This window comes from Lucilia sericata, unplaced genomic scaffold, assembly GCF_015586225.1.
Source record: "Lucilia sericata isolate MDLA Ls3-8-SP2 unplaced genomic scaffold, ASM1558622v1 Contig000655F_arrow, whole genome shotgun sequence".
In the NCBI taxonomy this organism is placed as follows: domain Eukaryota; kingdom Metazoa; phylum Arthropoda; class Insecta; order Diptera; family Calliphoridae; genus Lucilia; species Lucilia sericata.
In genome coordinates this window covers 30458-173395 of record NW_023994660.1, presented here as the reverse complement: position 1 = coordinate 173395, position 142938 = coordinate 30458, and the positions used below count along the sequence as shown (strand labels likewise).

At 30.7% G+C, this 142938-nt stretch overlaps 15 protein-coding genes across 32 annotated transcripts; 7 read left to right on the top strand and 8 right to left on the bottom strand.

Moving 5' to 3' along the window:
• Positions 1 to 1101: 1101 nt before the first annotated feature.
• On the bottom strand, positions 1102 to 24846 carry LOC119607091 (hsc70-interacting protein 1-like). Of its 7 annotated transcripts, none has more exons than XM_037960868.1 (3): positions 24408 to 24846; positions 23950 to 24086; positions 1102 to 2420 (listed from the first exon to the last, which is right to left on the bottom strand). In XM_037960868.1, exons 1-3 carry the CDS (start codon positions 24575 to 24577, stop codon positions 1507 to 1509), a joined length of 1221 nt encoding a protein of 406 aa, XP_037816796.1. In that variant the 5' UTR covers positions 24578 to 24846; the 3' UTR covers positions 1102 to 1506. The 7 variants fall into 7 exon arrangements, with proteins under 7 accessions (XP_037816796.1, XP_037816790.1, XP_037816794.1 ...); XM_037960862.1 differs by lacking the exon at positions 1102 to 2420 and adding an exon at positions 2669 to 4941 and having other exon boundaries at positions 24408 to 24843; XM_037960866.1 differs by lacking the exon at positions 1102 to 2420 and adding an exon at positions 7898 to 10036 and having other exon boundaries at positions 24408 to 24843.
• A 2326-nt stretch (positions 24847 to 27172) lies between these two features.
• LOC119607084 lies at positions 27173 to 55645 on the top strand. 4 transcript variants are annotated; one of them, XM_037960851.1, is made up of 3 exons: positions 27173 to 27286; positions 27350 to 27697; positions 55330 to 55645. In XM_037960851.1, the coding sequence occupies exons 2-3, from the start codon at positions 27355 to 27357 to the stop codon at positions 55338 to 55340; spliced, it is 354 nt and encodes a 117-aa protein (XP_037816779.1). In that variant the 5' UTR covers positions 27173 to 27286; positions 27350 to 27354; the 3' UTR covers positions 55341 to 55645. The 4 variants fall into 4 exon arrangements, with proteins under 4 accessions (XP_037816779.1, XP_037816775.1, XP_037816777.1 ...); XM_037960847.1 differs by lacking the exon at positions 55330 to 55645 and adding an exon at positions 47770 to 48064; XM_037960849.1 differs by lacking the exon at positions 55330 to 55645 and adding an exon at positions 47770 to 48062 and having other exon boundaries at positions 27196 to 27271.
• LOC119607079 (hexokinase type 2) lies at positions 51142 to 59257 on the bottom strand. Its single transcript, XM_037960842.1, has 3 exons — positions 59032 to 59257; positions 55694 to 56305; positions 51142 to 54930 (listed from the first exon to the last, which is right to left on the bottom strand). Exon 3 carries the CDS (start codon positions 54400 to 54402, stop codon positions 52567 to 52569), a length of 1836 nt encoding a protein of 611 aa, XP_037816770.1. The 5' UTR covers positions 54403 to 54930; positions 55694 to 56305; positions 59032 to 59257; the 3' UTR covers positions 51142 to 52566.
• A 1948-nt stretch (positions 59258 to 61205) lies between these two features.
• Positions 61206 to 96821, top strand: LOC119607078 (mRNA-capping enzyme). Of its 6 annotated transcripts, none has more exons than XM_037960841.1 (7): positions 61206 to 61284; positions 63127 to 63213; positions 94428 to 95522; positions 95589 to 95724; positions 95784 to 96196; positions 96255 to 96448; positions 96522 to 96821. In XM_037960841.1, exons 3-7 carry the CDS (start codon positions 94453 to 94455, stop codon positions 96701 to 96703), a joined length of 1995 nt encoding a protein of 664 aa, XP_037816769.1. In that variant the 5' UTR covers positions 61206 to 61284; positions 63127 to 63213; positions 94428 to 94452; the 3' UTR covers positions 96704 to 96821. The 6 variants fall into 6 exon arrangements, with proteins under 6 accessions (XP_037816769.1, XP_037816767.1, XP_037816765.1 ...); XM_037960839.1 differs by having other exon boundaries at positions 61212 to 61284; positions 94431 to 95522; XM_037960837.1 differs by lacking the exons at positions 61206 to 61284; positions 63127 to 63213 and adding an exon at positions 93875 to 94033 and having other exon boundaries at positions 94431 to 95522.
• On the top strand, positions 75969 to 83399 carry LOC119607083 (ADP-ribosylation factor-like protein 2-binding protein). The gene is made up of 3 exons (XM_037960846.1): positions 75969 to 76701; positions 82706 to 82993; positions 83061 to 83399. The coding sequence occupies exons 1-3, from the start codon at positions 76682 to 76684 to the stop codon at positions 83272 to 83274; spliced, it is 522 nt and encodes a 173-aa protein (XP_037816774.1). The 5' UTR covers positions 75969 to 76681; the 3' UTR covers positions 83275 to 83399.
• On the top strand, positions 78507 to 82148 carry LOC119607077 (WD repeat-containing protein 6). Its single transcript, XM_037960834.1, has 3 exons — positions 78507 to 78936; positions 79002 to 79730; positions 79839 to 82148. Exons 1-3 carry the CDS (start codon positions 78864 to 78866, stop codon positions 82031 to 82033), a joined length of 2997 nt encoding a protein of 998 aa, XP_037816762.1. The 5' UTR covers positions 78507 to 78863; the 3' UTR covers positions 82034 to 82148.
• LOC119607082 (uncharacterized protein C18orf19 homolog A) lies at positions 83475 to 85167 on the bottom strand. Its single transcript, XM_037960845.1, has 3 exons — positions 84544 to 85167; positions 84339 to 84484; positions 83475 to 84277 (listed from the first exon to the last, which is right to left on the bottom strand). Exons 1-3 carry the CDS (start codon positions 85014 to 85016, stop codon positions 84105 to 84107), a joined length of 792 nt encoding a protein of 263 aa, XP_037816773.1. The 5' UTR covers positions 85017 to 85167; the 3' UTR covers positions 83475 to 84104.
• On the bottom strand, positions 87921 to 92321 carry LOC119607081. The gene is made up of 3 exons (XM_037960844.1): positions 91651 to 92321; positions 88746 to 88943; positions 87921 to 88647 (listed from the first exon to the last, which is right to left on the bottom strand). Exons 1-3 carry the CDS (start codon positions 91915 to 91917, stop codon positions 88114 to 88116), a joined length of 999 nt encoding a protein of 332 aa, XP_037816772.1. The 5' UTR covers positions 91918 to 92321; the 3' UTR covers positions 87921 to 88113.
• Positions 96822 to 96894: 73 nt separating the features above from the next.
• On the bottom strand, positions 96895 to 98835 carry LOC119607080 (tRNA-dihydrouridine(20) synthase [NAD(P)+]-like). The gene is made up of 5 exons (XM_037960843.1): positions 98529 to 98835; positions 97882 to 98475; positions 97657 to 97822; positions 97257 to 97459; positions 96895 to 97192 (listed from the first exon to the last, which is right to left on the bottom strand). Exons 1-5 carry the CDS (start codon positions 98725 to 98727, stop codon positions 96939 to 96941), a joined length of 1416 nt encoding a protein of 471 aa, XP_037816771.1. The 5' UTR covers positions 98728 to 98835; the 3' UTR covers positions 96895 to 96938.
• Positions 98836 to 100297: 1462 nt separating this feature from the next.
• On the bottom strand, positions 100298 to 105018 carry LOC119607088 (run domain Beclin-1-interacting and cysteine-rich domain-containing protein). Its single transcript, XM_037960856.1, has 6 exons — positions 104595 to 105018; positions 101919 to 103698; positions 101429 to 101804; positions 101205 to 101372; positions 100797 to 101148; positions 100298 to 100736 (listed from the first exon to the last, which is right to left on the bottom strand). Exons 1-6 carry the CDS (start codon positions 104787 to 104789, stop codon positions 100542 to 100544), a joined length of 3066 nt encoding a protein of 1021 aa, XP_037816784.1. The 5' UTR covers positions 104790 to 105018; the 3' UTR covers positions 100298 to 100541.
• An 853-nt stretch (positions 105019 to 105871) lies between these two features.
• Positions 105872 to 115120, top strand: LOC119607085 (DNA topoisomerase 1). Of its 2 annotated transcripts, none has more exons than XM_037960853.1 (8): positions 105872 to 106011; positions 106703 to 106942; positions 110687 to 110871; positions 110938 to 112125; positions 112885 to 114014; positions 114095 to 114345; positions 114413 to 114600; positions 114671 to 115120. In XM_037960853.1, the coding sequence occupies exons 2-8, from the start codon at positions 106916 to 106918 to the stop codon at positions 114771 to 114773; spliced, it is 3072 nt and encodes a 1023-aa protein (XP_037816781.1). In that variant the 5' UTR covers positions 105872 to 106011; positions 106703 to 106915; the 3' UTR covers positions 114774 to 115120. The 2 variants fall into 2 exon arrangements, with proteins under 2 accessions (XP_037816781.1, XP_037816780.1); XM_037960852.1 differs by having other exon boundaries at positions 105968 to 106392.
• A 2654-nt stretch (positions 115121 to 117774) lies between these two features.
• On the top strand, positions 117775 to 121418 carry LOC119607093 (mannosyl-oligosaccharide glucosidase). The gene is made up of 2 exons (XM_037960870.1): positions 117775 to 119398; positions 119834 to 121418. The coding sequence occupies exons 1-2, from the start codon at positions 118082 to 118084 to the stop codon at positions 121148 to 121150; spliced, it is 2634 nt and encodes an 877-aa protein (XP_037816798.1). The 5' UTR covers positions 117775 to 118081; the 3' UTR covers positions 121151 to 121418.
• Positions 121419 to 121839: 421 nt separating this feature from the next.
• On the bottom strand, positions 121840 to 126130 carry LOC119607096 (transmembrane protein 68). Its single transcript, XM_037960874.1, has 4 exons — positions 125440 to 126130; positions 125198 to 125336; positions 122523 to 123189; positions 121840 to 122462 (listed from the first exon to the last, which is right to left on the bottom strand). Exons 1-4 carry the CDS (start codon positions 125483 to 125485, stop codon positions 122355 to 122357), a joined length of 960 nt encoding a protein of 319 aa, XP_037816802.1. The 5' UTR covers positions 125486 to 126130; the 3' UTR covers positions 121840 to 122354.
• Positions 126131 to 126855: 725 nt separating this feature from the next.
• On the top strand, positions 126856 to 129093 carry LOC119607095 (transport and Golgi organization protein 2). Of its 3 annotated transcripts, XM_037960872.1 has the most exons (5): positions 126856 to 126970; positions 127112 to 127179; positions 127239 to 127520; positions 127966 to 128302; positions 128376 to 129093. In XM_037960872.1, the coding sequence occupies exons 3-5, from the start codon at positions 127256 to 127258 to the stop codon at positions 128827 to 128829; spliced, it is 1056 nt and encodes a 351-aa protein (XP_037816800.1). In that variant the 5' UTR covers positions 126856 to 126970; positions 127112 to 127179; positions 127239 to 127255; the 3' UTR covers positions 128830 to 129093. The 3 variants fall into 3 exon arrangements, with proteins under 3 accessions (XP_037816800.1, XP_037816801.1, XP_037816799.1); XM_037960873.1 differs by having other exon boundaries at positions 126931 to 127179; positions 128173 to 128302; XM_037960871.1 differs by having other exon boundaries at positions 126931 to 127179.
• On the bottom strand, positions 128917 to 134371 carry LOC119607092 (RRP12-like protein). Its single transcript, XM_037960869.1, has 12 exons — positions 134105 to 134371; positions 133499 to 134046; positions 133315 to 133431; positions 131827 to 133257; positions 131495 to 131757; positions 131297 to 131431; positions 130797 to 131229; positions 130461 to 130735; positions 130223 to 130398; positions 129932 to 130162; positions 129274 to 129577; positions 128917 to 129213 (listed from the first exon to the last, which is right to left on the bottom strand). Exons 1-12 carry the CDS (start codon positions 134244 to 134246, stop codon positions 129108 to 129110), a joined length of 4161 nt encoding a protein of 1386 aa, XP_037816797.1. The 5' UTR covers positions 134247 to 134371; the 3' UTR covers positions 128917 to 129107.
• Between the last annotated feature and the right edge of the window lie 8567 nt (positions 134372 to 142938).

Below are 142938 nucleotides of genomic sequence, written 5' to 3'. Positions count from 1 at the left end.
TTTTGACGCTAACTGTATAATAAAAATTTCCTGAGTTTACTGGAGGTCGCAGTCGGTTTTGTATTAAAAATATCATGTCTGAGTATTATATGAACTTCTATAAAACTAAGGTGGGAGAGAGAGAGAGAGCCACTTTCTTGGTGTTTGGCATTGTTATTGTTTTATTAACAACAAAAACAGCATTGTAATATTAAGTTATTTAAGATACAGGGTGTAACATAAATAAATGCATTTATTTTAGTACAATTCTATTCAATTATGAATTGAATTCAATGGAATTGTAATGACACAACTTTACATCATATTGTATAAAACAACACAACATAGATTTAAATATTATATCATAATTAAATTTAAAAATTTGTGGTTGTTTGAAACTTTTTTATAGATTTTTTTTACAATGTAATTGTTTGTTTTCTTTATAAATTTGTTTTATAATAAATGTGGTTTTACAATTTAATTTTAAAATAATGTTTATTTACCGCAATTTAAAGAAATAAACATAATCAGTTATACATTTAACCTAAATATGTGTAAGCAACAAATAGTCATGGATATAAAAATAGTAAATCTGAAAGCTAGAATATCTTAAAAGGTGTGACCAGGGTTAAAAACTTAAATATTTCAAAAAAGTTACATATCTTATGACTTCATACTACAACCTTTTAAACTGTAGATTTCTATCGTTGTACAAACATTTTATATTACATTTCTCTCATTTTACACACCCTCAATCTTTCTAACTACTTTGTTTTGTATTTGTGAGTCAACAGTTTTAACAATACGAAAAAAAGTTTGATTTTATTTTGACGTCCCTAAGTCTCGCCATTAATGGTCGTACATACAGTTTATTCAACTTTGTTATACTTTGTGTTTTTATTTACTTTGTTCTAGGAATATATCCTTCCTTAGCACATGCATACAAATATAAATAGAGGGTGGGCTACAGTATCGGCTAAAATATATTGAAATCTATGATTGGATGCAAACTCAATGCTTTAGGCTGCCAATCGAAATTCAATCCAATGAAATAATAAATTATTGAAAACAAAAATGAATTGACTCTTAGATATGTTGAAATTGACAAATTTTGTAAAATTTATTTTTAAAGGTTTCGTTTATATTTAGTTTTAATCAATTCCCATTTGATAGGATTCATAATTATTGTGGTTTTTATCTAATAAATATGATTAAGTCTTGTTAAAATGCGTTTTTTTTTTTTGTTTCTAAAAGCTACAATGGAGTTAACTTGACGTAATATTTTATTAGATAAGTTGTAATTTTTTATTTCGTTTCCGTGTTAATATTAAGAACTTCAAGTAAAATATAAATAATAAACAAAAGTAAAAAAAAATGTAGAAAGAAACGAAAGTTTCTAAGCAATTTTACGAGACTTGGTTTCGCGTGCAGACTTATGAATAGGAGTAAACATTAATGAACTCAAAACACCAAAAACAAAAATTATTTCAAGGACTCGAAAGACGATACGCATGAAGTTCTTATGGTTTAATCCAAACCATCGTCGACAAAGTCAGGTTTCTTGGGTGCTTCTTTGGGTTCATCGGCCTTGGCTGAAGTTGGTGGAGGAGTAGCACCATCAGCAGCGCCACCTGGGAAAGCACCAGGGAAACCGGGTACACCACCGGGGAAACTATTTTTAACAACATCAATAAGTTTAGAAATTTTAGGATTGGACTTGTATTTGTCAATATTAGCAGGATTTTTAGCAATATCCTGCAAAGCAGCCATAACCTCAGGATCATTCATGCCCGACAACAAGTCGCCCATATTCATGCCACCGGGGAATCCACCAGGAAAACCTCCTGGGAAACCACCAGCACCACCTGGGAATCCTCCAGCAGCTCCAGGTCCCGAGGAGGTCTTTTGTTGTTTGGCCTGTTGTTGACGAGCCTTTTCACGTCTCAACTCTTCGGCTCGGCGCTCACGCTCGGCCTTTTTACGTTGCTGTTTCAAGCGATGCTGCTCGATTTTCTTAGCATTTGGTGTTACTTCGCGCAACCATTCGTCAGCTTCTTCATCATAATCAAGCTTACAGGCTTGACGCAAATCCTTGGCGGCCTCTTCCCAATTACCCAACAAACGATTGGCACGTCCACGGAATTTGTAGGCAGCTGCTGAATCGCAATTTATTTCTAAAGCTTTATTACAATCGCGTATGCAGGCATTGGGTTTTTTGAGTTTCAAAAAAGCCTGGCCACGTTTAGCATGGAATAAGGCATTGCCGGGATTAATTTGAATTGCTTGTGTATACAAATCGATAGCTTCCTGAAATTTCTGTTCGCTATAGGCAGCCGCTGCCTGGGAACGCAACTCTCCAGATTTATCAACTTCTTCTTCTGTTGGAGTTTTTGAGGAATCGCCCATTGGTTGTTCGACATCGTTATCAGGTTCGATGACACCTATGAAAAGTATGGAAGAAACGATGAAATTAATTACAATACGAGGGGATGATACATTTACTGGTTCCTTAAAATTCTGCGATAGCGGGGAATGATTGAAATAAAATACACAGTTTTGTTAACTAGTTTTTACACAACGGATTATGTAATTCAAAATTGTAATATTGGTCAATTTATTGCAGAACTGTTCTGATATTTTGTTGTTTTAATTAAAAAACTATTTTTTTAAATTTCTAAAAAGGATTGGTTTATTTTTCTTAAATGATTTATTATACAATAAAATACTGTTGCTATGGAAATAATTCTTAAATCATTCGAAATATTGATGATGTGTTACTACCATGCGGCAGATTACTGCTGTCATATAGATTCTGGACAGTAGTTTGAAATATCGCTCTAGGATTGAGAGAAGTCGCTGCAGCTACAGCCGTTGAAGTATCAACAAAATTTGCTAAATGTTGTGCTGCAGCGGCAGTAGCAAAGTTTAAAGACTGATTAAAATGTAGGTTACCGCTCGTAGGAGCTGAAGATGCTGGAGATTGATTAAGGTGAGATGTTGAATCCATCGAAGAACATGACACAGCAGCAGATGATTGCTGATGTTGACGAACTCCGGAATACGTTAAACTTTCTCCAGGATTAATGAGTCTTAAATCTAATTGATTTCCTTTGGAGTCTAACCAACAACCACCCGGCTCTTCTCCGGTATAATGAGATATATTGGGATTTATATTTAAGAAGCCACGGCCCTTTTTTGATTCTTTATTGCTTAAAAACAATAAACGGAATTCATCGTGAAATACTTTATAGTAGTAAAATGCCGAAACCGGTTTTGTTTCATCCTCGGTACATTTGTCCCGATATTCTTTGTACATGCGTTTAATCGACAGGGAGTGATGAAGGCAGCGTAGTTTGGCTTTTTTATTGGGCACCCAAACGGGATAAGAGTTGATGTGATCTAAAATGGCCTGTTTACGTTCGGGAGAGATTTTATGTATCAAATGTTTGCCACGACCGTCGACACCTGTATAGTTGCCCGTAGTTTTATCCGCATATTTTATGGCATTCTCAATGAACTTGCGATTGATAGATAGGGTATTCATCATGAAATGTTTACAGACTCTTTTGTTCTCGCTACTTAAACCCGAGCGTAAATAGAATCTTGTCTGATAGGCACGAGTAGGACGGTTTGTTTTGCGAAATTCAGGTGTTGTAGGTGTTTCTACGTCCTTTGTTTCTATGCGTGCCAGTATAAAATCTTTCCGTCTCTTAAAGTCCAAAGACCAAAAACTGTCACAAATTTGTTTTCGTTCCTCTTCGCTGAAGTTCTGATGGCACTTAAATGTACAGCGTATGGCGCAATTAATGGGACGAGGAAAACGTTCTGGTTCTGGGTCTCCAGGTTTTCGTCGTTTAGTTTTTTTCTTAGGCTTTGTATCCGTTAAATTTCCCGTTTCTGGATCGAGAAATTGTTGTGGCTTTTGTGGTTTTTCCACACTCTTTTCAGCCAATTTACTTTCCTCTTCCTTTATGATGTCCCGCAGAGGACGTACAATTCTTTCTGGTTGTAGCTCATATCCCTCGATGGCTTCTTTGATTTCTCGATTCGAAATTCCCAAAGTGCCTTCGAAAAATTTACGACAAACTTTTGTTAAATCATCATTTTTGACATTGTCGTTATCTTTGTCCTTTTCTGCTTCCTGTGCCTCTTTAATAGTGTCATTTTCACCAATTTTATAGTATTTTAGAAAGTAACAACAATTATTTCCTCTTTTTTTATTACGTATTCGCGTCAATACTGGTTTTCGTATGTGTCCACGTATGAAATTGACTTTATCTTCTTTGCTTAGTTGCCAATAGTAGTCGAAAATGTCAATTCTTTGACGCTTAGTATATTTTGTGGTACATTTGTGTTTGCAGGTCTCTAGGCAGTTGTGTAAACGTGGAGTTTTTTTCTTTTTCTTGCGCGTTTTACTACTTGACATTCGGGTTAATAATATAAGAGGCTCATCATCGTCGTCGCGGTCTTCATCTTCATCCTCCTCTTCCGAGAGTTTTATATCATCTAAATCTTGTTTATACGTACAGTCAAATTCTTCTTCATCTTCTTCTTCTTCGGTGGCATCATATTTTTCCACACAAAAATCTTTATCGACATCGGAATCGAAGTAAACTTCTGCTTCCTCTTCATCTTCTACATCCGGTTCAAATTTATCTTCATTCAATTCACATTTAATCTCTATCTGAGGTGTGAAGAGCGGATCATTTGGATCAGTATTTTCAATTTTTTCTTGATCATCGCTCTCATTCAAATTGAATTCCTTTTTCACTCTAATACTTTGTTGCACGTGTGTCTTTTTTAAACTAATTCCACTTTTTCTGCTTTTTGAAATTGTCTTTTTCTCAACGCCTTTTTTTGTTGATTTTTTTCTTCGTGTTGGTTTTTGCTTTTTAACAATCTTAGGTGGGTTATCCTCGAGATAAAGAACATTAGGTTTTAAGAGTGGTTGGCTGTGGTTGGCTGCAAACATATGGCAAAAAGCACATTATCAAAATTCGGAGATATTAATTGACTAATTGCTTTTTTATTATTTTGTGTGTGTGTGTTTAAAGTGTTTTTTAAGAACCAGTAAAATAGTGTTGTTAAAATTTTGAGAAACAAAGTTAATAATTTCTAACTGTTGTTGACCATAAACAATTAGTTAAAAGTGCGCCACAAACTTAAATTATATCTTTTTAGTTCTTTGCCTAAGAACACTTTAGTACTTTTTAGAAATTATTTATTACAATAGTTTTTATTAACAATTCTGTACAGATGATTTGCATAGTTTCCCTTAAATCTTTAAGAATAGTATAAGGCAAATAAATAGAGTTTAGTAGTTTTGTACAAATAGAGATTCTTTAAAATCTTTAAGAACGGTTTTATCCAAATAAAAATTGTGTTTTCGTTAAGTTTTATTTTACTAAAAATATATTGAATATTACACAAATTACATATTTTCAGAATCATGAGAAAATGTTTCATAGAGAGCAGGATTTAAGTATGATTTAACCACGTTAATTGATGATGTTGATGGATTTACGACTAGTTCTAATGGCATTGACGATGTCGTATTAAGTGAATGATGTAAAGGATTTATAGAAGTATCACCCGAAACATTGGCAATGGTATTATACTGGCAGGTAGTAAAATTTTGAGTGGAATTGTAAGATCGCATATCAAGTTTATTGCCTTTGCTATCAACCCAATAGCCACCGACTTCCTCGCCCGTGTAATGTGATATATGTGGGTTTGACAGTAAAAAACCGCCAAAACCCTTTTTTGGATGAGGACTCGTTAGGAACAATAATCGAAAATCTTCGTGAAACACTTTATAGAAGATTCTGGTGGAGACATATTTTATTTGTTCGGCCAAACATTTCTTTTTATAAGCTGTATACATCTTCTTTATCGACAAATCATAATGCAGATATTTGGTTTTACTATTTTTATTTGGCAACCAATAGGGATACGAACTAATGTAATCCTTTACGACCTGTCTACGTTCCTCAGGTAATTTATTGTGCGGAGTATGAGTACCTCGTCTATCGGTACCCATGTAAGAACCTGTTGTTTTATCAGCAAATTTTATAGCATTTTCTATGAAGAAACGATTAATGCACAGAGTTTTCATTAAGAAATTTTTACAAACTCTCTTATTTTCACTATTTATACCCGATCGTAGAAAGAATTTTGTCTGAAATGTTCGAATAGTGCGATCCGTTTTACGAAGTTCAGGATTTATGTGTGATTTCACATCAGCTGTTTCTATACGTGCCAGTATGAAATCCTTACGTCTCTTAAAGTCTAACGACCAAAAACTATCACAAATTTGTTTTCGTTCTTCTTCAGTGAAATTTTGATGACACTTGAATATACAACGTATAGCACAGTTAATGGATCGTGGAAAACGTTCAGGAATCGGATCACCAGACTTGCGTTTACATTTTTTCTTGGGCTTGCTGTTCGTTAAATTTCCTGTTTCTGGATCGAGAAACTGTTGAGGCATTTTTGACTTTTCAGTTTCATTTTTAGTCAATTTATTTTCATCTTCCTTTAGGTTAATTCTCAGTGGCGGTACAATTTTTTCTCGTTGCAGTTCATAACCCTCAAGGGCTTCTTTAATAACTGGATTTGGAATACCAAGAGTGCCATCGAAAAATTTACGACACACTTTCGTTAAATCATCGTAATCTTTACTATTGTCATTATTTGCACTAAACTTTCCTGTTACTTCTGCCTCTTTAAGTGTGTGAATTTCGCCCATTTGATAGGACTTTAGGAAATAACAACAATTATTGCCAGTCTTTTGATTGCGTATTCTTGCTATAACTGGTTTTCGTATATGTTTGCGTATGAAATTGATTTTATCTTCTTTGACTAGTTGCCAGTAGTATTCAAACATTTCAATTCTTTGTTGCTTAGTGTATTTAGTTGTACATTTGTGTTTGCAGGTCTCCAAACAATTATATAAACGTGGAGTTCTTTTCTTTTTTACATACTTTTTACTGGCCGACTTTTGGGTTAATAATATCAGAGGCTCATCATCATCCTTATCATCTTCATGCTCTTTATAAGCTCCTTCATATTCCGAATCATCAGAAGTATGCAATTCTCGTTCATTCATAAAATTATATTCTTCTTCATCATCTTCCTCGGTGGTTTCATATTTGTCAACACAAAAATCTTTATCGTTATCGGAATCAAAATAAATGTCTGCACTATCTTCATCTTTAACATCGGGATCGTTTTTGTCTTCACTCACTTCACACTTGACCTTTACTGGTGGCATAAAGAGAGGATCATTAGGATCGATATTTTCGGCTTTCTCCTCCTCAACACCATTATTTAAAATAGATTCTGTTTTGACTTCCATGTTGTGTTGTACGTGCTTACTTTTCAGTCTATTTCTTATTTTTGAAATGGAATTTTTAATAATGCTTTTTTTGTTTGAAATTTTCCTTCTAGTTGACTTTCGTTGCTTAACAATCTTGGGTGGTTTGTCTTCAAGAAAGAGAACATTAGGTTCTAAAAGCGGTTGACTGTGGTTGGCTGCAAGCATATGGCAAAAAGCACATTATCAAATTTCCGAGATATTAATTGGCTTATTGCTTTTTTGCATTTATTATTTCTTTAAAGCAATAGTGGAAAATAGTTGATTTTTAACTAATAATTGGTCATGTAAAAATACCCCAAAAGTAGGCAATTTTTATTACTTTTTAAAAATCAAGGTTACGTCGGACATTGTAAGTTGTGTTTTATAAAATAATCACATTATTAAATTTGTAAATAGTTTTCAAAACACAGCACTAAATCAAATGAAAAGATTGGAAGCATTCTAAGATATTAGAAGATTTTTTCTTCAAGATTTAGCCTTAAAATTCCCCGAGAACTCCATTAGACTTAATAACATACACTGATTGTTTTCATTTATGCTTAAATAATTATATTCTATTTTATTTAAATTACAACTTAAGCCTAGAAAATTAAATATTATCAGAATTTTGAGCAAATTTTTCATAAAGAGCTGGATTTAAGTACGATTTAGCTACATCCATAGCTGACGAAGATGCTGACGGATTTTCTGCTAGTGTCAGTGGCATAAAAGGCGCCGAATTAGCTACGTTTAATGCATGATGGGCAAAAGTGTCAGGTGTATATGGATTTTGCGGCAAAGTCGTAGCTTCCGAAACATTCTCAAAAGAATTATATTGACAAGTGTTTAAAATTTGAGCTGTATTGCTTGCTTGTATATCAAGTTTGTTTCCTTTGCTATCGATCCAATAGCCACCTGTTTCTTCGCCTGTATATTTTGAAATGTGAGAATTTGACACTGAAAACCAGCCAGAACCCTTTGTGGGATGTGGATTTGATAAGAATAATAAACGAAAATCTTCGTTAAATACTTTATAATAGAGTTGGTGGCAGACATGTTTTTTTTGTTCAGCCAAACATTTCTGTTTGTAGGCCGCATACATCTTTTTTATGGACAAGCTGTGATGTAGATATTTAATTTTACTATTCTTATTTGGCAACCAACAGGGATACGAACTAATGTTGTCCTTTACGGCCTGTATACGTTCGTCGGATACTTTATTATAGGGCGGGTGGGTACCTCGTCTATCGGTACCCATATAAGAGCCGGTTGTTTTATCGGCAAATTCGATGGCATTTTCTATAAACCAACGATCAATAGATAGTGTATTCAACATGAAATGTTTACAGACTCTTTTATTTTCATTTTTTATTCCAGATCCTAGGTAAAATTTGGACTGATAGGCGCGAGTAGGACGATCAGTTTTACGAAATTCTGGCGTAGTGGCTGATTTAACATCTGCTGTTTCTATGTGTGCCAGCACGTAGTCCTTGCGTCGCTTGTATTCCAAGGACCAGAAACGATCACAAATTTGTTTTCGTTCTTCTTCACTGAAATTCTGATGACATTTAAATTTACAGCGTATTGCACAGTTTATGGGCTTTGGAAAACGTTTCACTTGTGGTTGTGGTTCACCTTTTTTACGTCGCTTGCTGCTTTTTTTAGGTTTAGAATCTGTTAAATTACCAGTTTCTGGATCGAGGAATTGTTGAGGTTTTTGTGTTTTATTTGGCAATTTATCAGTTAATTTAGTTTTATCTTCATTTGTGCTATTTTTTACGGGAAGAACAATTCTTTCTGGTTGTAGTTCATAGCCCTCTATGGCTTCGTTGATATCACGATGGGTAATACCTAAAGTACCTACGAAAAATTTACGACACACTTTTGTTAAATCATCAGAGTCACATTTAATGTTTGAATCTTGTCCAATTTTATAGTATTTCAAAAAATAACAACAATTATTGCGGCGTTTTCTTTTTCGTATTAGTTGTATTACCGGTTTACGAATATGCTTGCGGATGAACTCCACTTTATCGTCTTTGTTCAATTGTGAATAATAATCAAAAATGTCTATTCTTTGCCGTTTGTCATACTTTGTTACACATTTGTGTTTGCAAGTCTCGATACAATTGTATAAATAAGGTGTATTTTTCTTCAACTTCTTTTTAGTTGTAGTATGACCATCGCCTTTGGCGAATTCGTCTTCTTCTTCTTCGGTAACATCATTTTCCGAGTCACTAATATGTTGTCTCCATTTCCCTTTAAATTCGTATTCCTCTTCTTCATCATCCTCGTCATCATCTTCCTCATATTCATCTACACAATAATCTTTGTCGGCATTTGAATCTATGCATTCTTCGGATTCATCATCATCGTCTTCTGCATTATATTCAAGTATTTCCTCAACCGTTTCATATTTTAACTCTAATTGTGGTGTTAGGAGGGGATCATTAGGATCAATTTTATCAATTTTCGTTTGTTCGACATTATTAAATTCCTTTTTAACTTCAACATTGAGTTGAGAAACGTCAGTCTTTTTTTGACTGGCTACACATTTTCTTGTTTTTGAAATAGTCTTTTTCTCAACTCCTTTTTTGGTTGCTTTTATGTCTCTTTTTAACTTTTGATCTTTAACGATCATTCTTGGCTTATCTTCGAGAATAAGAATATTGGGTTCAAAAATCCGTTGGCTGCTGTCAGCTGCAAGCATATGGCAAAAAGCACATTATCAAAATTCGGAGATATAAATTGGATATTTACATTTCTGTCTTTGCATCTTAGACTGATATTATTCACAAATTGAATTATTTTATTCAAAATATTAGCATTTTAAATATTTCATATAAACAATATAAAATGAACGTTTTACACCATTAATTTATTTTAGAGGAATTATTTTACTAAATACCCTCCTTAATAAACATATAATAAAACACATGTTTGTCTAATTACAGATTAAAAATATTCTTATTTAGAGTAGAGTAAACTATAAAGAAACAAAGATATTTTTGTAATTGATTCCATTATTTCTAGAAAAGTACTTTTAAAGCATTTAGTTTCTTTAAAAATTATTCATATCCCAGTTAAAAATCTCTTCATTCAAAAAAAAATTTTTTTTCATCCAAATTTTGGTTTTGAAGATAATCTTTTGAATTACATTTAAACAAAAAAATCAAATATCGAATTTAAATAGCACATTTAGATTTATTTAAAAACAATTAGGATTATAGTATTTTAAACATGTTAATTGGATCGTGAAGTATATTTCCATAAAGAGCAGGATTTAAATCAGATCTAACCACTGCAAGTGATTGTGATTGATTTGCTGTTGTATTAAGTGGCATTAATGATGTAGGATTGACGACATTTAATGTATGAAGCGATGCGTTAGATCCGGAGGCAAATGGATTAGCTACCACAGATGAATTTGGCGGAATATTATCGTCTAAACTGTGTTGGCTTTTTAAGCTCTGTGCAGGATTAATTGATCGTAAGTCCAGCTTATTGCCTTTACTATCAATCCAACAACCACCAGGTTCTTCACCTGTATAATGTGATATATTAGGATTTCCTTTTTGTAGGGCACATCCCTTTTTGGGATGTGGATTCGCTAAGAATAATAAATTAAAATTATCATGGAATGCAGTGTAATAATTGAAGGAAGAAAGAAATTTAATTTTTTCTGCCAAACATTTTTCCTTGTAATCGTCATACATTTTCTTTATGCTCAGGGAATGATGGAGGTATTTGGTTTTTGTTTTTTTGTTTGGTATCCAATAGGGATAAGAATCGATATGATCCAATAAAAATTGTTTACGTGCTTCGGTTTTTTTATTGGGAGTATAACCACCGCGTCTATCGCTGCCTGTATAACACCCAGTTGTTTTGTCAGCAAACTCGACAGCATTATCGATGAAAGAACCAGTGATACAGAGAGTTTTGGTAAAGAAATGTCTACAAACTCTTATGTTTTCTCCACGCATACCACCAGTACGCAGAAAGAAACGCCTTTGCTGTGTACGTGGCGGTCGATTAGATGTACGGAAATCTGGAGCCGTTTGGGTTTCAACGTCCTTAATTTCTATATTGGCCAAAACAAAATCTTTGCGTCTCTTATAGTCCATAGACCAGAAAAGGTCACAAATTTGTTTTCGTTTTTCCTCGGTGAATTTCGTGTGACATTTGTGTATGCAGCGCACATCACAATTAATAGGTTTCGGAAAGTGCTCTGGTAATGGATCTCCCGGTTTACGTCGAATACGTTTCTTTTTTTCCTGTTTATCTTTAGGAACATTCTGTTCTGTAAGGTTTGTTGATTTGTTTGAGTTGGGTTCCACAGTAATTAAGTTGCCGGTTTCTGGATCTAAAATTTGTTGGGGTTCTTGGCATTTCTCTTTTTCTTTATCTTTAGGTTTCCTTTGACTAAGTAGCATTAATTCCTTTTCGATTTCCAATACGGTCCCATCATTGGCCTTTTTTATAAAATGATTTGTGGTGCAAAGGGTAGCTTCAAAGAATTTACGGCAAACTCTTATAAGTTCTTTACAATCTTCCGGTGTAGTTTCATCGCTGCCAATTTTATATGTCTTGAGGTAATAATAGCAGTTATTTGTACGAATTTTGTTTACTTTCACTCGCTTCGTGCGTGTCAATCGTCTGGCTCTAATATGTTTTCGTATAAAGACCACTCTATCTTCTTTATTTAGATGCCAATAGTAATCACAAATATCCTTGCGCTGTTCCTCAGTAAATTTTTCCGTACAATGTTGCTTACATATTTCTCGACATACAACGCTACGAGGTATTTTGACTTTTTCGTCATCAAATTCTTGTATTATCTTACGTGATCTGCCTCTACGCCGTGAAAGCACAATCAAAGGTTCGTCTTCATCATCTTCATTTTCATTGTACTCTTCACAATCATAACTGTCACTTTTTTCGGGTTTATAATTATAATCTTGATCGCCATCGTTATCAGAATCTTCCTGTTCATCAGCTCCAAAATCACATTCGATGCTGTCGTTTTGATTCTCTTCATCCAGTTCACATTTTATTTCCAATTTTGCCGTGTACAAGGGATCATTTGGATCGTTTTCCATTTTTTTGTCCTGATCCTCAAATATACACAATTCTTTTTTGATAATATAATCTTGTTTTACTTTAGATGTTCTCTTTTTTGTAGGGAACTTCTGTTTGATTTTGCTGATAGTTTTTCTAGTGGGTTTTTTATTAGTTGGCTTTCTTTTAGTTTTAACAATTTTTGGCGGCTTCTCGTCCAGATACAGAATGTTAGGTTCTAATACAGTCAAGTTGTTGGCTGCAAGCATATGGCAAAAAGCACATTATCAAAATTCGGAGATATGAATTGGCTATTTGCAAAATTTTCTTTGCATGTTAGACTGATATTATTATTACACACTTATTTTATTTATTTATAAATTAAAAACAATTAACTTCAGATTAATCTTTGAGAAATATTTTGTCATTTACGTGTCGTCAACTATCAATTAGTGAATTCAAAGCTTAACTATTCGTATGACCTAATGTTTGACCACAATAATTTCCATTTATATCGATTCAAGAAGTTTTCTACAATCATAACCCTCCCTCTCTCTGTTTCCCTCGATTTATTTATAATTCAATTGTTTTAATTATTTACTAAATGTATTTAAAATTTATTTTAAAGCCCTTAAAACTAAAGCATTTTAAACATGTTAATTGAATCTTGAATTAGATTTCCATAGAGTGCAGGATTCAATTCTGATCTAACCACTGCAAGTGATTGTGATTGATATGCAGTTGGATTAGGGTGCATTAACGAAGTCGAACTTTGGAGATTCAATGCCTGATGAGGATGCACTGAAAATGTATTCTCCGATGAATCTTCAGAGGAATTGCTTTGGCGATTTAAGCTTTGTGCAGGATCAATTGATCGCAAGTCCAACTTATTGCCTTTACTGTCAATCCAACATCCTCCAGGTTCTTCACCTGTGTAATGAGATATAGTAGGATTTCCTTTTTGTAAAGCACATCCTTTTCTGGGACGTGGATTCGCCAGGAATAATAAATTAAAATTGTCATGAAATGCAGTGTAATAGTAGAAAGTGGAGACGTATTGTATTTTTTCTGCCAAACATTTTTCCTTGTAGTCGTCATACATTTTCTTAATGCTGAGGGAATGATGGAGGTATTTGGTTTTTGTTTTCTTGTTTGGTATCCAGTAGGCATACGAATTGATATGATTCAATACGCGCTGTTTACGTGCCTCGGTTTTTTCATTAGGAGTATGTCCACCGCGTCTATCAGCACCTGTGTAACAGCCGGTTGTTTTATCAGCAAATTTTACAGCGTTATCGATGAAATTACTATTGATACATAAAGTTCTAATATAGAAATGTTTACAAACTCTCAGATTTTCTCCACGCATGCCTCCAGAGCGCAAAAAGTAACGCCTTTGCTGGGTCCGGGGTGGTCGATAAGATGTACGAAAATCTGGTGTTGTTGGGTTTTCTACATCCTTCACTTCTATAGCGGCCAGAACAAAGTCTTTGCGTCTTTTATAGTCCATAGACCAGAAAAGATCACAAATTTGCTTTCGTTCTTCTTCGGTGAATTTTGTATGACATTTGTGTATGCAACGTACAACGCAATTTATTGACTTCGGAAAGTGCTCGGGTTTTGGATCTCCCGGTTTGCGTCTTATGTGTTTTTTCTTTTCTTGAGAAACATTCTGTGCTTTGAGTTTAGTGGCTACAGTTAAATTGCCCGTTTCGGGATCTAAAATTTGTTGGGGTTCTCGGGGTTTTTCTTTTTCCAAAGCCTTCTTCTGGCTAAGCAATAATAATTCCTTTTCTATTTCCAATACCGCGGCATCATTGACCATTTTAATAAAATTGCTGGTAGTACATAAGGTGGCTTTAAAGAATTTTGGACAAACTGTAATAAGATCCTTAGAGTCCTCCGACGTTGCTTCTTCGTTGCCAATTTTATAAGCTTTGAGGTAATAACGCAAGTTGTTGGCACGAATTTCATTCTCTTTAACACGCTTCGTGCGTGTCAAACATCTCGCTTTAACATGTTTTCGTATAAAGTTCAATCTATCGTCTTCGTTTAAACTCCAATAATAGTCACAAATATTCTTTCGCTGTTCCTCGGTAAATTTCTCCGTACAATTTTGTTTACATAATCCTCCACATACAACCCTGCGAGGAACTTTGATATCTTCGTTACCCAATTTCTTACGGTATTTGCCCCTACGTCGTGAAAGTACAATCAACGGTTCATCTTCGCTCTCACTTTCATTGCTATCGTCACAATCATCTTTACATTTTTCCATTTTACTTTCAAACATGTCCTGTTCATAATTGTAGTCTTTATCATTATCATAATTTTCCTGTTCATCGGTTTCACATTCGTATTGGATACTGTCATATTTTTCAGATTTTATTTCCATTTTTGTTGTATACAAGGGATCATTTGGATCATTATTCTCCACTATTTTGTCCTGTTCATCAAATACAGACAATTCATTTTTGATAATATAATCTTGTTTTATTTTAGTTGATCTTTTTTTTGAAGTTAATGGAAGTTTTTGTTTAGTTTTGCTTGTAGCCTTTCTCAGAGATTTTTTATTTGTAACTTTTCTTTTAGTTTTACAAATTCTTGGCGGCTTATCCTCCAGATACAGAATGTTTGGTTCTAATAAAGTCAAGTTGTTGGCTGCAAGCATATGGCAAAAAGACCAATATCAAAATCTCGAAGATATATAAATTTGTTTTTTTTTTTTTGCTGAACATTTAAAACTTTTGCTTTTTACTAAAACAAAAAACATTGAATTACATTTCTTCATCAATATTTCAAATTATTTCAACAATTTTAAATTTTTACAACTTTTATAAAAATCAGTTTCAATCCAAAGTATTAATTTAAAAGTAGTTTTTATAACAGTAATCATAATTTATTAAAATATATTAAGAGAATTTGAAAAACATTTTAAAATTTATTGAAAATCAACTTAACTTAAAAAAAACTTAAAACATTGTTAACATGTTTATGGAATCTTGTGTTAAATTTGTATTAAAATCCGATCTAACTACCGTAACTGGTAATGTTTGATTGACTGTTGAATTAAAAGACATTAAAGAATCAGGATTAATAACATTTTGTCTACCATGGGATGCAAAAGTTTTAGGGTTATATGGATTAGATAACGATGTATTTTCAGAAATATTCAAACGTAAAAACCTTTCACTAGTATTTAAACTTTGCGCGGGATCAATTCTTCGTATATCAAGCTTATTGCCTTTGCTATCAATCCAACATCCTCCAGGTTCTTCACCTGTATAATGCGATATATTTGGGTTCCCTTTTTGTGAAGCGCTTCCCTTTTTAGGATGTGGATACGCTAAGAATAATAAATTGAAATTGTCATGAAATGTTTTATAGTAGAAGCAAGTGGAGACATAATCTTTGTTCTCTGCCACACGTTGGTCTTTGTAGGCATCATACATTTTCTTTATAGTCAACGAATGATGCAGATATCTCGTTTTTGTTTTTTTATTTGGTATCCAAAGAGGATACGATGCAATTTGATCCAATACGGTCTGTTTACATGCATCCGATTTTTTGTTATGAGGAATTTGAACACCGCGCCTATCAGTGCCTATGTAATAACCCGTTGTTTTATCAGCAAACTGTATAGCGTTTTCGATAAAATGACTAGATATACACAGAGTTTTGGTATAAAAATCTTTACAAACTCTGAAGTTTTCGCCACGCTTGCCTCCAGAACGCATAAAGTAATGTATTTGATAAGTACGGGGCGGTCGATTTGTCTTACGAAAGTCTGGTGTTGTTTGAGCCACTATGTCTTTAACTTCTATACAGGCCAAAACGAAGTCTTTGCGCCTTTTGAAGTCCAAAGACCAGAAAAAGTCGCAAATTTCTTTTCGTTCTTCCTCAGTGAAGTTTGTATGACATTTAAATATACAGCGCTCGGCACATTTGATAGGCTTTGGAATATGTTCGGGCTTGACAACTTCTGGTTTTCGACGTTTGCGTGTCTTTTTTTCTTTTGTATCTAGAGATGAATTATCAGGTTTTGCTCTAGGTTTGAAAGTGATTAAGTTACCAGTTTCTGGATCTAAAATTTGCTGAGGTTCTTGGCATTTCTCCTTTTCTTTTTCCTTATCTAACTTTATTTGTGCCAGCTGCTGTAATTCTTTTTCTATTTCTAATACAATACCATTATTGGCATTTTTAATAAATTTACTAGTCGTGCAAAGAGTGGCTTCAAAGAATTTACGACATACTCGTATTAGATCAGTGCAGTCTTCTGGAGTAGATTCAAGACTGCCAATTTGATAAGGCTTAAGATAACAACAACAGTTGTTGGCCCGACTTCTATTGGGTGTGATACGTTGCTTACTTGTCAAACGCCTGGCTTTTATATGTTTTCTTATAAAAGCCACTCTACCCTCTTCGTTTAAATTCCAATAATAATCACAAATATTTATGCGCTCCTGCTCGGTAAACTTCTCGTTGCAATTTAACCTACATATTGCTCTACATACAACGCTGCGAGGAGCCTTAATATTTTCTTCATCTCGCATTTTCTTACGAGGTCTGCCCTTACGTCGTGCAAGGATAATTAAAGGTTCATCATCATCTTTCTCATCATCATCATCTTTCTCATCTTCATCACTGCTTTCCAATTTATTATCAATGATGTCATGTTCATAATTATAATCTTCATCATCACCATTATCATAATCTTCCACTGTATCGGTTCCACAGTCGTATTCGATGCGCTGAATTTGATTCTCATCTTCCAACTCGGATTTTATTTCCACTTTTGCTGCTGAGTATAAGGGATCATTTGGATCATTTTCCATTTGTTCTTGTTGTTTGTTATAAATACACAATTCCTTTTTAATAACATAATCCTGTTTTATTTTAGTTGAACGTTTTCTTAAAGTTTTTCGTTTGCTGGATTTTTTAATTCTTGTCTTATTGGAAGGTTTAACAATTTTTGGCGGTTTATCCTCCAGATATAGAATATTCGGTTCTAATACAGTCAAGTAGTTGGCTGCAAGCATATGGCAAAAAGCAGATTATCAAAATTTCGGAGTTATTTTGTATTTTATAATTTGTGTTCTTATTAACTGAAATTTTTAAAAGCAGTAAACTTTCGTTTATTTTGGTAATTTGTTAAATGTGATTGCAACTTTGTATTTTAACAAAACATAATATGAAATTGTCAATATCCATTTAATTTTCAACTAATCTTATCTATATTTTCACTATAACTCTTCCTACTACTATAAGTAATAGTTGAAAATTGTCTAGATTCTTAGGAAATAAGAAATTTTAACTCATTTGTATTATTTGTATTATTATTTAAGAAAAACCTTCTTAAAATTTATTAAATTAAAGCATTCTAAACATATTTATGGAATCTTGTGGATAATTTGCATAAAGAGCTGGATTAAAATCCGATCTAACCACTGTAAGCAATGGTGCTTGATTTCCTGTGGAATTGAGTGGCATTAGAGAAGTAGGATTGACAACATTTATTGCCTGTGATGCGACAGCACTTCCAGATGCAAAAGATGTTGCTTCCGAAACTTCTTCAGTGGAATTTTGTTGACTGATACTTAAGCTTTGTCCAAGATTAACTTCATTTACATTTAGTTTTTTCCCTTTGCTATTTATCCAAAATCCTCCAGGTTCATCGCCCGTATAATGAGATATATTGGGATTTGCCTTTTGAAGACCCCATCCTTTTCTAGGTTGTGGATTCGCTAGGAATAATAAATTGAAATTGGCATGAAAGGTATTGTAATAATATTGGTTGGAAACATAATCTGTTTTCTCCGACAAACATTTCTCTTTGTAGGCTTCATACATTTTTCTGATGTTTAAGGAATGATGTAAATATTTGGTTTTAGTTTTTTTGTTTGGTATCCAAAGAGGATAAGAATTGATGTGATCCAATACTACTTGTTTACGTTCCTCGGATATTTTATTAGGAGCCATGTGCGATCCACGCCTATCGGAGCCTGTATAACATCCTGTTGTTTTATCGGCAAATTGTATGGCATTCTCAATGAAACAACGATTGATGCATAGAGTTTTCTCATAAAAATCTTTACAAACTCTTAGGTTTTCTCCGCGCATACCGCCAGTACGCAAAAAGAAACGTGTTTGATATGTACGAGGCGGACGATTTGATTTACGAAAATCTGGTGTCGTTTGAGTTTCAATATCCTTTATTTCAATGTTGGCCAAAATGAAATCTTTTCGTCTTTTATAGTCCATAGACCAGAAGAAGTCGCAAATTTGTTTGCGTTCTTGCTCTGTGAATTTTGTGTGACATTTGTATATGCAGCGTATAGCACATTTGATGGGCTTTGGAAAACGTTCGGGCAATGGATCGCCCGGTTTTCGACGTATGCGTTTCTTATTTTCCTTTTTTTCTTGAGGAGTTTGTGCTTTTGCTTTTGGTATTTTATTGGACTTTGGATCAAGTGTTATTAAATTTCCTGTCTCAGGATCTAAAATTTGTTTAGGTTCTTGGCTCTCTTGCTTGGCCTTTTCCTTAGACAATTTGATTTGTCGCAGCAAAAGTAAATCTTTCTCGATTTCCAACACTGTACCATCATTGGCTTTTTTAATAAAATGACTTGTGGTGCAAAGAGTGGCCTCGAAGAATTTACGACAAACTCGTATAAGATCAGCACTGTTTTCCGGAGGAGTTTCTTCACAGCCAGGTTTGTATGTTTTGAGATAATAACAACAATTGTTGCCACGAATTCGATTGGCGTTTACACGTTTCATGCGGGTCAAACGTCTGGCTCTTATATGTTTTCTTATAAAGCCCAATCTATCATCTTTATTTAGACTCCAATAATAATCACAAATATCCTTTCGCTGTTCCTCGGTAAATTTCTCTGTACAGTGTTGCTTACATATTTCACGACACTCTACCTTGCGTGGAGTTTTAATTTTATCATCATCCAGCTCTCGCATTTTCTTCCCAGGCTTGCGCTGACTTCGCGTAAGCATAATTAAGGGTTCGTCTTCTATATCTTCATCCTCATCAATATCATTGTCATCATACTCTTCATCGCTTATGTCCGATTTACTTTCATTTACATCATGTTCATAGTTATAATCCTGCTCATCGTCTTCATCATAATCGTCATCAACTTCACGCAATTCAGTTTCACAGTCGTATGCAATGCTTACATTTCGATTCTCGTCATCCTGTTCACTTTTTATTTCAAGATTTGAAGTAAACAATGGATCGTTTGGGTCAATTTTTTCAATTGGACACAATTCTTCTTTAACAACTTTATCTTGGTTTATTTTAGTTGATCGTTTTCGTGAAGTCAATGCGGGTTTTTGTTTGAAATTCTTTTTGCCTTTAGCCTTTTTAGCGGATCTTTTATATTTTGTTTTTATCCTTGTTTTAACAATTTTTGGTGGTTTCTCGTCCAGATATAAAGTGTTTGGTTCTATTACAGTTATGTTGTTGGCTGCAAGCATATGGCAAAAAGCACATTATCAAAATTTCGGAGAAATTTTATATTTGCAATTACATACATGTTTTTTTTTTTGTTTTAATTATAAACTTTAAGAGATTTTAATAAATTCTTTTACTTTCCCCCATTTAACACCCGTTGCATAGAACAACATAACGTATAATTTTCGCACTTTAATAATTTTTCATTTTAAATAAATAAAACTAATTTAAGTTTAAACCTTATATCTCCTTATATTTACAACTACATTTTATATATCCAAGAGCTTTAAATGACTTAGACGTCAAAAATACAAATGTGTACATAAATTAAAATTTAAAATCATTCTTTTTACCTTTCTCAGACTCCAAATGTCTATATAAATAACTAATTATTTTTTTTTTTATTTTACAAAAAAGCATCTTAAAATTTATTAAACACGAAATTAAACTAAAACATTCTAAACATGTTTATAGGATCTTGAGTAAAATTTGCATACAGAGCCGGATTTAAATCTGGTCTTACTACTGCAAGTGAGGAAGCTTGATTTACTGTTGATTTAAGGGGTACGAACGGAGCGGGATTTAGAACATTTACTACATTATGAGCATCAGTACTTCCCGATGCAAAAGTAGTATTTTGCGAAATATCTTCAGAAGTATTATGTTGAATAGAATCTAAGGGTTTTGCTGGATTAATTGATCGTAAATCGAGTTTATTGCCTTTGCTATCAACCCAACATCCACCAGGTTCTTCACCTGTGTAATGTGATATATTGGGATTAGCTTTGAGAAAACCACCACCCTTTTTAGGATGTGGATTCGCTAGGAACAATAGATGAGGAGAATGGATATGGAACGTTTTGTAATAGTAATGCAAATTGACAAACTCTTTATTTTCGGCAATACACTTTTCTTTGTAGTCTTCGTGCATTTTCTTTATGGTCAATGAATAATGTAGATATTTGGTTTTGGATTTTTTGTTTGGTATCCAGAATGGGTATGAGTCGATGTGTTCCAATACGGGTTTTCTGCGTGCTTCGGATACTTTATTGCAAAACATGTGAGCACCGCGTCTGTCGCTACCTGTGTAATAGCCAGTTGTTTTATCCGCAAACTCTATGGCATTCTTAATAAAATAACGATTAATACACAAGGTTTTGGCATAAAAGTCTTTGCACACCCTCAAGTTTTCACCCCGCATGCCACCAGAACGCATATAAAAACGCGTTTGATACGAACGAGGCGGGCGATCTGTTTTACGGAAATCAGGAGTCGTTTGAGTTTCAATATCTTTGATTTCCATATTGGCTAAAATGAAATCTTTACGTCTTTTATAATCCATAGACCAGAAAAAGTCGCAAATTTGTTTTCGTTCTACCTCTGTAAACTTCGTGTGACATTTGTGTATGCAGCGCAAAGCGCATTTGATCGGTTTTGGAAAATGTTCAGGCTCTGGATCTCCGGGTTTACGCCGCTGGCGTTTATTTTCAGTTTTATTTTCGGAAGAAGTTTTTTCTTTAGGTTTTTGGGCTTTATTTGTTTTTGAATCCAGAGTAATTAAATTGCCTGTTTCTGGATCTAAAATTTGTTGAGGTTCTTTGTTCTCCTCTTTTTCTTTTTTTCTAGCTGCCCACATTTGATTGAGTAGATGTAAATCTTTTTCAATTTCCATTACGGTTCCATCATTAGCCTTTTTAATAAAATGATTTGTGGTGCATAGAGTGGCCTCAAAGAATTTACGACAAACACGTATAAAACCAGCACTGCTTTCCGGAGCAGTATCTTCACAGCCAATTTTATATGTCTTGAGATAATAAACACAGTTGTTGCCACGAATTCTATTCGCGTTTACCCGTATCATTCGGGTCAAACGCCTGGCTCTTATATGTTTTCGTATAAAGACCAATCTATCATCTTTGTTTAGATTCCAATAATAATCACAAATATCCTTTCGCTCTTGATCGGTAAATTTTTCTGTACATCGTTGTTTACATATTTCTCGACACACAACGTCGCGTGGAGCTTTGATTTTTTCATCATCCGGTTCTGGTAGTTTCTTACGAGGTCTACCTTTACGACGAGCAAGCACAATCAAAGGTTCATCTTCATTCTCGTCATTGTCATCGTAATCATCATCATCCTCATCTTCCTCCTCCTCATCATCATCATCATCATCATCACTTCGCCATTTATTCCCAAGCGCTTTATCTTCATATTTATAATCTTGATCTTGATCGTCATCATTATCAAAATCATCTTGTTCCTCGGCATCACAATTAAATTCGATGGTCTCATTTTGATTTCCATCGCCCAGTTCACATTTTATTTCCAATTTTGCAGTATACAAAGGATCATCTGGATCATTATTTTCCATTTTATCTTCCTGTTCTTCATATCCACAAAATTCTTTTTTAATAACATTGTCTTGATTATTTTTTCCTGATCGTTTTCTGGGATTTGTGGAATGTTTTTGTTTGGTTTTCACTTTGCTTGAATGCTTTTTTTTAGGGGATTTTCTACTTGTTTTTTGTTTCTTTGTTTTAACAATTTTTGGCGGCTTCTCATCCAGATATAGTATATTCGGTTCTAATACAGTCATGTTGTTGGCTGCAAGCATATGGCAAAAAGCACATTATCAAAATTTCGGAGATATTTATAATTGCAAATAGTTTTGATCTTTTTATTTTGTTTTTTTTTATGATTTAATAATTTATTGCAATAAAAACTAATTAGTTTGTATATTTTTCTTTTGTATAATTATTACAAATTTTTTGTTCTTATTAATTGAATTCCTTTCTTTCCCTTAATTCTTATTAATTAATCACTTCACCTCACTTTGATTAATTTTTATTACTTTTTATAATAAGTTTCATACATTGGGAAAATGTGTGTTTTTTTTTTTTTTAATTTTTAAATTGATTTTAAAATTTAAGAGAAATTTTAGATTCAATTTGTATCATGTTATTCTATTTAGAGCTAGTTTTATAGTTCACACATAAGGGAAAATATTATATTTAGGTTTGAAAATTTCATACAAATTTCAAAACTTAAGCGAAACTTCCCTTAGTGAGACTTGTAAAACGCAGCCTTAACATTTTTGTTAATACAAAGATAATGAGTTATAACAAGCATTTTTTAAATAATGTAGAAATCTATCACGAAAATCAGATTATCCGCAAATAATATCTAATTAACTTATTTGTTTTAACAAAAATAATTACCGCAAATAATAACCGTTTTAATGTTTTCATTAAATATTTATTTAAACAAGTCTTATGGAGCAGAAAATATTTCAAACTTCATAAAATAAAAAATTGTGAATGTGTTTTTGTTTATAATCGTTCTTTAAGAAAAATAACTATATTACCAAAGTAGAGAAACCATATCAACTTGGCAATTCTTTACTCTTACTCTTTACTTTTTAAATTTGTTAGTCTTGTAATTTTGTTAACTGAATTAACGAATTAAAGAATTTTCAATATGTATAATATGATTTAATAAAACGTGTTTGAAAACTCGAATTTAAGTTTAGATTTTTTAACCTTAAATGCTTTATAAACATTTAACATAAACTTAATACGTTAACAGCGAATAAGTTTAAAGGCAGTTGAATAGGACTTCGATTCAGATGACCAATAATTGTAATAAGTATCTTAATCATAAATTAATATATAAAATCTGGAAAATATACATTAAAGCCATTTTAAAATTTGAGCAATATTAATGCATAAGATCTCGATAGGAAACAATTATTTACGCATATGTATTTAAATACATTTGCAATTAAAAAATGTACAACAACCTACAAGTTATACATACTAGTACATATGAATTATGCGTTATGAAGCCACACTAAATCAATGGCTTAAAAGAAGCAAAGCAACTACTATAGCAAAACGTAAAAGCATTAAAAAATATGATATAAAATTATATTTCAAGGAAACATTTTCTTCTTTCAATTTTTAAATCATCATTCCCCACTTTATCAATAAACTAAATAGATAGGTGTTTTGTCATTTTAACTAGAACCAATATCAAAACAAAGTTTTTCCCTAATGCTAGACTTAAGTACAAATTTTCAACATACCTTCCATATCTAATTCAACTTCGGACTCTTCAGATTCTGCTTCCATTTCGGGAATTTCTTCTTCATCTACCTCGGCTTCAGCAGAAGCAGTTGTAGGTTTATTTTCAGATTTCACATCACCACCAAAGGGACATTTACTAAATCATGGAAACAAACAAAAAACAAATAAGATAAATTTTAAAATCAATTTCTCATCACACAAACACACACCCATTAACCACTGTATTGTTAATCGTCTGTAAAACATTGATACCATGTAACAAACAAGTTTTTTCGAATATAAGATAATAATGCCAATCGATTTCTGTATAAAGTGGACGATGATTGGCATTATTATCGCATGTGCGAAAATATATATTAGTTAGGTGGTGTCTATATTTTACCATTGATATGTATTAATGTGCGTGTGTATGTGTACATACGCAGTGCATTTTATGTCTACTAGAACAGAAACTTACGCTCCGGCCGGCATTTGGAATGTGCCCTCGGGCACTTTACCACCCAATTGTTCAATAAGTTTTTTTAAGAAATCCAATTGTGGTAGATTCAAAATAGCAGGATTTGCTGCAACAAATTCCACAAAAGATTTTAATTTGGCCAAATCCTCTAGATTAAATGGGGCAGCCATGTTGATTTTTTTCTGTATTTGTTTTTACGATTTCAGTAGGAAATTGCTTTTGGAATTCCTCGTGTTTTTTATTTTTCTTTCAAAGAAAAACACTTTTTACTGACACTTTTCAATATTAATTTAATTAAAATTTACAAAGTTCCAATTTATGACAAATTAATTGAAAAAATTTAAGAGTCTTCTGATTTTTGTTCTAATGATTTTTTCCACAAAGTATTGATCTCACAGACCTGTGCCGACTAACATTAACAAGAGCGACGGCTTACTCTAAAAATGTCGGCGGCGGCTTAGAATCGATTTAAGCCGGCTAAATTTTTAGCTGCCTTTTTAATTTTGAACGATATTTTAAATAAAAACCATATCCGAATTTTAAAAATCAGGATATTCGAAATTGTTATCCATTCGGGATTTAATACAACAATAAAAAAGCAATATTCTGCTATGTTAAATGAGGGTGAATTTTTATATTTTTGTCATATATTTATATAAAATTCAAAAACATAAAAATTCGTACATATCGTCGCCTAAAACGCAAACGGCCCTATCTAAGATTTTTAAAATTTTACAGGAGAAGCAAAAAACTATTTAAATTGAAAAGTTTGTTTCTATCAACGCTATTTATTTGTAGTAAATAAACAAATTGTTTAATAGTGAAACCTATCATTTGTTATGATAGCTGACAATGGCGTATAAAAAAATGGATAAATTGGACTTTTTACCTTTAATATTTAAATGTTTTTGTAGATAGGGCCTTTTGTTTTCTGTCAATAAAATCGATAATTATGGTCGGAGGAGTCCAATTTTCGGTGTGGACATTTGTTTTGATGCAATGCATTAGAATCACCAATAAAATCGATTTTGAATTTTTGGTTAGTTAGGGCCGTTTGCATTTCAGGTAACGATATGTAATTCCTTCTTTGAAAGGTCTTCGAAATCTCTCTTTTCCAAAACTTAACATCTGAAATATGTTTGAAAAATATAGGAACAATCAAGGTTTTTTAATTTAAATCGTATCTTTGATGTTTGTGGACCAATGATTGTGGTTGAATCAAGATTTCTATCCTGTAGACATTTAAAGTCTTCAGAAAATTGTTTCTAAAACAAAAGTATATTAAAGCAGTTATAAAGTAAAACTAATTTAAATACAAAATTTTATACGAACTAGGCATGCCAAACGGGAATTCCCGATTCCCGAAAATCCCGGGATTTTCGGGATTTGAAAGTACCGAAAACCGGGATTTTAAAAACTGAAATACCGGGAAATTTGGGGATTTGAAAATCCCGAATTTTTAAGTGTTTTCCGCTATTTTATACATTATAAACTATTAAATAAGAGAATTTTAAAAGTTTTTGGACTTAAGATGACTATACTAACTTACAAGCTGAAATATCAAAAATAAAAAGGGCAACAAATAGGCATAGATACTATCGGATATATAAAAATAACAAGTAAGAAATTATTGGCGGGCGAGGACGACCATATAACCCCCTGCACCAGTTATGAGAGTAAAATGTGATTTAGTTTTCATAATAAATCATTTAAGTTGATTTATACCTCGCCTCCGATATATTTTAGCAATTTATTGTTAAAAAACTATTTTCTGAAATATGCTTGGGGGAAGCCTTCACATGAGTCGATCCTCATAAAATTTGGAGGAAGAATTTACGGTTACATAAAATTTATTTATGCTGAATTTCATTACGGCACTTCTCTTTTTAAGCGAAATGAGAAGAAGCCCGATATCTTCAAAATTCATCAGGGTATTTAAGGACAGTATAAAACAAAAGCAATACTCCGAAGATACCCAATATACCTTCCCCACTAAGGTGGTATAGGGTATAAAAAGGGCAATAATCGGATATCTAATGGGTGTATTAGAATCTATAATGGAAGTCAACCTGTCAATAAGATGGCGAGATGATAATTCCCTTATTTGGGTTAGAGAACACGGCAAAAGCTGGAATTACTATGGAATTACTATTTCTCTACTGACCATTAAAAACCATATATCCGATATTCATCTCAAGACGAATGGTCTCATGAGTACATAGGTGCAGTACAGGAGCTCTATGTAGCCTCGTATGGATCCTCATTACGCATACTATCTAAATATTAGGTTTCATCAAATTGTAAATTTGGAAACCATTGTAAATTTGGATATCATGGGTATTATTTTATATTTATAAGATATAAGAAGCTTTTGCTCAAAAGTAGGTTTTTATTCTACTATTCAGTACCTGGGATGGAAAGATTTTTATTATAAGTACTTTGAATTAATTTGTTTTTCTTTTCACAAAATGCTTATTGGAAAGTAAACACCTTCTAAGTGTATTCATATTGCAATATGAAATAGAAAATGTTATTTTTGTCGGTGAATTATTAAGATTTTTTTGAATTTTTTTTATATTTTTCGGGATTTTGGAATCCCGGGATCCCGATATCGGGATTCCGGGATTTATTTAAAAATCCCGAATCCCGGGATTTCTAAATATCAGTCCCGATTGGCATCCCTAATACGAACTGATTGTGAATGATTTTAATGTAATTATAGTTAGCAGCACTTTTGTTTTCTATGTATTGCCAGTTGCAAAAAAAAAACAATGCTTGCAAACTTGGCAGCACTTTTTCCAAATGCCATCCATTTTAAAATGTCAAATTAACCGCTCAAAACAAGACAAAAAAAGCACTCAAAAGTTTGTAATTTAATTGTAATTAAAGAAAATTTCCACTTTAAATTTTTAATTATTTGAATTTAACTTATTATATTTCAGTTATTATGTCTTCCTTTAACGACACCATAAAATTACTAAAAGAAAAACTAGACGACCTTCAGCGTGATACACAATTTTGTGTCAACAACTACGATTATCATCACAAAAATAATGAATATGATATTATACAAGATCTTCATTGCATACTCAAGGATTCCCTTGTGGACGGTCAAGAATTTCTTAGTTACATGGAAAATATACACTCCTCCGTTGAAACAGCCCGCAAGAAGTGTTCTGATATTGATGTATTATTAGTTGATTTAGGAGTTGACATTGAGATATCCGAAGAAGCAGATAATTATCCTACGGGTAGTCGTAGTTTTTATGAGGAGCAAGAAACTAGTAAAGGTAATCTTCATGTACTAGAGGATAATAAAGAAAACATATATTAGAACATGTATGTATTAAATTTATAATTTATTTGGATGAAATGTTTTGTTACTTTATACGCATCGCTTAAGTCTTGTAATACTGATGGTAACTCAAAAGGAATAGAGCTTAAAGAAACAGAAGAAAATCCAATAAGATAAATGTATTCCTTTAATTGGAAAATTGTTTCTTGGTACACATGATTACATGATCGATTTTTTTATTTTACTTAAAATAAAAAAGGTCATTTTACGAAATTTGACACAAATTACTATTTTATCCTAAGGACTAATCTATTGCAAATGGTTAAAATTGACCTATTTGTTCTCCTGGATTCGACCGGATTTTAAAGGGAGTTTTATATCCCTTCACTGTCCCTTCCATTGCTAATCGATTCGGTAAAACTTCCACTTTGAAACCAACTTAGGAATCGGCCTGTTCTTTTTAGTGTTTTGTTTCTCTTTGGGTCTTCACACACTCTACGAAGGGACCTTCTGTTGTCAGAGTGGAGTTGCACCTCTTTATGGTGCAAACCTTCACATATTCCACATATAACGGAGCCCCCCGAATAAGTCTTTTCAGACCTACTTTCAACTATTTTAAACATACATACTAGTATAACAATCTTGATGACTACGGATTTTCGTAATGGTCATTTGATTCTAGCGCCTATACAGAAATTTACATGAATGTCTACAATTCCCTTATAAACACTTGTATGGAAACATAATTTTTTGCGGATCGATTCATGTTTGCCCCAAGCCCCCTAAAGAAAGCCTTTTTTAGTTTTTCGTCAATAAATCGCTTTACTATATCGGAACTATAGTAAGGTAAAATTGTACAAAAAATCCTTTTTATGAAAAATAAATCATATTTATGAGAGTAGGGTATCCATATGGTCGGCTTTGTGTGACTATAATTTCTTGTTTTTTTTTTTTGTGTGTTTACTCATATCATAAACTTTATGCACAGAAATTTGATGTTTTTTGTGTAAAAGTTAAAAAAAAATTTATAAATAAGAATTTTAAGTAATTAAATTATATTTTTTTAATAAAAAAATTATAAAACTAAAAAAAACATGGTGAAGCTTTAGATAGGATCCAGCAAAGCCAAATTTTTCACTGTTCATTTCAGAATTTACTTTTCACAATTTTATTTTTTTTCACAAAAAAATATAAAATTTGTATACAATTTTTTTTTACTCAAAAATCAAAATTTATCTAAAATATTTTTTTCTCCAAATATTTAAATAAAGTTTTTTACTTCTTCACTAAAATATAGATTTTTAATCAAAAATCTTTTTTTATCTAGATATTTATGAACTTTTAACAAAAAGTAAATTTTTCGCTACAAAAAAACTATTTCTTAAAATTAAAACAAACCCCCGTTAAAAAGTGATCATGTTAAAACAATAAAACGACCTTCAAATGTCATCGTTTCTTGTTTTTTTTAGTAAACCTTTATTTACCAAATTCATAATTAAATATGTATATTTGTTGTACAATTTAATAACATTAAGAATTTATAACAAACATCGTTATAAAGTCAAATTACTAAATAAGTTATAAATACAAGTGAAAAGTCATACAATTTGCCAGAAACTATAAAAAACAGCTGTCGCTGTCTTAATTTATTTTTTTTTTCTTGAAATGTTTATATTTTAATTTAGGCAACAAAGTACATAACGCCGACAATGGTGGCAAATAAAATTAAAACATTTAATTAAAAATTGATGAATTACGAATTTCATGAAAATTTCCACTATATAATTGACCACTATTGTGTTTACGAAATAACAACAATTTAAAAATATTTATTGAAATAAAGCAAACAATTTAATTTCAATAACAAATATTTAATTTCATAATGAATGAAAAAAAATTCAAACAAAAATAATAAAAAAATGGGATAAAAACAAGTACATGACTAAAGAGGCATACGCAAGAAGTACAGGGAAAAAGAAGAAGCAACAGTACAAATATTAACAACATGAACCACAAACAAAAAAAAAACCCAGATACAAAAGAAAAAATACTGAAAAGAAAAAAATATTCGCAATAATCCAAAAGTTTTGCATCACTTCTTTTCGTATACTGACAGGGTGACATTGACTGGCCTCCTTACTTTACCCCCAAAACAAGAATAGAGCAACAAAAAACAAACAAGTTTACACACACCTACAGACAAATATATTAAGGTATGACTTGGCTACCTACGCGCTAGTACATTTTATTTTTATATATAAAAAAATTCCTTTAAATGTACATTATTCATACATATGTATGTACATAGAGAACATTCTCTTTGCTTGGTGTCTTAATATGGAATCATGTACATACTAGTATTTTATGTATCCACTGCCTTTGTTGTTATTGTAGACGAGCCCACTTTTAGTTTAAGTTTTTTAATCCACATACATATACTCTTTGGAACTGTGCTATACTGTTATATAGAGTATACCTAGTATACATATGCTGATGGCTCTCTTTTTTATATAAGTTTCCAACAAAGGAAGCTTTGTGTTTTATTTGAAAATTTATGATTTTTAAACTCTCTTGGAAGTGAGTAAAAAATCCTTTTTTTTTTAATTCCTTAATTTGAAAAATGTTATACAACAACCATTTAGACATGTGGAGAACTCACTCATTCAGCTTTTTTGTTCATTTTTTTTTGTACGTTGTATGGGCTTTTATGCCTGCCATACTACACTAGCATTAATGACCGCTAAAGATTCTACCAAAGAGAGCAAGTACAAAAAGGACACCGTCAAGGGCAAACGTATGCTTAGAACAACAGATGAAGAGTGTGAGAAGAAATGAAAACCGAAATATTTAAACGTGTCTATATTATAGAAAAAATAAAAATTTGTTAAGCGCGTGTTGTTTATCGATTGGTGGTGGCTTATTTAGTGAGGGCAAGGAAGTGTAAAAGTTGCGTTTAATATTTGTCTTTTTGGGTTTGGTTTGGTTATATTGTTTTACTGGGCATACGTGCCACTTTAAACATTAAACTAACCAAAAATTACTGTATTGCATGTGTTAGTTTTTATTGAAATTTGTTTTTTTTTATAATTATAGATTTTATTGATTTCAAATTTTATTATTTTTATGTGACGTATTAACCCTGGAGGCTTGCGCTGCATGGCCAGTAAGCAAAAAAAGCAGAAACGTGTAGTATTGAGCAAAAAGCGATTTACTATCAAGATAGTAAATAATTTTCGTAAGGTTATTTTTAAATTGTTCGTTAAACCATTAAACAACTACTCTACTCCCCATTTCCTAGTATTTTTTGTATTTATGACTCATAAACTTTATATTTTTTAAAATCATAGATTAATGTTTCATAAACAACTTTTACCTTTGAAAGCTAAATAATAAGTTGTTTAAATGTTTACTAATTATTTATGAAAAAGTTTCTTGCAGTTAATTTTAAGAGGAACTTATTCAAGTTAAATTTACTTAAGGCAGCATCAGTAATCGAATGCAAACTTCCGTAAATAATAAAAGAATAAAGAGATTTTAAAAGTTTTTGTTCTTCACCCGTCTTCAACTTAACTGTCAAACTAAATAATTGAAAAAACCTTATCCCTGTATATGTGGAAGGAACTATAGGCTACTTTTTATTTTAAAATTTCAAGTAGGCAAGGTGCCACGCCTACTTATTAAATAACTATTAAAAGTCATATATCTTGGAAACTAGTACAATTAGAGTCCTCAAATTTTGCACGGACAACTTTGACATCCATAAGAATATTTTCGGACAAAATGGGCGGAATGACTATAGTGGACGTGGCACCTTCCATATTAAGAAAATATCAAATCAGTATATCTCGGAAAATGTAACAGTTAGAGCCCTCAAATTTGGTCGGAGCAACATAATTCTCAATATGATTAGTTAGGATAAAAAGTGGGTGGACTAGCAGCAAGGGGCGTGGTACCTCCCATATTAATTAAATACACAAATTCGTTTATCTTAGAAACTATTAGAGTTAAAAGCTTCAAATTATTCACGAAGAACTTTAGCATTCATGTAAATATTTTGGGTAATACATTGGCGGACTACCAATGGGGGGAGCGGCACATCCCATATGAATTAAACAAAATATGTTATCTAAGAAACTAATAGAACTTTCGGACTTTCATCAGGGGGTGGCTTGGAACCTCCATATGAATTACAGTGATGTTCGATGAAATAGAGCCACCATCACGTTCAAAGTCTACACTTAAAATCTCTCCTACAACGAATAGAGTTGGAAAAACTAACTGAAATGTTTTATTTATCTGTTTTTAAAATAATAGCATTATTTTTGCAATAATTTACGCATCGCTATTCGTAATTTTAATGAAATTTTAAATTAGGCTATATAAAATGGTGTGACAAAAAATAGAGCTAGTTTGAAAAATATAAAAATTTAACAATTTGTAGACAATTTTCAAATTGAAATCGATATATAACATAAATTATTACAAAAATTATATTCATAGCAGATCAATACAAAATTTCAGTTAGTTTTTCCAACTCAATTCTTCATTGGAGTGATTTTAAGTAAAAAGAAACTTCGAAAGAAGAGGAACATCACTGTATATAGAAAAATTTGTATATCTGAGATACTGTAGAAGCTAGAATCTTAAAATTTTACATGAAGAACTTTGACATTCATTTGTGAACATTTAGAGAAAAATGGGCGGACTTTCAATGGGGGATTGGCCTCTGCCATATGAATTAAATACAATACAATATTATATACATTTTTCATAACTTACATTAAAATCTTTATTAGCGTTCGGAAAAATTGGAGAACTTGCAATAATTTGAGTGGCATCTCCCATGTGTAAGTGGGGGTTTTGCTCTTAGGGTAGCAAAGCATACCGGGTATAGCTAGTACAATATATAAATGAATCAATAATTGACATATTTTAATAAGGCGCTTACGATGAGACAATTAAATACCTGAAAAAATAATAATTAAACTAAATGATTAATGTCTAAAGTACTTATAATACAAATACATATTGACATATCAGTAGAATTACTACAAAGAACTTCTACTAGAGGTTTCACTAGAAAAAAATTACAACAAAAAAACACGTAAATACGTAGATTTCATTTCCATTGTTAGACTCGCAAAAAAAAACTAATAGTAATTATCAGTACGATAAGATTATATTGCAAAAACCAAAAAAAAAAAAACTAAAACAGATACAAAATAATTGCTATAATAAATATATATATCTAACGTATATAAATCTAGAGAGTTAATATTAAATAATAAATTTGTAATTTTCTAATGATTAGATCATATTAACTCAAGTGGAAAAGTGTCTTGTTGTTATTTGATTTAAAACGTCATCTTTGGCATAGCGTCAATATTCCTAGTTTTTATTTAAATACAATATTTAAATTTGTTATTAAATAAAAAAAACAAAAACCACAATAATAGTTTATAGTGGTTATTTCTTACTGTTTCAGTAACAAAACCAAAAAATTTAATAAAAACTAGCTAAAAAACTATGTATTTGTATCAGTATCTTTATTCAATATTATTTATTATAGTGTTTGCTTTTTTATGTAATTACTGGCTAGTTGTTGTTTTGCCACATGTTAACCCCAATTTGACTCTTTTTTTATTATTATTTGTTTGTGTTCACAATTTCATTTTAATTTTTTTTTATATTCTATTCTAGTCATTCTTTTCGAAAATTTGTTCACATTGAATAAAGGTCATATAACTTTCCATTTTAACTTTAACCGATATATAGTAGAATAACTAGAAATTGAAAGTTTTTTATTGACCAAAGGAAAACATAAGAAATATATTCAAAATAAATTATAATGTTTGTATAATTATAGTACTAGTGTCAGAGTTCATTAACTGTTATGTTTCGTACATAATTTTAATCTTGTCCAAGGACCATTTTTTGTTTGAAGATTTGTAGGAGGTTGTTGAAACCGTTTTAGACTATAGACTAGACTATAGACTAGACTATAGACTAGACTATAGACTAGACTATAGACTAGACTATAGACTAGACTATAGACTAGACTATAGACTATAGACTAGACTATAGACTAGACTATAGACTAGACTATAGACTAGACTACAGACTAGACTATAGACTAGACTATAGACTAGACTATAGACTAGACTATAGACTAGACTATAGACTAGACTATAGACTAGACTATAGACTAGACTATAGACTAGACTATAGACTAGACTATAGACTAGACTATAGACTAGACTATAGACTAGACTATAGACTAGACTATAGACTAGACTATAGACTAGACTATAGACTAGACTATAGACTAGACTATAGACTAGACTATAGACTAGACTATAGACTAGACTATAGACTAGACTATAGACTAGACTATAGACTAGACTATAGACTAGACTATAGACTAGACTATAGACTAGACTATAGACTAGACTATAGACTAGACTATAGACTAGACTATAGACTAGACTATAGACTAGACTATAGACTAGACTATAGACTAGACTATAGACTAGACTATAGACTAGACTATAGACTAGACTATAGACTAGACTATAGACTAGACTATAGACTAGACTATAGACTAGACTATAGACTAGACTATAGACTAGACTATAGACTAGACTAGACTAGACTATAGACTAGACTATAGACTAGACTATAGACTAGACTATAGACTAGACTATAGACTAGACTATAGACTAGACTATAGACTAGACTATAGACTAGACTATAGACTAGACTATAGACTAGACTATAGACTAGACTATAGACTAGACTATAGACTAGACTAAGACTAGACTATAGACTAGACTATAGACTAGACTATAGACTAGACTATAGACTAGACTATAGACTAGACTATAGACTAGACTATAGACTAGACTATAGACTAGACTATAGACTAGACTATAGACTAGACTAAGACTAGACTATAGACTAGACTATAGACTAGACTATAGACTAGACTATAGACTAGACTATAGACTAGACTATAGACTAGACTATAGACTAGACTATAGACTAGACATAGACTAGACTATAGACTAGACTATAGACTAGACTATAGACTAGACTATAGACTAGACTATAGACTAGCCTATAGACTAGACTATAGACTAGACTAAGACTAGCTATAGACTAGACTATAGACTAGACTATAGACTAGGACTATAGACTAGACTATAGACTAGGACTATAGACTAGACTATAGACTAGACTATAGACTAGACTATAGACTAGCTTATAGACTAGACTATAGACTAGACTAGACTAGACTATAGACTAGACTATAGACTAGACTATAGACTAGACTATAGACTAGACTATAGACTAGACTATAGACTAGACTATAGACTAGACTATAGACTAGACTATAGACTAGACTATAGACTAGACTATAGACTAGACTATAGACTAGACTATAGACTAGACTATAGACTAGACTATAGACTAGACTATAGACTAGACTATAGACTAGACTATAGGTTATACTATAGATTGCTATGAGTGTTTCTGCTTTTCCTTCTACACCCCTTAGATATAAATTTTTCTTAAATTTTTATTTATCCTTCTAATTTTTATATTTAAACTGTTTTCAATTTAAATGTTATCATTAAAACTGCAGATTATCTTCAAAATTTGAAACTAACGGTCACTTAAAAAATTTGTATCACTGTAACAACGAGTGACAGCACTTACGTTAATCGTACGTGATCGAATATAAAAAATTTTTATTCGTGATGTCAATTAAAAATTTGAATTTCAAATTTAACATGTACCTGAATTTCATTCACAGATTTTTTTGCAATCATCTACTTTATTGATTTTTAAGAATTAAAACAAATGATATGCAATATTTTCTTAAAACTCATTACTAATTATTTCCAATAACAAGTTGTTTACTTGAAATTTGAAATAAATAGCATTAGAATTTCTTAATTTGTGCCTAAAATAATGCCTGGCCAATTTTTAAGTGATTTTTGTTTACTTTTTTTAACACACAATTAATTACTTTTGTAATGCAAAGAATGCAGTTTTTTCGAGTTTCGATAAAAAAATCATTTTTTAAGTCGCAATTTCGCTGTCTTTATAATTTGTTGTTTCTTGTCTCATTTGATCTTTTACAGAAATGCGAAATTTGCATTTTTCTTATTTTTCGTTTCTCTTTACGTTTAAATAAAATTTAACAAATACATAAGTAAATCAATTTTGTTTTTTTTTTTCGTTATTATTATTCTTATGTACTCGGAACATTGTATATTTGTAATCAGGGTTAGGGTGTACGGATAAGATGTTATATTTTTATTATGTTTGTATAAAAAAAACTCTAAAGTTTTTAATGGTTTTCTTTATATAATTAAGCTTTTTTGTTCAATATTTTGTGATTTGAGAATTTGTTTACAACAGAGACACCCTAATTAAATAAATGCAACTGAGACTTTTACTATTTGTGGGTAAATATCTTTTTACACAAATATTGAATGCAATACGTCTGAATGTATCTAGTATGTGTATATCTATGTTTGTATATTCTCTTGTAGTAGTAATGTATTGTGTGTGTGTTATTTGTTAACTGCATAATAATACTAAATGTGCAATTTACGTTTTAACTTTTTTTCGTAGTTATTATTATTATTATTCACTGTTATTGTTGCTGTATTGCCGTTGGAACACATACATTCATCTAAAAACTATAATATTCTGGAAGTTGAAAAGAAAATAGTTCATTCATTCATTCATATATCCGTCATACATACAAAAAGAAAACATGATTATAGTAATTTGTTGTTTCAGATATTATACACATTCATACATCTAGTCCAATAAAACAAAAGCGCATGATTTTTATTTTAAAAAATACGAAAACAATCTAAGAAATTTCTTTAAAATCCAATAAGTTTTTTTTAAATTAATCTTATAAATTACTCTTAGTAGAATATTTGCAAGAGTTGCAAATGTTTTATAATTTTTTATCATATTTAATTTCAATTTGGAATTTCAATTTCTTTATTTCAATAATCTAGCCTATATAGGCCATAATCGGTTATAAATTTCTATTTACAAAGTTTTCACAGATTTGCTTGATAGTTTTTTATACGTTTAAGTCTAGCACTTACTATTATTATTTGCAATGACATAAGTCTTGCAAATTTCTTTAAGTAAAGTAAATTACAGTTGAGTATATTTTGTTGTTGTGTTCTTGTAAATCATTGGTACAGCAGGAAGTTTGACAAGTGTAGTTTATAGACAATTTTACTTCCATCCTCCTATATTTACATAAATATACAACTTCTTGCCTATGTATTGCATTTTATCTATAAGCTCTTTTTTTAGTTAAAATACTTATAGCGGCTTAAAAACACACAAAACAACAATTCGTGTTTATTTTGTTTGTTTCGTTTTCTTTCCACAGAAATAGACAATTGTTTTTCGTTTTTAAATCCAAAACAAAATGAAAATATATACATAACAACAACAAGTGCAATTGCAGCTAAAAACAAAATACTAACTTTGGTGTGTTATTTTCTCCGGTCGTCATTTAATCACGTTTTATTAAATAGTTTTGTAAAGAATTTTTCTTTAAAAACAAAAACACATTTTTTTAATTTTGTTTACAAAACAAACAACAAGTTGCTGTTTGTCTATGTAATAAACAAAAGAAAAATATATCTGTTTTTGAAATGCACCAAATAAACTACAAAATAAATATTTTATGGAGTTAGCTAAAAATCATACGTTTTCTTTAAATTTGTTTTTGTATTTAAATTAATCAGGTGTTTTTAAGTTTTTATTATTTTTTTTATTACTCATACGCAAATTTAATACCTTTTAGTACTTAATGAGATTTTTACAAAACTTTTATTAAATTCAAAAAGGGTTTAACTGTTTTTTAAAGGAATCTTATTTAAGAGCCCGTTATATAATCAACCGAAATGGTTTTCGTTATTTCATCATTAACTTTCGCAGAAACAAAAATTTAAATTTTATAAATAATTATCAAAAATTTAATTCACCTAAAAACTGAAAGGATTTCAAATTTCACAGAGGGAAAAAGGCAACGAGGAGAAAGAGAGAAACCGAGGAGGAGGGAGGGGGCGAGCGAGCGAGCGAGCGAGCGAGCGAGCGAGAGAGAGAGCGAGCGAGCGAGCGAGCGAGCGACGAGCGAGGAGCGAGCGAGCGAGCGAGCGAGCGAGGAGCGAGCGAGCAGCGAGCGAGCGAGCGAGCAGATCGAGCGAGCGAGCGAGGAGCGAAGCGAGCGAGGAGCGAAGCGAGCGAGCGAGCGAGCGAGCGAGGAGCGAGCGAGCGAGCGAGCGAGCGAGCGAGCGAGCGAGCGAGCGAGCGAGCAAGCAGCAAGCGAAGCGAGCGAGCGAGCGAGCGAGCGAGCGAGGAGCGAGCGAGCGAGCGAGCGAGAGGGAGCGAGCGAGCGAGCTAGCGAGCGAGAGCGAGCGAGCGAGCGAGCGAGCTATGAGCTAGCTATCGAGAGCTATCTATCGATCTATCTATCGAGATCTAGCTATCTATCATCTGAGCGATCGAGCTATCGATCGATCTAGCGAGCGATCGATTACGATCGAGCTATCTATCGATCGATCTATCTATCTATATATCTATCTATCGATCTATACTAATCTATCTATCTATCTATCTATCTATCTATATATATCTATCTATCTATCTATCTATCTATCTATCTATCTACCTATCTGTCTGTCTATCTAAATAGCAAAAACTAATAAATAAATGAAAAGTTCCTGCTAAATCCATCTTTTAAATTTAATGGAAATTGCACGATTGGACTAATATTTTAAGTTTTGACGTATTATATATATTAAATGTCATATTCTATCAAACAACCCCACCAGTTTCAAAATTCGAATAACTAAATTTATTGAAAATACAAAACTTATGCAAATATTGCGATTATAACTTTCTGCATAAGCTAAATATTGCTCTATTATTTTCCCCAGCTTTTCTGGTAATTTCTAATAATTTCATTAAATATGTTGTATGATATATTTCTATGATGACGATTACGCTTTATTTAGGCAAACTCGTTGTTTTGTTTATTTTCTCTTATTTTTAAAATTTTTGTTGATTTGCTGTCTGTCTAATTTCATGATCACACCAAAAAAAAAAAAAAAAACAGAAAGAAAAAAAAAGGCCGACCAACAACAAGCAATTTGACATTTTGCACTTGTTTTGTTAGTTTTATTCATTATTGGCTCTTGTTTTCATTATTATTATTTACGAATTGCAACAAAATTTTGCAACAAAAGCAGACCAAAAATACAATTTTCAATTGTACAAGCAGACTTCTACTGAAAATGCATTTACACGCGACCGACACAAAACTACTTAAAAAAATAGTTTCAAGTGCAACGTACAAAAAAAAATGTTACAAAATAAGTGTGAAGAAAAAAAAAAAAAAAAAACAATACAAATACCAAAACTAAGGTAAATTATAAAATAAATATAAATGAACAAAATTAAAATTCTATTTATTTAAAGGTAGACAGACTCGTACAGTAAATTGTTGTAAAAAGGAAATTTCTAAAACAATTTTGTCACTTATTACTAGAATTTACTGCATTTTTCTTCTTTGCTCCGATTGTTTTAACATGTAATAAAACTAGCTGACAACAGCAATAATGTATTTTGCATTTAAACAAAATTGTGTGGCATGTACTAATAAAATTTAATAAATTTAGATTTCTATCATCGCTTTGTATGTGGGTTTAAAAAAAAAATAAAAAATAAAACAGTTTTTAGTTTTTATTTTGTTTCTTTGCAAATAAAATTTATCAATTGAAATTCCTGCAAGCAAAAAAGAAGCAATCGATAAATTTTTATTATTAAATACACTGAAAGAAAATAGAAAAGGGTTGCTTTCATCCATATACTGTATGTTAATAAGTTTATAAGGATTTAGATGTTATTTTCTTAAAACTCTTTTTTTCAATTTATTTATTGTTTATATTTAATTTTATATCGATTGGTTAATTAAAAATTTGCTAAGTGTACAAATTTTTTCCATTATATTTTTTTTTGTCTCAAAACTGAAGCACAATTTGATGAAAAATTAAGATGTGTCGTAATTTATTTTTATTGTATTGTCTCTGTTTTTAATTTGTACAATTATTGTTGTATGGAAGAGAAATAGTTTTTTTCCCATAAATCATATGCATTATAACACTTTAGTTGTTGTTTTTTTATTATTTAAGTTTTAGTTTTTGTTTTTCTTGAGAATTATTCAAACTACTAGATAATTGTTGGATTTATCTCTTATATGCACATGTGCTGCATACACATACATACTAATAGTTACTTAGTGTAGAACAATTGAATGTTTATCACTTTCAAGTTGAAAGTCAATGTCAATGATTTTGTTTTATTTTGAGTTATAAATTTGTAAATACTTTATTAGACTGGTACAGTTTTTTGTTGTATTTTATGAACTAGAACTGAACTAAACTAGAACTGAACTAGAACTGAACTAGAACTGAACTAGAACTGAACTAGAACTGAACTAGAACTGAACTAGAACTGAACTAGAACTGAACTAGAACTGAACTAGAACTGAACTAGAACTGAACTAGAACTGAACTAGAACTGAACTAGAACTGAACTAGAACTGAACTAGAACTGAACTAGAACTGAACTAGAACTGAACTAGAACTGAACTAGAACTGAACTAGAACTGAACTAGAACTGAACTAGAACTGAACTAGAACTGAACTAGAACTGAACTAGAACTGAACTAGAACTGAACTAGAACTGAACTAGAACTGAACAAGAACTGAACTAGAACTGAACTAGAACTATAGAACTGAACTAGAACTGAACTAGAACTGAACTAGAACTGAACTAGAACTGAACTAGAACTGAACTAGAACTGAACTAGAACTGAACTAGAACTGAACTAGAACTGAACTAGAACTGAACTAGAACTGAACTAGAACTGAACTAGAACTGAACTAGAACTGAACTAGAACTGAACTAGAACTGAACTAGAACTGAACTAGAACTGAACTAGAACTGAACTAGAACTGAACTAGAACTGAACTAGAACTGAACTAGAACTGAACTAGAACTGAACTAGAACTGAACTAGAACTGAACTAGAACTGAACTAGAACTGAACTAGAACTGAACTAGAACTGAACTAGAACTGAACTAAAACTGAACTAGAACTGAACTAGAACTGAGCTAGAACTGAGCTAGAACTGAACTAGAACTGAACTAGAACTAGAACTGAACTAGAACTAGAACTAGAACTAGAACTGAACTAGAACTAGAACTGAACTAGAACTAGAACTAGAACTGAACTAGAACTGAACTAGAACTGAACTAGAACTGAACTAGAACTGAACTAGAACTGAACTAGAACTGAACTAGAACTGAACTAGAACTGAACTAGAACTGAACTAGAACTGAACTAGAACTGAACTAGAACTGAACTAGAACTGAACTAGAACTGAACTAGAACTGAACTAGAACTGAACTAGAACTGAACTAGAACTGAACTAGAACTAGAACTGAACTAGAACTGAACTAGAACTGAACTAGAACTGAACTAGAACTGAACTAGAACTGAACTGAAACTGAACTAGAACTGAACTAGAACTGAACTAGAACTGAACTAGAACTGAACTAGAACTGAACTAGAACTGAACTAGAACTGAACTAGAACTGAACTAGAACTGAACTAGAACTGAACTAGAACTGAACTAGAACTGAACTAGAACTGAACTAGAACTGAACTGAACTAGAACTGAACTAGAACTAAACTAGAACTAGAACTGAACTACAACCAAATTTTACAACTTTTGTACAAATTAGTTTAAAATAGCTGTTAAATTTCGATGACGATTACAACTAATCATTTAGATTATTTTTTATAAAGAATCATAATAATTACAAAGAATCTAAAAGCAATCCCGATTAATTGAAATTACAGAAAAGAATCAGAAGTAATCAAAAAAGGTCCGATTACTTTCAAGGATTACTGTTGATTCTTTTTTCTTTGATCGAGTTAGCCTAAATTATGATAATTTGTTCAATATTTTGCAAAATAATTGTAAATGTTTTAAAATATTGTTTTCGACTTAGGTTTTTTAATAATCAGATCCCTGCTTCATCACCAGTTAGTAATGAACCACTCTAATATAAACATTTTTAGGAAATCAAATATCGATTAAATAAATGTCTTAATAGTGTTTAGAAAGCAGGAACTGGTTTTAATTAACATATTCCTTTTTATAGATGTTATTTAAGGCGTTGTCATTTTTATAAATTGAAAGAAAAAAAAAATAAACTTCTTAACTAATTTAATTTTTAAAAATTTATATTCAAAGATTGAAAACATGGTAATATTATAGTGATAGGTTCTTTAATATAAAGTTTTTCCCCTTCCTATAATTGGTAGTTTAACCAATGAAGGTTTATATTAATATTTTGTTTATTTTTCTAACCTTATTTCCTAAATATATGTATGTACGTATATATATATATATGTATGTATATACGAAAATATTGAAAAATTATTTTCAAATGTTAGTCTTGTTTTTCGATACACTTGATTTTGTGCCAATATTATTTAAAAATTTTAGCAAAAAACAAAAATATCAATTGTTCATTATTTTCAAGGTACTAATGAAGTGTTTTCGATATATAATTATTTAAACAATGATATTTGGAAATTTTGCCTTTTTTATTTCAAATAAGATGCGTAATTTATCTCTAGGGGAAAGGAGACTTACAGAAACAAGTCCCGTGACTCGATCCTTGAGAGAAACCTGTTTCTATTTCAAGTCGTAAAGGGGAAATTCAAAATTTTCTGTATAATACAAAATTTTTAAACAGTCGCATATCTGTTTCTCTTTGCAAAATGACTAATTTTAAAAGTTTGTTTTACGTTCTTAATTTCTTCAAATATTTATTTATATATAAAATATTATGGGTTTTTAATTGCAATATGTTTTTGTATTCATTTAACTTTTTATATTAAATAAATTTTCTTATAATTAAAGAGATATGTTTTTTTTTTTTGTTAATAAAACCCCTTTTTATTGTTATTTTTTTGCAAAATGTTTTCCGTTTTTTGACTTTTTTGTTTGTTTTGAAAATAAAACGAAATTAGATTAAAAAACACACAACATACAAATTCCATGGGTCACCAAACACAAAAAACGCCAAAACAAATATATGTGGGCGATTGTTGATAAATTTTCATTTTTTATGACGAAAATTATTATTATTATTTTATTCCCAATAAATGCTTCACAAACAACTATTATATATAAAATATTAAAACAATGAAAAATGATTTATTTATAAGCAGTTTTGTATGATGCAAAACAGTTTGAAATTAATTAAAAATTTACGTATGAATTTTTAAAATGTACATATATTTTTTTCAAAGAATAAAATGTTTAAGATCGCCTTTTAATGTATAAATATTTGTTTAGATTGATTTTTATTCAGACTACATTCTGAAAATGTTTCTTTTGGAAGGATTGGTTTTAAAATTAGATTTCGAATCAGTTTCGTAACAAGAACTAGAACTGAACTAGAACGTACGTATGAATTTTTAAATTGTATATTTTTTTAAAAGAATAAAACGTTCACTCTCGCTATTTAATGTATAAATATTAGTTTTGATTGATTTTTATTCAGACATTTCTATTGGAAAGGATTCTCATATTTCTATTGGAAAGGATTGTTTTTAAAATTAGGTTTTGGATCAGTATCGTAACATGACCAAAGTAGAACTGAACTAGAACTGAACTAGAACTGAACTAGAACTGAACTAGAACTGAACTAGAACTGAACTAGAACTGAACTAGAACTGAACTAGAACTGAACTAGAACTGAACTAGAACTGAACTAGAAGAACTAGAACTGAACTAGAACTGAACTAGAACTGAACTAGAACTGAACTAGAACTGAACTAGAACTGAACTAGAACTGAACTAGAACTGAACTAGAACTGAACTAGAACTGAACTAGAACTGAACTAGAACTGAACTAGAACTGAACTAGAACTGAACTAGAACTGAACTAGAACTGAACTAGAACTGAACTAGAACTGAACTAGAACTGAACTAGAACTGAACTAGAACTGAACTAGAACTGAACTAGAACTGAACTAGAACTGAACTAGAACTGAACTAGAACTGAACTAGAACTGAACTAGAACTGAACTAGAACTGAACTAGAACTGAACTAGAACTGAACTAGAACTGAACTAGAACTGAACTAGAACTGAACTAGAACTGAACTAGAACTGAACTAGAACTGAACTAGAACTGAACTAGAACTGAACTAGAACTGAACTAGAACTGAACTAGCAACTGCACTAGATAACCTGGACAGAACGGAAACTAGAACTGAACTAGAACTGAACTGAATGAACTAAACTGAAAACTAGAACTGAACTAGAACTGAACTAGAACTGAACATAGAACTGAACTAGAAACTGAAACTCAGAACTGAACCTAGAACTGAACTAGAACTGAACTAGAACTGAACTAGAACTGAACTAGAACTGGAACTAGAACTGAACTAGAACTGAACTAGAACTGAACTAGAACTCGAAACTAGAACTGAACTAGAACCTGAAACTAGAACTGAACTAGAACTGAACGAGAACTGAACTAGAACTGAACTAGAACTGAACTAGAACTGAACTGAAATGAACTATGAACTACGAACTAGAACTGAACTAGACTGAACTGGACTGAACTAGACTGAAACTAGAAACTGAACTAGAAATGAACTAGAACTGAACGAGAACTGAACTAGAACTGAACTAGAACTGAACTAAGAACTGAACTAGAACTGAATCTAGAACTGAACATAGAACGGAACTAGAACTGAACTAGAACTGAACTAGAACTGAACTAGAACTGAACTAGAACTGAACTAGAACTGAACTAGAACTGAACTAGAACTGAACTAGAACTGAACTAGAACTGAACTAGAACTGAACTAGAACTGAACTGGAACTGAACTAGAACTGAACTAAAACTGAACTAGAACTGAACTAGAACTGAACTAGAACTGAACTAGAACTGAACTAGAACTGAACTAGAACTGAACTAGAACTGAACTAGAACTGAAACTAGAACTGAACTAGAACTGAACTAGAACTGAACTAGAACTGAACTAGAACTGAACTAGAACGAACTTGAACTAAACTGAACTAGAACTGAACTAGAACTGAACTAGAACTGAACTAGAACTGAACTAGAACTGAACTAGAACTGAACTAGAACTGAACTAGAAACTGAACTAGAACTGAACTAGAACTGAACTAGAACTGAACTAGAACTGAACTAGAACTGAACTAGAACTGAACTAGAACTGAACTAGAACTGAACTAGAACTGAACTAGAACTGAACTAGAACTGAACTAGAACTGAACTAGAACTGAACTAGAACTGAACTAGAACTGAACTAGAACTGAACTAGAACTGAACTAGAACTGAACTAGAACTGAACTAGAACTGAACTAGAACTGAACTAGAACTGAACTAGAACTGAACTAGAACTGAACTAGAACTGAACTAGAACTGAACTAGAACTGAACTAGAACTAACTAGAACTGAACTAGAAACTGAACTAGAACTGAACTAGAACTGAACTAGAACTGAACTAGAACTGAACTAGAACTGAACGAGAACTGAACTAGAACTGAACTAGAACTGAACTAGAACGGATGAACTGAACTAGAACTGAACTAGAACTGAACTAGAACTGAACTAGAGAACTGAACTAGAACTGAACTAGAACTGAACTAGAACTGAACTAGAACTGAACTAGAACTGAACTAGAACTGAACTAGAACTGAACTAGAACTGAACTAGAAACTGAACTAGAACTGAACTAGAACTGAACTAGAACTGAACTAGAACTGAACTAGAACTGAACTAGAACTGAACTAGAACTGAAACTAGAACTGAACTAGAACTGAACTAGAACTGAACTAGAACTGAACTAGAACTGAACTAGAACTAGAACTGAACTGAACTGAACTGAACTGAACTGAACAGAACTGATCTAGAACTGAACTAGAACTGAACTAGAACAGAACTGAACTAGAACTGAACTAGAACTGAACTAGAACTGAACTAGAACTGAACTAGAACTGAACTAGAACTGAACTAGAACTGAACTAGAACTGATCTAGAACTGAACTAGAACTGAACTAGAACTGAACTAGAACTGAACTAGAACTGAACTAGAACTGAACTAGAACTGAACTAGAACTGAACTAGAACTGAACTAGAACTGAACTAGAACTGAACTAGAACTGAACTAGAACTGAACTAGAACTGAACTAGAACTGAACTAGAACTGAACTAGAACTGAACTAGAATTGAACTAGAACTGAACTAGAACTGAACTAGAACTGAACAAGAACTGAACTAGAACTGAACTAGAACTGAACTAGAATTGAACTAGAACTGAACTAGAACTGAACTAGAACGAAACTAGAACTGAACTAGAACTGTACTAGAACTGAACTAGAACTGAATAGAACTAGAACTGCACGGCTTTCTGCAAAACTTCATTGTCAAATGTCGCCTACATTTTGTTCTTTCTATCAGTGCATTCTTAAGACACATGAATAAAGTAAATTTATCTTTCTCGTCATCAATTCCTTTCACATTTGGACGTATAAATATTTTCCACTTATTTGCATGGCCAGACATATGATTAACGGTAATACATTCTTATACACATTAAGAAAAAAATCATTTTTTTGTTCTCAAAAATACATTTCATTTTCATCTACTGATCGCAAAAAAGTAACAATTTGAAACATTTTTTGCACAATTTTGCAAATATTCCCTCATAATTTTAACATCTAAACTAAAAACCAATTAATGTTTTTATTATATTTCAATTATTTGACTCCAACGATCATATTCAATTGAATTTGATTTTGTAAATTGTCATGTTTATCACAAAAGAGGCGCAGAAAAGTTTGACATGTTAAACAAATAGAAATTGATGGTCAATATTGTTGGGCTGTTAAGATTTCTATTTATTCTGGAACCCAGGTCGTCGCCTGTTCATAACATGTGTTTTTTTTTTACATTAAAATTAAATCAAAAACACTTTATTATAAAAATTTCATATTTTTGAACGGAGAAAGGAGCAGAAAAGAGGAATTCTATAAAGTAATAGATTTTCTTCAAAGACTTGCAACAAAAACTGATGCAACTGAACAAAGTAGAAATTTATTTAAAATATAATGCACTGTTGGGTCTGCTTGCCAAGTTAGATGGATCATAAATTTCAATTTGATTTTATATTTTTATGAGAACAAATTGAAAAACTGAATTGGTATTGTAAATGTAAAGAATTGAATTGCATTTTAAGTGGATAAATAATAAAGTGTTAAATAAAACAAGTTGTTCTCTGATGTAAGAAACAAATTTTAAATGTTTGATACAATAAAACTTTGCAGTTTTATTTTTATTCTTAATAGCTTTTCATATGAAATTTATAACACATTATTAAGGTTTTGATTACATTTAATAACGATTTGTAATCTTTACGCAAAACTTTGAAAGGAAGTTGTAGTTTATTTATAAACATTTGTCTGATTTAAGTCTGTGTCAGTGTAACAACAGCTGTCAGACGGTTTAATTTCGGTAGTCAAATTAAAATACCAAATACTGTCAATTTAACAGTTGTTATGATTTGATACGTCAACGTTGCAGACCAATTAATATTAACCTTAAAAGAGGACAGTACACAGTGTTAGATTTTCAATTTAAATTTTTCAAAAATCGAATGAATGCTGCCACATAATGCTTATTATCTTTTACTACATTACAATACTGATTTCCAAGGAAGTAGTTTTCCACTTTAAAAACTCCAAAATAAATTAAATAATTAAAAAAATGTTAATTAGCAGTAGAAGCATATAATACAGGCTTAAAATAGAAATAAAATTTATTCAAAACCTTATATGTATGTCTGCCGACCACAAAGAGAAGAGATACAAATTAAAAATTTCTTTGAATAATTTCAGTTTCATTTGAATTTTGCTTCGAAAAAAAACCAGTTGAGCTGTTTAAGTAATATTAATATTAATTTTTAAAATATTCATATTGGTTTTGTGTAAATCCCACTACATAGTTATGTATAATTTAGAATTTATTTCTTATTTAAATTTCCAATCTATACTTATACTTGTCTCAGTAACTGTAATACAGCCATCAAGTCAGTCATCAAGTTTTTATTGTTTTCATAGGCACGAGGTTTTACAGATCACGTTTTTTTTACACCACTGTAAGCTGAATATGTATTAATTTATTTTATAATTGTAGTCACTTAAATTAAAATAAATATATAAATATAAATCATTTTAATATATGTAGCTAATAAAACAATTTGTTTTCAATTTATTATAAGTGTACAAATAACCGTTGAAAAAAAGTACCACATTAAGTTAAAAATAAAAAAAAAAAATAAATTCATATAACAATAAAATTGTTTTGGGAATCAAAGAGCGTCAACAATCAGATTATCATGTTTAAAATAACTTTTTATTGAGTCGTTATTGTCGCATATGATACAATTTTTATTTTTTTTTTTTATAAAATGAAAATTTAGGGGATTTTCCAGGGCAATTATTTATTTGAATTGTATTATTTGTTTATTTTTCGAATATTTGCAATTTTTTTCTATATAAAGTTCTGTTTTGTATTGTTAAAACCGCTGATGAGTTGATTAAAAGTAATTAAATCTAAATAATTATGAATAATTTAGGTATTGAATTAAAATAATACTTTATGTAGAAATATTTTTAATGGGCTCAATGAGGGAACTACACATGTCCTTGAAATGACATTAAAAAAGTCACATTGTGTTGAAGATAAATTTCTTATTTATATATTCTAGAGGTTTAACTATCTTTAAGCCTCTTAACTTATAGAATAAGGCTTATAGAATATATGGGCTGTGGATTTATCTGTCTATAATCTGGACAATAAACCTGTCCATATTCTAAACTATATTCTATAGTCTTGACTACGGACTGGCCTATAGTCTTGACTATAGACAGTTCTATAGTCTTGACTATAGACAGTTCTATAGTCTTGACTATAGACAGTTCTATAGTCTTGACTATAGACAGGTCTATAGTCTTGACTATAGACAGGTCTATAGTCTTGACTACAGACTAGTCTATAGTCTTGATTACAGACTAATCCTGACTACAGACTAGTCTATAGTCTTGACTACAGACTAGTCTATAGTCTTGACTACAGACTAGTCTATAGTCTTGACTACAGACTAGTCTATAGTCTTGACTACAGACTAGCCTATAGTCCTGACTACAGACTAGCCCATAGTATTAACTACAGACTAGTCTAGAGTTTTGACAACAGACTAGCCTATAGTCTTGACTAGAAACTAGTCTATAGTCTTGACTACAGACTGGTCTATAGTCTTGACTTCTTGATTACAGACTAGTCTAGTCTTGACTAAAGTCTGGTCTATAGTCTTGCCTACATACTGGTCTATAGTCTTTTCTACTGATTAGCCTATAGTCTTGCCTACAGACTAGTCTATAATCTTGATTGGACTATTGTCTTGACTATAGACTAGTCTATAGTTTTGACTGCAGACTTATTTATAGATTTGACTACAGAGTAGTCTATAAACAAGTCTGTAGTCGTGACTACAGACATGACTATAGATTTAAGTTTTGACTTCATTGTCTTAACTACAGATTTGACTATAGTCTTGATTACAGACTTATCTATAGTCCGATCTGTACTAATGACTGTAGTTCTGTCTATACTATAAACTATCCATATTAGTTAGTTAGTTAGTTAGTTAGTTTGAAAGGAGGATGTACATATATATACATCAAATCCGAAGAAATACACCTAGGCCTCTATCGGGCCTGTTGTGCGCTTCTTAACCAGTGCCTCAGGTGGGAATCGAACCCACCACCTCCGGTCTACCAGACTAGAACACTAACCACTAACCCACCGGAGGCCACTATCCATAGTAAGGAAAGAAATTCTTGACTTTAATAACTTAGAGATACATATTTGTCGTCAATCGTTCACAGTAAATACGTAAATGAATAATTCTTATAAATTATTGACAAGTATTTATAAAAGAAGATTTAAATACATCTTTAATACATTCAACTTCAACCACAAAATATCTTATAAATATTCTGAATTTTACTTGTAGTCGTAAAATATAAAAACCAGAGACATTTCAAATAGTTGTAGATACTTTAATTTTAGACGGGTTGTTGGTAAAATGAATGATTTTCGATAAAGTATTAGTGTTATTGACGTAAAACCTACATACCAAGTCCAGCATGTATTAATTTAGATTTGCTAAAACTATATGTTTAAATAAAAGCGGTTTCATTGAAAATTAAAACACGTTTAAATGAAGACTAGTTAAAAAATTTGTGTTTCTTATGTTTTTATTTAAATTAATTTTTATTTCTTTTTTTCATTCGTTTATTTTACTAAGTTTTTAACGTTTGTCCATTTTGTTTAAAGATTATATTTATTTTCATTGTATACATACTATTTTTAATGCAAATTTTGTTTAAACATGCATAGTTTAAATATAAATTATTGAAATTATGTTTAAGGTTTAAATACTCTTTATAAAACTCTTTTTGGAAAAGAGATTTTAGTCATTAAAGAGAAGTGATGAAAACAGAAAAAAAAATAGAAGGAAAGAGTGTGTGAGTAAGAGAGTAAGGCTAAACTGTTATGTTTAATAAGATGTTAAATTTTTAACAATTCTTTAAATTTGACTGATATTGTTTTAATGATAACCAAAGAAATAGAGTAAAAATGTTAAAGTAGGAGTTAAGAGAGCATTTCATCCTCTTATAGTTTCCGTTTCTTGCGATTTCTTCAATAATGTAAACATTTGTTTTTTTTTGTAGTTTTTTTTTTTCAAATAAATATTTTTCTTTATTTTAGTATTTATTCAAAATAGTTATTTATTTAGTTTTTTATTTTGTTTTAAATATAAATGTGCATTTCAACAATTAGTTTTTGTATGATTTTCTTCAATAATTCGTTTTTTTAAGTGGCTGCATTTATTTAATTTTCTTTTACGAGATTTTTATGTCATTGAGTTTTGTTTAAGGATATAATTTTTCTAAAAAGCTTTAGCTTTATAATTTTTGTTTGTTAAATTAATTTAAACTTAGTTGGTAAATGATTTAAGCTTTTTGTTATTTAATTAAATATTCAACTAATTGCCACTTTATAAATTACACAACATTTAACAAAATTTTGTTTAAATAGTTTTTGTTTCTTTTGTTTATACTCAATTGAAATAAATGTTTGCGTTTTTTATATTTAGTATTTCGTTTTCTTGGAAAAAATAACAATAAAAAAATTAAGGCCAATTAATAAAACTAATAATAAAAAATGATATAATTTATTTGTGTAGTTTGGGGTTTTTTCTTTGTTTACAAATAATTTAAAGCCAATATAGTTTTTAGATCTAAAAGTCTAAAAATAACAAAAAATAATATTTTTTTTTTTATTTAAACTAAATTAAAATCTAAATACTACTAAGAAATAAAATATAATGTTAAAAAATATTGTATAATGTAATTCAAAAAATATATCAACTTTATGGGTTGTACTTAAAAAAATAATAATAATAATAAAAACAATATTTTCTTGTAAAAAAATGAAAATAATAAAAATGATCTTGTTTGCAGATTTTTATAAAATTTCATTTCATTAGAGAAAAAGAATGCGCTTAGTTTTTTTGTTTAATTAATTTAATTTAAGTTTTCTTTATCTGATAAAATTCATGTCTTTTTGAGCTTTTCTTTTGTTTTCTATGAAATAAGTACCAATTTTTTGAAAACAAAAGCTTCTTTCATAAAAATCAATACCAAATTAATACGCCATAAATTATCACTACTGTAAAGAGTATGACTCAGAAAAAGATATATAAAAGAAGAAGAAGAAGAAGAATTAACGAAAGAGAGAGATAGCTAGAGAATTTTATATAAATATTAACAGGAATTGAAAGAGAGTTCTTAGCATAATTACTCTATAAATTAGAAATTAAATTCGTTAAACATAACCGTTATTTTGCATGCCTTGCTCTCGCTCTCCTTGTTGAAGGAATAATTCCGAAGAGAGAGTAAGAGTTTTTAGAGGGTGAGAGTTTAAAAATGACAAATTAAATTCGTTAACTCTTTTTGTTTTCGTAATTGTTCAACTGTATTTTTGTAGGGATCTAAATGGCCACTTTATCTATTTATCCCTATTGTTTTTAATGTTTTAATGCGCGTAGGCTTAATTACAAAAAGGTACTAACTACAATTTTCGTTTAACATTTTAATAATTTACAATTTGTGTATGAATCTGTGAGTGTTTCACCTTTTCTTGTTATTGTTTGGAATTATCACGTAATTAAGCCGTTAATTTAATTGTTTATTGTTTTCGTGGTAGTATTTTGTATATTATTAATTATTATGTTATGTTTTCTTTTGTTTTGTTTTGTTTTGATTTTCAGGTACAGTTTAATTAAATCAAAAAATAAAATAAACTTTCAACTTTTAATCGGTTATTAATGTTTGTTCTTAATAAATAATTACTCACAAATTAATGATTTTTTTTCGTTTTCTTTTGTTTTTGCTTATGTAATGTTCAAAGAACTCTCTGTTCGTGTTGTCATCATTTTATCGTTAAAAGTAAGCGCATCTTTTTTTGACAAATTTTCTTAAACTTTTTTGTTTTTGTAATTTAGTATATTATTATCTTAATACCTTGTTTTTTGTATATTATAACTCAATTGCCTTTTAGCAGATCTACTGTTTTTTCTTGGGTACATTGTCCTCCCGACAGGCCACAGCTGCTACTAGGGCAGCGCCACGACCGGAACCATCTTCTGACAACATTAAATCGAAGGAGATGCCTGGTTTCACCAACTGTGAGATTTTCTCCACCATCAATTGATGGAACTTGGGATGGAAACGATAGACACTGCCGTCCACACCGACTGTCACCTGAGGTTCGTTCATTTTGTTGATGAGCGTGGCAATGCCACAGGAAACCAAATGGGCAGCTCTCTTGGAAACACATTCACAGATATAACGAACATTGGCACAATCTTCGTCGGTGGCGTCGTTGAGACCCAATTCCTCCAAGACCAAACGGCAATTGGTGAATACTCCGGGTTCGTCGGCCTCAATTTCCGATACGTATTTGGTAAAGAATTGGCCTCGGGTCATTAGAACGTCGGAATCTTGTCCTCTAAACAGAACACCAGCCTTGACCATTTTCACTATGACTAGACGCACCAGTTCACCCATATACATGCCAGAAATCATTTTCTCGAAGACTTGCTTGCCGGGGTTAATAGAATGACTGTCTACTTCTTCATCGAATTCGGTGCGCACAAAGTCGAGAGCACCGTTGTCGCCAAAGGCTCCCCATTCGGTGTTGATGAGGACATGTGATTTACCGTTTCCAGCTCCATCAAACATCTCGGCCTCTTCGACACGTTCTACGTAGCAGGCATTTGAACCAGTGCCCACGATGAGACCAATTTTGCAGTTGTGATTTTTCCACGCACATGACATCAAAGTGCCAGTGGTATCATTCAAAATAGCACACACATCAATTTGTACATCACCTCTTCTGGCAATGGCATCTTTCAGCAGTTGGACTACGTCCTCGTTGACCACACCAGCACAGTTGAAACCCTTAGTCCAGGTGACCAACAAACCCTTGGTGAGGCCCAGCTGTGTCAAGGGGAAGGAGAAAGTGAAGCCCAAAGGCAAACGCTCCTTGTAGACGTCATGCTCGTTCATGAAGTTGGCCAAACACTCGGCGATATGATCAAACAGTTGTGTGCCCGAGCCCAACATAATATGCTGGGGAATGGCGTAGATGCGAGACTCCATTTGGAAGTCATGATCCTCCTTCAGATGAATCAATAAGACTCGGAAATTTGTGCCACCAAGGTCAAGTGCCAAGAACTTGCCACGTTCGTTGCCATTGGGCAAATCTTGTACGTAGGTGACGAAACACTTGACATTCGCCTTCTGGTGAGTCTCCTTGGCCAAACCTTTTTTAACCTCATGGAGGATACGATAAGTTAGCTCGTTAATCTGCTCGTCCGTGAGTATCAATTGCTGACATAACTCGTGCACCATCTTGCGTTTTTCCGCGACACTTGCATTGGCATACGGTGCTGTCGTTGGTGGCGTATTTGTGGTTTTGTGGTTCAATATCGATGCAATATTGTCGCCCTCTGCCAAGACGGAGGCGGTCGACATGAACGATTGCATAGCAGCATCACCGGCCGCACCAGATCTGTCTGTTTCGTCCAACGATTTGCTGCAGTGGCAAGACAATGTCGTCTGCGATGAGCCATTGGTTTGTGAGAATTTCTGGCAATTCATACTGTTGTTGTTATTGTTCACGGTGCCATTGATGAGTGTCTGCTGGCAGCAGGAATGAACCGACGAGGGGGATGAGAGTGGTGATGTTGCGGTGGGGCAGGATGATGTCGACGTCTGTTTATTGCACACTAAATTGCTGCAACAGCCATTTGAAGATGTAGACGTTGTTGCCGTTTTCAAACAGCATTCTTTATTTATAGATGCATTTTGCATGGCCACATTTAAATCTTTATCCATTTTGTTTCTTAATTTATTTCTATTTGCGATTTTTCTTTAGATTTTTATTTTTTTGTTTCTTTTTGCTTTAAGTTTGTGTTTTTGTTTTATTTGAATAGTTGTTTTTTGTTTAAACTTATTATTTGCTTTGTCTCGCACAGCACAGCACAATTCAAATTGTTGCCGTTTTTTCCGCTTTCAAATTTGGTATCGACCGTTTCGTTTAAATGCTTACAACGGAATCAATTCCACACAAACTCTGTTTAAGGTTTCTTGCTGCGTTTTCGTGTATTGCTCTGTATAGATCTCTCGACGACGACCAGACCACTTTAACCAGTCCACACTCGTAGCAGTAGTTAATAATCAATCGGCTTTTAAAATGGAAAAATATACTTTATTTATTTAATTGTTTTTTTTTTTTCTCCAAAAAAACGTTTTCTGTACGTTGCTCAGTTGAGTTGTTGTAGCCGTTGTAGTTGTTTGGTGTATGACGACTGCTCGGGTTCAGAGCTTCTGTATGACTTGACTTTGTTGTACTTTTGAAGGAACCTTGAAGGTCAAAATTGACAATTTATTAGTAAAATACTGGAAAGTTGTTTTTTATTTCTTTCTGTTTCGTTATATTATATGGAAATGAAATAATGAATATGTTTGTATGAGTATGTCTGTGAATAAGTATAAGTATAGAGGAGAGTAGTAGTATAGAGTAAATATTAAGTATACGCTATATGGTTATGAATTTTACAAGAGAGCTTTTTACACAAGATGTAACAGGGAGAGGAAGACAAGTGATTTACACTAGCTAGTATGAGATGGAATAGAATTGTGTTGCCAGTAGTTTTTTTGTAAGGATTTTGAAAAAAGGATATATTTGTTAATGAAGTTTCATTTATGGCAAATAAAGAGACAATTTTAATACAAATATGTAATTTTTTACTTTTCTTCTAGGAATTATTTAGATTAACAGTAAACTTTACATTTACCGTTAAAATTCAAAATTTAAGTGGCATCACTACTAAATGACATACGTACTCTCTCAGTCTTTTTATATAAATTGATTCCAATATCGGACTAAACAAATTTCATTTTACACTGGAAACTTACACGTTTGCCTGAACGTACTGGTGAGTACTCATGTATATATTTTTTTTAACGAGTACATATTTTGTATGTACGTCTTACGGCATGAATGTATGTATATATTTCCAGACTTTAATTATAATAAAAATAGATGTGGATGGTTGTAAAATGTGTGTGCATGTGGTGTTTGTAACAGTTTATAGGAATTTATTATATATTTGTATATACTAACCTGCCTTCTATTTATTTATAAATCGTATGACTGTATAACAGTTTGCGGTTGTATTTATGAATTGAGTTTTTCAGTTGTTTTTGTAGCTGGAATGTATTCTACGAATATTTTTCTGGTTTTTCCTTTCTTAGATGATGTTTTGTTGTTCTCTTTTAAAAAGGGGGGTGTGTTGCAATTTTTATATACAAACACACTGACACGTATTAAAGTTGTTTGAATAATGAAAAACGGGGCTCGTCTCTTATTATTTTTATTTTTTTATGTATTAGACTAAGTAATATCACTACTATTTCAATAATAATAAATATTGCATTCACAAAACTATTGTATTGTATTAATTGTTCCACTATCTTACACGAGACTAAATTTAGGTGTATGATAGATAAAAATCAAATTCACTAGTTTTTTATGAGGGGTTTGTTGTACGTGCTTTAACTCACACTTTTTAGTTCTTTTAAAGTTTTTTTTTTTTGATATTCTTTTACCGTTTTGGCAGTATTTTTTCTTTCTATTGTAGGGAATTTTATCTTTTTTTTTAAACTTGTTTTCTGCAAAGCTTATTTAGTTATTCTGCTGTGTACACGTCTACTTAGTTGAATGTACCGCTTTGAACTGAAATGAAAATTAATAAAATTTAAATTTTATTATAAATTATTTGTTTATTTATTGTTTTGTATGGTATATAGACATTATTTGTGTTTTTTTCTTATTGCAAATGCATTATTTCTCTATTTCATGGAGGTATGGTTGATTTTTGTTTTGTCTACAAGGGGCCAATCAGGGGGTGTGTAGTTTTACTATAAAAGTCATGCCATATTTATGGAAATAGACAGACAATCGTTTTTTTTTTGTATTTTTTGCTATTTTCAATCGTTTTGTTTTATGTTATTAACAATTGCATTAATAATTCTTGGAAATTTTAAAATGGGTGTTGTGTTTTTATTTAAATTGTAATTTTTTTTTTTATAAATTTAAACTTTTTCTAGTAATTTAGTAAAGAAAAATAAAACACTCTTACTTTCCTGCTACTTTAAACAAATATCTTTTTGAAGATGTCATATTCTACGAATAAAGGGAATAAAGGAAAAAGAGTAGGATGTTTGCTATTTTTACACCGTAAGAAATTGTAAGGAATATTCTGCGAAACTAGTTCTATGGAAACATTAGAGAACAAATTCACTTTCTTAGGAACAGTTATAGAACTAGTTCCTTTTTTACAAACATATTTATTTGAAATTGTAAAGGAACTAATAATCTTTAGATGTAATTTAGAATCAATTTGTTGCAAAATCTATAACGGTTTTATTAGCAACCTTTCTTAGACGAAAATCTAAATTTTCTTCACATGAACTATTTGTTATGAAATATAAACAAATGTTTTTATATAAATGTTGATGTTGTTTTAAATGTTTTTATATAAATGTTGATCGATAGCAATAAGTTTTTTTCAAAATTGTTTTTCAGCCAAAAAAGTTAAAAAAAACATATTTATTGCAAATTATAAAAATTTTCTCGAATTTGCTTAAAATGTTTGCCAGATTTTTCTTTAAAATATTTTTTAGTTAAAAAAAACAATTGTTTTTAATATTTTTGAAAACAAAACCATTCACATTCAAAAAAATTGTTTTTAACATAAAACAATTTTCAAAAATATTGTTTGCAAAACAAAACAAATATCTAAATTTAAAATTTCCTTGGAAGTCTGTATATACTATTCTAAAAGATCACTTGATCACTTATATGTACATATACACATATTTGTTTTTTCACGGGGCATTGACAGACAGACCTTTAAATTGTTTTGCCATATTTTTTTTGCTAAAAAAAATTATTTGTTCAAACATCATAAATTATGTCATATTTATTTATATTTTATAGCCAAAAAATTTGACACAAATTACTTTTAAATCTTTATTATTTTGTTTTAATTATCAAGTAATTAATGAATGAAATTTCTTTATAATTTTGTTTAAAAATTAATAATCTAACTGTTTTATTTAATTTTTTTTTACTTGTTATTTTTTATTCTTTCTTTATATTTTAATTAATTGAAATATTTTTATCAAGATACTACTGTCGTGTGCTTTTAATCATTTTTTTAATATTCAAACCATTAAAAGTTCATTGAAACTTATTGAACTTTAGAATTTAATTTAATTAAGTAATTTAAATTTATATGCAAAAAAATAATAACAAAATAAAAATAACTCAAGTCAACGGCAAAGTATTATATAGAAATTACTTTAAATACAAAGCAATTTGTTATTTAAAAAGAAAAAAATTAATAAAAAGGTTAGAAATTTATTAGATTTTTGTATTTTATATAAAACTTTAATTATAATTTCAACAAGTGTTTAAAACTGTTTGAAGGAGTTGTTCTTCCAGGACTTTGGCGCGCATTTCTTTCTCTTTTATTTTTAGAATTTCGTTAAAACTATTTATAGTTTAACAAAACTTAAAAAAAGTATTTTGAAATAAATTACATTTTATTGCAAATTCTTATTCAATTCTTGAAACCTTTTACTAACTTTAATTTTCACTTTAGTTTTTCTTTAAGTGTATAACTGTAATTCTCTGATAAACATTTGGAAGGAAAGTTGTTGTTTAAAAGTTGACACATTGGAAAAGTTCTGTAAATACTTTTTAGCATTCTTCTTTTAAAAATTGTAAATATAATTAAATTTTTTAATTAAAATCTATTAATAATTTCTTTTTTCAGCACATTTTGGTAATTTCTTATCAAACAAAACTTAAACAAACAATTGTAGATTTTTTCATATAAATTTATTTCTTATCAACAAAAAATAAATTAGTTTCTTAAACGGAAATTGTTAAGACAACAAAATGTAATAAATTAAAAAAAAAAAAAAAACATTAAAATTTTTAAAAGCTACACACTACCAAATGCCGGTTGGTTTCCTTAAGTACACAACACTTTAAACAACAACAACAAAAAGCAATGAATCATGATGGATCTCGTGTCTCAAATTTAAACATTATCTGATAATTTTGAAATTATAAAAAAACAGCAGACTACAGCAGCAACAAAAAAAAAAATTAATCAGGCACGTGTATTAAATATTTGCATTAAATTCCACTCAATATTTATTTAAATTTAAAAACATTTGTTTTGAAACATGTTTTTTTTTTGTGAAAAATTTGCATTAACAACTCTATAAAACTATGTCGCGTCAATCTGAACCAACAATTTAATATAATTTCACCAGTTAAACACTTGATTGCAATCGAATGAAAAAAACTGCACTTGCAATTATTTATTAAAGATAAAATTTAAACAACACAAAATAATCTAAAAAGAGTAACAACACATTACTCACTTTTGTTTTTTCTTGTTTTTGTATAAATTTGCACTCAAAATGATTTGTTTGTTGTTCTTGTAATAATTTTAATTTAAATTCAACACAAATTTTCTTATTTAGTTCAATACTAAAGTTTTGTATTTTTACACAAAAAATTTAAATTTTATAATTTTAATTTATTTTGTATCTCTTCTCTTGTGTTTTTAACACTTCCACTATTTGCGTATGAATGTTGCTGAACACGAAACAAACATCACATTTAAGAAAAGACCTCGACTCTACCAACACCAACACATGCTCCTCTCCTATGTAAACATTTTTCGAATGTGTGTTTTTTTCCAACACACACATTTTTTTAAGAAATACTAAATGTAGGCCCCCACTTCGCCTCTCCTGCATTTAATTTTGTTGCTTTGTTTGTACTTTGACTATCGAGTGAGTGAGTGTTTCGTCATACAAACTCATTTAAAAATTCCAGCAACAAAAACATTAAGGTGCTGATGATGGTGGTGGTGATAATGTTTGTTGGTGTGACATTTATTTGATTTTTACTCTCTGTAAACAAATACACACCTCTTTTACTCTTTAGGTTTAATTTTTCTATATATGGAATGTGTGATAGATATAAAGAGTGGAATACGTTGCCATATACAAATGATTTATTTACCCCAAAAACGTGAGGGGAGTAAGATTTATTTTTGTCTTGAAACGCATATAAAGAATATACAAACATATGTATAAACTTTGTATTGATGTTTGCATAGAAATATTGGTTGAACGGTTGATGAAAAAGGATAGATAGATAGATAGATAGATAGATAGATAGATAGATAGATAGATAGATAGATAGATAGATAGATAGATAGATAGATAGATAGATAGATAGATAGATAGATAGATAGATAGATAGATAGATAGATAGATAGATAGATAGATAGATAGATAGATAGATAGATAGATAGATATATAGATAGATAGATAAATAGATAGATAGATAGATAGATAGATAGATAGATAGATAGATAGATAGATAGATAGATAGATAGATAGATAGATAGATAGATAGATAGATAGATAGATAGATAGATAGATAGATAGATTGATTGATTGATTGATTGATTGATTGATTGATTGATTGATTGATTGATAGATAGATAGATAGATAGATAGATAGATAGATAGATAGATAGATAGATAGATAGATAGATAGATAGATAGATAGATAGATAGATAGATAGATAGATAGATAGATAGATAGATAGATAGATAGATAGATAGATAGATAGATAGATAGATAGATAGATAGATAGATAGATAGATAGATAGATAGATAGATAGATAGATAGATAGATAGATAGATAGATAGATAGATAGATAGATAGATAGATAGATAGATAGATAGATAGATAGATAGATAGATAGATAGATAGATAGATAGATAGATATATAGATAGATAATAGATAGATAGATAGATAGATAGATAGATAGATAGATAGATAGATAGATAGATAGATAGATAGATAGATAGATAGATATATAGATAGATAAATAGATAGATAGATAGATAGATAGATAGATAGATAGATAGATAGATAGATAGATAGATAGATAGATAGATAGATAGATAGATAGATAGATAGATAGATAGATAGATAGATAGATAGATAGATAGATAGATAGATAGATAGATAGATAGATAGATAGATAGATAGATAGCTATTCCTTTCATCATTATGTATCATTTTCCATACAATTATGGATATTTTCTTTATATTCACTGGGAATAACTTGCTATTCACCCATGTGGCTATTTATTCGCTTAGTATATTCCAAAGTTTATCATTTCGTTGGTTCAACTCGTACTCTTTGTAAACATTCTTATGTGATTTCCATGACTACAAACATACAACAAAACAAATAATCCCCCTTTACCTATGCTGCTCTTTACCCATTTATTATAACTTTATGTATAAAAATTACTCAGCCAGTTTTTAAAAGGGGGCTCGTCTCTTATTTTTGTATATAACAACATATACATACATGCAAATTTATACACTTAAATAGTAGTAGTGTTATATAAATGTGTGTGTCTATATATAATATCAAGTTGTGCTAAAATTAAATAAATTGATTTTTTCATATTATTTTTGCAATTTGCTTATTTTTACCTCCCTGTTGTCTGTTATTTGCTGTACTGATAAGTTCATTACTCATTTCCTCTCTTATCCTGCAAGCACATACACCCCGCTCTCTTCAGGCTGCCTTGCTAAGTAAGTTTTTGTAAAAAAAATTCCATTATTGTTGGGCTTGTTTGTGCTTATTATTTTGTTGTCTCAGTTTTCGTCTTCAAAATTTGACCCGAACCTTACAGTACTTTGGACTTTGTTGAAAATAGATGTATGTATACATTAATTTAGGTTGTCAAGTTGTTTTTGTATAGATACACAATATGTATGTAGCTTGTTGTTGGGTAGATACTAAAATTGATGTTGTTTATACTCTTAAAAATAATACAGAATCAGTAAGAAATTATAGATGCCCTATATCTGCTATGATTATATTATATTTAAAAGCGAAGATGGTTATGATATATCGAGGCTTAAGTTTGTTATGAAATAAATTCTCACGGACTTTATTGTTAGAGTAGTTTTAGGAAGAGTTCCTTCCTCGATGGGGTTTGAGGTTAACAATCGAATTCTACTTTTCTGGATATTCATGTATTTCTTATAATAAATCTATGTTATTTTTTTTTTTTCAATACCGATATATTTAAGTTCAAACTTAGTATTTCTGAGCCGACGGGTATACTTTGAAAGTGGTTGTTACAAACATTAACACAAACTCTTAATACCCAGCCCACTACGATAGTATAGGGTATAAAAAGAGTATATACTTTGTTCATATTTTTATTTTATTTTTACTTTTGTACTAGTTAAAACCCATTGACGTCACATTTTTAGAGTATCAGTTTATATTATCTGGAAGGGAGTTGGTGGTTTGTTTTTGACTTTATATTGGCGGGAGTGTATGTAATCTCAAATGACGTATTTAAAGGACGTTGTTTTAACCCATTACTGGTAAAAAAGCAGCCAATCTTTAATATTTATCTAAAAAACAAACTAAATATATATAATATATATTTAGAAAATAATTTTATAAATACAAAAATATATTTTATTAAATTTTATTTTCATATGAAGGTTAAATATAGTTTAGTCTATTTTTGTGTCATAGTAATATGCAAAAGAATTGTTTTTATTTTTCTTTTACTTTTTTTAATTAAAAAGGCCAAAATGAGAAAAATTGTATTTGTATTTTTTCTACATAAATAATATATATTTATTATTTTTTGTTTTATTTAAAAATACAAAAAATTAAAAACAAATTATCATAAATCAATGACAACAAACGAATGGAAAAGTTTTCCAACAGCTGTTTTAAACAAAAACAAAAAAATCACATGAAAATACTTATTCTATTTGGTGGCAAAAAAAGATTGCTTTTTGCCAAAATGGTTCCAATCTGAATAATTGCAATCTAAAGATTCCAAAGAACTAATTTCAAAAGTGACAATTTCAAAATAAATATCATTCATGAAAAAAGTGGGTTCAATTTGTGATAAAATTTCAATACTTTATTTAAAGAAACATTTATTTAAAACCTTTAGTTCTAAACTCTTCTTCCCGATAAATTTCTGAACGAAATGTCCCCGAAATGCGAGTATTTTCGCACTGTCTGATAAAATTTAAATATATTGAAATATTTTTATTAGTAACACAAGTCAACAAAATGTCAAAAAAAATCGAATCTTCGCTCAGAATTTCTCCATCACATCAGGTTTTCGAGATATCGTCTACTAAAGCTTAAAAACCCCGTTTTTGCCATATTTGAGACGTTATAAAACCCCCAAAGATACCTTCATTTATATCTGAAAGTCCTATCTATCGCCTTAAATTTTTTTTTGCAAATTTTCTAGAAATTAGTAATTCGCATATATTTTAAGTTTTTATATTAAAAAAAAAAAAAACAATTATACATAGTTTTATTTTATTTTTTTCACTTCTCACAATACATTTTTCTAAAACTTTATTTTATTTTCTATTTCATTACAGACCCCAACGCCCCTCAAGTGATTTGCTTTTAACAAATGACACTGAAATGACTTACAAAAACTTCTACTAAAACACACTCCAAACAAGGTGAGTCTATAGAGAAAAAAATCTACACTCTCAAATATTTTTATTTACATTTTCATAATGTAAATACTCTCATTCTAACTACATTTACTGTTAAATTCTCATTGTTTTCATTATTTACATAATTTTTGTACAATAAAATCATTTGTTTATTATTGTTTAAAAAATGAACAAACAAAACAAAAAGGCTAAAAAAACGTTAACAGATATAATTGAATATACACCTTCACGTGATATATATCACGTCTTATGCGTCTTGAAATAAAAAAGGCGTCAAAATAGAAATTGTTTTGTTATATATAAAATAAGAGATGTCATACCAGTATCGTCACTATACCACCCATCCCAACCAGAACACCCACTCAAACGTCAGTCAGAGGGAAAAAATAGCAAAGTTGTGTCGTCCATTCATGTGACCAATATTTTCCCATGAAATTTGCGTGTTTTCCTCTTTGGTTTTTTGCCAAAATGAGCCATAATTTGTATTTTATTAATATTTATTATACATAAATGTAGTACAATATATTTTATTAATCTTTTAATATTTTCATAAAATTTTAAATGTGTTACACCATACATATCTTCTCGGCTATGTAAAAGTGCTCTCTATGTGCTAATGGAATGTCAAAGTATTTTATATAATGCAATTACCCCACTTGTAGTATAAGCCCCTTTTAGATACGACCTACTGAAGGTCTTTTTTTACATTTCAGATCATTCACTGACCTTCAAAAACTTTTGTAATAATATACATATAAAAGAAAATTGTTTTCTTTATTAGGGTGTTTTATATAGAAGAAAGTTTAGAGAAGGTTTTGTTATAAAAATGTGTTTTAAATTTTAATAGACAGATGTTGGGAGAGCACTGTATTTGGAAAAATTATGTTTAATTATTTAAAACAGCTGGTTATCAAATAAACATAAATTAAAATTTGAAGTACTTTAAGTATAAACACATGTAAAAACATACAAAATTTATGTACCTATGTATTTGCTTCTTATTGTAATAGATACAAACATTTTATATATTTTTAAAGAATTCTTCTGTTTCCTTTTAAATAGAATTTTTTAAATGTACAGCATCCATTTTAGCTATACAATCTAGGCGTTGTAACGTTGCCATGATAAAAAATTTTAATACAGAGAGGCAAGTAAACTTTTCTAAAGGTTTAAACAGTCCTGAATCTGGCCTAGGGTTTCGACTAATCAAGTCACATTATGTGTGCCACCGCACAGTGGTATAGGAAAAAAAAAAGAGGGAAATAATTCGGTAACTTCTAAACGGTTAATCCGATTTTAATGAAATTTGGTATGCACAAAGAGGAGGTGTTGTCGAGTTTAGGTTTTGAATTTGGACCTTATAGGCCAACCAGGGGCCCGGCGGGGGGTCCTCAAATTAGGACACCTCGGCTATGTTAAATTTTTAAAACGATCCTATTTCTTCATTTGAGTTCCGATTTAAAAAAAATTTCGTATATAGAATCTCCTCATCGAGCACTATAAAAAATGTCGTCGTAGCAGTAAATTATCTCTTATAGTTTAGGAGATATTCGCATTTGAATATTAAAATTTTAAAATTTTTACCGTCCTTACTTTAGTTTTTTTGATAATAGCAGGTCCAAATATTTCCGATTTTCGCCATTTTTTTTTTATTTGCTTAACAACAAGTTTATATACCAAGCAGTGAAAGAATTATGTAAAAATCATGACTGAGTCCAAAGTTATAGGCATTTAAATTTAAAAAATTAAAAAAAGGCGATTTTTTGTCATTTTTTTGGGAAAAAAGTATCTTTTTCTTTTTAAGTTATCTAAAAAGTTTCTAAGAAGATGTATATAGAATTTATACTTTTTGGAAAGCTGACTTTACATAAAATACGATAAATGAAACAAAACCTAAAAATTTTTGATAACGAGGGGACCAGGTCCATCCAAAAAAACCCTATTTTTTATGGAAAATTAAATTTTGAGCAAAAATTCTCAAATCGCATAGTCGATATCAAATTATAGTGACCTGTTTTATATGACCCAATAAGTTCTTAATCATTTTGTAACGGGTTTCGATAACCCCGCCCCCGGTATGGATATAATAGGCAAAAAACCAAAAAATCCCATTTTTGGGATTTTTTAAAACTTTTTTGGGAATTCCGGGATTTCTAATAAGAAAATTCGAAATTTTTATTTAATTTTGGATTTTGAGTAAAAAAATCTACCTAACTGTAAAATTTCATCAAAAAATATTCATAAATAAAATTTTTATTGCAATTTGAAAAATTTGTATCTTCGCAAAAACTGAATAAAAAACATTTTTTAATTTTTTTTAAAAAAAGTATTCCGCGAATTTTTTAATTTTCAAAAATTATATACAGTTTTGAAAAATAGACAAAATTACCTTTCCATTGATATATAACATGCCTACCTAATGTTTTTTAAGTGACAAATTAATTAGGGAAAACTCAACATCTTTTAGAAAATTTGCCTAGCACTATTATTTTCATCCATAAGGTTAACTCTTAAATTTGTTACATATATGGATGAAAATAATAGTGCTAGGTAAATTTTCTAAAAGATGTTGAGTTTTCCCTAATTAATTTGTCACTTAAAAAACATTAGGTAGGCATGTTATATATCAATGGAAAGGTAATTTTGTCTATTTTGGAACTCAAATGAAGAAATAGGATCGTTTTAAAAATTTAACATAGCCGAGGTGTCCTAATTTGAGGACCCCCCGCCGGGCCCCTGGTTGGCCTATAAGGTCCAAATTCAAAACCTAAACTCGACAACACCTCCTCTTTGTGCATACCAAATTTCATTAAAATCGGATTAACCGTTTAGAAGTTACCGAATTATTTCCCTCTTTTTTTTTTCCTATACCACTGTGCACCGGTAGGTTAGAAGTCAATGTTCTAATCTGTCAGATCAGTTCGTGGATTCAATTCCCATCGGAGACACTGGCTGGATGGATGCCTAGGTGTATTTCTCCGGAATTGGTGTAACATACTAAACTAACTAACTACCCAAATACTCGCTTCAGGTGCATCAATTATGTCCACCAGAGGTGCCCTGTGATTGTTTGGCGCGATTTCTGCAACTTATAATAAATGAAATCATTCTGTAATAAACGAAATCATACAAAGCATTATCTTGCGCTATGGCTATTAAGTTTTAGCGCAGATTCCGCTAGTTGGCATTACTTTAGCTCAATTCAGTGAATTATTATATTATATTATATAAAATAAATTGTTTTATCAAACACTGTAAAGTTCTTTTTCTACAGTTGGCCCAAGGTCCTATAAAGGCCATATTTTGAAAACTTATCAAATGGTTATAAATTTCGTACTAAAATTGATATTGTTACCCGAGCCCAACTACATATATTTCGAAAAATAATTTGAAAATACTCCAAATTAGTTGGACAGGACCGACTAAACTTTTATAGCTAGTTTAAAAGGAGAATATTTGTTACATCAAATTTGAAGAAATACATCTATGACTCTAATGGGCTTGTTGTGCGCTTCTTAACCTGTGCCTCTTCTGAGTATCGTAAGTTTTTGAAACATTTTCCTTTTTAAAAACATTAAAGGGATATCTAAAAATATTCTACATTTTAATATATAACTTTCTGAAATCGTTTTATGTTATTGAACATTGACCCATTTTGTATGTGGGAAATATATATAGAAGAAATAGAAACATTCAAAATGTATAAAAAAAATATGTGGAAAAATTACAAAGTTTTTCTTGCTCATCTAATTTGCTCACATAGAAATATAAAATAAAGAAAATATGTATGTATGTTGGCCTTAATAGTATGCGAGGGGTATTATAAAAGTCTCAAAAATATAAAAACTTTATACAAAACATTTACGTTTTATTCCACTTTTACTAAAAAATATTTCAGAAAATTTTCATATATACCACGTAAATTTAAAAAAAAAAAAAAAATAATGAATGATATTTATTGTTGGTTTCTTAATCACGAGAGGGAATACCTTGTTAAAAGTCACTCACACACACTAGCACGTGAATATTTTTCCAAAAAAAAATATCAACAAACTTGTCATAGTTTGTTTAATAAAAAAATCAAAATTTTATATATACATAAGAGATTTCAAAGGCCATTTTATAAATACTTCCTATTTTTATAAAAAAAAAATTGTGAAAAAAAACTCAAATTTATGACCTTTTCAAATTTCAACGTTAGAAAACAAACTGTGTAATTATAGAAAAAAACAAAAAAATATATATATAGAAATATTTTTGTTATAGAAAGAAGCTTTAAACATTTTTAAATAAACTTGTTGTTTTTTTATTAAATAATTTTTAAAATGTTTCTTGTTGATTGATTATTTTCAATAAATCTAAAGTCCAATATCAAAGTATTTAATTAATAACTTTGAGACGGTCATTTAAATAAAAATGATTCCACTTTTTCTTGCAATCAAAACAAACTCATCTTTAGCAAGAAAATAAAAATAATCTGTGGGTCAATTTGCACACTTCACAGCCGGTGACAAGTGTATATCAGTTGTAACCGGTTTATTGGCATTAATTCAATTATTATCAATATCAATAATGACATATTGATAACTCGTAACTAATATGTATTTTTAATTTAAGATAATTAAGGACCATTTTTTATCTTCTCATATGCAAATGTTTATTAAATTTATTTAATTTTTGAAAAAAATGTTAATTATTTGTTTTTAATATGTTTTTATTAATAGACAAAAATCAAATAGAACGTTATTTAATGCATATTATTTTTCAAAATTCTTTTATTTTTTTTTAATTTTTTTTAATATTCTAATTATTTTTTGAATTTCTTATTTAATTTATTATTTAACAGTACATGTTTAAAAAAGCCAGACATTTTTTTTATTTTTATTAAAATTTTATTGTCTTTTTTTTTGTTTTAAAAGAATCTTGTATTATTTCTTTTTTTCTGATTTGATAGAAGTGTGAAAGAGCTTTTTGAACTTGTTATAATTTAAATTCCATTCCACATACAAGTTTATTTGACCATGACTGCTTTTTTTTTCTTGAAATTTATTATAAATTTATTTTACTTATACATACATGTGGACATCACCTCTCTTTATCTGCTCAAATTCGCAGTATATATCAGTACATATATATGTATAATAATATATACATAAATATTTGTTAATTAATAGAAGTAGCGTTTTCAATTAGATCGAAATTGAGAGATCATAAACAAAATGTTCAAACATACATATTTCTAATTTGTCCAAAAAAACTCTTCATCATCTTCATCTTTATTATAAATTGATTAAAAATTATTTTACTTCAAAGTGTGTGTCTTTCCAGTATATTCCCCAAAAGTTTAGTTTAATGTTCATTGCTTTATTCAAAAATTTTCCATCTTAAACTAAAGTACGTTCAATAGAAAAGTTATGTTCATACTGAGCAAATATTTCACTAAATAAGTACAGCAAATATTTTACCACTTTCAGCTCGACTTTTTCAGAGAAAAGATTTTCGAAGGAAACCAATTACAAAAGAACGAGTAAGTTTCTTATATGTATATCAAACCAAAAAACATATGAAATCGGTTTTAGAAGTTTTCTGTTATAATAGTTCAGTTTTAGTTTAGTTATAGTTCAAATTCAGTCCTAGTTCAGTTCTAGTTCAGTTCCAGTTCAGTTCCAGTTCAGTTCCAGTCAGTTCCAGTTCAGTTCCAGTTCAGTTCCAGTTCAGTTCCAGTTCAGTTCCAGTTCAGTTCCAGTTCAGTTCCAGTTCAGTTCCAGTTCAGTTCCAGTTCAGTTTCAGTTCCAGTTCAGTTCCAGTTCAGTTCCAGTTCAGTTCCAGTTCAGTTCCAGTTCAGTTCTAGTTCAGTCCAAATTCAGTCCTAGTTCAGTTCCAGTTCAGTTCCAGTTCAGTTCTAGTTCAGTTCTAGTTCAGTTCTAGTTCAGTTCCAGTTCAGTTCTAGTTCAGTTCTAGTTCAGTTCTAGTTCAGTTCTAGTTCAGTTCTAGTTCAGTTCTAGTTCAGTTCTAGTTCAGTTCTAGTTCAGTTCTAGTTCAGTTCTAGTTCAGTTCTAGTTCAGTTCTAGTTCAGTTCTAGTTCAGTTCTAGTTCAGTTCTAGTTCAGTTCTAGTTCAGTTCTAGTTCAGTTCTAGTTCAGTTCTAGTTCAGTTCTAGTTCAGTTCTAGTTCAGTTCTAGTTCAGTTCTAGTTCAGTTCTAGTTCAGTTCTAGTTCAGTTCTAGTTCAGTTCTAGTTCAGTTCTAGTTCAGTTCTAGTTCAGTTCTAGTTCAGTTCTAGTTCAGTTCTAGTTCAGTTCTAGTTCAGTTCTAGTTCAGTTCTAGTTCAGTTCTAGTTCAGTTCTAGTTCAGTTCTAGTTCAGTTCTAGTTCAGTTCTAGTTCAGTTCTAGTTCAGTTCTAGTTCAGTTCTAGTTCAGTTCTAGTTCAGTTCTAGTTCAGTTCTAGTTCAGTTCAGTTCTAGTTCAGTTCTAGTTCAGTTCTAGTTCAGTTCTAGTTCAGTTCTAGTTCAGTTCTAGTTCAGTTCTAGTTCAGTTCTAGTTCAGTTCTAGTTCAGTTCTAGTTCAGTTCTAGTTCAGTTCTAGTTGAGTTCCAGTTCAGTTCTAGTTCTGATCTAATTCAGTTCATGTTTGGTTTTATTCAGTTTACAAGGGACTCTTACAATATTAAAGCGTCTGACTTAAATTAATTCGAGATTAGCCTACAGTATTTTTATATAGAATCATAAATCCCCCACTAAGTAAAAATTTTAAAATCCCAAAAGGTTATGAATCAATATTTTATTATTCTGAGAGCAAATATAAAATATAAACATGGCCGACTTGAAGTTTTTTAATAAAATTTTAATAATGGTCTTCCTTTAGAACTGTCCAGATAAACTTATTGTATTTATAACATACCCCGAATGATACCGAAATACTTAAGTGTTTTCAATAAAGTATTTTATTACTTAAAATATAAATATACCATGCTAAACGCCAATTTTTTAAGTTTTTTTTTTTTCTTTATATAAAATTCAAATTATAAAATTTGTCTCATCATAAATATTGAAATCTAGTATCTGAAACTTTCTAAGCACATTTCTCGAAAATTATGGATTATTTCCTAAGGTATAAATTCGTCGTATTGAATACCCTATTATGTGGAAGTTATAATAAAATCACAGAATTTTTGAAATTTTCCATTGAATATATTCTCCTAGCAACTGGTTATATGTATAAATGTTTTGATCAATTTAGAATTGTTATTATACTCAAAACTAAATTAAATTGTGAAAATTAAATTGGCAAAAAAAATATACATACTAGAAATATAAAACTATAAACAATTTAATTATGGCACAATTTAACAAATAAACAATCAATCAGTCGTCATATTCCCAAAAAATACAATATTTATTTTAAGAGAAATTTCCAGAATTTAAAAATATATCAAAAAATTTTGTCAATTAAATAAGCGTTTAAAAAAATTCAGTCAATTTTGCACGTATTACATTTTTATTACCTGTACAAATTGGCTGTTATTTCTGGGAAACACTTTGAAAAAATCCCCCCATATGTTTATTTTTAAATAAAGAATTTATCTGTAAATAAGTTCTACGACCTAAAGATATTATTACTCTGATAATGAAGCACCAACAATGATTTATTATTTAAAACCTAAATAAACATTTATGGTGTAAAAAAGGTAAATATTACAATTTAAAAGAAATCAAAAGAAAGCGATTGGAACAAACATAAATAAATAGCTGAGTTATTCAATATAAAATAATATGAATAATATTGAATTATTTTTACTTGGGTTGTATTTCAACAAAGTTTAAAAATACTTCATCATCATTCCAATAATTGTACAAATATACGAGTTATTTTTATGGCTATGATGCCACATTTTCAATACATATTAGGGTGATCGATTATTCGACATTTTCCAAAACCCGGTTTTCGAATAGTTCGAATAGTTGACATTTAAAAAAAACCGGTTGATATTTTTCAAATACAGAAAAAACCGGTTAACCGGTTTTTCATTATAAATAAAAAAATATATTTTAATTTGAAAAACTTAATGTTTATGTTTAAATTTGATTAATAAAACATGGCCCGAAATGATTTTTTACAGTTTAAAAGATTATAACTTTAGATCTAGTCGTCTGATTTACATTATTTCTTTAATATAAAAAAATTAGGAAAAAAGTGGGACACTTCTGTTAAACATAAGGTACTATGTAATCCTAGCTTATTTTAAAAGCCCTGTTTAGGAAATTTGCACAGGCATTCCAACACTTCCATAAAATTTCAGCTGCAAATTAATTATTGTAATTGGAAGATAATTTAAAGATTGATAAAATTTTATCAAACAGTTATCAATTTTACAAATAAATTTTTTTAATTAATTAGGAAAATCAAAAAAGTTTAACAAAGGAGCTGTAGAAAAATATACGCTAGTTCCTCGACTCGAATATTTTTAAAATTTAGACGGGCTGTATTATTATTATTTACTTAAAAATTTCATTTAAATAATCTTTGAATATAAAGCAAATAAAAGTATTCGAAACCGGTTTTTAAAAAGTGAAAAAACCGGGTTATTCGATATTCGAAAAATCAACATTAAGAAAAAACCGACACTGGTAAAGCAGAAAAAACCGGTTTTAAAACCGGTTGAAAAATCGAGTCGATCACCCTAATACATATGTATGTACGTACAAACCTATGTATATATTTCAAATATGAAAATCACGTTCACGTTTCTACTTAGAAACACAAACACACCCTCTTTTTGATATCTCTCTACAACTATCATTTTATTTCAAGTACATTTTTATTTGACATAGTTCCAAAAACAAAAATTATTCAATGAATTTGAAAAAAAAACACCAAACTCCCGACTTTTGATAAATAGAAAAAAACGCTTATCATGGTTTAGTCTTGGGCCATTTAGCATCATTTACGGGTTCTTTGTAGGAGATTTTTATACATTTAACTGATAAGAAAGAAATTCTGTTTTTATTATTTGCTTAATTAAGCAAACATTGAATCAATGAACTATGAGAATTTATATTTTTTAATTAATACTGTTTAAAAAAATTACAATAACAATGTTTAAACATTGAAAAAATTAACAAATAATTGTAGGCATGAGGGTCTGGCTTGTCACTCTATAATAAATGACATTCAATAGTGATTGTACGTACCTCTGTTTAAAACGAGGGCTGGTCATAATAATGATGTTAACATTTCTCATTTTTTCTTTTTCAAAGATTCAACATTCTCAACAAAAGTTTTTAGATTTCATTCATTTTATTATAACCAAATAAATCTAAACTAAATAATACAGAAATTGTTTAAAAATGTGCGCAGTACCAGCATAATATCTACCCTGAGATAGATCTCAGTTATACTTATTATTCTGAAATTGTTTTTAAAAATTTGTATTATTTTCGTAAACTAGACTTAGGTTAGGCTTAAGTTAAATGAATTTAAATGAAAATTAACTTTCATAATAAGAATAAACAGAAAATCCCTGATAAAGTAAAATTTTCAAAACGCCACATTTTATCAGCCCCCTAAAATAAAAATTGTGAATTTTTTATAAAATGTTCGGAAAATAATAGGATATTTTAAGAACTTGAATCTCTTAAGTTACAAAATTTTTTAATAATTTGAGACTCATAGTGATTGGAGCAATATACATATAATTAAGTAATAGTATTTTTATATGTTATTGGAATAAATTTAGTATAATTTATGATTTATACATTATACAATTTAAAATTTAATAATCTTCTCGTTCACATTTACAAATCCGATGATAAGAAAACATTATAACATTGTCCGATTTGACCTTAATATTTGATATGGGAATTATATTTATAGTAATTAATATTCCTTGGAAATTAAAAATAAAACACAAAACAATTTGTATTTCACCAATAAAAGTACAAAATTTAAAGAAAAATCTGTTGCTAACACCACTCGAATAACATGTATTGAATAAGCAATAAAAACTTTTTGTGGATATGACTCAAAATATATTTAGTCTGGTCAGTCACACATATGTATACAACATTGATGGAATGTTTGTATATTTGCTTTATTGCACGTATTGATGAATGAAATCATGAGTTCGGTCCCGTACATATTTTAAAATTAAAACAAAACAAAAACCGATTAAAAGAATTTCTGGGTATTTCTGGAGAAAATTTTATTCTTTCATCATAATTCTTTATGGCAACTTTATGTTGCGAAATTCACCAAAACAAAAATGTCCTTGACAAACAAAATGTCATTTACTTGTTATCAATTACACTTTCTTACCGTTATCCTGATTGAAGGAGAATTTATATCAAATGACAGTAAAGCTCTAACTGCCACTTAAGCCCCCTTCACACGAGCACACAAGTAATATGATCTGTCAAAATTATGTGTAGAAGAGAACGGATGGGATCGTCTAAACGCAATATGTAATGAAACCATCACACATTGAGAGAAAATACGGATGGAAAATTTGACAGTCGTATGGCTCTCTTCATTTTTTGAAATGATTCAAAAAACAAGCAAGTCGCATTAGATCAGGGATGTATTTTTATGTAAACACATACAAAAAAAAGTGAAACAGCTGTTCCATCTTACTTTGTTATTGTTTTATACCAATCGTGTAAACACAAAAAATATAAATCATACGACTTTTATTCTCTTTTTTGTCATACGGATGGAATTTCATTTTACTTTTTCATTAGACTTGTCGTACGAAAAGTGTGACCGTGTGAAGGGCCCTTTAATAGCAAAATTGTGATAACTGTGTTAACTCACTTCTTTTTATTTGCCAAAAATTGATCTAGTCATTTGTCACTCCAGAGAAAAAAAACCTAGTCCAATGAAATCAATATATGACAACCTTTTCGCTTAAGTTTTTTTATGTCTACTTTCCAGATTACTTGGGGACAGTAAAGAGACGACTGTCTTCGCTCTCTCTTACAAAAGAGAAACTTAAGTTACGACAGTCTACACTCTCAATTGCAGGAAGTACATTTGTAAAGAAAGGCGAATTAAAGCCAACCAGTCGGTTAGACATTTGTGGAAATGACTGTCATTTTTGGATGCATTCACTCTTCGTACTTTGCCAGGCAATGTTACAAGATATGACAACCGTGTATACCTAGCTTACATAAGACGAATCATTAATCAAAGTTGATAGGAAAAATATTTTTACGACGCAAGTCAATCACTTTATACATACACTGACAGGCACAACTTTGATAAATTTTCGAATCCGTACAGGTGTCATCTGCAACCTTCCATTGCAAATATCTCATGTAAATGTATATACATATAGGTATATATCGAACCCTTTTCGCACAAAAGACGTAAATGACAAAAACTAAATTTTACAGGAGAGCATTTTTTTTAATTATCTTCGAAGAAGGACATAGCATTACTGCAAAACTCCGTTAATATATATTATTATATCTAAACTATAAGATGCAATTTGTTTCGATTTTATATTTACGCTATATCCGATTTTTTTGTCGCTTACGTCTTTTTTGCCGAGACAAATTTTTATGATATAAACAAAGTTGAGGCGGTTACGTCTAAATTCTCTGTTTAAAAAAATAAATTTTTTGTGTATATCTTGATATAATTTGTATATATCTGAAATTTAAGAGTATAATAAATATTTTGTATAAGATTTTAAGATGATCTAGCGATATCCGTTGTCAGTCTGTTTGTTGAAAACCGGATAGGTTCCGAACGTTAGGAGCTAGAGCGATGAAATTCTCCAAAAATGCTCATTGATGACAAATATTGTTTGGTGTTAAAAATGGGCAAAATTGGTTCATGATTTCACCTAGCTCCCATATAAGTGCCCCTGGAATATAGTTAAAGCATTAATAAATATGTTGTTTATGTAGTAATAGCTGTAAAATTTTGCAGAAGTCAGTTTTATTTACCTGTAAATTACGTTGGGAAGTATGAAAGATATCAGGCAATATTTGACCCTAGCCTCCATATATGGATTATTTAAGAAAATGACTTTATGACCATAGCTGACTTAAAAATATCAGTATAGCAACGAAATTTGATGTATGATGTTGTTTTAGGATGGGTTCATATGTCCCTCATACATAAAATAAGTTTACAGTTAACAAATCTTTCAAAAATTAAGAAAGTATGATAAAATTCTACAAAAATGATTTGTTTTTGAAACTAATCACGCGTTTAAATTATATAGACCTTGGTCCACAATTGACCAAATCCCTCGTTAAATGCCGTATTCTAAAATTACCCAGATATCCACATTAATATCCATACATGGTAGTACAATTCGCCATATATCGAATAAATAAGTAAATTCTGGTAGTATCGATTCATTAAGATTTCATATATATAGGACCGCCTTCCGAAATCCACAAACTTACAACCAAATATAAGAGTTGGTTAAATGGTAATAATATAAATGCAATGTAATTAGTAATTAGAATGAACTATATTCATTAAAAGTTATAGAAAATTATAAATTTCAGCACATAAATTGCAATAGCATAGTGATAATTACATGAATTTATAATAATTATACTCAGATATGTGGCATTTCACTCACAAACAAATTTAATACGTTAATTTGTTCAAAATTTTTCTATAATTTAATATATTTTAAAAGAAAATTTAGACGTAACCGACACCTTGCTGTTACAAAATTCATAAACAGAAAATAAATGTGTACTTACCTCTTTTTTCTTTTTCTTGTAAAGTTGAAACTATTGGATCTATAGCTACGAAATTTTCAGAGATGATGCTAATAGACCTAAATTATAGATTTCTATAAAAAAATCGAAAATTATGTCGCTTACGTCCATTTTGCAAAAAGGGCTCGATATATATATATAAATCCTTAAGGAAAGTAGGGTATTCTGTAATATAAACCCATGAACTCATTATTATTTTGCAAAATAGTTTTTAATAGATTACAGCGTTGTCGCCATTGGCGGTTAATTAACATTAATTCAGGCATAAATGTAAATTTTTCACAATCTACGTAGTACTTTTTTAATACCCGCCAGACACAGACCGTATAATAAACAGATTAAAACTCTCTTCATTTATTGAAAGCACATTTGACGACGATAACAACAGAAATCTAAAAATACCAATAAAGTTCGTAAAACTCGTTTCAATTCCGACTTGTACGTACTTCGCTCATATTTACATAAAATGCTTTTAAATTCGGTTTTAATAAATGTCAAATTTGAAACTGGCAACAAAACTACTTGGCAACATAATTTAAAAATAGCACGTGTTTGAAATTTCACATGGATCTTATGAAATTAATTCCACATAAAATGAAACAACAAAAATATAAATAGAAAGAACTGTATTAAAAAGAATATAAAAAACATAAATACATAAATATTGAAGAGTATATAGTAAAGAGGGGCTCGTTCTGCTAAAAAAAAATGAAAAAGAAAAGCATAAAATTATGGTCTACATAAATAAATAGTAAATAATACTGCATAATTACAGAGAATTTAAAAAAAATCATTGAGTACGTTGTTAAATTTTATATACTTTCAAAGACGCTCTTTTTCTCATATTTGGTTTTGTATTTTTTATTTCTACACATGTGTATATTTTGTATATGTATAAATTCTTATTCGTATCCACCGACTGCCTGTCTGAATGAACGTCTGACGCAACAATTCCAGTCAGTCACTGACACGTTAGCATAATTCAGTTTCATTTATAAATGTTCAATATTTAACGCAATACGTACAAGTCTGCGATGTTAAAACAATGTTCGCTCGTAAAATTTGAAATCACGTTATTCACCAGCCATAAGTCGTGTGACTTGATTTCTTTATATGAATTTCTATCGGTTTGTACTTATATGGAGAGGAGGTGTACGAACGTACACTCGTTCGTTCCTACGTATATTTATTTCTGCGCAGAATAATATCACTGAAATAAAATATATTTTGCTGCTTAAGTTGAAATTGAATACAAAATCAAAAAAAATAAAATGTCGTAAAATATTAAAAAAAATTAATTGAAATTAAATATTCAGTACAAGTTTTAACAAAATGCAGTTACATATATAAGTACTTAAAGCTTTAAAACAAAAAAATAGAATACCCTACTTATAGTGGGATGTAGTTTTTGACCTTGACGTTTAATGGGTTAAGCTGTATCAGAATTATAGTATTGAAACAATTTTTGGTTACTTAGTTATTTATTTAGTTAGTTAGTTAGTTAGTTAGTTAGTTAGTTAGTTAGTTAGTTAGTTAGTTAGTAAAAGACAAACTCTTATAATATTTAAAAAGTACATACACTTCTATATTCTGTGTTCACATAAGTGAGTTATTGAAACAGAATCTAAATTTTGTAAATTTAAGTCCATTTTTGACCGACACTTTATTTAGAAAAGTAATTTTTACTTATTTTTATTATTTTCTTTTAGTAAATTTTCTTCCAACTAAAATGAATATTGTTCATGATTGTTTCAATTAAATTAAAATTAGCAATGATATAATATTTTGTAATAGACAAAATACCGTTTATGAAAACGAAATAAACATTTCAAAATACTTTTTATATTGGAAGAAAGCTAATTATTTTACTACCGAATAACTTTATTTTTTCAAATTCAGAAGATAAAGATTTTTATAACTTTGCCCAACTAGATATTAATTTGAAACAACAATAGTTGTGTTTTGCTGCTAACGTTCAAAGGCAATTTCATATAAATTTAAAATTTATACACGTTAGGAGTTAACGTGTAAAATTATACAAGTTAATTTTAACTTCGATAAAAGTGCTACCAATTCAAAAATAAAAATACAAATATGAATGTGTGGATGTCAAATAATAAAAAAATATTTTAAAATTAAATTTAAATTACAAAAAATTAACAAATGAACAAACATTTTCAAGATATTGTAATTAATTTCAAGATTTAGCTGATTTTTTCTGCGAGGTGATGCCAAGTCAGGTAATGTTCGTTTTGTTGCTAACTTTGATCGTTAATATTCAATAATAGCAACAAAACACAGCAAATATTAAAAATTCCTGAACAGAAAATAATTTTGCAACTATGAAGTTATTTTAATTTAAAATCATTACTTAACGGTTGTTAGTAGACAACCAAACGGTTTTCGTATCTAAAAACGACGATCAGCTGTTAAGATGATGAGAAAATACAGAGTTGCAAAAAAAGTATTAAATACCAATAATAATATAAACAATAAACATGTTGTGATTCAACTTGTGTTCTTAAACATTTGTTGACAACATTAAATTCCAGAGAACAATCTGCTGTGCACAGAAATTTCATCAAGCGGTGCACAGCAATATTATATTTTTTATATGTGCTGCGTCAAATGAAAGTGGCCCTAGGGATACGCAGCAGCCTAGGTCCCATAAGAAATACTCGTGTTTGTGTGAGGTGCACAGCAAATTCTGCTTATTCGCAGTAACTCTCTCTCTAGCAACTTGAATGAGGTGACAGCAAGTGACAATTTGTGAAAATATTTCTATGTGGTTTCAATAAATGTCAATTTTTTCATATGTGATTTGACATATGAAAGATATCTGTATGCTTCTCGCACAACAAAATACGACTTGTATTCCAAATTTTTACATTTTTGAAATGTCAAAATGACAACATGGGCAAAGTAATAGAAACTGTGACCGATTCAATAGCCATTGAAATCCTGGATAATTTTACCATATTAACCAGTAAGTCCATAAATAATTGCTTGCAAATACCCAAAATAATGTATTTTATTTCCACAAATCCAAAGGTAAAGGCAACGAATTACATTTGTATAGAAGGAATCCCAAACAAGAAAACGTGTTTGAGACAGAAGTGCTGGACATAAAACTTACAAATAAAGTGCATTGCATAAGGAAGTCCACACAGCCTGATGTTAAACTGTTATTAGTTTATGGTGAAAAGGAGTTTGCTTTACTGGAATATAGTGAAAACTATGAATTCAGAGAATTTTATAGGGCAGAATTAAGTGATTGGATTAGTTGTGGTTTGTTTGTGAATGCAGACCAAGAAGAAATTGTGCTGCTAACAGCTCATAGCATAATATTGAGATTTTCTTTAAATGTTAAAGAAAACAAATGCGAACTTAAGGAGCGGGTCTCTTGCACCGACAAGTCAACATTATATTGTGCACATTTATATGGCAAAAATTGGGATGAATTGGTGGTATTTGCTGGTAATGCTTTTGGAGAGCTGCTTATCTGGCAACCTAAACAGAATGAGGAAAATAAGGAAGAGCCTTTAAAACCTAAAGCAGCACCTTTATTACACCGTATTTCGGCCCATAATGGTGTTATATTTTCAATTGATTATGACCAGTCTTCGCAATGTCTTATAACCACCAGCGATGATCGTGCCATAAAATGGTGGAAAGTTGAATTTTCTTCTGAAGGCAACTGGACTGATGCGAAGCTGCGAGCTTTATCAAGTGGTTATGGTCATGTGGCTAGAGTTTTTCAAGGACGTATTATAAAAAATGGTGAGTTTTACCTTCTGAAATTTCAGACGAAATTTGAATAAGCATTGTGATTAAAAAACAAAAATGTGTATGTATATTAAATTAAAAACTGCTGTTGCATGTCTATAGGTCCCAATATTTATGCTCTCAGTGTGGGGGAGGATTCGTACTTTTGTCTATGGCATAAAAATGGACAACTTCTGTTTAAAAGACGCCAGCAATATGGAGCCACAATTTGGAATTTTGTCTACGACAATAATACTAAAACCATTTACACCATTGGCTCTATAGGAAATTTAGTGGCTTTTGGTTTAAGCCGAGTGCTGCAAGAAACTCAACTACCCCAAAAGGAAACTCTTTTACCAGCACTAACAGAGGGAGCTGCTACGGAATATATAGCAAAAATAAAATTTCTAAATGCTAAACATTTAATAGGAGTAACAAATCAAAATAATTTAATGACCTCCATACATAAGGGAGAGGAATGGCTTAATTGGGAAAAAGTGCCAATAACAGTAAATTTTAAATGTACGGTAATGGAAGTATTTGAAAATCGTATAGCTATATGTGGCTACAAACGTTTGATTATCTTAGAATGTCAAGAGAACAGTGGAGAGTTTATACTATTACATGATGAGGAGTTGCTTAAGAGTGTAATAAGAAGTTTTGTGTTCTTTAGCAAACAGCAATATTTATTATGTGATGATCAAGGCAATTGTTTAATATTTGAAGACTCGCTAAATAATAAACAAACTTTGGAATTGCCCAAATGCAAGGAACCTTGGCTGACAACGGCTGTAAAACTGCAGCAGCAACAATATATAGTAATAAGCAATAGACAAGGCAATTTGCTGCTGTATCAGCTTCTACAAGAAACCAATAATTACGATTTAAAACAAATCATAAAACACCCTCATGGCAATTTAGGAGCCACTAATCTACACTGTCTGCAAGAAACCTTGAACTCGGCCTTAATACGCTCTACTGGCCATGATGGTGCTCTAAATATCTTCTCAATTGACTTAATTAATGCCACAATGCAAACTTGCTCACGCCAAATTATACCCGTTTCCTGGGTTGAATATATTGAAAAGTGCTATAATGATTTGGATTTATATCTAGGATTTAATGACAATCATTTTGTGGCTTGGTGTAAAGAATTTGATTTTCTGCTGCAGTTGCCCTGCGGTGGTGGTCACAGATGTTGGCATTTTATGATAAATTCCAAGGACTTTAAAATTTCTCTAGCATTTATCAAAAATAAAAGAGTACGTTTTTACGAAATGCCTTTATTAAACAAAGAGTTAACCACTTTACCTTTGGCTAAACGTTGGCATATAGCACCCTGCAATATAATGGAAATATTACCCAAAACTTCCCATTCATCGCAAATAGTAGTAACAGCGGGAGATGATAATCTGTTAAAAGTTCATACCTTCAACCCATTAAATGGTCTTAAGGAGAGCAAAGAATTACATAATCATATATCGAATATAAGAGCCCTTAAACTTTTACCTTTAAATGACAATGAATTCTTAATATTTTCTGGAGGCGGTCGGGCCCAACTTTGTGTTTCGAAAGTAAACTGTAGTAGTTACCACATAAACGAATTGATTAATTATACTTTAAAACCGGATAGCAGCAATAAAACCAATGATAAAGAATATAATTTTGATCCCGAGACTCGTTTAATGGCTTTGGACGTTAAATCTGTAAATAAGGAGGAATATGAAATTTATGTGGGTTGTTCCGATGGTTTTATAAGACATTTAAAACTTAATTTAAAAACCATGGAAACCCAGTTGCAAACACAGTACTTCTATGGCAAATGCATTCTACAATTGAAATATTTAGCTGATTTAGATTTAATTATAGTGGCCGCCACTGATGGCCTTTTAAAGTTCTATGATAGTAAAATTTCGAAATGTTGTCATCAGTTGCAGCATCACTCTAGTGGCATAAATGGTCTCGCCGTTTTATATAATTCCTCAAATAATTGTTTAAAAATTTTAAGTGGTGGTGATGATCAAGCTGTTTCTTATACGGAATTGTCAGTCAAAAATTTGGACTTTGTGATATTAAATGAATTCCATAAACCTTATTTACATACCGCTCAAGTCTGCGCTAGTGCCTTGAGTTCCTGTGGTCTATATGGGTTTACCAGCGGTGTGGATCAGATGCTGCATAAACTTGATTTGAAAACAGGTGAAGTTGTGGATAGTTTTTACTCATGTGTGGCCGATATTAAAGGTGTAGCTTTAGCCGATTCCGATGTTTGTTTGCTATATGGCTGTGGTTTGCAAATTTATGCATTTAATTGTTAATATTTGTAATATAAAATGTTAGTTTTTAATAAATTGGAAAAAAATTAATAAAATGATCATATTATTAATAAACTTAACAATTAATTAATAAAATGAACAAGTTTTTAATTAAAAGTAATTAACTTTTTTATTTGTCTATGTACTAGTCTATAGAAATGTCTAAGAACTAATCTAAACCAGTCTATCGACTAGCATATAGACCATTCTATGTATTTTATAGATTCTAGTCCATAGATTTGTCTATTGTGACTAGTTCATGTGCTAGACTGTCAATAGACTATTGTCGAGTCTATGGGCTATTCTCTTGACTAGTTAATAGACCGTAGATTAGTTAGGGAATGACTGCATATGAAGAAGCCTATTAAATAGTTAAAGTAATAGTATAGTTACCAGTCTATGGACCGGTTTATTGATTAATCTATGTACTAATCCTCTACAGACGTTGGTGAACATTTGGTGTTTGTTATTTTAAACTGACAATAAAATTTAGTGGAAGAAATTTTTTAATACAGTTTTCCACACCTGTTAAATTTTTTATGGTTGCCTTGGAAACCTTTGTTGACATTAAGTAAACAAGTATTTACAAATTTATAAAAAAATAAAATAATAAAAAAAGTTATTCTTTGATAAAAAAAGAACTCAATAAAATTATATTTTTACCATGGATTATAGTGATAGCGAAGAGACAAACATCGATATTGTTTGCCAAACAACGGTAAATGAATATTTCGATCAAGTCATTGGTCATATAGAAGATATTGTTCTAAGCGACACATTTCAAAATTTACACGAACAATTCTTGGAAAGAAATTGGTCTAAATTCGAGTATAATGAAGAAAACAAATTGGAATATATGGATGTATTTGAGGAATACACCACAACATTTGAAACATTCTTTATGGAAGAGTTAAACAAATGTATGGAGGATTTCGATATGGAAAAATTTGCTCAGGAATTAAAGTAAGATTGGAAAATAGGAATGAATATAAACTAAAACTTGATTTAAAACCTTTATTTTTAATTGTAGCTCTTATGACTCTACAACAAATTCTTTGGGATTTGTTGATTCCGAAATTTTCGAATTATTGTATTCGTTTAGTAATTTTCAAATCTTTAAAGATTTAATGTTAGATTATCGTCGTAAGAAGGAGGGACGAGTACAACATTTAGATTTTAATATTCTCACAACAAAACCTATATTTCAAAGGGCTGAATTGTTGGAAGGAACTGTTGATAAGTAATCTGCTAATAATGTGAAATAAACGTGTTTTGTGTTTTCTAAATTTTTTTTTTAATTTATGGAGATTTTAAAAATTTGCATAAATATTATAATAAAATTCATACTCTATACTATAAGATTTTACTTAATTTGCAGTTTTATCTGAAAACAGTATTTAAAAAAGTTAATAAAACAATCAGCATAGTTTTTTTCAAATATTTCTATTTTAACATCATTTTAAATGATTAATTATTTAGCATAGTATAGTTATTAAATATATACGTTTCATTGTTAAAAAATAACATTAACAAATTTAAACTTAGGCATTTTGCAGATTTGTTAATTTAAACAAAAAAAAAGAAATAAAATTTTTTTGCAAAACTCTCTTTGCCACAAAATCTTCTCATCAAAAACCATTTGCTTTAACAAATAATACCAAACCTAAAACAATAAGGTTTTGTAGATTTTAAGCCAGAGAGCTCAAATTAACAAAACTCTGCTTATAAATATTAAAAAAATATAAATTTTTTTTCGAAGGATATCATTTTACATTACATTCTTAACACTCTCAGCTCCATAAGGACAATCTCTTTTAAGGGAAAAAAAATAACAAAAACACTTTCCATTATTAGACATCTTTATGTTGTAAGAGTTTTTTGTATTCATTTAAAAAGATTCTTTAGGGTTTTTAAGGAAAGGGGTTGTAGCAGGATGATGAGTATTTGAAATTTAGATTTCATTGACTCATGTGGATTATAGTATTTCATTTAATTTTAGCAAACTCACTGCAAATTTTGTTCTTTGGCTCTATTTGGGAGAGTTCGATTTAAATTTGCAGTGTATGTGACAAAATCATTTATTTTTTTGATCTTGTTGCTGCTGTTGTTGTTCTTTTTCGGCATTAGCCTTAACAGCAGCTCGATGGGCTTTTTGCTCTTCATACATGCGTACAAATTCCTCTTTAGTGGGTATTGGTTTGATATGACCCTGTTGTACTAAGTACTTGATAGAAACGGTGGTGCCGCCTGTAATTTTAAGGAAAAAGCTTTTAGAAAATTGTTTTTTTAAGCAATTCGTAACACTTACCCAAAGTGACTGCATAACGTACGGGAGTGGCTACCTTATAGCACAAATATGCCACTGCCCAATGACCCAAATTAGAACTTTGCACTTTTTCTATGATGGTTTCACTTAAATGTATATATTGTAAAAGAGAGGGTACATCCACTCCGCTAAAATTTAAAGTTATGTTTAAAAGAGTTTTGATAGATAACACATGACCTTTACTCACCTTTTTGACAGATAATAGAAGCCACACATCCAACCAGCAGAGGTCACCACATGCACTGGAATCAAGACATACCAGTACTTCTTATACATTAACTTAAACTTAGCAAATAAACCCAATTTGGAGGCTTCACCAAATAAGTCCACATCGGTGATGGCGGCTGATTTGGTATCAGACTTATTGGCTCTATCGGGTGCATTCTTTGTGCCAAATTGACAGCGTGTATTGTAGATGGGTGCACAGGCATGATTTTGTAATTGTGGCCAAAGCAAACTCTGTGTTTTAAAACTGTCCTTATTGCTGTAAATCGTGGCTGCTTGAGTTGGACTGCCAATGTTACGTATAAAGACAGCTGTGGAATAGTTTGCTGCACGTTTTAAACACCACAATTGCTGTTGTTTTAACTGATTACTACTCCTTATGACAGCAGCATTGTTGACTTTCAAAGCGTTTGTTGAGAGCTTTAAGGTGTTCATTCTGTTAGCTTATTTTATTTAGGTGTTAAATTTTAAAAATTATTTCGCTTTTTCGCTTCTTAAATTCTCATTTTTTCCAACCAGATGTACGTGCCCGATGTCAGTTTACTAAATAAATCAACCGGACATAGTTGTTTTATTTGGTATGATTTGTATGTATTTTGGCAGTGTTAGTAATAATTGTAGGTACAGTATAAATATAGAAAGCAAATGTGTGGAATAATTATACCGTTATTGAGAGATGAATGGGTATTCAGCATATCAATGAACATGTGAGCTGATTTAATTGATAAATTATATGGTTTTTATTAAATAATCTGTGATCACTTCAGTTTTCCATCAAAAGTCGTTTTCTTATTTTATGAAAATTTCAATATACTTGCAACATTTTAATATAAATATACATACTTAATTTATATTAAAATGTTTATATTAAAAAATTTAATTGTTATTAGTTCCGTAAATAGGCGACTGACCATTCAAACTTCAAAGAAATCTTTAAAACGAAAGAATATTAGAATTATGTTACCACATTTCTAGTAATCAATTTGATTTAATTTTCCGAATGTATAGAAAATTGTGATATTATTATTTCTTCGTAAGTCGATGTTAGTTAACCATAGGAGGGTAGATCACTCTAATTTCATTCATCGTTTTTTATTTTCAAAGTAAATAACTTGGGAATCAGAAAATGTATAGAATTTTATTAAACAAAAGTTTACTAAAGAAATCGTTTAATGAAATTGAGACGAAATTTACCACGGGAATTTTCAAAAATATATTCCTGGTAAATAAAACAAAATATTGTGTATTTAACTATACACATTTTTTAAAAGAAATTTAAAACCAAAAAACCAATTTCCGCTTTCTACGTGATATGTTTTTCCAAAAAAAAAAATACTAATTAAATTTATGATGTTCAAAAAATTTACAAAATTAAAACGCATGATTTGAAGAGCCAATATAAGATATTTTTAATATAAACACATGCAGAACACTTTGCACATGTATTAACGATCGTTTTTCTTTGTAATTTCTCAAATACTTAGGATCAATTAACTTTTCACTAAATAATAATTTTGTTAAAAAAATATACAAACACGAAATAAAGAAACGATCTAACCAACGAATCGGTAATAGAAAATATTTTTGGGTGAACAATGCAATTGAAATCTAACGATCGATGCATTTTCTTGCAAAAAAAAAAATAAAATAAACAATTGTAAACATGTTTATATTACAAATTTGTAATCTGTCTGTAGAGTTAAATCTAAAGGAAGCTGAAGGGGAAAAAACGTTCAGGTTGAATTATTTTTTTGTTTCGACAAGGTAATTTTCATGTGATTTGAGGGGGCAGGCGAAAAAACTGTACATTTAATAAATAATAAAAACGATGGTGTATAAAAATTATTTATTAGAGACACCCACCACCACTGTGTAGTATGGAACATATTTTTAATTCGTAATAATTATTTAAAAACATTTATATGTACATGTGAGTTAGTAGTAAGATAAATTTGAAGAATTTTAATTTTATTAATTTGTAGTTATATTTATACAGAAATGTTGAGTTGCCCTTTTTAAAAGTTTAATTTTTTTTAATTATTCATACAAATTAAAATTCTATTTTTTGCATTTTCTTTCTATTAGCTATTATAAATATTATTTTTTCATAAATTTTTTTTTTTTCAATTATAATTCAAAATTTGTATTTATTTTAACTAAATTCATCAATTAATTAATTGCGATGGCACCTACTCTCTTTGTATGCAAGAATATAAACAATTTAATTAAGTGTTTTGTTTTTTATGCAAATATAAACTCTACTAATATAATAAATTAATCAGTTGAAATGTTTTTTCCTTTTTATAAACCAACCGCTAAAAAATCTAATAACATAATAATTTTTTTTTGTTTTATACTTAAGCCACAAGTATAAACAATTAAATTAAGTAAAAAAATAAAACAAAATGATCTGCCCATATGTCTATTGAAATTTGGAAAAGAAAATAATATAAATAAAAACAATAAACAGGGAGTCGGTACCAAAAAAATGTTTAAATGAAATCATTAAAACAAATAAAATGCCAAATAGCAAAAATAAATAGAAATGATTGAAATAAAAGAACGATTGAACAAAACAAATTTGTATATGTTCAAGTTTATTGAAAAATAAAAAAATGATAAGATACGATACTCAGGTAGTAGATAGATAGATAGATAGATAGATAGATAGATAGATAGATAGATAGATAGATAGATAGATAGATAGATAGATAGATAGATAGATAGATAGATAGATAGATAGATAGATAGATAGATAGATAGATAGATAGATAGATAGATAGATAGATAGATAGATAGATAGATAGATAGATAGATAGATAGATAGATAGATAGATAGATAGATAGATAGATAGATAGATAGATAGATAGATAGATAGATAGATAGATAGATAGATAGATAGATAGATAGATAGATAGATAGATAGATAGATAGATAGATAGATAGATAGATAGATAGATAGATAAATAGATAGATAGATAGATAGATAGATAGATAGATAGATAGATAGATAGATAGATAGATAGATAGATAGATAGATAGATAGATAGATAGATAGATAGATAGATAGATAGATAGATAGATAGATAGATAGATAGATAGGTCATTTACCTCTACATATTTTCTTGTTTATGTTACGTGTGATAATGCAGTTTAATGGGTAGTGCAGTGTACAATAATATTCCTAGAAAACATTAATTGAATTTGTTTGCGAGTTCATTGTCAGCAATTTTTTTAATTTTTTTCTTTATTAAAAAAGAAATCGTTTTTGTATAAAAGTTGCATATATAAAAACATTATAATTAAAATAAATCAAAATGATAATAAAAGGCGAAAAAACACAAGTTAAATTTATAAACAACATTATTTTTAAATATATTTATACTATTTTTTATTCATTTCCTGTTTTTATACATATTTATTAAGGATGCTGTGTACGCCACCAGCACATGACGTTTACACTCAACCACATTATATTCATTAATTTAAAACCTAGAGCGTATGATTGTTTTTTTTTTTTTTCTTTGGATTTTATGGTGCCGAACTCATACGCACCATTGCAGGCACTTGTAAAGCGTCCAATCTTTGCAAACGTTTACGTTTCTTTTCCATCAATGTTTTTGGAGGCGCTGCACTTATCAGAGGTTGGGCACACTGTGGTACCGGTGTGCTAATGACAGCCTGTACCAGAGTTTGTGTGGCATTTACTGTCGTATTTGGCATGTGATAGATGCCAGATTGTCGAAAAAGTTTTTGTCTTATACTAGGTCTTTTAACGCGCAAATCTTTGGTGGCATAATGTGATGATTTCTTAGAACTTGATGAGGAGGTGGTACTGTAACCATCACTGTTCGAAGCATTTCTGTGTTTGCGATGTTTACGATGATCATTGTTTTTGAGTATCGATGTGGTAGCCGTTGACAAGTGATCTTTATTAATTTCATTTTCAAAATGCAATAATATTTCGTTGGATAATTTTTTATCATGCGACTTTTTAGACTTGGATTTGGATTTTGCTTCTAATTCTTGTTTATTTTTTATGGCCACTTCTTCCAAATATTTTTCCTACAAGTAATATAAATTAATTCTGCATTAATATAACAGAAATAGATTTTGAAGATCAGTTAAAACTTAAGATTATTTATTTTATTTCCCATACTTACAAACATTTGTCTTCTGGCTTTATCACGTTTAGCCAAGACCACAACCCAACCACCAAATGACAACATTATAACGGCCGGTACTAAAACACCAGCCAATTTGTTTTCAGGGTTACGTATCCATGCATGATAAATCGCTAAAAATATGACTAATGAAGCCAAAATTACTGCTACCAAACGACCATTGGCCTTGCGTTCTTCCTAAAATTAATTAAGAATAAAAAACATTCATTCGTTCAATCATATGGTGATCATAAAAGCAAACTAAGATAAAAAATTGTACATATGTAAAAATCTTTTTATAAACTGGAAAAAATAGATCATCATCGAAAAAAAAAACACCAACAACAAAATATCTTATTTTCAACACCTTTAAAAATTATGTGAAAAATGAATATTACAAACATGCACCCAAACACATCACGCCACTTTGCTTTTCATCCTAACAATCGACGATCGTTCCATAAGTTTATAATTATTATAGACAATTTTAATATTGTTTACATACTTTTGTAGTTTATTAAGTTTTTAATAATTTAATTTGTTCACTCTTTTGTTTCTCCACTTTCATACCATAACGATGAATTGCTTGTTATTTGTAATCTCTAATCTTAAACAGTTTTAATTATTTTTCAAAATTTTTGAAATATTTTGTTTGTGAAGCGTCTACCTCACATTTTTATTATTTTGTAGTTTAAATAAATTGCGCTATAAATTTTGTCTATATATTTATTCTATTGCAAATTTTGTTTATTTTTTTAAACAAATTTAGATTTTTTGTTTTTAAAACAATCTTAAGTTATTTTTATAGATTTTAGGTCATGTCACATGTTATTGATTTGCATTCAATTCGTTGTTATAGATAGATGTCTTGAATGAAAATAAACAAAATTTATTTGGGATTTTCTAAAATTTTGTAATAATATAAATTATTTCACTTTTATTGTAATTATTACAATTTTCTCTTACAAGATTGTTCTAATTTATTTGTTCTATTTATTTTTTTTTTTACCAAGATTGTTCTAATTTATTTGAGCTATGCATTATAAAAAGTTTATGTAAACTTTGAAAATTTCCCTACAAACAATGAAATTTTCATGCACCAATAAAATATACTCTTATAGTTAATAGAAATTATTTACTAAAGAAATAAAAAAATTCAAACCTAAATATTTCTTCAATTAAAACTCTATACATATAGAGATTTTTCGTTTTGTGTTACGGAAATGATTTTTATAACACAGACCAGAGTCCAAAGTAAAATTTTCTAAAGGATTAAGTAGCGCTGAATCCGAATCTGTCCTCTTGAAGAAAGAATAAGACATAAGAATGGTTAAACCTTTTAAAGTCGACAGATTGAACTTCCAGATGACGGATGAATAAAGCTGTTATAGCGTCTCAAATATGACCGAAAATGTTTTTTTTTTTTTCAAACATCATGACGCGATATCTGGAAAACCTAATGTAATTGATAAATTCTCATTCGGCGCTGCTTAATCCTTTAAAATTTGTCAATATCGGAAGCGTCTTTCAAATACCTTTTATATGATACCAAATTTACAAATACATACATACATCTTTTGCTAGAAATATGTAAAAATTCATGAAACATCAACAACATGAACTAAACATCATTGCATTTTGAGTCCACCCTAGAAGTTCGGTCGGCCAGTGTCAAACTACCTATTAAACTTACCAATTAGGGTTACCCCTAACCACCGACTGTGCTTGTCCTACGAGGAAGCCAATCGTCACCCCATAGATTACGAAGAGACTGACAAAAAGCTCAAGTTTGTATTTTAAGTGTCCACTCTCTCGCTTACCAAGGGGACACTAAAGTGACGATTATCTTCATCCTCGTTTAAAAAGAGTGGAAATCACTGTCTTTTTCTGATGCATTGACTCTTTTTCGAGCTGCTGGGAATGTACATGCATATGTATGTATGTATGTATGTATGTATGTATGTATGTATGTATGTATGTATGTATGTATGTATGTATGTATGTATGTATGTATGTATGTATGTATACATGTGTTATAGACAGAGTCACAAAATATATGTATTGTTATGTCATAAAGGTAAATGGTTTTATATGTTTGAATCAATGCTTTCAATGGTAATCGCAAGCAATCGTTTTAAGCACTACTACCGTTGTCGCTAAAATACCGAAATTTAAGAAATCAGTAATACTTAACTAGGGTTACAAATCCGTTCAAAACCTTCATTTGTTTCAGGCTCTAAGAACATTTAAAACATCGTAAGTTATGAATCAAAGTATCATAAATTCAAATTGGTACAAATTATCTTAATTCCCCGAAAAATTAAATATTTGTGAATATAAGTCAGTTTCATTGAGTTCAAAATTTGACTGAATTTAACCATATTCTGAATTCTTATAGATAGCGAGTCGATTTAGCGTTGTGTACGTTTGTCTGTAATTCTTAATATTATCAAAATCTTTTCAAAAATATCAGAGATATAAGGAAAATGTCAAGGTTGGTATTCTGCGATTATGTCTAGGGGCATCATCGCCTCTCTATGAAATTTATGACAAATAATTTGAGTTTATTAACAAACATTCTTATAATTCAGTAACTTTCTAAAGTAATTTTTCTTTATTGTTCATTTTTTGTCCAATTTCCAAACAAATTTTATATTGTGCCCACGAGCAATGATTGTAAATATGTATGTACATTGTACACCCATAAAATATATTGGATGTGTAAACAAAAATATAATTTATTCCCATTCATTAAAACAATCGATATATTAAAAACTAAATTTTAAAATTCGTAATATGTATATTGGAATTAATGCGCAGTAATTTTGTTCCTTGATCTTAATTTTCAATGACTGCTTTTCATTATGTTTGATTTTTTTTGTTTGCATTTATAAATTAAACTTACTCGATTCTTTTTCTCCATTAATTCCCTTAAATTTCTTTGTATAATTTCTTCATCTGTCATGGATTCAAGACGTTTTTTAATGGGGCCCATATTTGGATCACCCAATGTCGTCGATGTTTCCGTTTTACTTGTAACGGTGCTGATCGATGACATAGAGGTGTTTTTAAAATTCGCTGAAGCAACATTATTTGTGGTAAATTTTATATCATTTTTTAAATTCGTAGTGGCAGCAGCATTCGTAGATTTTATATCACTTGTCATAACCATTATTTTTTTAGTTTTACTTTTTTTATATACAAGGGAAATTGATTAATATAAAATTTGTTTTAAATTAAAAATCCTTTCAATTAATTAACAGTATTCACATTATCACTTGTATTTGTACAGTATTCAATTATATGTATATTATTTATTAAATTTATTTATTTATTTTTTTTTTTTTTTTTGTTTCTTTAAATTTGTTTTAATTTTTTGATTTTTTCTTTCCGTTACTTAGCAACCTTGCATCGTTTGTTCAAAAAACCAACTAAATTGTTTGTAAAAATACGATTCGAGTATAACTCTTTGATTATATTAATTTCATGAAAATTTCGCTATTTTGGAGAAATAATCCAACAGCATTTGGACATAATAAACAATGTTCTTGGTACAATATTACTGTTGTTGTTGCTGTAAAATTTTCCAAAGAGAACAAAATAATAAACAACAATTTAAGAAAGAAAAATTGTCTGAAACTTGATTTTATTTTCATCAATATATTTTTTTTATTAGCGAATGGTATAAGTATTTTGTAGGTGCAGTGAAGGGCAAAATACTAATGTTTTTTTTTTTTGTTTTGTTATTTAAAATACAAATGCTTTCAAATTTGTTATGCGATTATGCTCAGTATTATTTATTGAAATATACCAATCAATCACGTTTTGTAAGAAAATATTTGATGAAATGTCAAAAAATACGGAGAATTCAGTGCTGTTGTAATTTATTATATTTTTATTATTAGTTTACAAATTTTCAGAAGTAGTCCAAACTTTAGTCAATAAATAACACTACATACATACATTGTACATGACCCCAAAGTAATCAATAAACTAGTGCTTAGACTAGTAGTTAATTCATCTATAGACTACACCATAGAACAGTGCATAGGCTAGTTCATAGAAAAGTCAATATACTAATTAATAGACTTCCATAAACCAATCAATAGACCTCTCTAGACTAGTCAACAGAATAGCCTATGGATTTCATTTTCATCTTACCGCCATCACCTTTTCGTTCTTCACTGTATTTAAGTATAAATATGTACATTTGTATGTGTTTACTTGATCATAAATTATCAGAAAAAATCACAATAAACAATTGCTTTGTATAAGAAACTGTTTGTTGCAAAATTCCTTCTCTTTTTTATACACATTAATTTTTTATTTTAAATTATTTTTATGTTTGTAACGGAAATTGAACTCGGAAATTGTGTGTTAGCGGAAAAATACATACAATCACGTCTGGCAAAACTTTAAGAAAAAAACTAAATAAATCAGCATAAAATTTTGTTTTTAAAATTTCCATGCATTTTGAAAATTAAACAATTTTATTTTGTTGTTATTGTTTCTTAACGATCATAAAAATGATCTTTTATTATTCAAACAAACGAAGAAAATTTGTATAAAAAACTAAAACAACAACATATTGTTGAATATTTGATTATATATTTAAGGATTTTTATGTGCTTAGAAGAATATGTTTAAAGTAAGAAAATATTTTAATATACAAGGAAGTTTATTTTTGTAAGATGATTATAGAGATGATGAGGCTGATTTTAATAAACATAAAATTTCCATTAATAAAATCATATAAAACCGCTTATGGGCTATAGGCAATGTTATAGTAATATATAAACTCTAAAATCGCCTTAGATCCTTAATTTTTATAATATCTACATATAAGCTGCGCACAATAGGCCCGATCGAGGCCTCGGTGTATTTTTACGTATTTGATATAAAATATATACTCCTTTCAAACTAACTAATTAACTATAATGGGCCAAACACATCTATCTCTATACTAAAAAAAATTGAATATTTACATTAAAATCTATGTTTCATAACCTTTAAAAATATCACAAAATATTTTTTATCACTCCTACAAATGCAACTCTGCATAAATATTTTCTAAACACCGATTACTTTCATTGCATACACAAATAAATTTCTATTTTTGTTTAAAAAAGAAGAAGCAAACAGCTGCTTTTACAGCAAGTGTTTTACTAAAATAATTTTTTAGATTAAATAAAAATTGTATTTAATTTAGTTTATATTTCGTATATTTGTTTTATAATTGTTATTTATTCATAACATAAAGCTTATTAAGAGTGACGAAAAATTGGAAGGTATTTTTAGAAACTAATACTACAAAGGAAAAATTTTGTACAAAAATAAATTTAAGCAAATCAAAATTATGTATTTTGTGTATGATTTTATGAAAAACTTATTTTTAATAGTACATACATATTTAAATGTTCCATAAAATTCTGTTTTAAAAAAGTTTTCAATGAAAATTTGATTTGGTGCAAATGAATTTTTTGTGTGCCACATATCCTCAAAGCAACCAACCATGTTAATGTTATAAATAAAATGCATATTGTTATTTTATGATTTTTTTTTGTAAAATAGTGGTGAAGAATATAAATTTCATATTCTACTAGGAACATAATAAAATAATTGCTATTATCTAGCTGTCGTCCTAACGTCCGAAAATAAACAATTAATGACATTTTATTAAAGCAGCACTTGTAGGATCTCCGCAAACATGTCGAATGGCAATCGAGGTCCCGGTCCCATACCTAATCGTTGGCTGTATTGTCCACGCAAAAGTGACACGATTATAGCAGAGAAATTTTTGGCATTTAAGACCCCATTGAGTGATGCATTCACTAGCCAAATGCCCATGGAATGTATTTTCATGCCAGACATGATATTCGGCTATTGCAAATCATTGAAATTAAAATTGGGACTTTGGATCGATTTAACGAATACAAAACGATTTTACGATCGTGCCGTGGTCGATGCCCAGGGAGCCCAATATGTTAAGTTGCAATGCCGGGGTCACGGGGAAACTCCCTCTCCCGAGCAAACACGATCCTTTATAGAAATTGTAGATAATTTTATCAATGAAAGACCATTTGATATTATTGCGGTACACTGTACGCATGGATTTAATCGTACTGGTTTTCTGATTGCTTCCTATTTGGTTGAGCGTTTGGATTGTTCGGTTGAGGCTGCATTGTCCATGTTTGCGACAGCCAGAGCACCAGGCATTTATAAACAGGATTATATAAACGAGCTATATCGCCGTTATGAAGACGAGGAAGACGCCACCCCGGCACCAGAACTACCAGCCTGGTGTTTGGAATATGATGACTCAGGTCATGGCGGCGGCGGTGGTGGACAAAAGCGTAAACATGAGGAATCTGCACACTCTTCTAATTCTCAGCAAGCTTTAGCTGCTCGCCAACAACATTCCAATGGTAGTTTAGGTCTAATAGAGTCCTTAGATGATGACAATCAGGCCGATGAGGCAGATGGTAACGATGATGGTGCCGAGGACGACGGCAAAGACGGTAATGGTGAGGGTAGACCACGCAAAAAGCGACGACGTGAATTGATAGTTAAAAATGCCACCTTCATGGAAGGTGTGCCAGGAGTTGTTTGGGTACAAGACCAACCACGCCTGGGCGAATTACAACAGAAAGTTCAAGACATGTGTGGCTGGAAAAAGAGTGGTTTCCCCGGCTGCCAACCTGTGTCTATGGATCGTAATAATATAAAACGATTACACGAAATACCATATCGCGTATCATGGAAGGCTGATGGCACAAGGTACATATTGTTTTATTCTGAAAACATAAGACTGTTTTAAAAATATTTAATTTTTTTTCATTTAAGATATATGATGTTAATAAATAAACGAGATGAAATTTATTTCTTCGACCGCAATAACTCATGCTTCCAAGTGGAAAACTTGACTTTTGTCAAGTCTACAAATCTTAATGAACACTTGGAGGATACGCTAATCGATGGAGTAAGTTAATGAAGTTTTATTTAGAAAGTTTTAGCAAATTTCATGTTGTGTTTCAACAGGAAATGGTTTTGGACAAATATAAAGGCGAAATAATGCCACGCTACCTCATCTACGATATCATTAAATTCTCCAATCATGATATTGGCAAGGAGCCATTCTTTCCCAATCGCCTAAAATGCATCAAAAGAGAACTTGTTGAGCCTCGCATCAAAGCCATCGAAAAAGGTATCATTAATCGTCCTTCGGAGCCATTTAGCATACGCAACAAAGAATTTTGGGATATACGACAATCAGCTTCTCTGTTGGGTGAAAAGTTTGCAAAATCTTTGTTGCACGAACCCGATGGCTTGATATTTCAACCATCGGAACAACCTTACACAGCGGGCGTGTGTTCTGATGTCTTCAAATGGAAACCGTTGGACATGAATTCCGTGGATTTCCGCATGAAAATTCACACTGAAGAAGGTCTTGGGTGAGTATTTTTTATTTTTTGCAAAAATAATATTTATTTCCTAAAAAATGTTTTTCAGCATTGTAAAATGCAAAGTGTGTCTTTTGTTCGTGGGAGGACACGACGTACCATTTGCTCAAATGAAATACACTAAAGAACTTAAGGATTTGGATAATAAGATTGTAGAGTGTACGGTTAATCAAAAAGGACAATGGGAATTTATGCGTGAAAGAACCGACAAGACTTTGCCCAACAGCTATAATACGGCCGTATGTAAGTACATTCCTTTACCACCAAAAACTGAAAACAATTCTAATAATTCCAATTTTTAATTGTATATTTCTAGCTGTGATTGAGAGTATACGAAATCCGGTTACAAAAGAGATTCTTTTAAATTATATTGCCCAATATGGTTATCGTAATGACAATGACATGATGCCACCACCACGTAATATACACCATCACCACCAGCAAAATCCCCATCATCAACAACAACAGCAGCAGCAGTTTAGACCTCCTTCTCAATAAATGCAGTTATAAATTCATGTCGAAATTACTTTCTCAAAAAAAATCAGACAGGCAGACACAATTTTAACTAGTTATTAAAATGATGTTTTTTAATTAAATTAATTAATACTACAACTTACTTGTTTAAGTTAGTACTTACTATGATGTCCTTTTCTATGGCAAACACAAACAAAAAACAATTTACATAAATATTTGTTTGGTTTTAAACTTAAAAAAGTTCATTGTTTTATTAAGATCATCTTAAAATACTACCATTTTTTATGAGTTCTTCATCTGTTACTAGACCAATATTTTTTAAACACACTAAGGCTGCTGCCTGTTCGGCTTGTTTCTTATTCTTTTGCCAATATGTACTTCGGTAACGTTTGCCATCGTACTTACAAATGGAACGAAACAGTTTATCTTTGCCCTCTGTCTCATAAACAGGTTGTAATTTATCCTCTTTCCTTGAATGTTCATATAAGATACTCTTGGGAAATTTGTCTATATCTTTTGGGTTTAAAAGACATCTTATTTTGATTTGATGTTATAAATAATAATTTATTTTACTTACTCATACTGTAGTTGCTACGTAGAAAAGCAACATTTTCTTCTATTATATCTTCTTCATTTTCTATTTTTGGTTTTTTTGCTACCGTCTCTAATACATCCGAATTGGCCACTTGTCCAGGCACAACTTTTCGTCTGCCATATTTACTTTTGTTGTGCAGTTCTAATTCCTTTTGCCGACAATAATCTCCTAAATTCCAAATCTCACTGAAATCAAAATAATTTCATAAAAAAATATGTTTCAGTTCTGGTTCAATTTCGGTTGTTATATTTTAGAACTGTTATTGTTTAATACTACATATTTCAGTTGTAGTTCAAAGCTGCAGTCATATGAAGGCTGCGAAAGACGCACACGTGGGTCATTTTGGTCCCTTTGAGATACCTATGACTGTCTTAATTCTTACCATATTTGTTGCATAGTTTGCGATTGTAGGAATTGTTTCCCTCTTGGTGTCTCCTGTTGTTCCCTTAATATACTCTGTACCCCATACTTGGTATTGTGTGGAGGATTGTCATAGTCAATACTTAATTTTAAATATTTACAAATAAGCTCATCCATGGGCAAAAAACCTATAAATAAAAACAAATATTACTTTGTTGTTGTAAAATCTATGAATCCAATCACTTACCCTCCTTCCTAAATATGGATACATTAATTTGAGCTGCTCTGGCCACCATTATACTGGAAGCACCACACTGTTTACGAAACTTTAAAATATCTTCGTATTTTTGTATATCCCGTGAGCCACCATTACAAATAACTGGTATGTCAATGTGTTTAACAATCTCTCTTATTACCTCGGGATGTGGTTCATGCTGTGGTCTTTCATCTCTGGTACGACAGTGTATGCCAATCGCCGCTATACCAGTGCTTACCAGTTTCTTGACCAATTCTATGGTATCTTGCAGGTCGGGCAGTATACGTATTTTACAGGTAACTGGTATTTGCAGGCCATCCACAAGTGTTTTTAATATGTGCACAGCCTTATCTGGCTGAGCCAAAAGAGCAGCACCCATGCCGCCCTTAATGGAAAATTCCTTAGGACAACCCATATTGATATCTAGACCAGCAATATCATGCTGCACTTTTAAGCCTACTGCCAAGGCTCGATTTGCATCACTGGTGCCCATTTGCAGCACAACACGAGACTTCTCCAAATCACAGGTACGAAAAGTTACCGTGCCATCGGTGGGATCAATAAAATCCACCGTGCCCAAAGCCTCTAATAATTTTAGATGATTAACAAGCTCTTAAATAATTTAGTTTTTTTCTTACCATTTATTGTTCGTTTGCATTTTATTAATCTTAAATCAATTAATTCCTCGGTGTAAACAATATCAGCTCCCATCTCCAGGGCCAACAATCTAGTGGGTAGGGTGCCTACTCTTACCATGGGTGCCAAAATGATTTTATTGCTATAATCTAAACGCTGAACTTTATCAATAGTCATTTTTCGTAATAATTTCCAAATCATACGAAATTAATAAAATTAATGTTGTGATGATAGAAGTGCAATTAATTTTTTTTTTCTGGCACATGTACAAAAATAACAAATGTTATCAATTCGAAGTGAATGTTAAGACAAAATGAGGAAGTTGTAAATAAATCAGGGTTTGGAAACAAAGAAATCAAATTTCATTTTATTAACCGTCTTGTCTATACCCGAGCAAAATTACGTACATCAATACCCAACATACCCGGGTATGTCATACAATTTATATGGCTATTTCATCTTTTTATACATTTTTAGTGTATAATTCAGATAATTATTAAAACTTATTTAATAAAACGTCTGTATATATAAATTAAATAGTTTTTGATCATAAACCATTAAATTTTACCAATTTGTTTTAAAGTTTTCTTATTGCTTTCCTATTAACAAAAATATCATATACAAAAAACAGATGATTATTAAAGAATTAGATTTAATTATATTACTACTCATTGATCTCAGGTATTTATTATTACTATGTAATATTGTTATTTTGGCCGCGAAGGCTTAATATTACAAAATAAATGTATAAATAAATAAATAAAAACCTAAAGAAAAACGCCTTCATAACGTATAATGTACATTATGCAGAATTTGACTTTGTAAAATTTTGACTTCAAGAAGCTATTACTCAGTGACCGGGAAAGATAATTGAACAAAACTTTTTATATATTATTTATTAAGGTGTATAAAATCGATTAGCATTAAAGAAATTGTGTTTGTTGTCGTAAGTAGGGAACTTTTTTGCAAAAAAAGATTGCTAAGTCAGGTCAAAAATTTTTTTAAACTTAAATAGTTTTATTTATATGAGAATAAAATTACTATAATCAGCATAATTTTACTTTACTAAGTCATATACAATAAAAAAAATTATTTCATCAAAATCGTCCCATATTTGTTAATGTTACAGGGTCCACAAATATAACACATTCAAATTTATGAATAAAGACACATGAGTCTATATTTGAAACTAAATTTGTTGTTTAGTTCAATATTTTTTTCATAAGATACAAGAATATATATAATTCTAATAATAAAACAAAAAATTTATAATGAAACTTAATTTTTGTCGATAACTGACATATAATTTGTATACATACCGGGGTATGTTGGGTATTGATACACGAGGTAAAAATAGAAAATCGGTCATAAATCGGTTTAATATATAAATTGGTTTAATATAAATGTATAGAAAACATTACCCTTAAAGCATAATCCGAATTTCAAGCCAATACGATATATAGATCTCGAGATATATCACTTAGCAAGACATTTAGATTGAGTTGTATTAGCACTGTTATTAAAGAAGTCATGAAAATTGCATTCATTTTGCACTACTGCAAAATTTTTTGCTGGGGAAGTTTAAATTACAGATTAGAAATATATGTAAATAACTTTTGCATTTTTAAATAATTTTGAACTCTACTAAAATTTATTATTTTCATACGATTAAATAAAACAACTGTTGTAAATTCGATTGTAGATAAATTATATTTATTTTTAATCGTATACCTGTATAGAGTTTTAACAAAAAGAAAAAAGTTGAAATAAATAGGTTTGTAAATTCTCCAAAAATTCATATTCGGGGTCATGGTTTGTTTGGGAAAAATATTAAATTATAAATACAATATAAGCTACAATGTATATTACTACAATTAAACGATGCAAAATTTGTTCGAAAAATCTTTTTAAATAAATTGAAACTAAAAAAAGAAACTAACAAAATAATAAATAAAGTAATAATAAAATTTTAAAAGTTACCATTAAACCTTTAAAAAATCTTTAAATTATACTCTTTAAATAACGTCATTGATTTCATCTTGACGTTTATCGATCCTTTGGCAACGACAGCATTTTTCACTCAAAGATTTCCAGCAGCTGCGATGAAAACAAGTACCGCAACGATCACAGCGTTCAACACGTGATTCCCAAGGATATATTATCACATCAGCATGACAATATTCACATAGAAAACCTCGGGCCGTACAAAGCTAAAAAGAATTGTATTATTTAGATTTAAAATTCTTCTCTAATTTTAAATATCAACTCACCACACAATTAAATATATGATTTTCACATTTACTTATCAACTCATCTATGGAGCGGTGCAAGCACTTGGTGTGTGCATCGATAAAATCCGACATAGACCAATTATCGATGTCGGCGGTTATATAATCGGGTACCGATTCAAAATAACTCTGTTCACGCAAGGCAAAACGACACATGCGTATAAAGTCTTTAACAAATTTCAATTGTAAACGTTTATTACGAGCACTGAGCAATGATTTACTACGAATATATAAGGCAGGATTCAAGTCGGGTACATAGAATAGAGGATAAGCATACATTTGTTCCAGCAGACGATAAGCAAAGACACTAACTGGATAACATTTAAAATCCCAGCTGTAAAATTAAGTAATTTTAATAGTGTTCTAATGTAAAATTCCATTGATACTTACGCTTGCAAAATCTTGGCTGGTGTGGCCGAAATTTGATTACGATGACAACCAGTACAATGATATTTACCCAAATAGGTGCAGTAACGAAAACTCTGCATATATTGGGGTGATACCCGCATGCCACAGCCAGCACAGCGATAATTTTGTTTCTTTAACAATTCTTTGCGGCTAATGGAAGAAAACATAAATTTAAATAGAAAAAAAGTAAACTGTAAAGCACTTACTTTGGCGTGGGATGATCGGTAAATATGATTTGTTGCCTTGGTGGTGCCCAATATCTGGTGCCACGTGTTGCCGAATGTATGACATGTTCATCAGGATTAGCTGAACTTGTTAAATCGGGCATGGGTAACAATTTTTGTGGCGTATCATCATCCGATACCAGCCACTTTAGTTCAGAAACTTTTGGTAGATGTTTCTCATCAAATTTCGATATAAGAGAAAGACCTACCACCTCAGCCGAAAGTAAATCATAGCTTACTTCTTCTAACTCAGCATAAGGTATATGTTCTCCTTCAATAATATCACCGGATGAAGTGGGTACGTTGAAATTTTGAGTAGCATCTGACGAGGCCAAGTAGTCTGTAGCCAAAGGTGTAGCTAAAAAGTAAATTTTTGATGAAACATCGTTCTACAATATTTTTTAACTTTAAATGATTTTTAACTACTTATCACTTTAAATAGTTAAAAAGAATCGTAATCAGTAACATTTACCTTCTCGTAACTCTTTATCTTTTTGCGTTTCCAGTTTATTCCACTTTATATGCTCTATAGCGGAGATTATTGCCTCCGATATACGAAAATGGGCATTTTCCTTCTCCAACTCCGTATTGTTGCGTGACAAGTGAGACATTTGTAAAAATCTTGTTAAACTTTGGCAATTTTTTGGAGTAACCAACATAGAGCCCGGAGAAGATGTTGTTGTGGGGGAATCACCCGACACCAACATATTAATACCCGAACAATCAAGCGTAGTATTAACATCTTCGAACAGACTTTGTGATTTACGAGATTTTAGTTTTTTACCATCGATGGGTAAAAATTTATCGAAAACTGTAGAACCCAGCGATAAGGATGACAATTGTTGCTGAGAAGACATAACGGAATGATGATTCTGATGATGTTGTTGTTGATTGTCTGGTATAATGGATTCTATGGCAGTTTCAGTAGTTTCCTGCTCTGTTCGACCACCATGATCCACAAACCAAGATGTATACGAGGGTGGGGTACTGAAAAGCGAAGAAAAGAAGCTGTTCAAAGGACTAAGGCTTTTGGAAGGCTTGGCGTTGGAGGCCAAAGGTGTGGGTATAGCACAGGAAGCTGTTGGATGCTGATTCTGCTGTTTATTTTTCTGTTTCATTTCCCAAGTGTGATCTGTCCAGATCTTTATATCATCGGTGTTAATTAATTGTATGCATTTGGTTGTGCTATTCGAATTGCAGGAAGACACTGAGGTCGACATTAAGCTGGATGTATTTGACTTGTTTGAATTTATGGTATAATTCGATATTGGACTTTTACTACGGTTTGAGCTTGCTTGTGATGTTGTGGGTTGATTATCGTCATAATCCAACAAAAAGGAACCAGAAGACGAGGTAGTGGCGTGTGAAGCATTTATATTGGAGTTTACGTTGTGAGAAATATTGTTTTGTGGTATATTCTGAGGTTTAGTTATTCTAGATCCGATTGTCCCAATGGTTTTACGTCTAGGTCGTTTTAAGTAACCAACATCCGTGTCATCTGGTGATGTTAAAATTTGTTTGGTGAATTCGGGAAGACTTTTCGTTTTACGTATAGTCGATAAACAGGTAGAAGAGGGATGAAGCTGTGTTGATGTCTTTGTAGGCGAATTTTTTACAGACGAAACCTTTCGTTTGGTTTGCGGTACTATAATAACATTTGGCTGAGAATTAGATCTCTTGTGATTCTTGTTGTCTTTTATATCATCTTTGAGCACCGCATCTATTTGACTTAAAAGACCATATTGATGTGTTTCAAAGGCCGTCAAGCCAATAACTAAGATTGTAACATATTTTTCTTGCCTTAGTAGAGCTTCTTCGCTGTAATGCTCTTCTAATAGTTCTTTATCGGTGACTAAATACTGCAAAAAACCACATAAATTGTGTTCGTTAAGATTGTGCATTAACCATCGTGTCACATGTGTTAATATTGTCGTTTCTCGTGGAGTTTGTCTTCGATTTACATTCAACGGTGTCTGTCGATTTTGTAGTAGTAAAGATGCTGTTGCTCCCCTTAATGTTGGTGTTAGAATACTACGGGGAGGTGTATTATTTGAATTACGTCGTATACTAACTGCATTACGCACCCATTCAAAATCATCGATTATTTTATGTAGAACATTCAAGTTTAGGTCATTATTGCCATTGTAATTGTCGATGTTATTATTGTTGTTGTTATTTACATTCGTAGATGCACCAGATGTAGTTGGCGATGAATCATAATCTAATGCATTAATACTTGTATTTGCTTGCAGCTAAAATAAGAATTGAATATAAAATGGGTATTATTTTTATTTTTTATATGAATTAGTTGTGAAACACATGTTGAGACAAAGGCTTATTTTAATTAAAATTTATTTTCCGATTTAAATTTTAACAAATTTATGGATTAAAAGTGGTCACAGATTAGTAATACTAGTTACAACAAATTTGTAAGCACAAATAAGTGATTTTATTTATTTATTTTTTAACTTAGGCATTTCTTTCAATTTAATCGATTTTAATATGTACATTTTTGTGGAGATATTTAAGTTTCTCAAATAATAACATACTTAACAGATTTATGATTTCAAAATTGTGCTGAATTTAACGATTGCTGCATTATAAGTTTTCAAACGAACGCTGTGCCAACTTCAAAAATGCGACATGTATCTTTCCATGGGCACTTATCCAAAGGAATAAAATTCCTAAATTATTGGTACCTATACTTTAAAATAGTTGTAGACAAGGACTAGTAGAGTCAATATTGTTTTTGCATTAAAAACATCGAACACACAATATGTATAAATAACTGTAGAGTAAAATTCAAATGACACCAATTTTTAGTTTCATACAAATGGGCCTCCCTAATGAACATACAAAGTTTGTATTATATATACAATGAATACGTCGTTCCGTAAATGTTTCATCATCGAACAGATTGCCATCAGGTCTCTCTCTACTCGTCTGACTACATTCTTGTCATTCTTTTGCCAATCATCATCAACAACAAAATTCAACTTAAAGCAGACACACAAATGCTTGCAACTGACTGACACAGAAATAGAAAAACGCAGTTTATACAATAACTACAATAACAACAACTTTCACTTTAATAAATTGCAATTGTTTTATTTTTATTTTTTTCTCTTGTTGCCTTCAAATACACTACCTTTTCTGGTTGATTTTTTAAACCATGTAAAATAATTTCCGCACATGAATTGAGTACTTCCTTTAAAATCGTGTCATCAACCGCCCCATAAAGAAACCAAAGATTTAAGGTTTTCTTTAAATTTTCAATTAATTCACGACACTTTATTTCGTCTTTTGGCAACAGTTGTAATTTTTCTTTTACTTTTGTTGCCATTATTATGTTTATGATTGTAATTTAGTACTTGCATCTGCTTTGTTTTTTTCTTTTCTTTAACAATTAAATTGAAATACCCAAAATCTCAAGGAAACTAGAAATAACAATTATGATTAATTATTTTATATTTTTTTCTCGCTTTTTGGGAAAATATAATTCGCAGTAAGAAAAAAAGCACACAACACGCAGATAAAAACAACAAAGCTGACACAGATGTCAAAAGTTTCTCTTAATTTTATTTGCTATGACATTTATATACGAAACATAAACAAATATACGAAAAATAATGTAAAGAAAAAAATATAAAAGAAAGAGATGTTGCCACATCATTTTGTACAACTAATTTTTTATTTAATTAAAACTCGATTATGTTTAAAATTTTATTTAATTTATTGATCTTCTTTTAATTTCTGAATAATGTATTCCACAGTAACATTCCTAAATGACAAAAATTCTAAATATTAAATATTATTTATTAGAAATTACCTCTTAAATCAGGATTTGTTTCTTAATATGTACCTATTCCTGAATAATGTAATTTTTCTACATATATGTAATATGTATTTAAAACTTATTTCAATAACTAAAGTAAAATTTTGGGGAAATTTAGGCAAAATTACATTTCTTTTCAACTTCCAAAGTATAATAACTTAAAACAATATATAGTTTTGAAAAAACGCTTTGCAAGCAATTTTAGTACAAATCATGTTCTTTAAAAAATAAATGTTTCATTCAGCGTTTAAAACAAAACGTATGACGTCGAAAAATACATATTTTGGAAAAGAGATAAACAAATAGAACTGTATCATTAAATAAATTTACAAATGAGTACCCATATTCAAAAAGATAACCAAAGATAACAGTAGTTTATTTAGAACATATATACAACAAAAAACAGTTTAATACTATTACAAACTTTAATATTAGTTTCTTTAAATATGGGACTACCGGTTTTTAGGAAAAATATTACCAACCCTCTCTTTAGATTTAAAGAAGCGTTGCCAACATTTAATCTTAAAATGCAACCCTGTTAATGCGAAAAAGAGACATATGTACTGTTTAAAAAGTGCACTTGTAAAAATGCCGAAAAACACCAGAGTTTAAAACAGAAAAAGTGCAAACAATACGTGCGATGTATTTTTTATATCCAAAAAAAAGCTGTGTAAAATAACAAAATATTTAGTTAAAAATAAGTCATAAAAATATAAACAATAAAACTGAAGTATAAACAATAAAATTAAAGTATAAATTATAAAATATTCAAGTTTAATAAAACAAAAATAAATTTGAACAGAGATTATAAAATACTAGATAGAGAAAATATTAAGTCAAACACCCAAGTATGCGTTGCTGTTTGTGGAACTTTGTCGAACAATCTCTTTGTTGTTTTTGACGCATATAAACGCATACATGAACTTTGTTTTTGTTCTACTAAATCATCGCAAGGAAAATCAACGTCAAGCAACGCATTGCTGAGGACTTGCGTTTTTCTCGTTCAATCGTTCGTTGTTTTTTCATAATTCAACTCGTCATACGAAGGTCTTTAGCAGCGTTGCTGTCTGCCATCGACTTTGTCTTTTTGTCTGATTTTGTGATTTGTAAAGTACGGACGTGTAAATTTTTATATTTCTTGTTTTATTAGTAGTTTCTAAGTGAAATTTCCAAAGAAAAAATATTAAAGTGCTTTAAAATTTTATTTTTAATAAGAAAAATCTTGAATATTTTTTTCCTTGTGTTTTGTTGTAGTGAAAAAAAAATTATGAAAAATATTCTAAGTTCTATTAAATATTGACACTTAGAAAAATTTTCATTTTTTTTCTACCACCACCAACACTTATAATTTTTTCCACTTTGTCACTGCCTCGTTGTTTCGACTTGTAAAAATTTTCATTTTTTCTTTCATTCGTCTTTAGTTGGTTGGTTGTGGCGAGTATTTTTTAATTCACATCAGCAGAAAACTGTAGAAGGAAAAAAATAAAAGGAAAATATACTGAATTTTTCATCTTCTGTGGCAGCAAAAGTATAAAATTAAATTTTTTCAACTTGTGAACATTTTATACACCCTCATACATATTTTGGTTTTTAAGGGAAATTGTTTAATTTTCCTTAAATAAAAGCTAAAGAAAATGAGTGTCGATGTATCGGGAGAAAATGTAAGTATTTTTTTAGATTTTCTAAAGTTAATTTTTCCTATGAAAAAAATTATTTTATGTTTATTATAAGTGTTTTCATTTTTATTGACTTGTAATAATTTTACAAATTTTTTCAATGTTATATAGACTTTGAAAAAATTCACAAAAATGGCGACAAATCAACTCACTCACTATACATAATACAACCAGTAATGTTTAGTAGCGTTTTTTCAACACTAGTTTTTACGTTTAAACTTTAAAGTGATATGTTATGAAAATAATAAGTAAAAACTGGTGTAACTACATATTTATAAGGGATAGTAGGGTCTTTGGTTAAAAATTAAACTTTTATGATAGATAGATAGATAGATAGATAGATAGATAGATAGATAGATATATAGACAGATAGATAGATATTTGTATTTTGATAACTAGGGTTTAAATAATAGATTACTAGATTAGATTAAACTTAAAGAATGTAGATCAACTTTATCAGTAAATACGGCCTTAAGCTATGTATACACGGTTGTTAGATCTTACAACGTTGGCAGTAAAATGTGCGAAAAGTGTCTAACAACAGTGTCAACTTACAAATTTTGCAAAAGAAAAATTGTAAGATCACACTATTGTTAGATATTTTCTGCACATTTTACTGACAACGTTTAAAGATCTGACAACCGTGTATCACAGCTTTTAGTAATCTTTGTTCATAATCGATAGACTGCCGAATCGATTATTTTACAATTTGAGGGATGGATATATGTGTAGAGTCCACATGTCCAATCAAGAACCTGCGCGGACCGTGCACCATTTGTAAAAAATTTAATCAAGTCTTTTTACCGATTTTTTATACACTCAAGTTTACCACTCTGTTTACAATGAAGTATAACATTTTCTGGCATTTTTTTCAACTATTCCATTGTTGTTCAATGTGTTTATTACTAGATTTCATTCGTTGTTGTAGTTGAGGCTGTTGTATTTTTTCATACGCTTTAAATTGTACGTACATACATACATATGTACATTTCACAATTTTTTTTATTAAGTCCGTCAGCCACATGAGCATTTAAAAAAAGACAAAAAAACATAAATAAGTAACATTTACAAAGAATAAAAACAAGGTGTACATTAACGGATACACCGAGAATAAGAAGATTATTTTATTATACGAATAATCATTAGTCGTAGTGTATAGAAGAGGGTATTGTTGTTTTAAATTTGTTTGAAAATAGATTTTACATTTTCCCTTCTAATATTTATTTATCTTATCACATATAAATGGGGTGTAATAATGAGTCAGTGTTACTTTAACTTAACCATCATCTTCTTCTACCCTTTAAAAGTGAAATATACAAAGGTTTTATAAAATAAATAAGATGACAAATTGATTGTTATATTTACATACTCATGTACTTATTACTAGTTGAGGATATAATAATTTTGTTGCTTTCATTTTACGGAAACCTTGACCACTTATTGCGTTCTTATTAGTTTTAATTCTATTTGTATAGGTATCTATAATTTTTGTTTTGTTGAAATCTATATGTCTCTTAGAGAGTATCATGTGCCAAATTTAGGGCCAGTAAGGACTAGACAACTTTTGTTTTATTTTTATAAAAAATATTCGTATACATAAATGTTTTTCATTTGAACTTATTTTGGCTAGTTTTTCATTAGTTTTTCATTAAAATATTCAATTATTTTAGTATAAGTTTTTTCTATTACACAAAATTTTAATAGTTATTTTCGGTTTCAAATCGGTATAACTTTTTTCTTATAGAATATATTAAGTATAACAGTTTATTCCATAGAAGTTTTATTTATACTTTTTCAACAGATTTTCTATCGAAAATTTACTATAACAAAGTTTTCCACAACAGTTTTACCTATGTTATAACAACTTTTTATAGAAAATTTTCATTTTTATTTAAAGAGTATGTTTATTATATCACCTTTTCTTAAAAAATAAGTTTAATAGTTTTTTAAACCTACAAAATGTAAAGTGCCTTTAATGAAGCAAAAGAAAATATTGTTATTAACACTTAATCACATTGAACATATTTGAAATTAAACAAATTATAAACCAATTAACATATGGAAATAAATAATACACCATATAATAAATTCTGTTTAAAATTTATATTTTAGAAATAAATTTATTGGATAAACAGCTTGAAATAAGTATTTATAAAAACGATTAAAATCACCAAAAATAGTTAATAAAAATCAATCAGTTACAAAACATACAACTTGTCATTAAAGTTTAAAGTTTGCATTTTAAATATCAACATTTTATTAATTGCTGAAAACAAAAATGAAAGGTGTTTGAAAGAAAAAACACCATAAAAATAAAAACTAAACAATACACAAAGTTAAGTGTTAAATACATTAAAATTAAAGATAGTTTTTTGGTGTGACCCACTTAATATTCAGTATTTTTTCTTTAAAAAGTTGTCTATTAAAAAAATAAACTATGTAGAAAAAAGCACGTGATCATTGTTGTTATTGTAATTAAAAACAAACATATGTTTTCTAAAAAAAGTTTTATTTACAAAGGTTGTTTCTAGAGACACACAATATACAATACATACATACATATAAATATATGTACAAATTTATACGATTTGATGATTTGTTGTATTGAATACAATATTGTATATACTATACATAAACATGTATGAATTCCTAAGATCGTGTAAAAAAATAAAAACGTGGCGAACCGACCTACCACGTGTATATGTCTGCCTTCTTGGGTTAGAGTTGTTCATCTCACTCATAATACTTACAAATGTACCTACATATAATAATAACAATATTAGTAGTAGAGTAATGATTTTTGAAAACAACCAACAGTTTTTCCCCAAATATTTAATATTGTAACCTGATTTTTTACTTCCTGCAGTTTTCGTTCGTTATTATTGTGTCTCAACACTGACTCTGGGTAGGTTTTTTTTATTTGACATTAAAAAAAGACTGTTAAGGGTTGTAAATAAATGTGTGTTATTCACTTAAATAAATATTTTCCACATAGCTAGCATCCTATCTAATACAGTTGAGAGCAACAAACGAACACACATTTTTATTTGTTGGTTTTCTTTTTGTTTCATCTTGACGTCTACCTAACAAACTAACATGTGGGTATATTGTCTGTTGTGTGTACAAATTGCAAAAATATGAAAAACTCGTTTGTCTTATTAGGCCTTTTTAAAGGGGGGTATATTTTTTCATTTTCAATTTTATAATTTTTCTTTTATTTAGTTATACATATGTATGTATATTTCTTTTATAATCAGCAGAAGGTTAATAAACCTTTCTGGTTTTCATTTTACTCTTCTCTACATGGTAGCCAGACTGTTAAGGACCTAAAATTTTAAAACTTTTCTGAAAAAATATCAGACAGCTGAAGTTAACTAAAATTTAATGTTATTTTCCATGATGTAATAAGTACTTAGTGCATCCTGGTTATTTTCGTTATTATTTTTAATTTCAAATCTATGTATTTTAGTTTTCCTCCAGAACATTCTAAAGTTTTGTATAGTTTCAAAAATGTCAGTAGAAAAACACATCGATTTGAAATTAACAAATAATTCCGTTGTATTTTTAATTTGTAGCTTCATAAATTGCTAATTAATCTTCGTTTTAAAATTGTTTATATCTTACTCTTTCAACTAAAGAAAACCATTTACTTAATCCGTTTCAATTATATTTTTACTTAGCACCATTTTTTTGTTTAATACATTTTTTATATTTTAATATTAATTGTAGCCACCACCAGCCCATAATGGGGGTACTGCTGAGGTCCAAGTGAATGGCATGAGCAATGGTCATAGTAATGGCCATATTAGTAGCAGCAGCAGCAAATCTCATAAATCGTCAAGCAAGGATAAACATCGTGACAAGGATAGAGATCATAAGAGCTCTTCGTCGAGCAGTCATAAGAGCAGCAGTCGGTGAGTTAAATTATAAAGTTTGAATAAAAATCTTAATAACAAGAATTCCGTTTTTTTAATTTTTAGCGATAAAGAAAAGCATAGCTCTTCTTCGTCGTCGAGCAGCAAAGATAAACATCGCGATAAGGATCGTGATGATAAACATAAAAGCTCTTCATCGAGCAGTTCTAGCAGTCATCGTGACAAGGATAGAGAACGTAGTGATAAAGACAAACATAAATCATCTTCTTCATCGTCATCTTCTAGCCACAAGAGTTCTTCAAAGGACAAGGATAGACGTGATAAAGATAGAGATCGCAAAGAAGGCTCTAGTAGTTCTAGCAGCAGAGATAAAGATCGCAGTGATAGAGACAAGGACAAGGATCGTCATCACAAGTCAAGTTCTTCTAGTTCTCGCGATAAAGATCGTGATAAGGATCGTCATCATCGTTCATCATCTTCGTCGTCGTCCTCGTCGAAACATAAACATTCCAGTTCTTCTTCGAAATCATCATCCTCTCACGATAAGTCACCCCGCAAGGATGGTGAATTTATCAAGCCCGAACCCTTGTCTCAGCCATCTAATCATTCGCAAGAAAATGGTTTCAATGGCAATGTTTTATCGCATGATATTAAACAGGAACAGTTTACACAGGATCCTCTAGAAACTAGCAACAGCAATGGTTTCAACCAAACCTTCGAGGATAATATCAAAAGAGAAGACGAAAGAAGTTTCAATGTATCTCAAGCCAGTTCTTGTGATTATTCCATGTCCCAGTTCCGCGATGACGAGCCACCGTTTGTGGCCAAGGAAGAAGACAGCATCCAAGAAGTCAGTGTCAAGTCTGAAGATGATGAATCACCAGAGGAGGACTATAAACCCGAGGAAGAGGATGAAGAAGACGAAGATGAAGATATGCCATTAGCCATGCGTAAAACAAAATCTCGCCAAACACCTCAAGAACAAATGGATGATGAAGATGACGAAGAAGACATACCCTTAGCTAAACGCAAAATAAAGGCTGAAGAAGATAATGACGACGATGAGGATGTACCATTATTGGCCCGTAAGAAACCTAAAAAAGAATCGAAATCAAAATCCAAGGACAAGAAAAAGAAACGTATCAAGGAAGAGGAAGAAGATGATTATGCTGACGTAAAACCCAAAAAGAAAGTAAAGAAGGAACATAGTGCAGTAAAAACAGAAACCGCATCACCGACAAAGCGCGTTAAGAAGGAAAAGAAAAATGATGAAGAAGAGGAAGTTTGGAGATGGTAAGTGTTATCTCTACTAATTTGAACTTAATTTAATAACACGTTCAATCATATGAGCGTAAGTAATTTTATTGTTCCAACTGAGTTTTCTGGAAAGGTTGTATATAAAAACAATTTTGACTTCTATGTAATTGTTATGTGTAATTTCGTTATTTCTTGAATATTACGTTTTTCTGTTTTTCGTTTATGAAAAATAGACTACTAACGAAGTATTAACTTGAAAATATCGCTACATTAAGTCGCTAAATTTTATATGTTTTTCTTTTGCTTTTATTGGCAACACTTGATAACAGCTGTTTTTATAATTTTGACATTTTAAAATTGAGGTTATATACACTTCGTCGTTTAGTCTGTTTGTGTGTATATATTTGTACAGAATTTTGCGTAATGCATTTTTTTCTCTCAAATGGCAAAAGCAATTGCATTTGGCTCAGTAATATCACGATGTACATGTGAAAACATTTTAGCAACAAAACAAAATAAAAATCAGCTATTTTTACAATTAAAAAATAATTTTCTCAATGACCTGGGTGGACTTTTGTCACCACATACGTCGTATTCTTCTTTAACGTGTCACAGTTATGCTACGAGAACTAAAAATGTTTCTTTGGCAACAAAAGACAAGAAATTGGCGGCACGAAAAACTAAACAAAAATCTTCTGCTCAAGTTTCTTTGGTTGCGAAAGCAAAGAAATTGGCAGAGCCTAAAAGTAAACTAAAACCATCTACTGAACTTGCAACTGCTGCTCAATTTTTCAGGTGGGAAGAAGAAAAGCGTGATGATGGTGTCAAGTGGAATACTTTGGAACACAAAGGGCCAGTTTTCGCTCCTCCCTACGAACGTCTACCTAAGAACGTACGCTTTTTCTACGATGGCAAACCTATGCATTTGTCGGAGGAAACCGAAGAATGTGCTACATTCTATGCCAAGATGTTGAATCATGAGTACTGCACGAAGCAGATTTTCAACGACAATTTCTTTAAGGATTTCCGTAAGACCATGACTAAAGAAGAGAAGGAAATCATTAAAGACTTCAACAAGTGCAATTTCGAAGAAATGCATCAATATTTCTTGGCCGAATCGGAAAAACGTAAGAATGCCACCAAGGAAGAAAAGCTTGCCAAGAAAATGGAAAACGAAGCACTGGTCAAAGAATATGGCATCTGTATTATTGATGGACATAAGGAGAAAATTGGTAATTTCCGATTGGAACCTCCGGGTCTTTTCAGAGGTCGCGGTGAACATCCCAAAATGGGTATGATCAAAAGACGTATTCGTGCTGAAGACGTCTCCATCAATTGCGGCAAAGACTCAAAAATACCTGCACCACCTCCAGGCCATCGCTGGAAAGAAGTCATTCACAATAACACTGTCACTTGGTTGGCTTCGTGGGTTGAAAATGTCCAAGGTCAAGTAAAATACATTATGTTGAATCCTTCGTCCAAACTAAAGGGTGAAAAGGATCATATCAAATACGAAACAGCTCGAAAATTGGCCAAATCCATTGATAAAATTCGTGAAACATACCGCAACGAATGGAAATCGAAAGAAATGCGAGTACGTCAACGTGCTGTTGCACTGTATTTCATTGATAAATTGGCGTTGAGAGCTGGTAACGAAAAGGATGAGGATCAAGCTGATACGGTTGGTTGTTGTTCATTGCGTGTCGAACACGTACAACTGCACAAATCGTTGAATGGCAAAGAAAATGTTGTGGTATTCGATTTCCTTGGTAAGGATTCTATACGTTATTACAACGAAGTCGAAGTGGAGAAGAGAGTATTTAAAAACTTGGAATTGTTTATGGAGAACAAAAAAACAGGTGATGATTTATTCGATCGTCTGAACACACAGGTTCTCAATGAACATTTGAAAGAGCTGATGGAAGGTAATTATTATTATAATAATAATATCACATAATTTCATTATAAAATACTAATTCAACATTTTCTTGGTTTAATTTAAAAGGTCTCACTGCCAAAGTGTTCCGTACCTATAACGCTTCAATTACATTACAAAATCAATTAGCGGAATTGACTAAGGATGATATGACACTACCCGAAAAGCTGTTAGCTTACAATAGAGCTAATCGTGCAGTAGCCATTCTGTGTAACCATCAACGTTCAGTGCCCAAAAGCCATGAGAAATCTATGGAAAATCTTAAAGAGAAAATACGACAAAAACGTGAGGCCATCGATGATTGTGAAGCTGAATATCATGTAAGTTGCTTCATAGGATTTACAAATTCTACAGTTCATAATAATATATATATTTTTTGCATTGAAGGATCTTAAAAGACAGCGCGGTTCTGTTAAGGAGCGCATTAATGCCGATAAAAAGGCCAAACAATTGGAGCGTTTAAAGGAACAATTGAAAAAACTAGAACTACAAGAGACTGATAGGGATGAAAATAAAACCATTGCTTTGGGCACCTCCAAGTTGAATTATTTGGATCCACGTATTTCAGTGGCCTGGTAAGTTGTTTTATTTTTGTAAATATTCCATTAGCTTTTCTAATTTAGCTTTTTTTTTATTAATTTACAGGTGTAAAAAACATAATGTACCAATTGAAAAGATTTTCAATAAAACTCAAAGAACCAAATTTTTGTGGGCTATACACATGGCTGATGAAAATTACGTTTTCTAAATACCACAACACAACAATTAACTTAGTATTAGCTACTAAACAAACAAACATCCACAAAGAAACCCACCCAAAATTACATGAGAAGAACAACAAAATACTAAAATATGTAGTATAAAAGCCTATTTTCACTTTCACCACAACCACCAACAATCATCCAACAGACGGACGGAAACACATATTTTGTATATTGAGTTTTTATCAATATTGAAACAAACAGTGGTTTTTGTTTTTTTATAAAATACCTACTAAAATATCATAAAGTAATTCATAGAATTAAAGTGAACAAACAAAACTGAAAAAGTAATTTAGTGTTCAACATTAAACAAAACAAACATCAAGACACATTTGAAAACAAACAATTAAGAAGACGTATTTAAATTATAAATATGTTTAAAACAAACTATCAACAACATTAATTGACATCATATTTTAATTATTATTTTTTACAAAATAATTTTGAAATTTTTAACTATAGTCTATAAACAAACAACTTACTATATTATTTTAGTAAAATTATACTGTTTTTAACTGTCCGAAACAAGTATACGAACAGTCTAAAAACATAATTTTGTAATAATTTTATGGAAAAACATAAAATTACAACAAATTATTAATTTTATTCGTACATATGCTGAAATTGTGTTAACAATGTGCATAAAAACATAAAAAACACATTTGCAATTAGTTTAATTTATAAAAAAATATTTTCCTATTTAAGAATATAAATAAAAATATTTATGAAATGCTCCACTTATATAAATGCAAGATCTTAAATTATGTCATACATAAAACTAAGATCTTGTTCTAATAAATTTAATAATAATAATAATAATAAATTTAACAAACATGTTTAAATCTATAAGTTACAAAATAATTTTGTATTTAAAAAGAAACCAATCTACAAACATTATTATGTCAAATTATTATAAACAAATTCTTTAATCTTCACTAAATGCAAAGTTGTTTATTATTTCTTTAAATTTAATTTAAATTATTTTCTTTTAACTTTGTTTTATTTTCATTTATTGCATTTCTCTCTCCCTCTCTCTTTTGACTTTATAAGAGTATTTCTTAATTATCATTTTAATTTAAATTTAAATATGTGCAATCTATAATTTATAACATCATTTTGCCTCAATAATAAAATTTACATACATATTACAATTTTGTCTCTTACACAAAATTTTTTAAAAATTGTAAGACTTTCTTTATATTTTTAGATGAAATTATTATTTTTTTTATTTTTTCATTTCATTTTGTTTTCGCTTCAGATTTATATATTTTATAAACACATCTTATCGCATCCAAATCATTCTTATAAATATTATTGATGAAAAAATCGAAAACTATTTGTAGTGTAATAATATAATGTTCTCTTGAAAATATATTAAAAACATATTTTCTTTTATTAAGCCTGAAAATCAACAAGCTAAAGAAAAAGAACTTCATATAAATTAAATAATAATAATAAAAATAAAAAAATTATATAAAAAAATGAAAAACAAATTCTATTTTTAAGTGATAATTTAGTAAAGAAAATAAATCGGTACACTTACAAAAACATATACATACATAAAACTTGGATTAATTGAATTGAAAATAAAAACTTATTTAAAAAAAATAAAGTTTGTATTTGTTTAATTTTTTAAGGGTTTTGTAATTGCTTAGTTTAACAATTAACTCTTAAATAAGGGCCTTAGAGGTTTGAACTGGAACGATGCTAGAGGTTTCCAAATTACTTAATATGTCCAGGACTAGAAATTAATTAGATAATAATTAATTTCTATGAACTATATACGCTTCTTAACAAATACAATATTCATGGAAGTCTTAATAATATGACAGTTCTTAATTGGATGCTAGTTAAGTAATCATAAAAATAATTTTCAAGAAAATCGGGAAATATTGGAACAAGCTGTTTCTAGACTAGGATTAGTAAAATATTGAAAATATTCAAACTATTTTTTATATATCCCACTGTGTTTTGTTTATAAACAAATTTAGGAGCGAATTCAGAACGCAATTGAAAATCGGCAGTCAAATCTCCGCATGATCGTGTAGTCTTCATTGAAATTTTCCCATTTTTATGTTATGGAATTAATATTATTTTTTTATCCAAATCAAAATCGATATCGAAATTTATTTTCGTTACAAAAATTTATGAATGTGGCGTTTAAGACTTTTTTAAATTAAACAAGTTTTAAATTATATATTTATTTTACCCTTTTTATGGCTTATAGCTGATTCAATTTATTTATATTTTTATGAGTAACAATAAGTTTATTAACCCATTTACAGCCAATCAAAAAGTACAAGTTAAATTTTTGAAACTTCAAGGTATATTTATTTTCAACAATACAAAAAAGCAGAAACGAAAAAAAATATTAAAAAATATTAATAATTAGGACATTAGAGGGGATTTCCGTTTTTATGTAGCTGGCGATTTTTATCGGTTTAGAGCCGTCACAGAAACTAGAAACAGAGTGAAATGGCAGACACGGGCATTACTATGTTATCAGATTATTTTTAGACCGTTTGTTTCAAATTAATAACTGTCATACTTTGTTTAAAAAATTTTAACAAATTTATTTTATAACATGTTTTTAGTATATTTTTGGCCACTGAAGTTTAGTAGATTATTACAACAATAACAATGAATTTAGTTAAATTGTTTGATTTAATATTTATTCTGAGCACTTTCCTCTACTCAATAATGCAAAAATAAATAAACCAGTTAACCGTTTTTTAATACAGCCTTAAAAATTAAGTGTTCCCAAATTGGCACAGCGACCGTAAATGGGTTAAAACACCAAAATCATGTCGAATATTATGAATTTAATTTAAATTGAGAAAATAATTAAAGTCTCTTTTATGTACGTAATTTTTAAGTAATATTTATAAATTATTAAAACTTCAATTACCTATTTAAAATAACGTAGATTTTACATCTACCCTCGTATGATAACGCTATTCATTTATGTCGCCTTGCCAACTTAACTACATTCGAATGTTTGTTTACTGTTGGTAATACCATTTTTTACAAGAAGAAGCATTAGTTGACAAAATTTTTATGCGTTTTTTTCTTTTTGGGGTTTGCTAAATTAGAAAAATTTGCAAAAATGCGATAATGCATAAATAGCAAACAACTTTATAACTATTTTCTGTATTGCAAAATTAAATAAACAAAAATATCAATAAATTCAATACGATTTTATATTAAAACAACTATAACCAGCTAAATCGATTAGTTTTTAGTACGTGTATCTAGAACTTGAGGGAAAATCTAAATGTAATCGTTGTTGTTGTAAATGAAGAACATGGCACGTCAGCGTGAAAATAAAGGAGGCAATAATTCTTCCGAAAAATCTGCAAAACAACAAAAAATCCACAAACAAATAAATGAGAATGCTGAGTCGACCAAATCTAACAATAGTTCCGGCAGTAGGGCTAGTACCACTACCACTAGCACCACTTCATCGAATGCAGCCATGGATAAGCCCAAAAATAAACATTCAGCTCATCCTAAAAAGGCCACTTTCGAAGAACCTAAATCAAAGTTTGTGTTAAACAAATGGAAAACCTTGGCCGGTTGTATTTGTATGGCAGTAGCGGTGTATTTTGGTTATCAGGGCTATTTGGAAACGCGAGTTAATACACCGTACGATAATCAAAAAATGGTTGCCCGTGCCGGTTTAGATGATCCCGAGCGTTATTGGGGTTCTTATAGACCTCTCAACTATTTTGGTATGAAAACTCGAGATCCCCATTCTTTGGTCATGGGTCTAATGTGGTATACACCCTCAAATTTGGGTCATGGCGGTAAGGGAATAAGACATTGGTGTGATATGGGAGATAATCTGGATAAGTATGGCTGGACTCATCATGATGGACGTACATTTGGCGTACAAGAAATCCATGATTTGCCCTTTGAGCTAAAAACGTCGTTTGTCAAATATCCCAGTGGCAAACAATTTGGCGGCGATTGGACTGCCAGAATATCGGTGAAGAATACCAGCAGAGCGTGGGATAAATCAATATCACTTATATGGTATGTGGCCTTGGATGAGCGTACCAATGGCCACATTAAATATGTTTCGGACGAAAAAAGTCCCGAACCAGGAGTCTATGGCGAAACATTGGGTTTGGGCGAATTTCAATTGAGGTTTCATCCTGTCAAAGGACGCATTCTGCACAAATCCTACTTGAGTACCGTTGCTCCTTCTTTGAGTAAACTTAAAGAAACCGTGTTTACCCATTTTAGAGCATTCACCGATAAGAGAGGTCATCGCTATATAGGTTTACCGGGAGAAATGATATCACACAATGGCAATTTAGCTTTAGATCCCAATTTTATTGCCATACAAATTACCGCCGAAGTAGATTTTACCATGGACATAACATATCAATCGACTTCAGGTTTTTCAGTTGGTGAATTGATACCTAAACCTCCTACGGGTCGTGAATACACTGATTCGTTGCAAGCTCATATAGCAGCATTCGATAAACGTTTCGAGGATACATTCCATTTAAAGTCTAAAGGTTTCTCAAATGATGAAATCAAATTTGCCAAATATGCGTTGAGCAACATGTTGGGTGGTATCGGCTATTTTTATGGATCTAGTAAGGTTAGTAGTGTGCATAATAACAATACAAAATAATAATTAATAAATAAAACATTGTTCATTTATAAGACATTGTTTAACAAAGATGTCTGCTTTTTGCATAAAGTCATGCAAGGGATATATCATTTTATTTTAAACTTATTTTTTTAAGCAGTTTAAACTTTAAAGTCGAAAGTCATTGCGAATAAATCTTAAACATCGCTACTTTAGATATTTGTTTTAAAGACATTTAACATTTAGTTATTTGTCGCATGCGATATTTCCCAATATTATTATTTTTATTTATTTTTTTTTTTTGTTAAAAATAAATAATTTAACTTTTAGCTTTCTTTATTATACTCATACATTTTAAAATCATCAATGGGTTAAATTAATAAATAAATTTCTCACCCATGACATTAATGGTTTAAAAATTTATTTTGCCGTCCCTGATTTTAGGTGCAATCTGTTTACACCACTAATCCTGTGCCGTATTGGAAATCTGCTTTATATACAGCAGTGCCATCACGTTCCTTCTTTCCCCGAGGCTTTCTTTGGGATGAAGGTTTCCATGGCCTGCTAATATCCTCATGGGATATTGACATTGAATTGGATATAATAAGTCATTGGTTTGATTTGTTAAATATAGAGGGTTGGATACCTAGAGAACAAATACTGGGTGTTGAAGCTTTAGATAAAGTACCCGCAGAATTTGTTATACAGCACAATTCCAATGCAAACCCGCCTACATTTTTGCTAACGCTAAAGAAAATATTGAAACATCATAAACAGGAATTATCTCTAAAAGGTAGATTGGACACTTTAGAACGCATTTACCCACGCCTACAAGCCTGGTTTTCATGGTACAATACTACACAAAGAGGAGATTTGGCGGGTACATATCAATGGCGTGGGCGCGATGCTACAACCGAACGTGAATTAAATCCTAAAACACTAACCTCAGGTCTAGATGATTTCCCCAGAGCTTCACATCCCACGAAAAAGGAACGACATATTGACATTAGATGTTGGATGGCATTTGCATCTAGTGTAATGTATGAATTGTCCACTATACTGCGCAAGGAGGATCACAAGTACTATGAAACTGCTGCCTATTTAAAGGACAATGAAGTTTTAAATGAACAACACTTAAGTCCCTATACAGAGACCTACGCCGATTGGGGCCTACACACGGATTCGGTAGTACTTAAAAGACCACAAATGACACAGAAAAATATGCAACGTGGTCATCAGCATCACCAACAGCCACAGGAAATGGTGAGAGTGACTTTGAAACAACCAGATTATAAATTTGTTGACTCCACTTTTGGCTATGTCAACATCTTCCCCTTCCTTTTAGAGATTCTTGATCATGAATCTCCCTATTTGGGTAAACTACTGACTGACATAAGAGATCCACAAAAACTGTGGACACCTTATGGTTTGCGTTCTCTTTCCAAATCGTCTCCCTTGTATTTAAAACGTAATACCGAACATGATCCTCCATATTGGAGAGGTCCAATCTGGATTAATATCAATTATTTGGCTGTAAAGGCTTTGCGCCACTACGGCATGTTAGAAGGTCCACATGCCGCTCTGGCCCGTGAAATTTATGCCGAATTGAGAGAAAACTTAATAAACAACATATTCAAGGAATATCAACGCACCGGCTACTTGTGGGAGCAATATGATGATACCAGTGGCCAGGGCAAGGGTTGTTATCCATTTACCGGCTGGAGTTCTCTGGTTGTACTTATCATGTCTGAACAATATTAAAAAAACTACAAATTAAGTTACAAATTAGGAAAATTGTAATTTATTACAGAAACAATTATTACGTTTTGTTTAAAGCCGAAATAAAATATATTAACTAAAACACAGCAGTTTTTAAATATGAAACGAAACATTATAAACCTAACTACTTACATACTTCAAGCATAATTTAGTCAATTTATTTAATTAATTTTAATGAAACTGTCGTAAACTATAATAATGTTCTTTGTAGTTAAATTGATTAATAAAAAAATCCCAAAAATAAATTTTATTACATTTTTCTATAATAAGTAATACACTACATAGATGGGAAATGATAATTTTAGGAATAATTGTTTAGGGTAACACAATTGCAGCTTGTTTCAAAATGAATATTTTTCCTGACTAATTTTAGATTTAGTAACCCAATTGGACAGTTAGGATAGAAGAAAACAAATAATTACTTTGCAAATAAATGCTTTATATATTTATGCTTTTAAATATACATAAAGTACTTCAAATTTGATTATATTTTGCAATGATTTTAATTAATACATAAAGTTTTTATTAGTTTTAAAAATATAAATACAATATATGACATTTCTTTAATATTTAAAATATTACTATTATAATTACGCACTTAATAATTACTTACTTTAAAATCTTATCTTTAAATGATAAAATAATTATTTGTTCTTACATTTCAAATGTAAATTTTAATCCTCATAGTTTATGCAACATAATAAATTTTCTTATAACATCTTGTTTTCATTTTTCAATTAAATAAAAGGATGACTTAATACACAATTCGATTAAAAGCTTAAATATTAATAAAAACAAACCCAGAGTTTGGAACTACAACCACTTATTTTAAGTACAATTACAAAAATAATTTAAAATAAAAAGAAAATTCCAAGCACTTGACACAGCAAAATATATTTCAACAAATTCTTCGGCTTATTCTGCTGAATAAAGTGCTAAATCTCATTCGATATCAGAAAATAATTGTCAAATATATAATTTTTTATTAATTATAAAAAAAGCTGGTGCTTAAAAAGAAAAAAAGATTTTTAGGGATTTTTACTTACAACAGTAAAGTAGCATATAGAAAAAAAGTATAAATAAGAATAAAAGAAGTTTTAAATGTAAAAAACAAAAATTAACACAGTTCTGAGATTTTATATAGCTAAAGAGATGTCTGAACGAATTAATAAACAAACTAAAGATTTTAATCTTTCTTATTTCGAAAAGGAGGAAAACGGTCTAATAAGGCATGGAATATACTGCCTGGTATGCGCTGGTGTTTATTTATTAAAACTTCTAAAGCCTGAGCAACCTAAAATAAAAACGAAAAAATAGTATTTTTTTTTATATCAAACATCTTCACAAAACTTACTTTTACTTGCAACTCTTCGGGTGTTAAAGAACCATCATATTCGATAGGTTTACCCAAATAGGTTCGAAATTTTACCGGAAAACCTCCATATATAGGATAAACCGGTATTCTTACCGCATTATAAAGTTTAAGGAAAAATCTACGAAATATTCCCACTTGTCGGAAGCCCTCGCGGAGATTTTGTGTAAAACAGGGTATTATGGGTGCTTTAGCTTCCAAAGCCACCTTGGCAAAACCCACACGATTACGCCATAATAATTCATAGTAATTGTCGCCAAATTGAGCTTCGTAAACACCACCCGGCGAAATAGCCAAAAGGTTGCCGTCTTTTAAAATATTAACACATGATTGTACTGTGCCGGGACTTATATGGAATGCTTCGGATATAGTACCCCAACCGGGTAGTTTAAAGAGAAAACGATCTCCTATAGTATAGATCAATTGATCTCTCTGCAAAAGCATGCGAGAATTTAAGTAATACATGTCTACTGGTATGGCACCATGATAGTAAACAATTAGAGCAGGACCTTCTAGTGGTATATTTTCCATGCCAACGACCTCATAGCCATGATAAATGCGAGCATGAGCATCCCATATAGCGGCTACTAGTTTACGACCAACTTTCCAAAAACCACGATCAGAGCGCACCGAACGCAGAATCACTTCTCTGTAAATAAAAATAAAAAAAGATAAAAAATATGTAATATACTATACACTTGATTTGTTAATATCTAAACCTATAGCTTAACTAGAATATAATTTAAAAAAGTGGGTTTTATGAAATTTATATAAATGAAATTGTTATGGTCTAACACAATATGATAATATTTCTAATTTTTTTACAGGAAACGGTGTAATTTGATAGACATGTCATTAAAATGATTTTTCTATTATTAACCAGGATACTTGTTATATCGTACGATTTTTCGTTAATAAATATAATGATTTCATTACTAATATTATTCTTATCACAAATTTCTTCGAACATACCCCCCATTAAGTAAAACAAAATAAATACAAGTGTTATGCGATATCAGGTTTTAGTCATTGATTTATTGTTTTTAAAGAATACAATAAAGAACGTTATTAACACACTAGACAGAAAAATTTTTTGATAATATTAATTTTGATAATTTTATTTTTATAATAAAATTATCTTTTTTAAATCAATTAAATTATGCACATTAGTGTTAAAGTTATAGATATGTACGTTAATCTTTCGTTTTGTTTGTAATATTTGTCTATTGATTGACATTGCAAATCTTGCAAATATCTTAGAGAAATTCAATGCCAAAGAAACTATTGAAAGGATTTAATAAATTAAATTTTATTCAATAAAAAAGTTGGAAGTTTTGGATTTTTTTTAAATTTTAACTTAAACGCAGTTTCTCAACCGAAATTGGAATTTGAAAATTTTGAAATTATCTATCTATCTATCTATCTATTTATCTATCTATCTATCTATCTATCTATCTATCTATCTATCTATCTATCTATCTATCTATCTATCTATCTATCTATCTATCTATCTATCTATCTCTCTATCTATCTATCTATCTATCTATCTATCTATCTATCTATCTATCTATCTATCTATCTATCTATCTATCTATCTATCTATCTATCTATCTATCTATCTATCTATTTCTTTCTTGTTGCACTTTCAAAAGTTCTTATGTATGCATCTATTTATAACATATAATTTAAAATCAACTATAAAGTAGTTAAAATAAATTACTGATTATATATTCGCACTTTGTCTGTTTATTAATAATTGTATTTTATTATTCGATTTGTGTGTCTATCTCACTACCTATCTACACACTATAAAATGTAAATCTATAAAAAATTATATTGAAACATTTATACACATTATAGCCAATATGTTTATATTAAAATATTTACTTAACATTAGCAAGATAAATAATGAAAAAACTTACAGCGTCATAACTTGTTTAGTTTTTACTAAAACAAATAAACTAAAACACGAATGCTGTAGTGACAATAATATTTTGTAAGTTTTTAGAAAACCCACGTTTAGGTTTACATTTTGAAATTAACTTAAAGAGAGTCATATTTCGGACATAGGACTGGTTGTATAATTCGTTATTTGATCTAATATTAGCCTAATCTTTCTTCCTGATTTTGTTTAAATGCAACTTAATTGTTTAGAGAAAAAACATTTAATAGTCATTAAATTAAACCTTGAACTATTTAACTTGTTGAATTATATATAAAACAATTTAATTAAATTCTTAAAACTTTTTAAACGTAATAGAATATTTAATTAATTTTAAAAATCCAAACAAAGTATAAAATGTCATTTTGGTCAAAATAATAAAACAATAAAATTAGCAAATAAAAACACCGGCAATGACCTAAAGAATATTTCTAAGTAAACAGGTGTATATTAAAATAGATATTTTTTATACTATAGAGAAGCATTTGCTTGTCCAAATAACAGGAATGTATTTTTGTTTAATAAATTTGTTGTTTTTCGATTCTAAACTTGAAGTTATAATTCATTTCTTTAAGCTAATTGTCTTTACTTTAATCCAAATTCTTTTTATTAATAGAATGATTTAGGAACATTTTAAAATCTTGCAATTTCACACTTTCTGAGTCGATTAAGCCATAGCTCCTAGCCTTACATATTAAATTCAAATATTACCCACCTGTGTAACTTATAGATGAACAGGATTAAAAAGGATATGTAAATTAATGCCACAAAAACCAATGGCAAGAGGAATGTTGCAATCAGAGGGGTCAATAAACGATAAACCCACAAAGAATAATCCAAATCAATGTAGGAGGCTAAAAGAAACAAAATAAAAAACAATCAAATGTAAACATTTTCGCTTACGAATTGATTTTTTGCATTTTTGCTGAAAAAAAAAACAATTCAGTGGAAACTTACACAAAAATTCTTGCAGACCTTTTGTTAAATTTTGTATAAAATCCATATTGAAGAAATTGGGTTACTTTTTTATTATTTTAGTTTTCTCCAAACTGCTTTTTTTATTTTTTAATAATGATGATGTTGTTGATTCAAAATCGCTAACTTTCTTTGTTATTTTTTGGCATAATAATTAAATAATTACGGTGGCTAAAATAAGTGGTTTTAAAACCCGGGTTGCTTGATGATTCTTCTTTTACTTTCTTTGTTTGCTTTTTTAGTTAACACAATATTTTATGAGGTTCTGTAACTACTTTTGTTGATAATTCTCTTAGCTTGGATCTTTTTTTATACCATGCCGTTTTGTTTTCGTTCTTGCTATTTTCTATCTTATTTTGTTAGGTTTTATTCTTCATTTTTTATCTATCATAGGTATTTCTTTTTTTATAAATACGTATCTATATAGTAATACTTTTTAATGGTTCAACATCATTATTATCATTGTGGTTATGATAGTAATATGCAAAACAACTTTCACTTAATATTTATTAACTTATTTTCTTTTAGTGTTTTTATGTAACTGCATAGTTTTTATGATAAATTGTATAATATTAATTTATAATTTTTAGTTTTTGTGTAAAAATTCAAAGAATATCGAAATTTAGCCCACAACCTCACATGCCGATTTTATAAAAACAACTGATGGTGGAGCAAATAATTGGCAAAATAAAATGACATTTAAAAAAGTGTTGCCAATTTATTTTAAAAGGTGGAGCTCAGGGATGGAAAAAGTATGGTAGTAATATAATAAATTTGAATAAGAATCAGTAACGATCGTTTTAACACACTATTGCTATAGGTTTAGATGTTTTCTGCTTATTGACGGCGAAGTCCTCAATATATGTACATATAATCTAAATTTTTTCAATATCTGAGACTTTTTCTGGGAACGCATTAAAATACTGCACTCATGATCCAAGAAAGTAAGTACGAAACTGTGTAGGAAATAGCTAAACTATTAAAGCTCCCATTAATATCAAAGTATCGCTAGTAAAGAAGTATAAAGAAATCTTTCATTTTATTATTTACACTGACCTAGTCAGCGACTAATGGTAAGATTAATAACCTACTTCTCTGGTAAGAAAAATAATTTCAACATTTAACCCATGCACTTCTTATCTTTACTCTTCTTCAGTGTTCATTTCATGTAGGAAGTTGGGAACGTGGAAAATTGAGTTTATAATGGTGCTAAACTAGTAAACAATTTAAGAGTTCTATAAGTCTCCACCAGTATAAAGTTTGAGTTTAAATGGTCTCGACCAGGGCAAAGTGTGAGTATTTTGCGGTCTCTATTAATCAAAATGTATTGGAAGTGTAAAAAAGTAAGCGAATAATTCGCATATGCGAATCTTTTAATATTTTTTTAACAGTGTAATTAAAATTTTTGCAAATTTGGCAGTACTTTTCCAACAGCTGTTGGTCTCCAGCAGCAATAACAACAGTAATGATCATTAAAACTTAGTAAATAATAACAACAAAAAAGCTTACATTGGTAAATACATGAATGTTCGTTTTTGTTAAATAAATATAATTAAATTTTTTTAAATAAACTTACAAAAACAAAGCAAATTTAACGCAGATTATAAATTTGCATTCTTAATTGTTGTTTTTTGTGTCTTTTTCAATGTAATAGTAGCGATTAAGATAAGACTGATTGAAAGATAAGCTGCTGTTTTTGGAACAAAAGAACGAACAACAAAGGTTAGTTTAAATGGTTAAAAACAAACAAGATAAATATTTAAATTTATTTTCATTTTTAGATTTGTTCCTTTAAGAAATGTGTGTGATATTTTTCTATGTTAATTCCAATCCTAATAAGGAGGGCTATAAATTAATATTAGCCTCTAATCGTGATGAATTCTATGCTCGTGATACTAAGCAGGCCGGAAAATGGTTAGATGCTGAACATGTTTATGGTGGCATTGATTTAGAGCCAGGTCGTGAGGGTGGTACTTGGTTAGCGATTTCTGGTAAGGATGACATTATCAAAGTAGGTGCATTGTTAAATCTAACGGGAGAGCCTAAACCAAAAAATGCTGAAGGTAAGTCAATTTTGGTTTAATTTTTTAAAATTTTATTATATAAGAGTAAAGATTTCTTTTAGTTTTTGTGAAATTTCCACATTATACATATTTAACAAATTTAGAAAATTTAAAATATTTAGTTCTAGAAGAAATTTAAAACTAAAGAATTCATACAAGTTGATATGGAATGAATAGTTACTATTTTAATTAAAAAAATGTTCAACTAAAGCCAAAATACATGCTTTCTAGAACTAGTTATGTAACTATGTAATTATATTCTTACTGGTATATTAAAATTGTAAAAAATTTCTTGCATTTTATCATTTACATACAAATTTAACAAATTTCATTTCATTTTGATTTTAAATTTATTTTAAACATTTTTAATTTTTATTCATTATACCTGGTTATGTTTACAACTAATATTACCCAATATACATTTTTCCATTACCAACAATCCAAGTTATGAATCATATTGAAAACTACCATCAACACCACAACCACCACCTTCACGAAAATCACAATTGCAACAATAAAACTTCCTTGTTAACTACAACCACAAATGGTTATAGTCCTTCTAAAAATACTACTGCTAAGATTTCTAATAATACTTCAATTGACATGAATAATCCAACCTCAACTCCCATACACAATAATAACTCTTTACTAGGAAGAGGCATGATCGTTAGTGACTACGTTCGTAATTATAGCAAAGACTTTGATAATACAAACTATAATCAAAAGCTGGTGAATGATTGCAGTAAATACAGTGCATTTAACTTTGTATCCATTGAAATTGGGCAAGTATTCAGTGTTAATTAGAATTTGGTTTATTGGTTAAAGTGAAAACTTACAGATTCCACTTGTTTACAGTTCCCCCTCTACACCAGCTGCCGTAACACTTTGTAGCAATGTACCAGCCGGTTTAGTGCACTATAAAGAAAACACCTGCTATGGTTTTGGCAATAGTTTACCTTCAGTTCCCTTCGAAAAAGTATGCTATGGTCGTGATACCTTTCAACATATCCTTGATGATTTTCAACAGCAAAAAAATCCCCATCAAGATGAACTCGTAGAGAAGCTAATGAATCTACTTAAGTGTAAGAAGAAATTTTGGCCTGATGCCGAACTTAAACGCCGTGCTCCTATTTACGGAGAACATTTAAGCGCTTTAAATGTTTTAATACCCGAAACTGGTTATGGCAGTCGTACGCATACGGTTATATTAGTAGATAACAATAATAAAATGCATTTTATCGAGGAAACTATGCTCAGCGAAAATCCGGAAGGCGAATGGTCTAGAACTCATATTGAAAAGCAATTTTAAGTAAAATTTATTCTTCTATAATAGTTTACATGATATTAATATTGTGTGTTATTTTTTTAATTATAATTCAAACCAAAATTAATATTCATTAGCAAAATAATTTTAACTCAGGTTCTTTTATTTAATAACTTTTTATTTCACAGTTACATTTTTTACATAAAGTTTTTATGTATTAAATTATAATTAAATTTTCATAATATAAAACTTCTTGCAATAAATATACACATCTTCTGTTTAAAATTGAGAAAAACAAAAACTAAAAAATCTATTTTATTTATTTACTTTTTATAGGCTTTGGCCATTTTACTTTTAACTCCCTTTAAAGCTCCTTTACGTGCACCATTAACTATATTCTTAAAGGCTCCGGCATGTTTAGCACGTTTTCTAAATTAAGTAAATTATTAAAATATAGATTATTAAATTTAAAATAATTCTTTAGCTTACCTTTTATTTAAAGTATTTCTACTTAATGGTATGTAAGCATATGGATCTAATTTTCCCTTCTTTTTCATATCACCCTTAGCTTTCTTGGTAGTATATTCTCCACCTGTATGATTTGATTTGCCCGATTTAGTCGAATAGCCAGATTTACCCGATTTCATAGAGATTGCATCTGAAGCAGCACCAACATTTCTATGAATACCTTTGCCGCCGGTGGTATAACGTGAAGCTGAAGTTTTACCCGAACGCATGCTTAAGGCATCAGCTGCTTTACGTTTACGGTTAGGAGCCATGGCAACATCTTCATCTGTAAAAGTGCAATTAATTTTTATACTCAATATATATTTTTATACAGGAAGTAAGTATTCAAAGATATACATATGTAGGTATTTTTTTACATGGACATATTCTTTCTGATTCGTTCGTATTTACTGAATCAGGACCTTAATAAGAATTGATAGAATCTTCTAATACATTGGATTAAAATGTTTAAATATTTGTTCATATCTATTTTATTTTGTTATAAAAATTAAATTTTCGGTTGAAATTTGAATTTTCTCTAAAAATCCGATTTTTTATGAAAATTCGATATTTTTAGAAAATTTCACTTTTGACTGAATTTTTCTTTATATAAATTTCATCAAAGAAATACTAAACTTACCATCACTGGAATCATCTTCCATTCCACGTTTAACAGCCTTTTTCTCATTCATTTCAACACCCTCATCATCGTCATCATCACTACTGCTATCGCCCTCATCATCATCTATGCCACGCAAGGCCTTATCACTAATAATAAGACGACCATCATCGGCGGTTTTGAAGCCACGATTTGGATCACTAGATTTTGTTTTACCACCCGATTTAGCAGCATCCAAGTTAGGACGGTTAGCTAAAATGAAAACATTTTATTAAAAACACGTTGAAAATCTCATGTAAAACATCAACATACTTAAAACATTTCCTATTGATTTAATATCAGCTAAATCAACAATATCTTCAGGATCTTCACGTATGAAAGTATTACGTTGTTTTTTGGTTTTAGATTTATCAGCTGCATTATTGTCATCATCATCGTCCATGTCTTCCGGTAAATCGGAGTCAGAATCAGCCAAAATATCATCAATTCTGCATAAAAAATAAATGAACTTTACATTTTAAAGTTTAAATAAACACAACAAAAAACCTACGTAACACTTTTCTTTTCCAAGCCCGGCACAAATTCTTCATCGGAGCCCTCTTCATCACTGTCCTTAGCATTATCTTCCGATTGTTTCTTGCGATTTTCGCGTCTCAGTTGTTTGCGTATCTTTTTAAGTCTACGATGAGTTACTTCATCATCACCGGGAACAAATCTTATCAATTCCTCGGCCGTAAAACGTTTGCAAAGTTTCTTTAATAAATAACCAATTTGTATGCGACAGAAACGTTTGGTATCTTTAACCATGGCCGAAAGAGATTTCATCTAAAACAAGGTAAAAATATTGTAATAAATGAGCGTAATATTATTTTGAATTATAACTTACTATAGTTTCCAAATGATTGGCTACCAAAGGTGTAGGCATTACTTTAATGAATGTGATTAAAAATGCCACAGAAGCTTCAGCTTGTGATCTGGATTTTTGCACTAAAAATACCGCAATTTGCTCCATTATGAATTCCAAAGTGCTGACAGTTAAGTTCTTGCCCTGGCTCTGTACAACTGTACGGAAGGCTAGAATTGTATTGGTAATTAAAGATTCGTCGCCAGCAAATCCAGCAGTTAGAATGTCTACAAAATCATTTAATTTTTCAGCCTCCTGATACAAATCCAAAATCAATTTTAATAATTCCTCGGAAATATTTTCTTTGCGTGTGGAAAATTCTTTGTAATTTATAACAGCCTCTGGCAAAGTTTTTATGATAATCTTATCGTTGATAGAATTGTTTTTGCGATTCTCAATAAGAATTTTCAGACATCTGTTTTAAAGAAAAAGTACAATATTTTTACAGAAACTTAAAAAATAAGTGGTGTTATAAAATTTACCTTAAACGAGCTGCTTGACAAACGGCACAACTAGTGGAGAAGGCTTCTAGTAGTAACTTTTGCAAAGCTATCAAATTGGTGCGTGTGAACTTTTTGCATGAGGCGGCCTCAGATGTTAAAATATCGCGCAATAATCTGAAAAATAAAACCAATACATATATTAAACGTTATTTAAATTTTTAATTTAAAAATAATTACTCATAAGTTTTGCGCTGTTGCTTCTTCAATTTCTGTTCATCCTTGGTCACTAATTTTGATTTTTCACTCTTCATTAAAACTGGTACTATGTAGGTTTCGAAAAAGCTGCGTATAACCTCACAAGTCTGGAATAATACTAAAGCCGCAGTGATATCAAAAATGGAATCATATTCAAAGGTGCCCACAGCAGTGCCTTCCAATTGTTTGTGAGCGGTATCAAAGAGTTCTTTTAACATGTCATTGGGTGTTTTTGTTAAATACAACTGTAAACATTAAGTGCGATTAGGAAAATTTACAAAATAATATTAAATGTGTTAGTAAGACAAACCTACCTTTATAACTTCCAAAGATTTTTTACGTAAATCTTGTTCATAAGTGCCATTGGGTTTTTGTGTGTAAATGTTAAACAATCTGGGTAAAAAGTTTTTAGCATATTTGCCCAAAGCTTCGTGAATAACAGTCTGTTCTTCATTTTGTATCAATTCAATTAAACCATCGAAGATGGGAGCCCTAAATTCAGGATTATTATCCAAAGCATTACCCAAAGTTGGTGCTATTAGTTTAAAGTTATCGGGATCTTTTGGAGCTCTACAGAAACCTGGGAATAGGCCCCACAATTGACAGCACAGCAGTTCGTAAGTGTGGGACATGGATACTTGTTTCTCATCAGCAAATTTATGCCATTTTTTATTGCAGTCCAAAGCTAAGGCTAAAATCACCTCTTTAAAGAATTTGAAGCTAGCTCCAGCCGCGCCTTCTCTAAGCAAAGGCAGCAACCAGGATTTCTCCAATAAGACTTCACCTTTAGCATTAGTTAAAGGTATGGATTTCAAGACAATTTCGGGTCCCATGGATTTAATAGCTGATATAATGGCATGTTCAATTTGTATGCGCAAAGCTGATTGAGTATCGTACCGTTTGGCCAGTTCCAACAAAGAAGCCGACAACTCCTTGCTGAAGTAAGTACCGCATACTTCAAAGATTATGGAGAATGTTAAGACCACATATTTGGCCACCTCTCCAAAGGGAGCACTTAAAACTTTGTGCACTGACGACAATATTTTGGTAATTGGTACGCGATATACATTAGCCAATTCTTGTGTGGCACAGGCGGGCTTAACACACTCATATAACAATTCTTTAATGGCATTGGATACACCCACTATAATATCGGTTCTATCCGAAAGCCATAAATCACTGCAGCATATTTCTACAAAACTTGGTAAAGCATTTAAGCATAAATTCAATTCTAATTGACTCAAATGTATGTGACCCTCCTTGAGTACAGTCAACCAGGCCAATGTTTGGCGATAATCTGTGCGATCTGGACGATATTCATGTATGGCTGTCAACAGTTTAGCGCATAGCAGACCATTCAAGTTTGTGGTGCGTGATACAAAAAGCTGATGCATGGTTTGCAAACAGTTTGTTCTTACCAAGACATTGGCGGCGGTCATTATGGACAACAAATGTTCGCATACGGTCCTTATGTCGTCAGTCTTAAAACCACTAATGGTTTCTTTTAGCAAAGCTAATGTGTGCAGCACAGTAGTTTGTTGTTGCGCCAGAACTTCGGGCTTGAATTGATTTAAACAGAATTTGGTGACACGGCTGCCGGCAGGATGGAACTTAATTTGTGGTTGTTGACTGTTGGTGTCTACTGGAGTCTCATTCTCCTCTTCGTTATCAGTTAGTTTTGGAGGCAACATAAAGGAACTGCCGTGAATAATAGAAACTACAGCATGCTGAGCAGCTTTACGTATCTATAAATAATGATATTTATATAAATTGAAAATTTTAATCTTAAGTGTTTCTCCAACCTTGGGTTTTGAGTGTATGGTAAAGGATAATAACGCATCCATATATTGCCATGTTGACGAATAAGTCCAGGTCATATAATCTTGAGCTCTTAACAGAACCGATAAGCAGCCAATAACCTAAACAAATTAAAATTTTATCCATGTATCAAATTTATTTCCTATAGAATTTTAATTGTCCCCTTACGTATTTAATTATCGACTGATTATTGGAATCCATAAATCTCTGCAGACACGACATTAAAGTACCTGCTGTTTCGCTAAAACGCTTTCTCAACACTGCTGTAGGGACCGACTTAATACCCATAGACAAAAGTGACACACCAGCAATGATATCATTATCCTCAGTACTGGCCTCAATTTGTTCCATTAACAAAATAAAATATTCTGTGGATGATTCAGTGCCACCTCTTTCTTTAATAATTTCTGTTAGAGCTGTAAGAATAGCCAACATTTCCTTGTGAAAGTCCGAAGAGGCACGAAAGCCTACCAGAAGTTTTTTGAAACTCATATTACTGCAGGTGCTGTAGTTGGAAGCGAACGTTTTGAAAGTTTTAAAGGTGCCGCCTTGTGATTCGGACATTAACTCATCGTCATCATGAAGGCTAAAGGATTTTAAACTACCAGCCACATCATTTACGGTTGTGGTTTCAGCATTAAAAGCCTGTCTTTGTTCATGTTTCATTACCGCCTCCAGGGTAAGGGTATTGGGATTTCGTTCAGCTTCAGGAGGAGCTGTAAGAAATAAATGTTTGTTGTTCATTCTTATTTTCTCGCTTCTGTTATTACCTACCTAAACTTATATTCGGCTGAAAAAATCTCGATTTTGCTTTGTTGCGATGTTTCATCTGTTCGGGATTAGAGGTAGAGGAATGTCCTTTGCTCCAGGTTTTCCCCTTTCTATCCCGCTTTAGTTTCGAACGAAATTTACCCATTTTATTGTTACTTTTTAATTATTATGGGTTCTTACTCAAATTTTAATTTTATTTTAGTAATACAAACAAAACACGTGCTGAGCTCAGAACCCTGCGCCGACAAATATTAACGGCGGCGGCGACTGACACTAAATATGTCGGCGGTGGCTTAAAATCGACTGTAAGCTAAGCTACCCTACAAGAAATGTATGACCGAAACTAACACATACAAAATGATTTCACTAACACTCTTGCAACATATTTTTATAAAATTGCTTAAAAAAGTAGTTAATGGATAATTCCATCCATTCCATGTAAATATGTATTATAAGATAAAATTTATTAAAAATTATACATGAATTGAATAATAGAATATTATTTATTATTTACTTATTAAAAAAGTAAATAAATTATCAATTAAAATAACAAAAAATTAGTATTAGATTACAAAATTGTAAGTATGTAGTAGCAAAAATACAAATTATATACATATTATTTTTTATCAGTCAATATTGGGAATTTATAATACCGTGTAGGTCTCTACTATTGTCGTATAAGAAATATATAATGATCATTATATAAATGTGACCAAACCACTACCATGGAAAGTTGTTAAAAATTAAGATATCTATGATAAAATCAAGTTTTAATAATTTTATTTACAATTGTGGGATGTTTGTTCTCTCAATTGATTAGTAAAAAGTTCCCTATAATTGATAAAATAGATGCATATTTAAGACAAATAGTTTGTGCAATTTTTGAGTATTTCGCATAAATTTACTACGGATTAAAATTAATATAAAATTTATTTATTAATTTTTTGTCCTAAAAATATAATGAATCCCTAGATAGATGTACATATTTTTTCGGGTTGTGGCAACTCTAAATGGTGCACTTTGACAGTTGTATCTACCTCAAATAAAAAAAATGAGTGATCAGCTGTTGAATTGACTTCACCTTATGAGTGCACTATAGTACAGTAAAATTATGCTGATTATAATAATTTTATTCCCATATAAACAAAAATATTTAAGTTAAAATTTTAAAATTTTAATTTTTGACCATGACTTAGCAATCTTTTTTTGCACCTTAATAGGTAGGTAGGTAGGTAGGTTGATAGGAGGATGTATACTACATCAAATCCGAAGAAATACACCTAGGCCACTATCGGGCCTGTTGTGCGCTCCAATTCAAGAAAAAAAAAAAAAAAAAAAAAAAAAAAAAAAAAAAAATTGTTCACTGAATGTATTATTTTTCCATGTTCAGAAACTCAGTTTCCTGGACGTAATTCCTAAGAATCTTCCAATCGGTGTTGGTTAAGAATGTTATTTCTGGAATAACATCACTTCCAAGATACTTGGATCTAACTTCGACGAATGCCTGACAATGGCAAAGAAAGTGCTCCAGAGTTTCACTGTCCTCTCCACATGCTCTACATTCGTCTGAATTCGCACGTCCAATTTTGTATAGATGTGCTCGTAATCCTGTGTGTCCACTGAGAATACGTACCATCATACTAACCTCAGACTTGCTCATTTTGAGAAGATTTCTCGTCTTGCTCTCATCAGGGTCACCCCATAGAATCTTTGTGGTTCTACCCACCGTTTCATTATTCCAAGAGGCCTTATGGGATTCTCTCATCCATATTTTTAATTCAGCTTTTGTTGCGTCGAATGGTTTTGCGTTTGTCAGGTTAACTACATCGAGCTCCCTTCCCTTTAAAGCTATTACATTCGCCCTTTCGTTGCCGGCTACTCCCGAGTGGCCTGGTACCCATATGATGTGAACCTTACCTCTGGGAGAGTATTCAGTTAAAGCTTTCTTACAATCCAATACGGTCTTAGATTTAATTCTATCACCTGATATCGCACAAATTGCCTTCTGGCTGTCGGTAAATATATTAAGCCCTGTGGGCGCCATATTTATTCTAATCCAATTTACACATTCCGTTATTGCTCGTACTTCTGCCTGGAAGCTTGTGTTATGATTAGGTAAACGGTGGTATATTTCTGTTTCTGGGTCTTCAATATAGAACCCCAGACCCACTTTGTCCCCTAATTTAGAGCCATCCGTGTAGCAACGGATTCCTACTGGTATTTGCTCTAATGTTCCGCTTGACCAAGACATTCTATCTGGGATTAGCGTTTCAAAGTTTCCGACATATTCAGTGTCTGGTATGCGATCAGGCACGTCCGATGAATGTGTATAACCTTCCAATGTGTCCAGTATACATTGATGACGTGTCCTATAACCGTTTTTGGCCAGTTCGCCTAAAGTAAAGAGCCGTTCGGCTGTAAGCGCCGCCTCATATCTTATATATGTTTCAATGGGTGGAATATCTAGCAACGTTTCCAGAGCCTTGGTTGAAGTAGTACACATGGCACCACTTATACCCAAGCAGCATGTACGCTGAACTCCCTGTAGTAGTTTGATATTACACTTTTTGTCCAAAGCAGTCCACCAGATTATTGAAGCATAAGCTAGAATTGGTCTAATTACACTTTTATAAAGCCAATTTGTCATAGTAGGACTAAGACCCCATTTCATGCCTATGGTTCTCCTACATATCGCCCAGCACCGATGTGCCTTGTTGATCCTATCCTCTATGTGGTGTCTCCATTTTAATTTCCGGTCAAGTATTACACCTAAGTACTTAACTTTGTCTGTCATCGGTATCTTCTTGCCCAAGAAGCAAGGTTCAGTACTTATATGTAGAAATTTTTGTCTTTCTTGTGAAAAGACAGATTTCCGTCTTCGCCGGGTTAACATTGAGGCCTCTCGGTTGAGCCCAGCTCAAGGCCGTATTCAGAGCCTCCTCAGCTCTTCTACACAAGTAATTTGGATCCTTTCCCTTTAAAAGTATTACGACATCGTCTGCATAGCAGACAGGTCTAAGTCCTTTCTCGGTTAGGGTCCTTAGGAGGCTATTAATCGTGGTGACCCAGAGTAAAGGTGACAAAATGCCACCCTGTGGTATACCGCGAAATACCTTTTTCCTGATAGTTATATCGTACATCTCGCAGCTTATCCATCTGTTCCTTAGCATGTAGTTGATCCAGTTACGGAGCACCCGGTCAACATAAAACTGGTCTAGGGATTGGATAAGGGTATCAGTGTGCACGTTATTGAAAGCGCCTTCGATGTCAATGCATACTGCCAGTGTATACAGTTTGCTATCGAAAGATTCACTTATGTAGTGGACAACTTCATTTAAAGCGGTCTCCACCGATCGTCCCTTTACATAAGCATGCTGCTTATATTTAAGGTCATTGTATGGTATGCTGCTTTTAACCATGCTATCGACTATCCGTTCCAAGGTTTTAAGTAGGAAGGACGTAAGACTTATCGGTCGATAGGACTTAGGTGTCGCATAGCTAGGTTTCCCTGGTTTGGGTATAAATATTACCCTTGCATCCTGCCATTTAACTGGGGTATATGCCAATTTTAAGCATGCAGTGAATATCTGTGACAGATGTACGGAAACCAGTCCCGCCTCCATCTGCAAAAGTGCCGGGAAAATTCCATCCGGCCCTGCAGCTTTATAGGGAGCAAAGCTCTTGATTGCCCCTTTAACCATGTCAGTTGTAATAACTATTTCCGTGTTACCCTCCCCTTCCTCCAATATCGGTTCATCTATGTTATTCGATATACCGGGTGGGAAATGAGAATCCATTAGGAGTTTCATTGTCTCCTCCATATCCTCAAGCCTCCTGCCCGTGTCATCGATCATAGATTCCGGTTGGACATGAGTTTTGGATAGGAATTTTTTTATCTTCGATACCTCATTTACGCTATCTACCTGTTCACAGAAAAGTTTCCAGGAGTCTCGTTTGGCTCTTCGAACGATTTTCTTATATTCACCAAGTTTATTACGATACTCATCCCAGTATACTGCGGTCTTTTTACGCCGTGCCCGGTTAAATAGTTTGCGAAGAGTCTTCCCAAGGTTCCGGATCTCCCCAGTTACCCAGGGTTTTTCCTGGGCAGATCTCCGCTCTCGCAGAGGGCAGCTGTCCTCGAACGATTCAACCAGGGCACTTGTGAACGTTTCCACTTTGGCATCTATATCCTCTTTATTTCGACATTGAAAAGTGTCCTGACCTAAACGGTTCTTTAGTAAGGCCCCGAACATTGTCCAATTAGTTTTAGACTTATTCCGAAACTTTATCGGCTTTGGTGGTGGCCTTAGTATTTTGAATCTTATGTACCGATGATCAGAAAAGGAGTGCTCGTCCGAAACTCTCCAATCCTGAATTTCGTTTATAAGCTCTTCTGAACATATAGTTATATCTAATACTTCTTCTCTGATTCTATTGACGAAGGTAGCTTTATTACCTAAGTTCAATGTTATCAAGTCTTTAGTATTAAAGAAATCCATGAGGGCTTGTCCCCTGCGATTGGTGTTTGTACTACCCCAAGCTACATGATGCGAGTTGGCATCACAACCTATTACAATTTTCTTATTTTTCCTTTGTGCCTCTTCAACCAGTTTCATCAGATCCGACGTTGGTGGTAGGGTCGGAGAATCGAAAGGCAGGTAAATAGATGCAAGGTATATGTTGCCTCGACCTTGCTTCAGCACCGTTGCATCCGATGTTGATAATCCTGTTGAGAGGAGAAAACATAAGTTCTTGTGACATAAGATACATGTTCTCGGGCGAGATCCTGTATCAGCGTAGAAAAGTTGGAAATTTACGTGATTTAATCCAGAAACCTTGTTGCGAATCGTCCAAGGTTCCTGGATTAAAGCTATATGTATTTTACCTGTGTTGATTTTAGCCATCAGAGCGTTGGTAGCTGTCTCGCTCCGATGGAGGTTTATTTGGATAACCTCAATCATGGTCATCCATTAAACTGTCTTCCAGCGAGTTGGTGGTCACCTCCTCGCTCTTTGGATTTGACTCCTCCGGATAGCCTGAAGTGGCTATTAATGCAGTGAGTACTGTTGATGGCACTGCGGTGTCCTTATCAGGCATAGGAATAGCAGTATTTTTAATAGACACATTCCCAATTCTGGAGAGCATTGCTGTTCTGTCTTCTGGCGGGTGAGTGATTTCCTCCTCGCTTTTAGGATTTGACTCCTCAACATTGCTAGTACTTGCTAATGATGCTTTGGGTACTGTCTTAGGTGTTTTAGTGTCCTTGTCGGGGCCGGTTTTGACAGCCCTTTCAATCGGCGCCTTCCCAATTTTGGAAAGGACTACACTTTCTTCTGGCGAGTTAATGGTAAATTCCTCGATTTTAGGATTTGACTCCTCAACGTTATCAGTAGTGGATACTGTGGTCTTAGGTTTTTTAGTGTCCTTTTCGAGGCTTGTTGTAACAGCCCTTCCAATCGGCACCTTCCCAATTTTGAATATGACAGATTTAGAGGCGAAGTAAGCCCTACCTTTATTCTTGGCAAGACTAGCCATGGATTTCTGGTCGATACCTATTACAAATAAAGTTCCCTCAGGTTCTTCTTTCCTGTAAAAGACATCCCATTTTTCCACGGCCAGCTCAGCATTTTGACCTCCAAGAATTTCCAGTATACGTTCATTAGCCAGTTTACTGCCCCATCCTTTTATGTAGACAGTGGACTTTAGGAGCACCGGAAGCTCGCTCTTCTTTGCCAGTCCCAGCCTAGCGCCGTCCCAGGGAGGAGGGATACTTTCCACCAAGTTCTTTAGGGTGCTAACACATTGGTGAGATGCCAACCTCATCAACATCACGCCCATGCTGAACTCGCAGCTCTCGCTCTCTATTGGTTGTTTGCCCTTTGAAGCTATTGCATGGTCCACTATCTTATTGTTGACCAGGTCTTCTATTTTACTCTGTTGGTCTATTGGAATTTTGCCTGTCGGATTACCGGCATCGTAAACTGCATAGCAGAGATCGTCCCGGTGCCTACTTCTGGCAACTTTGGCGTAAGATGGCGGCTCTTTACCTTTTCCTCCGTCTATCTTCTCCTTCCTCGTTTTTCGGGGCTTCTTTTGAGATTCCCTTACCTTCGAGGTTGATTTCGCCGACGTGTTCATCTTCGGAATATCTGGCTTGGCGTTGTCACCCTTACTCGCAGGATTCTCACTTGAGATTCCTTTGAGTGAAGTATGGCTTGGCTTCGACTGTGTATTAGAAGACGGGGAGCTCTTTTTCTTCTTAGGCTTATTCTCAGTTGTCAACTCCTCGGGTGACCTGATCCTTTTTGCCTCAGATCTTGTGAGAGAGTCTGATTCCTTTGGAGTGTCGTGGGATTGACTAACTATGATTTCCTGAAGCATCTTTTTCAACTTCCTCCTCTGTGCTCCAGAAAGTCTTTTCTTAGTAATAGGTAGTTTAGCTATGCTATCACTCACCTCTTTCACCATTTGCTCTACTTCATCCTTTTTGGGAATTTACTATAATGGTATTATTATTATTATCATCTGAGGATTCAGAGTCGGAACCCTCACCTATATTTAAAGGCTGAGGTAGCTTAGAGCTCTCTCCGAGTACATCCTTCTCTTTCACCCCTATATTTTTGCCAGCGGCATGCTGTACACTTGACGCATTGTCCGCCACGGAGGCCAAGGTACCCACCTCCGTAGTAGTATTCTGCTCACGATTGCAGGATGACGACGACACGTGACTCGCGAGTAGATCAACACTTGCCGCCGGTACTGGGTTATTTAGGCCCTGCACCGTAACTTTTATCTTTTTATTTTTATTTTCCATATTTGTTTTTTTTTTCTTTTTCCAGTTTTTTGGTCCGCGGGGAATATAATATTCCCAGGTGGTGGACAATCTGCCCTCCCTCAGCTTAAGTGAAATTAAAGCTGGGAGAGGACAGATGGTCCATCACCACCCCCTATCCGCCACCCGGGGACGCGCTCGGTAGGAAAAATCTGGAAAACTCCCCCGAGTGCACCTTAATAAATAATATACCTATAAAAAGTTTTGTTCAATTATCTTTCCCGGTCACTGACTAATAGCTTCTAGAAGTCAAAATTCTGCATAATACACATTATACGTTATGAAGGCGTTTTTCTTTAGGTTTTTTGCATATGATATTTTTGTTAATAGGAAAGCAATAAGAAAACTTTAAAAGAAATTGCTTAAATTTAATGGTTTATGATCAAAAACTATTTAATTTATATATACAGACGTTTTATTAAATTAGTTTTAATAATTATCTGAATTATACACTAGAAATGTATAAAAAGATGAAATAGCTATATAAATTGTATGGCATACCCGGGTATGTTGGGTATTGATGTAAGTAATTTTGCTCGGGTATTGACAAGACGGTTAAACCAATAGAAAGTGTCTTTGATAAGAGTACATTTAATTTTTTAATGAAACATAGATGGCGCAATATAATTTGTATGAGGGCTAGGGTCAAATAATGCCCGATCTTTACGAAAATTGCTAGAATTATTAAGACTTACATATATAAAACTAAGTCTTCTTTTTGTAGAGATAGCAGATCACTTAACATAATTACGAGGTCAAAAGCCCTATTCGGGGGGTCCGGTTGTATTGCAACCTGTAGGGAGCGCACAAGGTTTACATGGACACACAGACAGACAGACGATTATAGCTAAATAGACTCAGGAAGTGATTCTGAGCCGATTGGAATACTGTAGGACCAATATTTTTGGGTGTTACAAACATCAACACAAACGCATAATACCCTCCCCACTATAGTTGTGGGAAGGGTATATCAATATATCACACCTTTAATTTTTTACTTTAATATAAAGTGACGATATGTATATTTCCCTTATTTTCTATTCAAAAATAAATTTTCTTTTTAAATCAAAACTATTTTTTATTATAAAATTATTAAAAAAATGATTTTTATAAAAGTTTTGAAACGAAATCTTCGTTAACAATAATATATTAAATAAATTTCTCTTCAACATATTTTCATTATTAGTAATACAGATATTGAAGGTTATTCAAAATTTTTCGTACTATTTTTTCTATTTTCTTTACACTCATGGTAGATTAAAATAATTTTCCATTTGTCAATTAAATTTACATACGAACATGACAAATCGGTTCGAAAATTTTTATTTCTAATATATACATACATATGTATGTAGATTTGAATATATACTAAAGAAAGATCCAAGAAAAACCTTCATGCTTTAATGACATTATCAGTAAAATGTTAAATAAAAAGGTGCTTCAAATGAAAATGGTATTTTAAAAACATATTTTAGAAATTGTTTTCAAAGTAAATATTTTTAACACAAACTACTTTCTATTGTTTTAAGATTTTTATTAAAATATTTAATTTTATTTAAATTTTAGAATATTATAACACCATTTTTGCAATAGCCTTTTTATACTATACACTTTCAATATACAAATTAAATTTGCTATTGGAACAAATTTATTTGTATATTTTTTTGATTTGTCCACAAATGATCAATAAAAAAAATTAAAAACGACAATGTTCAAAATCTTGACATCTTTGTAAATTTAGCATAAATCATCACATGCAGTTGTTACGTGATTCTGCATGGTTTTTTTAAAGAGAATTAGCAAAAATTATTTGAAATTAAAAAAAAAAAAAAAATCGAAAAATAGAGAAACAAATGTATAGCTGCAATATTATTAATTACACAAATAAACAAATTTTAATTTTTTTTACAATTTAGGTAAAATATTGGAGACAATAGTCCAATATATACATACATATGTACATAGTTTCTGTGAATAGAGTTTAGATTATGTCTCAGACTAT

Excerpts from the sequence above, each read along its gene's own strand:
- LOC119607091 (XM_037960862.1), bottom strand. The coding sequence starts at position 24,577 with ATGGCTGCCCCATTTAATCTAGAGGATTTGGCCAAATTAAAATCTTTT. Across the intron at positions 24,087-24,407 it reads TTCCAAATGCCGGCCGGAGC|TAAATGTCCCTTTGGTGGTG; the intron begins GTAAGTTTCTGT and ends TCCATGATTTAG. Across the intron at positions 4,942-23,949 it reads AGTTGAATTAGATATGGAAG|CCAACCACAGCCAACCACTC; the intron begins GTATGTTGAAAA and ends ATATGTTTGCAG.
- LOC119607084 (XM_037960850.1), top strand. The coding sequence starts at position 27,355 with ATGTCTTCCTTTAACGACACCATAAAATTACTAAAAGAAAAACTAGAC. Across the intron at positions 27,698-47,769 it reads GGAGCAAGAAACTAGTAAAG|TTTCATTTGAATTTTGCTTC; the intron begins GTAATCTTCATG and ends GAATAATTTCAG.
- LOC119607079 (XM_037960842.1), bottom strand. The coding sequence starts at position 54,402 with ATGGATAAAGATTTAAATGTGGCCATGCAAAATGCATCTATAAATAAA.
- LOC119607083 (XM_037960846.1), top strand. The coding sequence starts at position 76,682 with ATGGTCTACATAAATAAATA. Across the intron at positions 76,702-82,705 it reads ATGGTCTACATAAATAAATA|TGATAGCGAAGAGACAAACA; the intron begins GTAAATAATACT and ends CATGGATTATAG. Across the intron at positions 82,994-83,060 it reads AAATTTGCTCAGGAATTAAA|CTCTTATGACTCTACAACAA; the intron begins GTAAGATTGGAA and ends TTTTAATTGTAG.
- LOC119607077 (XM_037960834.1), top strand. The coding sequence starts at position 78,864 with ATGGGCAAAGTAATAGAAACTGTGACCGATTCAATAGCCATTGAAATC. Across the intron at positions 78,937-79,001 it reads TAATTTTACCATATTAACCA|GTAAAGGCAACGAATTACAT; the intron begins GTAAGTCCATAA and ends ACAAATCCAAAG. Across the intron at positions 79,731-79,838 it reads AGGACGTATTATAAAAAATG|GTCCCAATATTTATGCTCTC; the intron begins GTGAGTTTTACC and ends GCATGTCTATAG.
- LOC119607082 (XM_037960845.1), bottom strand. The coding sequence starts at position 85,016 with ATGAACACCTTAAAGCTCTCAACAAACGCTTTGAAAGTCAACAATGCT. Across the intron at positions 84,485-84,543 it reads TTCTATTATCTGTCAAAAAG|CGGAGTGGATGTACCCTCTC; the intron begins GTGAGTAAAGGT and ends TTTAAATTTTAG. Across the intron at positions 84,278-84,338 it reads ACGTTATGCAGTCACTTTGG|GCGGCACCACCGTTTCTATC; the intron begins GTAAGTGTTACG and ends TTAAAATTACAG.
- LOC119607081 (XM_037960844.1), bottom strand. The coding sequence starts at position 91,917 with ATGGTTATGACAAGTGATATAAAATCTACGAATGCTGCTGCCACTACG. Across the intron at positions 88,944-91,650 it reads TAATGGAGAAAAAGAATCGA|GAAGAACGCAAGGCCAATGG; the intron begins GTAAGTTTAATT and ends AATTAATTTTAG. Across the intron at positions 88,648-88,745 it reads AAGCCAGAAGACAAATGTTT|GAAAAATATTTGGAAGAAGT; the intron begins GTAAGTATGGGA and ends TATTACTTGTAG.
- LOC119607078 (XM_037960841.1), top strand. The coding sequence starts at position 94,453 with ATGTCGAATGGCAATCGAGGTCCCGGTCCCATACCTAATCGTTGGCTG. Across the intron at positions 95,523-95,588 it reads TGGAAGGCTGATGGCACAAG|ATATATGATGTTAATAAATA; the intron begins GTACATATTGTT and ends TTTTCATTTAAG. Across the intron at positions 95,725-95,783 it reads AGGATACGCTAATCGATGGA|GAAATGGTTTTGGACAAATA; the intron begins GTAAGTTAATGA and ends GTGTTTCAACAG.
- LOC119607080 (XM_037960843.1), bottom strand. The coding sequence starts at position 98,727 with ATGATTTGGAAATTATTACGAAAAATGACTATTGATAAAGTTCAGCGT. Across the intron at positions 98,476-98,528 it reads ATGCAAACGAACAATAAATG|AGGCTTTGGGCACGGTGGAT; the intron begins GTAAGAAAAAAA and ends TAAAATTATTAG. Across the intron at positions 97,193-97,256 it reads ACGTAGCAACTACAGTATGA|ATATAGACAAATTTCCCAAG; the intron begins GTAAGTAAAATA and ends TAAACCCAAAAG.
- LOC119607088 (XM_037960856.1), bottom strand. The coding sequence starts at position 104,789 with ATGGCAACAAAAGTAAAAGAAAAATTACAACTGTTGCCAAAAGACGAA. Across the intron at positions 101,805-101,918 it reads AGATAAAGAGTTACGAGAAG|CTACACCTTTGGCTACAGAC; the intron begins GTAAATGTTACT and ends TTTACTTTTTAG. Across the intron at positions 100,737-100,796 it reads ATCATATATTTAATTGTGTG|CTTTGTACGGCCCGAGGTTT; the intron begins GTGAGTTGATAT and ends AATTCTTTTTAG.
- LOC119607085 (XM_037960853.1), top strand. The coding sequence starts at position 106,916 with ATGAGTGTCGATGTATCGGGAGAAAAT. Across the intron at positions 110,872-110,937 it reads AGTCATAAGAGCAGCAGTCG|CGATAAAGAAAAGCATAGCT; the intron begins GTGAGTTAAATT and ends TTTAATTTTTAG. Across the intron at positions 114,015-114,094 it reads TTTGAAAGAGCTGATGGAAG|GTCTCACTGCCAAAGTGTTC; the intron begins GTAATTATTATT and ends TTAATTTAAAAG.
- LOC119607093 (XM_037960870.1), top strand. The coding sequence starts at position 118,082 with ATGAAGAACATGGCACGTCAGCGTGAAAATAAAGGAGGCAATAATTCT. Across the intron at positions 119,399-119,833 it reads ATTTTTATGGATCTAGTAAG|GTGCAATCTGTTTACACCAC; the intron begins GTTAGTAGTGTG and ends CCCTGATTTTAG.
- LOC119607096 (XM_037960874.1), bottom strand. The coding sequence starts at position 125,485 with ATGGATTTTATACAAAATTTAACAAAAGGTCTGCAAGAATTTTTGT. Across the intron at positions 125,337-125,439 it reads AGGTCTGCAAGAATTTTTGT|CCTCCTACATTGATTTGGAT; the intron begins GTAAGTTTCCAC and ends TGTTTCTTTTAG. Across the intron at positions 122,463-122,522 it reads CCGAAGAGTTGCAAGTAAAA|GTTGCTCAGGCTTTAGAAGT; the intron begins GTAAGTTTTGTG and ends TTTTTATTTTAG.
- LOC119607095 (XM_037960872.1), top strand. The coding sequence starts at position 127,256 with ATGTGTGTGATATTTTTCTATGTTAATTCCAATCCTAATAAGGAGGGC. Across the intron at positions 127,521-127,965 it reads TAAACCAAAAAATGCTGAAG|TTATGAATCATATTGAAAAC; the intron begins GTAAGTCAATTT and ends CAACAATCCAAG. Across the intron at positions 128,303-128,375 it reads TTTGTATCCATTGAAATTGG|TTCCCCCTCTACACCAGCTG; the intron begins GCAAGTATTCAG and ends ACTTGTTTACAG.
- LOC119607092 (XM_037960869.1), bottom strand. The coding sequence starts at position 134,246 with ATGGGTAAATTTCGTTCGAAACTAAAGCGGGATAGAAAGGGGAAAACC. Across the intron at positions 133,432-133,498 it reads ATCAGTCGATAATTAAATAC|GTTATTGGCTGCTTATCGGT; the intron begins GTAAGGGGACAA and ends TAATTTGTTTAG. Across the intron at positions 131,758-131,826 it reads AATCTTTGGAAGTTATAAAG|TTGTATTTAACAAAAACACC; the intron begins GTAGGTTTGTCT and ends TAATGTTTACAG.